This window comes from Mobula birostris, chromosome 14, assembly GCF_030028105.1.
Source record: "Mobula birostris isolate sMobBir1 chromosome 14, sMobBir1.hap1, whole genome shotgun sequence".
Taxonomy (NCBI): domain Eukaryota; kingdom Metazoa; phylum Chordata; class Chondrichthyes; order Myliobatiformes; family Myliobatidae; genus Mobula; species Mobula birostris.
In genome coordinates, this window is record NC_092383.1 from 77,976,248 (window position 1) to 78,092,172 (window position 115,925).

Below are 115,925 nucleotides of genomic sequence, written 5' to 3' on the forward strand. Positions count from 1 at the left end.
GAAAAGGAAAGTGATTATGTACGATTGTGAAATATACTTAATATACCAACGAGGTAGACGATGAAAACATTTTGCGCGCACCTTAAATTCCTTTCTGCGCTAGTAGCAAAAAAAAGTGCGCGCACGCAAACGTGCACACCTTAGAGGGAATGTTGCTTCCTGCCTACTTTTCCATTCGTCACTCAATTCCCACCTCAACCAAATCTACCCCTACCAGCTCGTCTCTCTTCTCCTCCTCACCTCTTTAAGCTATCTCCCCTCTACTCTTTCAGTGCAGATGAACAGTATTGAACTGAAAAGGCCTCTATCCCAATCCCCCTTGACCCTCTGAGTCCCTCCAGCAGTCTTTTTGCTCATCACATGATGTTTCTTCTTCCCAAACAGCCACATTGTCCTACTACCTCCTCCTACCAGCCTATGGACCAGGCCTTCCAGCCCATGATGTCTGTGCTATTTCTTTTGTTGTTCAGTAGCTTAGTCGAGTCCACACTCACAACACACTGGAGGAACTCAGCAGGTCGGGCAGCATCCGTGGAAACGATCAGTCGACGTTTCGGGCCGGAACTCTTCATCAGGGCTGAAGAGGGAAGGGGCAGAGGCCCTATAAAGAAGGTGGGGGGAGGGTGGGAAGGAGAAGGCTGGTAGGTTCCAGGTGAAAAACCAGTAAGGGGAAAGATAAAGGGGTGGGGGCGGGGAAGCAGGGAGGTGACAGGCAGGAAAGGTGAAGAAAGAATAGGGGAAAACACAATGGGTAGTAGAAGGAGGTGGAACCATGAGGGGGGTGATAGGCAGCTGTGGGAGGGAGCAGAGTGACATAGGGATAGGGGAAGGGAGGGGGAGGGAATTACCAGAAGTTGGAGAATTCTATGTTCATACCGAGGGGCTGGAGACTACCCAGACGGTATATGAGGTGTTGCTCCTCCAACCTGAGTTTAGCCTCATCATGGCAGTAGAGGAGACCACGTATGGACATATCTAAACAGGTGTTGCTTTGACCCCAGCATCTGCAGATTATTTTGTGCTTAGTCGAGTCCGATCCTTTGTGACCTCATGGACTGTAGGGTTTTCATGGCAAGAGAAGGAAGAAGATTGCCAGGCCTTTCTTCCACGCAGATACTGCTGCTGCTCGGGTTGAGATCTGGCTGGGTTTGAACTCACAGCCATCTGCCTTGAAGCCCAGTGCTGATGCTACCATACAGGACGCCAAATTAAATTAAATCTCTTCTGCCTGTATATGATCCATGTCCTTCTGATCCCTTTAAAGCCTCTTAAACAGCACTATTGTATCTGCTTCCACTACAACCCTTACAGCCCAATCCAGAAACCCACCACTCACTGTGTAAATAAGTTTATTAGATTAGATCCGAGCGCTTCAACCCCGGCCCCAGCCACCAGCAACAGGCAAAGCTGAGGATTTGGGGCCTTCCCTCCGGAGATTCTCGATCGCACAGTAGCAACAACAGCGAACCGGGCATTTCAGAAGTTTCTCCAGATGTTCCTCCGTGCTTCTCACGTCTGTCTCCATCAAATCAGAATTGTGCACGGCCCCTATTTAACAAATACGCTATCATTTCACTGGAGAGGCCGCGTGCGCTGCATCGCACCACCATCTTCTCCTCCCGCCATTTGTCTGTCCTGCACATCTCCTGTAAGATGTCCCCTTCTCACTTTAAATGCATGTCATTTAAATTAAACCTTATGAACTGACTTCCCCAAATCTCTCTGGCCCAAATCCCTCTCCACATAATTTCCCCAAGCTAATATAGAGTTACTGAGTCACACAGCAGAGAAACAGCTCCTTCAGTCCAACCAATCCATGCTGACCAAGGTAGCCACCCAAGGCAGTCCCACTTGATCTTGATTGGCCTACATGCCTTTAAATCTTTCCAGTCTCTGTACCTGTACATGTTCCTTTTGAATGTTGCATATGCACATGTCTCAACCACTTTGTTTGGCAGTTCATTTCATATACAGACCACCCTCTTGCAGGAGCTTCCTTTTGGGTTCCTATTAAATCTTTCCCCTCTCACCTTAAATCTATGCCTTCTGGTTTTTGATTTTCAACGAGGGTACCAGACTTTGTACATTCACCCTATCTCAGAACTTTGAATTTGAGCATAAATTCATGATCAAAGTACACGTATTGAGTTGTTGAGTTGAGTTGAGTTGACGCCCCCGTAGGTCAGAGTCGACCGTGGATATTGCATCCTCGCTGTCCAGATACTCAAGCCTGGGCAGTTCAATAATGGAGAGCGAGCTGTTACCCTTATAGCAAGCTCCCCCTCTCCATGCATCTGATGAACCCAAAGGAACGGCAGAGACTGATACAGCTGGTACCAACAGCGTCGCAGGAGCTGCCAGAGAGCACTGAACTCAATGTAGGACTGCCTTAGGGACTCCAGCTCCAGATTTTTCCATCGGGGTTTTACTCCTGAAGCCCTCCCCATGACTGGGTATAGCCGCAAGGCAGCAGTCTTGCTTTTCCAAGATGAGCTGCCAACCACGGCTGACGAGCCCCACCTGCCCGAAGCAACTGGTTTTAAGGTGCCAGTAACCGGCCTTTGCCCCTTCTCCTGTCAACAGAAACGGTTCTGCCGGGCTTGATAGCTAAGCCACACGTGAAGGATCTGGACTTGGTTGTCAGAGGCTATTTGAGGCGCACACCATTGGGAACATTTAATAGGCAGTGGGAGCTTGTCCCCAGTACCACCCCTGGCTGTAAAAAACTTGAGGAGCATGTACAGTAGCACATTACCAGCCTCCGTATATCCAAAACAGCTTAAAGGAGCGGCACCTTAGGAAGGCGGCGTCCATAATTATGGTTCTCCACCACCCAGGACATGCCCTCTTTGCACTGTTACCGTCGTCAAGGAGGTACAGAAGCCTGAAGGCACCCACTCAGCGATTCAGGAACAGCTTCTTCCCCTCTGCCATTCGATTTTTAAATAGATAATGAACCCATGAACACCACCTCACTACTTCTTTATTCGTGTTATTTTCGTGAGAAGTGTGCGCAGTCACAATTACGACAGAGAAAGTACTCAGGAAGCTGAATAGGCTAAAGGTCAATAAATCTCCTGGACCAGATGGAATGCACCCTCGTGTTCTGAAGGAAGTATCTGTGGAGATTGCAGAGGCTCCATTAGCGATGATCTTTCAAAAGTCGATAGATTCTGGCATGGTTCCGGAAGACTGGAAGATTGCAAATGTCACTCCACTATTTAAGAAGGGGGCAAGGAAGCAAAAAGGAAATTATAGACCTGTTAGCTTGACGTCAGTGGTTGGGAAGTTGTTGGAGTCGATTGTCAAGGATGAGGTTTCAGAGTACCTGGAGGCATATGACAAGATAGGCAGAACTCAGCATGGATTCCTTAAAGGAAAATCCTGCCTGACAAACCTATTACAATTTTTTGAGGAAATTACCAGTAGGCTAGACAAGGGAGATGCAGTGGATGTTGTATATTTGGATTTTCAGAAGGCATTTGACAAGGTGCCACACATGAGGCTACTTAACAAGATAAGAGCCCATGGAATTACGGGAAAGTTACATACGTGGATAGAGCCTTGGCTGATTGGCAGGAAACAAGAGAGTGGGAATAAAGGGATCCTATTCTGGTTGGCTGCCGGTTACCAGTGGTGTTCCACAGGGATCAGTGTTGGGGCCGTTTCTTTTTACATTGTACATCAACGATCTGGATTATGGAATAGATGGCTTTGTGGCTAAGTTTGCTGACGATACGAAGATAGGTGGAGGGGCTGGTAGTGCTGAGGAAACGGAGAGTCTGCAGAGAGACTTGGATAGATTGGAAGAATGGGCAGAGAAGTGGCAAATAAAGTACAATGTTGGAAAGTGTATGGTTATGCACTTTGGCAGAAAAAATAAATGGGCAGACTATTATTTAAATGGGGAAGGAATTCAAAGTTCTGAGATGCAATGGGGCTTGGGAGTCCTCGTACAGGATTCCCTTAAAGTTAACCTCCAGGTTGAGTCAGTAGTGAAGAAGGCGAATGCAATGTTGGCATTCATTTCTAGAGGAATAGAGTATAGGAGCAGGGATGCGATGTTGAGGCTCTATAAGGCGCTGGTGAGACCTCACTTGGAGTACTGTGGGCAGATTTGGTCTCCTTATTTAAGAAAGGATGTGCTGACGTTGGAGAGGGTACAGAGAAGATTCACGAGAATGATTCCGGGAATGAGAGAGTTAACATATGAGGAACGTTTGTCCGCTCTTGGACTGTATTCCTTGGAGTTTAGAAGAATGAGGGGAGACCTCATAGAAACATTTCGAATGTTAAAAGGCATGGACAGAGTGGATGTGGCAAAGTTGTTTCCCATGATGGGGGAGTCTAGTACAAGAGGGCATGACTTCAGGATTGAAGGGCACCCTTTCAGAACAGAAATGCGAAGAAATTTTTTTAGTCAGAGGGTGGTGAATCTATGGAATTTGTTGCCACGGGCAGCAGTGGAGGCCAAGTCATTGGGCGTATTTAAGGCAGAGATTGATAGGTATCTGAGTAGCCAGGGCATCAAAGGTTATGATGAGAAGGTGGGGCCGTGGGACTAAATAGGATAAAATGGATCAGCTCATGATAAGATGGCAGAGCAGACTCGATGGGCCGAATGGCCTACTTCTGCTCCTTTGTCTTATGGTCTTATTTTGCATTACTTATTTTAACTTCACTGCTTAATGAGATTACTGGGCGCAAAGGAAAGGCTGGGGATATCAGTAACTGTGGCGCTTCTCTTCCTGACGAACTTAAAGATTCGAACAGAAGAGGAGCATCCCGCTCCCTCCGGATGAACCGGACCTGGTGGCATTGATATTCATCATCACCGAGAAGGACGATAGAAGGGCCTTCCTGAAGATAAAAGCAAGGAAGGCGACAGGCCCAGATGGCGTCCCGGGATGGGTTCTCCGGGCCTGTGCAAGCGAGCTAGCTGGAGTGTTTGCTGACATCTTCAACTGCTCCTTGCTTCAGTCTAAGATCCCCTCATGTTTTAAGAAGGCAACAATAATCCCAGTGCCGAAGAAGAGCAAGATGGCATGCCTGAATGACTACTGACCTGTGGCTGTGACATCAATTGCTACGAAGTGCTTCGAGAGATTGGTTTTGGCACACATCAACCACAGCCTACCAGTCAACCTCGACGCCTTGCAATTCACCTACCAGAGCAACAGGTCAACGTCAGATGCCATCTCTCTGGCCCTACATTCCTCCTTAGAACACCTGGAGAATAAAGACGCATACGTAAGGCTCCTTTTCATTGACTACAGCTCTGCCTTTAATACCATCATTCCAAATAAACTGATTCCTAAGCTCCGGAACCTGGGCCTTAGCACTCAGATCTGCAGCTGGATCTTCAACTTCCTTACAGACAGGACCCAGGCTGTAAAATTAGGGAACAAGCTCTACTCTACAATCACTCTGAGCACTGGTGCCCCACAAGGCTGTGTACTCAGCCCCCAGCTGTACTCACTGTACACCCATGATTGTGTAACCAAGTTCCCATTGAACTCAATATACAAGTTTGCTGATGACACAACAATTGTAGGCCGTATCTTAGGTAATGATGAGTTTGAGTACAGAGAGGAAATTAAGAACCTGGAGGCATGGTGAGAAGACAATAACCTATCCCTCAACGTCAGCAAGACAAAGGAATTGGTTGTTGACTTCAGAAGGAGTAGCGGACCGCACGACCCAATTTACATCTGTGGTGCGCAAGTGGAACAGGTCAAAAACTTTAAGTTCCTCGGGGTCAATATCACAAGTGACCTGACTTGGTCCAACCAAGCAGAGTCCACTGCCAAGAAGGCCCACCAGCACCTTTACTTCATGAGAAAACTAAAGAAATTTGGCCTGTCCCCTAAAATCCTCACTAATTTTTATAGATGCACAGTAGAAAGCATTCTTCTAGGGTGCATCACAACCTGGTATGGAAGTTGTCCTGTCCAAGACCGGAAGAAGCTGCAGAAGATCGTGAACACGGCGCAGCACATCACACAAACCAATCTTCCGTCCTTGGACTCACTTTACACTGCACGCTGTCAGAGCTTTGCTGCCAGGATAATCAAGGACACAACCCACCCAGCCAACACACTTTTCGTCCCTCTTCCCTCCGGGAGAAGGCTCAGGAGCTTGAAGACTCGTACAGCCAGATTTGGGAACAGCCTCTTTCCAACTGTGATAAGACTGCTGAATGGATCCTGACCCAGATCTGGGCCGTGCCCTCCAAATATCCAGTCCTGCATCTCGGTTTTTTTGCACTACCTTACTTTCCATTTTTCTATTTTCTATTTATGATTTATAATTTAAATTTTTAATATTTACTATTGATTTGTAATCCAGGGAGCGGGAAGCACAGAATCAAATATCGCTGATGTTTGTACATTCTAGTATCAATTGTTTGGCGACAATAAAGTATAATAGACATATGCACACTTAATGTAACTCAGTTTTTTTCTCTACATTTATCTATCATGTATTTCATTGTACAGCTTTGGTAAAGTTAACAAAGTTCACAACATATATGCCGGTGATATTAAATCTGATTCCGATATTTACGTACATGAGAAAATCTGCAGACGCTGGAAATCCAAACAACACACCTTAGGGTTTCGGCCTGAAGCATCGTCTGTACTTTTTTTTCCATCGATACTGCCTGGCCTGCTGCGTTCCTCCAGCATTTTGTGTATATTGCTACATAAGATTCATTTTCTTTCAGGCATTTAGAGCAGAGAAGTACAATAGAATTTTATAAAAAGCCATATGTAAACAGTACTCTGCCATGGACAGTCCCAAGCCAAGCTGTGCAAGGAGGAGGATTGAGCACAGTGCTAGCAACCGCATCCCATAAGAAATCCAGGGCTGTAGTAAAACCGTCAGAAGCCCCCAAAGACCTCATCCCTAGGAGAGGATGAACCTTTGAAGATGGGCTACACCAAGGGACAACTTGAAAGACTGGCCCAGGATAGAGGATTCTAGCAAATGGCTGCCAGTGGGCCTGTGGCCCAGTGGGAGTAATAGGCTTCAGAGAGGAAAAAGATACATAAACAAAGACCAACGAACAAACGTCAAATGTGCAAAAAAAGACAAACTGGGCAAATAATACAGACGACGTGAGTCGTAGAGTCATTGAGAGAGACTGTAGGTAGTAAAGTCGGTTCAGAATTGTGGTGAATGAGGTATCCGCTCTGGTTCAGGAGCCTGATCGAGGGTAGTAACTGTTCCTGCCCCTGGTGATATGCAGGATGTACTTGCTGCTCGATGGTAGTAGTGGCGAAAGGAACATATGGCCTGGTTGGTAGGAGTCGTTGGTGATGTTTGCTGCTTTCTTTGTGGCAGCGCCGCTTGTACTTGCGCTCAATGGTGGGGAGGACTATGTCTGCGATAGACTGGGCTGTATCCACCACCTTCAATAGACCCAACTTTCTCCTCATAATTTTAAACACCTCGGTGTCCGACGCCTCGCTACATTATGTTCTAATATGTGTCCACTCGTGCTTTAATCGCCATATTTTCTAACACATCCCTCTTCCCCCGTGTTAACACTTCGCTAATCCCATTTGTCCCGGTCTCTCTGTGTTGTTACCGGGAGGCGGGTCTGACGCCGGCGTGCGCTCCGTTGCCCCCGCCTATGCGCGACTATCGGGTGGAGCGGGAGGTGCGTTCACTACCTTGGCAGCGCGGGGCGGACGGATTTAGGATGATCAGCCGAATGAAAGCGACGGTCGCTCAGCTGGTCAGCGGTATCGCTCCTAGCACCGGCTCCAGCTCGAACCCCAGTAGCAGTGCGGGGTGCCATACCAGATTTCCGTATTCACGGCCGCCGTTCCTGTTCCTGAGCCCCGAGGAAGCGCAGCGGGCGGGGGATCACACTAGTAGACCTATCCTGGTACCTGGGCAAGGCAGGAAGAAGTTGCTACCCTGGGACACGGGATACGCAGAGTGAGTACATTCACCCCCACTGGAGGGGTCTCGATAGCTGCATCCTTCTTAACGTTAGAATAAGTAGGTAGAGAGTATTGAACTTGCTCTCTCAACTCAGACAATTCTCACGGACGAAGTAGGGAGGCGTGAAAATAAGGGGAAAAAAAGTTGCTAATGAAAATAGTTTGATTTCACGTAGCGTACTTTACAATCTCGAGTACTTTTCATGTAACTATTTTAGAAGGGTGGCCGTTGTTAACAATATAGGAAACGCAACAGTCAGTTTGGACACGAATATTCATTCTGAACGACAGGGTCATGATCTGACACTCTCTTTGCCGTGGGATAAATACTGGCCCGGACACCTGTTCGCACATGAATTTCTCCTTCGTACAATTAAGAAACAATTTAGCCACCGTTGAACAAAACAAGGGAAGTACAGTAGTTACATCAAGTAGAGGTTCTGCCTCGCCGCTTCGGTGACTGGGTTTCAATTCTGACTTGCGTTTAGACAGAACAGCTCAGGAAAAGGCCCGTAGTGTCTGTGCTGGACCTAATGACCAATTAAACTACCCACCTGCCTGCACATGATCCACATCCCTCCACTCCCTACACCTTCACGTCCCTGTCTAAAAGTTCAAAGTATGTTTATCATCAGAGTACATATATGTCAACATTTACAACCCTGACAGTGAATCCAAGAAACACAATATAATCTCTCAAACGGCAATAATCTACACACCTACCACTTCCATTTGAAAAAAATGCCCTGTAAATCTCCTTTAAACGTGTCCCCATCTCTCGTTAAAGCTTTGACCTCTAGTACTTGACATTTCTACTCTGGGATCAAAAAGATTTTGACTATCTACTCTAACTATACACCTTATAATTGTATAAATTTCTCTCATTTCCCTTCGGCCTCCTGTGTTCCAGAAAAAAAAAGAGTCCAAGTTTGTCCTAACCTTTCATAATAGCTCATACCCTCTAATCCAAGCAGAATACTGGTAAACCTCCTCTGCACTAGGAAATAAGACCATAAGACATGGGGGCAGAATGAGGCCATTCATCCCACCATGCCTGCTCCGCCATTCCATCATGGTTGATTTATTATCCCTCTCAACCCCATTCTGCTGTCTTCTCTGCATAGCCTTTGACATCCTTACTAAATGAGTATCTGTCGACCGCAGCTTTAAATGTACCCAATGACTTGGCCTCCACAGCTGGCTGTGGGATTGAATTTCACAGATTCACCAGCCTCTGGCTAGAGGAATTTCTCCTCATCTCTGTTCTAAAGGAATGTCCTTATATTCCAAGGCTGTGCCCTCTGGTCCTAGACTCTCCCACTATTAGAACCATCTTCTTCACATCTTATCTTTCTAGTGGTGGCATACATTAGTCTCGCGAGACCATGGAACTGCGCCTGGAAAGTCTCGCTTCAGTCTGTCGCAATGAGGTGACGCTGGAGTGTCCTCTCCAGGGCGCAGGCCTGGGCAAGGTTGTATGGAAGACCGGCAGTTGCCCATGCTGCCAGTCTCTCCTCTCTACGACACCGATGTTGTCCAAGGGAAGGGCAAGGGCCAATACAGCTTTGCACCAGTGTCATCGCAGGAGTTGCCAGAACAAGGTTGAAGGCAACGTCGGACTGCCTGAAGGACTCCAGCTCCGGATTTGTCCGAAGCCTTTCCCATGAGTTATGGCCACAAGGCAGCAGAGGTTTGAAATCAGAGTTTTCCCTCTCTTAGATGGACTGCCTTCCCAGGCTGACGAGCTCCATCTACCCGAAGCACTGGTTTTAAGGCGCCAGGACCCGTCTTCGCCCCCTTCTCCTGTCAGTAGAAACGGTTCCGCCGGGCTTAGAGGCGAAGCCACATGAGAAGGCCTTAATATATGATAGGGTTCAGTGAAATGCCTCCTCATTCTTCTAAACTCCAGTGAGTACAGATGCAGACCAAACACTCCTGGGATCATTCTCTTGGACCTCGCCTGGACCCTCTCGAATGCCAGCACATCCTTTTCTACAAAAAGGGCCCAAAACTGCTTACAATACTCCAAACATGGTCTGGCCAATGCCATATAGTCTCAGAATTACCTCCTTGCTTGTATATTCTCTCCAAAGACTCCACATCCTTCTTGAAATAGGGCACCCATTACTGTACACAAAATTCCAAGTGACCTATTGAGTAACTGTAACACGACTTCCCAACTGTTATACTCAGTGCCCCAAACCATGCAGGCAAGCGCGGTCAAACACCCACTTTACCATCTACCTTCTGGTGTTGCCACTTTCAGGGCGGTATGGACTTAGACCCTGAGATCCCTCTGTACATCAAAGTTGTTAAGGATGCTGCTGTTCACTGTATACATGTTAAGGGTCCTGCCATTAAATTGCTAACTTTTATTGTCACCTAGATACAGTGAAAATTTGTATTTTGCCTGCTATGCATACAGATAATTTCATCACAAGCTCAGAGATATGGTAGAGGTTATTGCCATATGCCGAAATACAATATATATGTGCAATATTCAGCAACATCACGAGCACATGGCATCATAAGATGTAGGAGCAGAATTAGGCCGTTCAGCCCATCGAGTCTGCTCCGCCATTCCATCATGGCTGATCCCGGATCCCACTCAACCCCATACACCTGCCTTCTCGCCTTATCCTTTGATGCCCTGACCGATCAGGACACGGTCAACTTTAAATATACGCGTGGACTTGGCCTCCACCACAGTCCGTGGCAGAGTATTCCACAGATGACTAATCTCTGGCTAAAAAAATTCCTCCTTACATCTGTTCTAAAGGGTCGGCCCTCAATTTGAAGGTTGTGCCCTCTAGTTCTGGATACCCACACCACAGGAGACATCCTCTCCACATCCACCCTATCTAGTCCTTTCAACATTCAGTAAGTTTCAATGAGATCCCTCCCCCCCAAATTCTTCTAAATTTGGCCCAAAGCTGCCAAACACTCCTCATATGTTAACCCCTTCATTCCTGGAATCATCTTTTGGACTCTCTCCAATGACAGCACATCTTTTCTGAGATATGGGGCCCAAAACTGTTGACAATACTCTTAAGTGTGGCCTGACTAGTGTCTTATAAAGGCTCAGCATTATCTCCTTGCTTTTGTATTCTATTCCCCTTGAAATAAATGTCAATATTTAAGTGGTGTGCACAGAAAAACATTAATGTAAACATAATTACCATTATACAAGAAAGAACACAATTAGAACAAAAAACACCAAGTACATTTTAATACCAAATGGTCAAAATAGTGTCAGTGTTGCTAAACTGTAGTGATAGTTGGTTCAAGAGCCAAATGGCCGAAGGGGAGTAGTTGTTCTTAAGCCTGATGGGTTGGGTCTTCAGGCTTCTGTACCAGCTGCCCAACGGTAGCTGTGAGAAGGTGGCATTGCCCAGGTGGTGGGGATCTTTGATATTGGGTATTACCTTCCTGTGGCGGCGCCTCCTGCAGATACCACCGATGGGGAAGGCGATGTGTTGGGCAGAGTCCGCTAGTCTCTGCGGCTTCTGACGTTCCTGTACATTGAAATTGCCATAAGCAGGCCATGATGTTGCCGATAAGAACACTTTCAACAGGACAGCTGTATAAATTTAAATATTACAGAGGGGCGGCAAATGGTCAGGTGATGGAAAGCTGGGAATTGTAGACTAATGACTTTTGGGGATGGGCCTCCGGGCAGAATTAGAGAGCAGAAAATCCCAAAGTAGGAATGTTTCAAGGGAGAGAGGTCAATGTCCATTTCACTTGGCATGAGCAAAACCTCCCATAAATCCCCATTGAATGACTGCCTGTAGTTACACAATACTTTAATCTGGATCTGCCAGTAAAGAAAATATCAACAATTCCTTCCATTATCATCAGCAATTTAATCTCATTAATCCCCAACCTTCCATGATTAAGAGGTTGCAAATCTAATCAATGCGATCTATCGTTGTGATTTAACCCATTCTACCACCCCTTCCCATTATTGAGATTATCCGGTTTGTATCTTTTTCATTAGAGGTTGCACTATGTATACTTCAGAGGCAATCCTGACTGCAGACTCAGAGGTTCCCAAAGCTTAGGTATGTGGCAATGTTGGTGAATTGCAATGAGCTACCAGGAAATAGATTGCTTTTCAGTGAATTTTCTTTGGCAGCAAAACAAGTAACCAGAAATCAAGAGCTTATTCTCTCCACCCAATTGGACTTCCATACTATTACATGTGCAAATGTGTGTTCTGCCATGGATTCAATAGCGGATTGCAGCACAAGAATCTGGATACGTCTCTTTCATCAGGGCAGCAAGAATCTATACGACAGCAATATGTAATTCTAAGCTTCACCCACAGACAGCGAAATGTGGTTCTCATGCCAGTGGAGTGGTGAGTGGGTGAGGATGTGGGTGGAGGAGAGGGGGGGGAGTGCAGGTGGCAATGGAAAGCATGAATCAAACATCTTTCCTTACCCCTTTATCACAAAAGACCAACGTTCGGATGAAGGAAAGGTACTAAATCATTTTTTTTTCAGTGTTTTGATCCAGAGCCAAGTCCAGTACATGAGATCATTATTTCCGAGAAACTTGTATCCATGGTTTCAAGACCTGGTTCAAAAGATTCAAGGTTCAAAAGAGCATAACTACAGATAGGATAAGTCAGGGAGTAATGGGGTGATTGATTATGAAATATCATCTTTGATGGCCTGTTGTTTGCGGGAAGAATTCCAAATGAATGGGTGACTGATTACTAAGGAGACATAATGCCAGGTTCATTGGATTGAGTGTCTTCATAAGATCCTTCAAAGAGTCCTCATGAGAGATTCTCTCTTTGTACCAAGCCCTTTTGAATCCAATGGATGAAAAGATCTGATTTGATAAGTACTTTGAGAAAGTTTGATGACATCGCAAATGATAGGAAGGCTGAATTTCAGTGGGAAGTATTTAATGTTGATTCCAACATGACATGGAACAACTATTTGCTACATTACCTCTATTCACTGCTCTGTTTCCCAGCTGTTAGATAAAGAATGCCCAACAAAGAATTACAACAAATGATTTCACTAATTTTATTTTACACTCCCACCCCCAATAATAAATGGATTTATTACTTTATAGATAGGTAGTTTTCTGTTCATTGGCAGACATGCTTCTTGTTAGAATCAGAAAATCATGTGTTTGAGTAACACTTCAAAGGCTGGAGGGAATAATGCATGCTGAACAGTCCAGTGCATTTCTGAGAGACTGCACACTGTCTGAAGTGCTACCTTTCAGAGAGGATATTAAGCTTATGCTGTTTATCCTTTCAGGATCTGCTTAGAGCGTTGGGCATACAGATAGTCACCATACCTTTTTAAGAAATGCTCAAGATTTATTTTCCTTACTCTATGGTTATCCCAAATTTGGGGACGATAAGTCCCCTTGGGAAAGGAATGGAAGTAGTAGTTCTTAGCTGGCATCCTATTTTTGGCCTTGCTGTGATATTTTCTGAACTTTTCCTTTTACATAGAAAGCACAATGTGCACAGACAGCCTTTTGGATCAACTGGTTATGTTTCACAGAAGCACCTCCTAAACCAAGAGTTCTCAACCTTTTTTAAGCCCTAGATCCTTACCATTAACCAAGGGGTGCGTGTACCCCTGTCCTAAACAAATATCTGCATCAATATACAGAACCTAGAATTCCTTACTCAATCATGTCACTTTCCCTTAAAACTTTTCACCTCAGCTCAATTTCAAGTTGAAGTTAATTGTTATTCAACCACACACATGTATACAGCAAAGCAAAGCAATGTTCCTCTGGGACTAGGATGCAAAACACAGTACATGTATCCCATTCAGCACATAAAGTAACATTAGCATGATAATATTAACAGGTAATTGAAATAAGTATGTAGATGTACAAGTTGACATAAACTGCATATATGACATAAAGTTAATTATACAACAGTATAATGCTGATGGCGCTGTCATAAGTAATGTGTACGGGGTGGTGACAGGGTGTTCAGAGTTCTCACAGCTGGGGGGGGAGAAGCTGTTACCCAGCCTGACAGCCCTTGTTCTTATACTGCGGTACCTTCTGCTTGGGGTAGGAGGTCAAAGAGATTGTGGGATGATGGGAGGGGCTCTTATCAATGCTGAGAGCTCTGTGAACACAGCACTTCTGGTATATGTCCTTTTTGGTCACTTCCATATTCTGACAGATTTCACATTATAGCTATTCTGTTCCTCTTGAGTTTCCTATGGGATTTAATAGTTGCAGTCTCATCACTTCGAGATTCCTCATTTAGAAATGTATTTTTAAAATGCTGATTGAATCTCTTCTTTAAGCTTTATAACTGCCCTTTTGATCTGTTCCAGAATGTTTCTCAGTAAATATGAGATTTAGTGAAAATCCTTTTTTAGAGGCTCATGTAGAAGGTTTGCGAAGCCACTTACACAGAGTGCTTGTTGTTCCACATTCACATTATCTTCAATAGCTTACTTCAAGAATCAAAATGTTTTATTAACAGCTGACAGGATTGAAAAGTAGGTATTTAAATGACGACCGGACACTAGAATTTTGTTGGAAGAGCGGAATCTCATTGTTTAAGGAAATAGGAACCAAGATTACCTCAAAATGTTCATTTGCGGCAATTTTTAAAAAGTTGGAATCTGAGCTGAAGAAGCCATTACGGAGAGTGATTGATTGGGTGGATGTTAACAAAATCTCGGTCAGAGCAAGGGCTGTGGGGGGATGCAGGGAGTCATCTATTTAGGGACAAAGTTGGGCTCTTGTTGGCTAAAAGGCCTACCACATGGCTACAGTCAGGGGTGGAGGATTTACCAGTAGAAGGCTGAATTTAAATGGGGCTTCAGGGATGGAAAAGATTATGGGGTCAGAGGGAAGAGTGTAGAGGGATTCGAACATAGGCATGAGACAAGTCTAAGTCCCTGAGGAATGCAAGAACAGTATGATTAGTGAAATGGGTAAGTGGTGAGTGAGAGGGGGTGCAGGCTGTTTTGTATAAGTTTTTGGAAGTTGGGGAATAGGGTGCCAATAAGGAAAGGACTGGAGCAGTCAAGTCTAAAAATTAATGGTTAGTGCAGGTTTGAAAGCACACAATTCCAAGGTGGTGATAATTAATCGTGATACCACTATAACATCAAAGATGCAGGCTATCAAGTTCAGCCTCAGACACAGGTCAGACAGGGAACTGAAGTTTATGTGTTGGATGGGATGCTTTTCAGGGGTGAGGAGCGTCTTTGTCCTTCTCGCTGTTCTGCTAGATCAAATAGCAACTCATCCAAGTCAGAATGTCAGACAAGTCATCTGACAACAAGGCAAAGGAGATGCTGAAGGATGTGGGGCTGATATGATGACTGTCAATATAAATGTTCACTGTCTGTCAATCTGCTGAATGGGAATCACCTTCAGATATCTGAGAAGTGCAATCAAGTGAAATACAGAATTGCTGTTCGAAAATTGAAGTTAGCCCAAGGGACACTGTGGGTTTGATTAGGTTATGAATACTTTATTGCAATAGATTTGATTTCATGTAAAGAAGCCACTTCACTCATCCCTGTCGTGGCCAATTTCAGGATAGTGCAGCAAGCTATGGGGAATAAAGCTCATATAACTGAAGAATGTTAATGAGACAGGATCGTATTCACAAGCTCCGGTAACAGTCATTGTGATCACTTTGTTCTTCCAGTCCTTGTAATTGTCTCATTCTTCTTATGATCTTGGTGCTTGCCGTTCTCAGTTGCTCCATCAGTTTGCACAAATGCCAATGTAAAATGTTCCCATCTGCAATGCACGTCACCTGCTTGGTGCATATTGGGTACCATATGTGATTCAAAATCAGGCTTATTATCACCGACTTGTACGACAAGAACTTTGTTGTTTGCAGTGCAAAGACACAAGTTTTGTATTTTTGACTGTGATTTACGAGCAATCTGCGATGCTGTCAGGGAGGGGAAATAAAATCACATCACATACATTCATAGACTAATGCTCTCTTCTTGATTAAAAAATTTGTTTAATCTCAGATTTTCCCCAGTTCAGAAGAAATTTCATTCACCCAAAGCAATAACTCTGTATCACTTCCAAAGGATACAAACGAAAACCGTAGAGCAACTCAAAGTTGCTCCATTATTCATTATCCCAGCCGATGATGTACACGAGTGCACTCTTTCTCACTTAACACTCATTGATTTGGTAAGTGCTGATCATAGTTAACGACTGAACGCCTACAGTCGTCTGCAAATGCTGAGGCAAATCACGTGAGGGGTTGAACTAAGCCTATTCATGCAGTGGCTTGCGAACTCAGACCCACTATTTGAATAGTATTGAAGTTGTTACCAACGTGATAGCGCCTCTTGCTTTCCCCCATCGCGTTCTCCCCGTTGTGTCTGCTGCCCTTCAGGTGTGGCAGCGATGACAGTACGAAAACACTTCGGCCACGCCATGTCTCAGACATATTTAGTGGTGGTAATGTGCATCATAACAGCTATTTTTTACTTGCTCGCCTTACAAAATCATTTGGATAACTTCCAATTCTAAATTAGCTTAACTATCCTGAAGGACTTGAGAGTTCATCTTGTACATTTGTGCTGCTCTCAAAGCAGAATAGTTTCTGGAGATGGAAGATTTCCCACAGAGTCATGCTAGAAGATGATAGGCACTTGAAGGTGGATCACACAGTTGGTGTTTAAGAAGCATCATCGAGGAAATGTCTATAGAGGTGGTACAGGTTGGCAAAGGAAGTACAGAGATCAGGATCTAAACTGTTAACGTCACAACCACTGATGGTTGATGAAGGAAATGGGGGATGTGCATGAAACTGTAAATTCTTACAATCAATATCAATGCTGTGGTTTAGAGGATCAAGTGTTGTACAGCTTGAATCTCTGGTTCAGCACTCTATGATCTGGCATGTGTTTGATATGTAGTGCAGACGTGTACTTAATTAATCTGTCAGTGTAACTTTTGCTAGCTAAGCCAATAGTGCTTCTGACTGATCTGCTGAGTTCCTTTACCATTTTGTGTGTATTAGTCCGGATTTCCAGGGTCTGCAGAATCTCTCGTGTTTAGTATTTTTGACTTAATGAAACTTTAGGTTACCAGCCGTTTTCAAAGATGGAGCCCTCATGAAGCTGATGGAGTGTCCAGTACATAAATGTGGACTGTTCTCCTGTTCAGGGGAAAATGAATGGGGGCAATTTCTGGCATTTTCTGTGGTCTAACAAAAGCTGGATCCCAAGGGCACCGGACTAGAAAGTGTCGAGCTATCTATCCAAGTCTGCTGACTCTTCAAAGTTTGGCAATGAGGGTTATGAATATAATGCAGGGAGTCCTCTGGCAGATATAGATAGGCTAAGTAAATGGGTGAGAAAATAGCCAGTGAATATATTGTGGGAAAATATGAGGTCATCCATTTTTGTAGATAAAGTATAAAGACAGAGTACTTTTTAAATTTTGAGAGATTGAAAGGTGTTGGTGTTTGAAGGGAACTGGATTTCTTTGTGTACCTATTTCTGGGACACACAGACCCAGCAAAATAGATAGATAGATAGAATGATAGATAGATAGACATACTTTATTGATCCCGAGGGAAATTGGGTTTTGTTACAGCTGCACCAACCAAGAATAGAGCATAAATATAGCAATACAAAAACCACAAACAATCAAACAACAAAATGCAAATTATGCCAGATGGAAGTAAGTCTAGGACCAGCTTATTGGCTCAGGGTGTCTGACCCTCCACGGGAGGAGCTGCAAAGTTCGATGGCCACAGGCAGGAACAACCTCCCATGACGCCCAGTATTGCATCTTGATGGAATATGGCCGGAGTCCAACAGCAAAAGGTTCAATATCCAGGCTACAAACACGTTCCTTGATCGTAATATGACCAGGATTGCACCATCCATTGTTAACCAGAACAGCAAGCCCTCCTCTTTTATGCTTACCTCTCTCAGTGCACTTCTGGTCAGCCCAAACGGTCTGGAAGCCCTCCATGGAAACATTTTGGTCGGGTATGTCCTCGTGCAGCCACGTTTCATTAAAACACATATCACTGCTCTCCCGAAATGTTCTCTGACTCCTGGTTAGTGCTGTCAACTCGTCCATTTTATTACCCAGCGATCTCACATTGCCCATAATGAGAGAGGGAAGACACGGCTTATAACTCCTCTTCTCCATAAGTCTCTGTTGTCTCGACACGGTCCTCTTTCCTCGCCTTTTTGATCCCCCTCTGCGTCCTCTGTGTGTTTTCCTCCAGATTTCAGCCGGGGTGTCCACCGCTCTGTTCGCTAAACCGGCCAGCATAAGCGCAATCAGCTGGTCCCTGGAATTAACAGTATGACCATACTGCTGCCTCGCTAATGAGACGTGTCCAAATGTAACTATTTCCAGCGCTAAAAACCCAAGTAAAACTCTCTCCACCAGCATGTTAGAGAGGGTGCAGCTTCAACGTGTTACCATGAAAAAAAACAACAAATAACGTAAGTTTAAAAAGTAAGAAGAAAAAAGAAAACTAGTCAGAAATAATCAGAAATACAAATAGTGTGTTCTTCTGAAAGTGTGGAAGGCAAGGTTAAAGGGGGCCCCTTCCTTGCTCTGGGTTGGAGGAGAGAGGTGAAAGCAAAGGTGCTGGAAATAGAACCGATGTGGTTGAGACCCCTGTCAATTTTGGTTGAATGTAAGCTATAGTTAAGGATAAAAGAAAACTCAGCACTATTTTTAAAGTGTCATTATCTAAACAGTTGCTACATGTGCAACTGAAAACCTTTTTTATCTGGGGCACAGTGATTACCTGCAGGGCTGGTTTGCTCTGTGTACAGAAAGCACAGCACAAGGTGAAGGCAGGTCAACATTCAGTTAACCTATTAAGCTACCTGTGTTTTTAGTTGATAGATCACGTTTAATGCAGAGAATCATTGGATTGCGACTCTCGGAGTTTCCTGAGATGGAAGTATTGCCTTCACTTACGTTTCATTTCTTGTCTCCTGGAGCTGAAGAGCAATGTGTCCATGGATATTAGTCTTTCCTTGTCAAAGGGTGTTAGTAATCATTGCAGAAAACCCTGATGTAATCCTCTCTCTCTTAACCCACTTTCTCTTTACTTCTATCTCCACATTTCTTTCTCTCTCAATCTTTATTTATTTTCCTTCTTTTTTTATCTCACTCTCCTCCTTCATTTCTCTCTTTTTACCTCGCTCTTTTTCCCCTTCTTCTCAGCCACATTTAAACTTAAATAACGCAGATGCCAGTCCCAGCTAATAATCAGATGCTTCAACTCTGTTTAGGAACAGATGACCAGGAAGCTTGGGATCTTATTATCGCTTGCTGAAACTGTTTCTTTTTCTTAGGCAGTCCCTGGGCATTAAGGATGACTTAGCTCCAGTCTGGTTTTAGTAGTTCTGAGAGAGCTAATAAGACCAATATGGGCTATTCCACAGATGGGGCAAGGCAAATTGGTAGCTTGTTAGATGGGGTTCTCATTCCATTGCTTACAATGGACCTAAGAATGGCCTTGAGGTTCTAAGTGCCTTCTGAAATGTTGCTTCTGCACCTTGAAGGTCATAGACCAGAGTTACCAGGAGTCAATGGGAAAGTTGCAATTCTTCAAGGAAACCTTGAGCACATCCTTGGACCATTTCTCCTGTCCACCTAGCAAGGTCCTCTGATTACAAGGTTTGGAAAAGAGTAGAAGATTATAAATGCGAGATGATTTTGCAGATGCTGGAAATCCAGAGTAACGCGTGCTGCTGAAGGGTCTCGGAGGGCAGACTTTCCACAACACACGAACTTTGTTCCAAGTCTGAGGTTTTGGTCTTCAAATGCCTGTTTTCTGAACTGACCAAAGTTTGGGCTGGCACATTGATGGGCATGGCAAACTTCATCGTAGATATGTGGTGGGGTGGATTTGAGTTTGGAAATCCTTTAGTGCAGATGTTCAGTTCCAACTTTAAAAAACATACTTGAGAATGAAATCAATCACCACTAATCTGCATAACCCAGTCTTAGATTTGTCTTCCATTTCTATGCCTTGGCTGCTGCGGGGCTTATCTCGGCAGAATGAGCTGAAAGTTTAGGGGTACAAACAGTAACTGGATAATCTGAGAGCATGCCACTCTCAAGGCAGAGGATCCTTCCCTCCCCTCCCTTCCCCTATCCCTATGTCACTCTGCCCCCTCCCCCAGCTGCCTGTTACCTCCCTCATGGTTCCGCCTCCTTCTACTACCCATTGTGTTTTCCCCTATTCCTTCTTAACCCTTCCTGCCTATCACCTCCCAGCTTCCCCTCCCCCACCCTTTTATCTTTCCCCTTACTGGTTTTTCACCTGGAGCCTACCAGCCTTCTCCTTCCCACCCTCCCCCCACCTTCTTTATAGGACCTCTGCCCCTTCCCTCTACAGTCCTGATGAAGGGTTCCGGCCCGAAACGTCAACCGATCTTTTCCACGGATGCTGCCCGACCTGCTGAGTTCCTCCAGCGTGTTGTGAGTGATACCTTGTATCCTGTTTGGGTTGCCTCCAACCTGACAGCATGAATATCGATTTCTCCTTCCAGTTAAAAAAATTCCCTCCCCCTCTCCTCCTCCTCTATTCCCCACCCTGGCCTTTTTCCTCATCTCACCTGCCTCTCACTTACCCCAGGTCCCCTCCTCCTTCCCTTTCTCCTTCGGTCTATTCTCTTCTCCTGTCAGATTCCTTCCTCTCCAGCTCTTGACCTTTCCCACCCACTTGGCTTCAGTTGTCCTCCTTCCTCTCCCCCCCCCACCACCACCACCTTTTTATTCTGGCATCGTCCCTCTTCCTTTCCGGTCCTGATGGGGAAACATCAACTGAAACATCAACTGTTTATTCATTTCCATAGATGCTGCCCGACCTGCTGAGTTCCTCCATCATTTTGTATGTGTTGCTTTAAATTCAAAAGGTAGCTTTAATGGTCAGTATTATATCTTTACCTGTCTAGAATCCTAAGCTCATTGTTTTCTCCATAAAATTGCACGGTCATGGAACGAAACAGCACAGAAACAGGCCATTAGCCCACCGGATCAATGCTGACCATTACCACTCAATTACACTAACCTGCTATAAATCCTACGTTTTATTTCCTCTACATTTTCATTAACTCCCTCTGGATTCTACCATTCACCTACACACAAGTGATAATTCATAGTGGCCGGGTACCTTAAGCAAAACTGATGAATAATTTATTTGCTGATGTGTAATATCCAGATAAAGTAAAAATACTGAACTGAGAACCAAAAACTTCTCCATTTTCCAATTCTTATTTTTCTGTTTCAGTTTCCAGTGTGAAAGCACGCTTCACTTCCTATTCATTCATGGAAAAGTCAATTAAATCAAGTTTGATTTACACTGACCCTTTGTTGTTGGTGCTGGCTATTTCCAATATACCACAGTATTTCTTCCCAGCTCATCAAAACTTCAGGAAGACCTATAGTGCACTGCTGTCAGTGGACTATTTTTCTGAATTATGGGCCCCCTTGTAAAGCAGAAGTCAGTTTTGTGTTAAACAAGCTCCCAGAAATACTGGTAAATGAAATGCAGCAGAATTGAAAAAAGTGCCAAAAAAAAATTTGCAGGGATGGTGCCAGGGCCCGAGGACCTGAGTTATAGGGAAAGGTTGACTGGGTTAGGACTCTACTTCCTAGAGTGTAGGAAATGAGGGGTGATTTGATAGAGGTATACAAAATTATGAGGGTTGTAGATGGGGTAAATGCAAGCTTCTTCTATTGAGAGTGGGTGAGACTAGAACTGGAGGTCATGTGTTAAGTGTGAAAGGTGAAATGCTTAAAGGGAACATGAAAGGGAAATTCTTCATTCAGAGGGCGGTGAGAATTTGGAGTGCACTGCCAGCGGAAGTGGTTTGATTTCAACATTTAAGAGAAGTTTGGATAAGTGCATGTATGGGAAGGGTATGGGTTGCTGTGGTTCGCCAAAGGCCAGATAAATCAAAGGGCCTGTTTCTGTGCTGTATTGCTCTATAACTCTGGACTTCTTGTTTCCAGCAAGTAGAAATACAGGCAAGGGTAGCGTGTGGGTGAAGCTGAATGACCCCCATCCACGAGCTCCTGTCAAAAGCACTTTGACAGCTGGCTAATGAGTTCTACTCGTTTTTGCAGCTGTCAAGCCTGTCGAGTGCTTTTAATGCTTCTGAATTTAGAACCACACAAAAGTTTTGGGGGGAGAAAAAGTCTGTGTCTGGGTACAAGTAAGTGGGACTAGGGAAAAGGCCATGCCAGCATGGACTCAATGGGCTGAATGGCCTGTTTCTGTGCTGGTGTAAACCATGATGTTAATCAATCAACTATTTTTTAAAAAATTGAAAACCTAAACTAAATTAAACAAATATTCAAATCAATCTATTCAAAAGTTTCAACTTTTGCCCAACTCTATCACAGCTATTTTCCCTCAATTGCATTAAATGGGTTTTCTGTGCCTAAGAGGTTCGGTAAGTAGATTGTGTGGTGGAATGGCGTCAAATGTGTGCCCTAATTCTAGTCTCTGTGAAGCCAAAGTTGCAGTGCTGTCAAGAAACTCCCAATGCAGAACAAACAACTAGCCTCAGGCTTCTGTGATAAATACCAATGGTTTTGCATAGAGCCACTGTATTTTGCACGAACTCCCAGCCAGATTCGTACTATTTTTAAAATCATTCAGCTGTGGTGTTGATGTGAGTTGGTGCAGATTGAAATGGTCTGTTACAAGTGGGTATGTGACTTCCCTGCACTCTGTCTCTGTAATGCTGTCTGGCATGCACTTTTTAGGGACACTGGTCTGGCCCAGGGCATGGTTAGTGTTCACAGGGCAAGGTGAAAAGTTGTGGTGAAACCTGTAAGCACTAATCAGGTCGCTCAGAGTAAAGCATTTAATGAAGCCGGTAAATTACGAGCAGAGTGCAAGCCTGAAGGAAGAGAGGACTGCTGCAATTTACGATTTCCCAACACGTGCATCACCACAAATGTCATTTTCAGTCAGCAAGCCTCAATTCCCGTGTGTTGAAGCTTAACCTCTTGTTGCCCAAACTTCCTCTCCTCCAGTGTCCTTGAATATGCCAGCTCCTCCCAAATGCATCCCATGCTTCGTGCAACTCAATTTTTAAAATCCACCTGTCAAGTTTTAACTCTGAAAGAGCCATAATTAAACGCCTAAGACATAGGAGCAGTATTAGGCTATTGGGCACATTGGGTCTGCTCTGCCATTGCATCGTGGCTGATTTATTATCCCTCTCAACCCCATTCTGCTGTCTTCTCTTCATAGCCTTTGATTCCCTTACTAATTGAGTACCTATCAAACTCCACTTTAATTATAATTACTGATTTGATCTTCTCAGCTCTCTGTGGCAATGAATTCCATTGAATCACTACCCTCTTTCTAAAGAAATTTCTCCTATCTGTTCTAAAGGAATGTCCTTCTATTCTCCAACTGGGCCCTCCAGTCCTAGACTTCCCCATTACAATGAATCATCTTCTCATTGTCCACGCTATCTAGGCCTTCCAATATTCGATAAGTGTCAATGAGTTCCCCCCTGCAACCATTCTTCTAAACTTTATGTAGACTCTTTATGTGATCATGACGAGTGAACCACTTCATCATTCTTGAACCACCAATGACATGATTCCGCCACCAGCTCATGTCCTGGTGAGGAATCTTTGCCTGCTTCCAGCCCAATCCGTCCACATTTAGACAGATAATCTCCTGCAATGAGTCCTATTCCATTTGTGGATCAATGCCTCTGGAGGTGCCCAAAGGTGTGTCCTGGTTTTCTATCCTACTATGTTTAGATGCTCAAGGAGTGATATAATGTGATTCAATAGTGTTGCTAAAAGAAACCCTTTCTTTTCATAGGGAAACCTAACTCTAGGGGACACTATATACAACTGTGATCTCTTGTTCCCTTGGTGATTATTCCATCCATCATTGATGCTTTTGTCTCAGGATTTCATACTCCTAGCTCCTATGATTCAACTTTAAATGCAATCTTTTTACCTAGTATCTAAACCCACAGTGTTAACTTTCCACTTCCTGTGCTTCTGTAGAATAACTTGCAATATCATGCATGTTTAAAATAGCATTAATTGTGGGTTATGATAAAAACAGCACAAGGTTTAAAAAAAAACAACCTTTCCAATATCAGGGATGCATCAAAAAAGGTAAAAACCAAACTGAAATAGAGACAGAGAGATGGAACAATAAGCAAAAAAACACAGACTGGCTGGTAAGACCATGCATACCCAAAGCATACAATATTTTGATTAGATGAAATAGTCCTGATGAAGGGTCTTGACCCAAAACATTAACAGTGCACTTCCCTCCACAGACGCTGCTTGAGCTGCTGAGTCCCTCCAGCAATTTTTTTTTGTTCCATATTCTAGAACCTGTGGGCTGTTGTGGTTTGTACAGGATGTAAAATTTGACAGAAGCAAAATGGGACAGACTATAAACTTTTCTTCTGAAGTTTTTAAAATTAGTTTTAAACTACCAAAGCAAAATATTGCAAATACTGAAAATCCAAATAACCAGCATGTCCTGGGAATATGGAATGGTCAAGCAGCTAATGAGGAGAGAGAAACAGTAAACATTTCAGATCTCTGAGTCTTCATCCTAACCGAGAGATGAAACGTATGTTTTTTGGTGGGATTGCAATAGGGTGATCAGTGACATAAAGTATCAACAATGCATTTCTCTCTTTGCAAGTTACGCCTGATGTAGAACAAAGGACCCTACGGAAAATCCTGTCAAATCTGGGCAATGTCTCTCACCCTCTGCAAGCCACCTTAGCTGAACAGAGGAGCATTTTTAGTAATAGACTAAGACAACTTTGTTGCTCCAAAGAGCGCTATATGAGGTCATTCTTACCCTCAGCCCTTAGGCTCTATAATGAGTCAACCTATAGCCAGGGAAGTGATGACCCCTCCTGTTAGACTGTTTGAGGCAACTTATTTGTTTTATTCTTTCTTACTTCTCTTCTAACATTTGTAATTATCTGTGCACTTGTTATGCTACTATGACACTTTGGGATCAATAACAAATCTATCTAGCTATCTGTCTACTGAATATTTCTAGCACTTTTATTTTTAGTTGTTTATGAGCTGAAGCTAGTGAAATGATGTCAGGATGCTTTCTTATAACTTGCTGATACTGGCAGCTTGCCATAAATCCTTCAAACCTGATTTCCTTTATTGAATACAAAACAGCATGAAGATGGGGTGGTGGGACGGGGAAGAAATGATGGCGTCAAGCTGGCCTCCTTCCCCTTGCTTCATGGTGCCACCCTTGTTGTTTTCTAGTACCAAAGGCAGGACGCAACATTCTGTCCCTGTTATTCTGTTCCTTCCTTTGCTGCGTGAAACCTGTTAACGGTGAGGAAAGAAAATTTATTGACAGTAACTAATAATGATTAGTTTCCTCTTCTGTGTTTTACTTTTAAAGATAGGGGCTTCCACTTGACATTGATAGCAAACCCTCCAGTAAGCGTGAGGCCTGAGTACTGAACTCTAACCACACTAATGTTGGGTGACAAGACTTCCTGCAGAAGCAGAGAAGAGCCAGAAAGCCTGAAGGTCACAAACATTTCCTTTGCAAATTTCCTTTTGATGTACTTGGGTATTGTCTGTGGGTATGTTTCTTTCTTTTCAATTTCCACCTTCTACCCTCTTGTTCTTTGGTTTTCATTCTTTCCTTTTTTTCTTTGCTTTCTGCAGCTCTCTTTGCTTTAGAGTCCCTGCCTAGGACCTAAGCACAAAATCTAGACCGGTCCACCAGTGCTGCACTGAGAGATGCCAACCTTTGATAGAATAGAATGGAAAAGGTGTTCCCACTGCCAAACAAATCAGTGACCTCATGCCAGACTTAAAGAAATTGGCAAAAGCACTGGAGCTGGAAATGGGGCGCATATTCTGTGCAAAGAGATGTTCAGATCTGGTCTAGTTCTGCCTGAAAGATGGAAGCACATTCAGTAGTGACTTTCAATCACTGAATAAGTATATCATAATAAATGCATCCTTTTAAATGGCTGGTGGATTAAAACTTTACAGTGTCTGAAGTTCAGAACTGCAGCACAAGTGACTGACTTGAGCTCAAGCAGCCCTTTTCTAATTTTGACCAGGATATGCGTGAGCAAGCTCTTCCTTTAGATACCAGTATGAATAAACTTATCTACAAGACATGTTTGCTCATGCAACATTGTCGATAAGATTAAAAACATCAACTGCTAAAGTTTATGAAAGCCCATCTGTTTTTAAGAAAAGCAATTAATTAACATTTCATTGAGATAGAAATAACTTGCATTTATAGAATGTCATAGTACATCTCATATCCAATAAAATAAACTTTTGAAGTATGACCACTGTTATAAAGTAGGAAACATGGCAGCCAATTGGCTATTGTAATCATTCCCATTTCTTTGCTGGGAATAATGGCTCAGATGAAGGGTAAAGTTTGCTCCATCAGAAATTAGGCTCTCAAACCCGTTTTGTCATTAAATTGCTTCAGGCTAATCTGTTTGTCAAATCTACCAGCGGTTTTGTATATATTCTCTTCTACAGGGACTACTCAGTCACTGTGAACTGAATGCCACAACCACCAGAGGGCCTACAGGAAGTTCACAAGAATTATCTCGGGAATGAAAGGGTCAATGTATGAAGAGCTTTGATGGCTCTGGGCCTGTACTGTACTCGCTGGAGTTTGGAAGAATGAGGGGGGATCTCACTGAAAATTATTGTATATTGAAAACCCCAGAAAAAATGGATATGGAAAGGATGTTTGCTGTAGTGAGGGAGTCCAAGACCAGAGGGCACTGCCTCAGAATAGGGCAATGTCCCTTTAGAACAGAGATGAGGAATTTCTTTAGCCAGAGGGTTATCAATCTGGAATTCATTGCCACAGAAGGCTGTGGAAGCCAGTTTGTTGGGTATAATTAAAAAGGAATTTGATAGGCTCTTGATTAGTAAGGGCAATAAAGGTTACGGGGAGCGGGAAGGAGAATGGGATTGAGAGGAATAATAAATCAGTGATAATAGATAACAGACTCCATGGGCCGAATAACCTAATTCTGCCCTATGTCTTATGGCCACGGTAACGGCTCCTGTATTGTTCTGTTCTACAGGGTGATTAACGCAGGAAAAAGTCCCCTCAATGAAGATCAAGCTACCCGTGAAGTAGTAGTTGTGGAGAGTAGGAATCCAAAGAACCGCACAGGAGCCAAGGCGATCAATGAAGATGGTGACAAGGTAAATGATGGTGTTGAATGGTGCTATACCATCCAGTCTGATTCTTCAGTCCCCTACTTTTCATTCCATTTCTCCAACAAATCCCTAAATCATTTCCCACTGCTGCCTGTAAGGAGTCTGTATGTTCTCCCCGTGACCACGTGGGTTTCCTCCGGGTGCTCCAGTTTCCTCCCACAGTCCAAAGATGTAGGTAGGTTAATTGGTCATTGTAAATTGTCCCCTGATTAAATTGGGGGGAGGGGGTTGCTGGGCACCGTGGCTCAAAGAGCTAGAAGGGGCCCAGTCGGTGCTGTATCTCAATAAATAAATAAATAAATAATCTCAACTGAATCTATTACTTATTCCAGCAAATCAAGACATTTCAATTGTCATTGGGTCTTTTGATTTGCCTCCAACCAGTTTAGCTCCTTGACCCTGAACCGGTTGTCCGCTTCAGTTTAATTAATCCCATGATGTGGATGTTGCTGGTAAAGCCAAGTTATATTTCCCGTCCTTTGAGCTGGCGGTCAGCTGCCGCCTTGTTCTGCCTCTGTCCTGGTGAATCACCCTGTTGTTTGGCACTGTTGGACCTGGAGAAGCTGCTGTCCAGAAGGTCCTTCGGAAGTCAAGAATGAAGCATAAGTCTTGTGGTTACAGCCATTTTATTTGATGTTCATCACAAGGAAATAACAGTAACCAACTCGTTCTGCAAGAAGTGCAAAAGAACAAAGAAAAAACTGAACAAAGGCGAAAAAATCTTGCATCATGTTTGCCTTTATACTGAAAAATAGCTCATTATAGATGAGAGAAATTATTTTGATGAGAACCACCTCTGAGACAGTTTGACTTACGCTCGTGTGACACCAACTCCAGACAAAAAAACTATAAAAAGCCACAGAACCAGCTATACCACAAATTACTAAAACTCCACTGAATATTTACAAACAGTGATTATACTTACATATCAGCAAATATGAAGAAAATTAAAAATTCAAACCCTAATCCAACAGCAGTGAGATTGGGAACTCAGACTGTATAATAGACAGACCAGACATCTTTCCAAATCAGGAAGGTATTTAACTTACAGATGATGCTTTTCCCAAGTGCTTGCAGTCCTTGTGCCTCTCAGTGGTAGATGTTGCTGATTTAAAAGTCATTTTTGTCTTATCCATTGTATCTTATATTCCTACCTTACAAACAATTTGATTCTCTGGGACCTCCATTCGAGGCTGAATAGTTTATTTCGCGAAGTTCCCCCTAATACCCAGTCATACAGAGAACCCCAGTGATCACAATACAATAATATAGACGACAGAAGAGAAACAGACAATGCCAGGGATCAGATCTCTGTAAGACCTAATGCCACTTAGAACACCCCGTCAAGTTTCGTCAGATAGGAATAGAAATTCATGCACTTGTCGCCTAGTCCTGGGCATGAGACCATAATTATGTGTCTTCGCATGCAGTCTTTTGATTGTAATGTTAAACCCAGATTCCATCTGTTATCTGGTGGATGTAAAATATCGCACAATGCTGCGTTGAAGAACACTCCCTCTCTAGCACTCTGCCCATTATCTACCTGTCATTGCCACAAACAAAAAAATACTAGACATTATTTCGAGAAATTAGAAGTGCATAAATTGGCTGCAGTACATCCTGCATGATAATAACCTCCTTTCAGAATTTACTTAATTGGTTGTCAAGTACTTTGTGAGGTTTTAAGATTATGAAAGATCTCACCAGAATGCAGGTTTTTCATCCTCCTTTGAGTTCCCTGATTTTAATAACCGAGAATAAAAAGCAACAAAAACATCCAGAAGTCATGACCCCTCAATTGTGCAGAGCAGCTTGTGAGCAAAGAAGCATTGTCTGAACTATATGTTATGTGAAGCAGTGGGAACGCCATAAACTCTGAGAGTGAGTTGAGCGTCCATGTCACTTGTTGGCATTGGTTGAGATCCTAGATGCAAACCTAGAGGATTGGAACCTTCGCCATATAGCGGAAGTTGTTCTGTTTCTGTGATTGTTTTTCTCCCCCAGGGAGGCAGTGGAATTACGTTCCACTACTGGGCGTTGTTTGATGGCCATGCGGGCACCGGTGCTGCTGTCATGGCCTCGAGACGGCTCCACCTCCACATCTGTGAACAGCTGCGCGACATTGTCGACATCCTGCAGGACCGTGACGTACCACCACCAATCTGCCTTTCCAATGACCCGGAGACGGTAACGGCAGACGGCACAAAGAGTCTAGAACATCAGGGGGACTGGGAACCTCCCACTGACAGTGAATCACGATTCCAGCTGGAGAAGGAAATCTCGCACGAGTACCTGGTCATTGGTGCAATAGAAAGCGCCTTTAAGCAGATGGTGAGCTATGGGACCGTAACGTCTTGGGCTTAGGTGCTTTAGTTTACTTTACTTTATTGTTGCCAAACAATTGATACTAGAGCGTACAATCATCACAGCGATACTTGATTCTGTGCTTTGCGCTCCCTGGAGTACAAATCAATAGTAAATAGTAAACATTTAAATTATAAATCATAAATAGAAAACAGAAAAGGGAAAGAAAGGTAGTGCAAAAAAACCGAGAGGCAGGTCCGGGTATTTGGAGGGTATGGCCCAGATCCGGGTCAGGATCCGTTCAGCAGTCTTATCACAGTTGGAAAGAAGCTGTTCCCAAATCTGGCCATACGAGTCTTCAAGCTCCTGAGCCTTCTCCCAAAGAGAAGAGGGACAAAAAGTGTGTTGGCTGGGTGGATCATATCCTTGATTATCCTGGCAGCATGCGGTGTAAAGTGAGTCCAAGGACGGAAGATTGGTTTGTGTGATGTGCTGGGCTGTGTTCACGATCTTCTGCAGCTTCTTCCAGTCTTGGACAGGACAACTTCCATACCAGATTGTGATGCACCCTAGAAGAATGCTTTCTACGGTGCATCTATGAAAATTAGTGAGGGTTTTAGGGGACAGGCCAGATGCTCTACCTTTTTTTAAGCAGCTCCTAAAAGCATCTTCTGGCCATCACTGAGGTTGTAGTGTCAGGTAAGATGGATAACAGATGATTCAGGTCCAGGTTCAGAGATTTGAACGCAAGAACAATTTAATGCCTGCTTCTGTTTGGAAGCTGCGGGCAGTGGTAAACAGGTTGGTTGTTGTCATGTATACGTACAGTGAAAAACTTGTCTTTCATCCATTTGTACAATCAATACATTACAACAGTGCATTGAGATAGTATAAGGTGAAACAATAACAGATTGTGTCGCACAGAGAAAGTTCAGTGCAGGCAGCCAATAAGGTGGAGTCGTAACGAGGTAGGTTGTGAGGTCGGGAGTCCATCTCATTGCCATTCAATAGGGGACCATTCAAAAGTTTTATAACAGAGGAATAGAAGCTCTCTTGAGCCTGGTGCTTCATGCTTTCAGGCGTCCGTACCTTCTCAAAGGGAAGGAGGAGAAGAGAGTATGTCTGGGGTCAATGGGGATTTTTGATTAGGTTAACTGCATTGCTGACAAGAACAGCTTCCACTCCTAATTACTGCGAAAAGGAATGACTTTCTAAATGTTCCAATGTTATTAACATTGGTGCTTGCCTGAGGCCACTAATGAACCAGATGGAATTTTAAAATAATTCAGTAGTTTCATATTAACTTTGTTCCAGATTGGTTTAAATTGTTGATTAGCTCATTGTAGTTACTAGCTATTAAAGTGGATATGACTTCTCATATCTGATCAATAGATATCTGGATATGATATAGTTCAAACCCTATCCTGTAATGTCACTGTATCATACCTAACACCAACAGCTATGAACTACCTGGGATCTGAAGAAGTTAAACTGAAAACCAATCTGGTTAAGCAGGGGAAGGCAGGACAGGACAGTTGAAATTTAATATCCAGGAAGTGTGGATTTTGGAAAAGGGCAAAGAGGACTAAATCTGCTGATGTTGGTAGCGTGTGTAGGAACCCTTAAATGGGAATCTAAAAACTGCAGATACTGAAAACCTGAAATGAAAACAGAAAATATTCTGAATGTTCAGCAAGTCAGGTAACACACTGTGCAAAGAGGAACAGGTTAGTTGTCCATCAGAATTATAGAGGTGCATGTTAGGTTACATTGGGGGGGGGGTGGCTTTGGAGAGAAGAAAATGCCAAGCTTGTCCAGTTGATAACCAGTTCTAACAAACAGGAAAAACTGGTTATCTGAAATAGCTGAGGGCCACAATATGCATAACCAGACAATAAAGTGCCATTCCTTTGGCTTACATTGGGCATCGCTGGAATAGTACAGGACCAAATACAGAGTTCATAATGGGGAAGGGATAGAGGCGCGTGGCTGAAAGGTCGAGGTTGCCTCATGGAATGAGTGGAGGTGTTCTACAAAGCATTTCCCAATCTGTGCTTGTGCTCATCAGTGCAGAGGAGATTATATCAAGAGTAATTGATGCAATATGGAATACTAAAAAAGACAAAGATGACATAGGAAAGTAAGCTAGCTAGTAATATTTAATAATATTAAATACAAAAGCTTCTTCAGATACATAAAGTGTAAAAGAGAGACGAATAGATATTGGACCACTGGAAAACAATGCTGGAGAGGTAGTAATGGGGGACAAGGAAATGGCGGACGAACTGAATAAGTATCTTGCATCCATCTTCATTGTGGAAGACACTAGCAGTATAGTGGAAGTTCCAGGTGTCAGGGGACATGAAGTGTGTGAAGGTACCATAACTAGAGAAAAGGTTCTTGGGAAACTGAAAGGGCTGAAAGTGAATAAGTCACCTGGACCAGATGGTTTAGAACCCAGGGTACTGAAAAAGGTGGCAGAAGAGATGGTGGAAGCATGAGTAATAATCTTTCAAGAATCACTAGATTCTGGAATGGTTCTGGAAGACTGGAAAATTGCAAATGTCACTCCAGTCTTCAAGAAGGAAGAGAGGCAGAAGAAAGGGAACTATAGGCCAGTGAGTCTGACCTCAGTGGTTGGGAAGATGTTGGAGTCGATTATTAAGGATGAGGTCTCAGGGTACTTGGAGGCACTTGATAAAATAGGGTGTAGTTAGCAGGGTTTCTCAAGGAAAATCTTGCCTGAGAAATGTATTGGAATTCTGTGAAGAAATAACAAGCAAGATAGACAAAGGAGAATCAATTGGTGTTGTGAACTTGGATTTTCAGAAGGCCTTTGACAAGGTGTCACACATGAGCCTGCTTAACAGGCTATGAGCCCATGGTATTACAGGAAAGATTCTAGCATGGATAAAGCAGTGGCTGATTGGCAAGAGGCAAAGAGGGGGAATAAAGGGAGCATTTTCTGGTTGGCTGCCAGTGACCAATGATGTTCCAATGGGGTCTGTGTTGGGACTGATTCTTTTTACATTATATGTCAATGATTTTATTAATGGAATTGGTGGCTTTGTTGCAAAGTTTGTAGAAGATATGAAGACAGGTGTAGGGACAGGTAGTTTTGAGAAAGCAGAGAGGCTACAGAAGGACCTAGTCAGATTAGGAGAATGGGCTAAGAAGTGGCAGATGGAATACAGTATCAGGAAGTGATGGTCATGCACTTTGTTAGAAGAATTGAAAGGGCTGACCATTTTCTAAATGGAGAGAAAATACAAAAACTGAGGCACAAAGGGACTTGGGAATTCTTGTGCAGGATTTCCTAAAGTTTAATTTGCAGGTTGAGTCTGTGGTAAAGAAGGCAAGTGCAATGTTAGCATTCATTTCAAGAGGACTAGAATATAAAAGCAAGGATGTAATGTTGAAACTTTATAAAGCACTGGTAAGGACTCACTTGGAGTATTGTGAGCAGTTTTAGGCTCCTTATCTTAGAATGAAACTGGAGGGGGTTCAAAGGAGGTTCACGAAAATGATTCCAGGATTGAATGGCTTGTCATATGAAGAGTGTTTGATGGTTCTAGCCCCCTATTCACTAGAATTCAGAAGAATGAGGGGTGACCTAATTGAAACCTATCGAATGGTGAAAGGCCTTGATAGAGTGGATGTGGAAAAGATGTTTCCTATGGTGTGAGAGTCTAAGACCAGAGGACACAGCCTCAGAATAGAGGGGCATCCTTTTACAATGATGAGGAGTAATTTCTTTAGACAAAGAGTGGTGAATCTATGGAATTCTTTGTCACAGGCATTTGTGGAGGCCAAGTCTTTATGTATATTTAAGGCAGAGGTGGATAGATTCTTGATTGATCAGGACATGAAGAGATACGGGGAGAAGGAAGGAGATTAGGGCGAGAGGAAAATTGGATCAGCCATGAAGAAATGGCAGATCAGACTCAATGGGCCAAATAAACTAATTCTGCTCCTATATCTTATGGTCTTCTGGTCTAATATGTTAGATCGGAAAATGAGCAAGCATTTGGTTGCTTCACCTTGACAGACTGAGTCTCTAAATAATGGGAACGGAACTGGCACGAGGGCTGGTAATGCAGCTCTTACAATTATATGGGAAAGTACTATGAAAAGGGTTGGTGGTCATGAAAGACATTAAGGGAATATTCTCTGCAGAATGCTGAAAAGGGAGGAGAGGATGTGACTACAGACGGAATCTTGTAAGAAGTGATAAAATATTTAGAGGTTGAACGTGAAAGTGATGACAACGAGTACCTTATCCTTGTTTTGGCTGTAGGTGGAGAGGAGAGTGTCAGAAACAGAGCACCCTGTTGATCTATGGTGGTGGGGGGGGTGGTGGAAGCCATGGTTAAGGAGAAATGAAGGCATCTCAGAGGCACTGGTGTGATCATCGTCAAAAGTGATAGGATGGAAACCGAGAAAATGGAAGAATGAGAAGAAATCCTTGTAGGAAACGGGGTCGGATGAGATAGTTCAGAGTTCATGGGAATCAATAAGCTTGATTAGATTTCATACTTCTATACAATGTAGGAGGCCATTCAATCCATTGAGTCTATACTGACTCTAAGAACAACTCACCACAGTTCTCCCACACTTTCCCAGCAACCTGTTCTCTACTCACATGCCCATTAGCTCCACCTTTCCAGCACCCGATTATCTAAGCAGTCACCTACACTAGAGCTAATTTACAGTCGTCAATTGCCTACCAACCAAAATATATTTGGGATATGGGAAGAAACACAAACACCTGTGGGAAACCAGTGTGGTCAATGGGAGGGTGTGCAAACTCCACACAGACAGCATCAGAGGTCAGAATGAAACCTGGGTCACTTGAGTTGTGTGGGAGCAGCATTACCTGCTGTGTTGCAGGGTCTCCCTTTTACTTGTAAGACTGGGTTGGTGTAGAAGTCAAGAACGGGAAGTACAGAATGAGGTTTAGGTCCTTGAAATTGAGAGCTTTCAGAAGTATTGTAATTTTCCAGTCTTGTGTGAGCCTAGGGAACATCTTCAAAACAACCTTCCATATACCATAACAATAGAGTGCCAGAGTCGGACTGAAACAAGGACATTCCAAATATCCAACAAAGAGGCAACCGAGTTTAGGGCAAAGCAGGTTTCCAGGGCCACACCTTTGGCTTGGAGAAAGTGAATGGAGTTGAAGGAGAAGTTGTTTAAAATAAGAATGAGCTCACCCATGTGACGAGTGTGGTGATGGAGAGGGATTAGTTGGTCTTCTGTTCAGGGAAGAGATACAGGGCCTTCCGACCTTCTGGGTGTGAGGTGGAGGTGTGGGGGGATGAAATGTCCACAGTTTCCTGGTCCCAACTAGGACACTGCCAAAGTGAGGGAAGACATCAAAAGATTCATGAACTGAAGTGGAACAGAGGGAAAATGCATTTAGAACAGGAAAAAATACAGTAACTATGGGACAGGAACAGGCAGAAGCAATGAGTCTACTTGTACAGTTTAGTTTACCCTTTTCCAAATGTTCCCTTTGTTTTCTCTCCACCCTGTCACTCTCTACAATTCTAAATACACTTGATTTTTTCACATCACCAGTTCTGATGAAAAGTCATTCATCTGAAAATTTAACTTTATTCTTCTCTGTTTAGATGCTGCCTGACCTGCTGAAAATTCCTTGCACGTTCTCAACTCTTTAAGCTCTGGGCTTTGCCATCATAGTAAGATTAGGGCTGGTCAGAAAGCCCAATCCCAAGAGATAAGATATTAAATAACATTAATGAGGCCTGAGAGGTCAAATTCATCCCCTAACAGTGGGTAGCTGGATGGTCCATGCCTTGTGAACCCCAACAGCTGAAACATTTTGCTTATGGGTCCCACCTAGGCCTTTAAACCCTCCATAATCACACTCCAAGCCCGAGGGTTTCGATGCTGTCCTCCTGATCCTGTGCTAACTCCAGAATGTCGTTCCCAATATTGGATGTAAAATCTGTTAATCAGGCTGACTTCCAAGGAAAATGATCCAGGCTATGGAGTTGCAACAAAAGCACTGAAATTTTCCAGGCCTATGTGAATCTAGGGAACATAACCAAAATTGTCTTCTTTGTACCATAACGAGCTGAGGGAGGATGTCAGAGTATCCTGCATCCTTCACCTGCCTACGTAACGCCCAACTCTAAATATCTAAGCCATATGTTTGACTAAGAAGCTGATAATGAGCCATCCTGAACAATTATTGTTATTCATTGCAACAGCCTACTGAAGTCATCTACCATGTAAATTCAGTTAAAACATTCTGTTAGATGACGTCAAAGTTAAAAGTCATCAACATCTGCCTGGACTGGAGGCAGATATTTGGCGTGGACTGGGTATTCTTCCTAAAGGTTTCAGTGTTCATTCCCACTTTATAGCTTTTTGTTTCCTGTTTTTTAAAAAATTAAATCAAACTTCCAAGCTGCCTAGTTTTAACTGGATCACAAGTCTAGCAGCAAAATCATTACTCATTGGTAGCATCCTTACTTCCTAAACCAGATTGTTAGACGTTCAAGACCTCAAAGCCATAGGTAAGCTCACAGTACCCTGGCTAACGAATGTAGTACACTGTCAAGGGAGCTAAATTCTAGGCAAGACATTGTAACTGGGATACAGATGCTATTCAGAGAGAGCAGGGAAACACCTTGGTATCCTGATCAATTATCTTAATGGATTCAAACCCTCAACCCAGATTATTTGTTCATTATTCAAAGTTGCTCATTGAAGCTGACTGTGCACCAACTTGTTGTGCTTCTATTTTGCACTCGTGGCTGAACTTCATTTTCTATGAAGTGCTCAGGTTAAGATAATGAAAGATATCTTAGAAATGCAAGCTGGTTTTATATCATGATAAGGATGTTATTAATTATGAGCAACACTTGAAGAGATATCTGAATGTATAAGAGAGGGTGCCCTGCCACCACAAAGAAAGAACATTTGGCAAGGTTCCTTGCATGCTCTGACGCTTTCGAGAGGGATCTGCTGTTAGGGGATTAGTACTTGGGGTCTCTGTAATGCTTGCTGTGCCTGGTCTGAAGAATGGGCTTTTCTTGTTGCTGCAGGACAAACAGATTGAAAGGGAGCGGAACTCCTCCTGCATTCTTGGCGGCTGCTGTGCACTGGCGGTTATCTACCTTCTGGGAAAAATTTACGTGGCAAATGCAGGTGACAGCAGGTACAGAGCCAAGCTTCCTAGTCCCGGACTACAGTAGATTGTGCTAGAACTGCAGAGTTTGAGTCAATTGAATCGCTTTGACATGGGAAGAGGCTATTCAACCCAACAAATGCAATCCAATCAGTCCCGTTCTGTCTTTGTGGCTCTGCATTTAATTCCCTCAATTGCCGATCCAGGTTAATTTTGAACTCTTCAATCATTTCCATTAACTTCGTAGGCAATGAATTCTAGATCATTGCCAACGACTGTGAGGACAAAGTTCCTTCATACATTCCCTCCACCCCTTATCCCAACCCTGAATATTTTTCCCCTATTTGTTATATCATTAGCTGATGTGAGGAGGAGTCCTTTACCTACCTTATTTTAAACTTGTAATCTCCTGAACTTCCTTTGCTTCAGAACAATCCTCGCTTCTCCAGTCCATCCTTTTAATTAGACTCTCGTTCCTGGAAACACTGATAAAACTGCCCTGCACTCCTTCAAGGGCCCTTGCATCCTTTCTGCTGCAAAATGGATGAAATACTCTAGTTAGGCCCAACCAGAACTTTTTAAGGGTTTTCACTTCTCGGCTTTCAGACTTAACTCCTTTATTTCTGAATAGATCCCACGAGCTATTCCTTTTTTTCTGTCAATACTCCCACCGCTTTCAAAGATCATTGCCTATCAACTGCCAGATCCCTTTGTTCCCGCAAACTCCTTCGAACTGCGCCATTAAGGTTATGCTGTCTTTCTCTAACCCATCTACCGAAAGGTCAATGCACCTTGCCATTCTAATACCGAGAGGCACTGAAGCCTCTGAGGCAGGAGGCTATGGATTTGAGTCTTCCCCATAAACTTGATTATGTCAGTCAGTCCAATGCTCACTGTGGAGAACTGAGCCTTACTGATCCCTACTTAACAGAATCAAGAATCAATTTATTTTCCATATACATTGTATATTTTCCATATACATCCCTACTTAACAGAATCAATTTATTTTCCACATACATTCCATATACAATGAAGAATTATATAAAATTATTATTATTACTCAATCCTTTATTTCTTCCATCACTGTTTGTAGAAGTTTGCAGCAGTGTGATAAACAGCGGTGATCACACTTCACAATATATTTAATTAGTGGTGAAGTCCTTTCAGATGTCCTGAAACCATGAAGGGTTTCAGATGATTTTTATGATATTGAGACTCTTCTGATTAAAGAGGCAACAAAACCAGGAATCCAAATGCTTGGACTATTGCGTTTATGGACACTGGACTTTTTCCAGACTTACAGGTTTAATATTCCGTGTTTTTTATTGCCCGCTCCTTTTCTGTTTTGTTGTGCAAATGTATTCACATACATTTGAATGTGTTGGGGGGGGGGTGTCAGTTTGATGTTTCTCTCTGAATGACTTCCATGTTCTTCTTGTTTCATGACTATATGGAGAAGACAAATTTCAGAGCTGGATATGGATACATGTTTTGATAATAAATAAACCTTTGAACTTTTTCTTGAACCTTTGGTTTAGTTTGAATAGAGTTATACCAATCTTAAAACTAATTGCTATTTTTGATATCCATTAATAACATGGATGAGAATACATTTTGTTGAAAATTTCAGTATTTACGAAAGACACAAAATTTGGAAGTGAGTAATTGTTGATGAAAATGTACTTAGTAAATTCAAGTACGTAGTGCTGGGTTTTGGAAGAAGAATGAGGATCTAAATTATAAATATGGAAGCAGTTTAAAGAAGCTGCCTGAAATGTGATGGCCAGGGCTGTTTATGCACAAATATAACGGAAACTGAACAGGTCGATAAAGCAGTTAAGAAGGCTAAAATTATCTTGACTTTCAAACAGTGTTACACAACTTAAAATTAGTTCACGCAGAGTAAAACTTACTAATGACCATATCCATCTGGGCCCTTTAGAGATGAATCACCCTTGCACTCCTGATGTGATTTCCATTTCAGGAAATTATGGCACCTTTCTCTGGTGCAATGAACTTGGATCATGATGTCTTAGGACTGATCAAGGTGTGGGATTGCTGGGGAATGTGACCAATACTGGACTTGGAGGGCTGCCAGATACTTGCCCTCAACGTTCAAGCCTTCACCTACTACACCTCTGCCTCCACATTTCTTCCTATTAGAATCATAGAGTACTACAGCACAAAGCAGGCCATTCAACCCATCCTATCTATGCCAACCCGATCTCCTGCCTATTCCATCAAACTGCACCTGAACTATATCCATCCAACCCCCCCACCCACTTGTGTAACCATCCAAAGATCTTGTAAATGTTAACGTTGATTCTGCATTATCACTTCTGCTGGCAGCTCGTTCCACACTCAAACTGCCTGAAGTGAAGAAGCTCCCCTTCAAATTTCACTTGTATATTTCATCTTTCATCCTAAGCCTATGAACGACCTTCATTCTAGTCTCACCCAAACTGAGGGGAAAAAAACCTTATCTATTTCTATAGATATAGATGAGATTTTATCTATACCCTTTATTGCTACCCTTCATAATTTTGTATACCTCTATAAGGCCTCCTCTCATTCTCCTGTGCTCCAGGGGATAAAGTCCTAACCTATTCAACCTTTCCCTATAACCCACCTCCCTGCAAAGTCCTTGCAGATCTGCTCTGCAGTCTTTCAAACTTATTGATATCTTTCCTGTATGTAGGTGACCAGAACTTTACTCTAGCCGTCCTCCCTTAATAAGACCATAAGACCATAAGACAAAGGAGCAGAAGTCAGCCATTCAGCCCATCGAGTCTGCTCCGCCATTTTATCATGAGCTAATCCATTCTCCCATTTAGTCCCACTCCCCCGCCTTCTCACCATAACCTTTGATGCCTTAGCTACTCAGATACCTGTCAATCTGTGCGTTAAATACACCCAATGACTTGGCCTCCACTGCTGCCCGTAGCAACAAATTCCATAGATTCACCAATGGTGCTACCATCCTGATGATTGAAACTGCTATTTTGCACTCACGTCCTCCCCATATAATCTGGAAGCCCTTGTTCCACTTCTCGCCTACTAACCCACAGTATGAACCCTGTCTATCTAATTGCCACACAACTCCAAAGTGAATTGCCACCAACTGCATAGTTTGTCATCGCCTATGCTATGACCCTTTTCTACAGTCATAGAACAGTAGAATTTATAGGAAAGACAGTACAACATTTAAGAGATTAGGCCAAAACTGTTTAAAAATACTTAATCCCCTCTGTATTTCTGGCTACTGAGCTTTAGAATGAATGGGGAGTTTTGTAGCAAGCGGTGGAGAGATTATCTGGAATGGATCACTGAAGAAGCTATGATAGTTCACCTTGGAGTAAAGAAGGCTATGGAGAGATTTTATGAAGACGTTTGGCGACTTCAGATCGAGTAGATGAAAGGAAACTGATGAAGCAAAAGCTAGAGAGCCCAGATTTTTATGATGACAGGCAAAAGAACAAGGAAAGCACAAGGGAACATGTTTTCTTACATGATTAAATTGAGTTTTTGAAATCATTCCTGCTATATTCAGAGTTCAAAGTAAAATTATTATCAAAGCACTTACCGTATATGTCACTATATTTGATGCTGAGATTCATTTTCTTGATTCACAGTAGACCTGAGAAATATAATGGAATAGATGAAAAGCCACACAAAAACAAAGACAGGCCAGCAGCCAATGTACAAAAGATGGCAATCTGTGCAAATCAGTGAAGATAGCAGTAAATAAATAATACTGAGAACATGATTTGCGGAGAATATTTAAAAATCATTTCAGTAATAGCTTGCCAAAGGGAATTAGATTGTTAGAATATGGAGAAAGACTGGGGGAGTTTATTATGTTTTGTAACAGGAGGACATAGGAGTCTGAAATGTGGTCTAACTTCGAGTTTAAGCGAGGTGCACAAGTATCACATAGTAGCATGATGGTGTATGCAATTCACCTATTTATACAGTACATAAAACCTGTAGCAAATTATTTAAAGAATATGAGGCTTACTCAAACAATATATTTACAATATTACTCAAATACTACTGAAACATCAAATACACAACAGAGTTGATCTTCAAATAAGTTAGCACAGAGTCAATAGGCTGAAAGGCTTTCAGTGGCATGCTATTCTGAGTCCTTGAACTTCTTCACAGCAGTTGTGATTGTGCAACTAACCAGTAATCTTGTTCCTGCTCTTTGGCACTCACTCTACAGGAAATGGTTGCTACGTTTGCCTATGATCTGTTTTTAGTGTGCTTCAATACACACGAGAGGGAACGGAGCTGGAGGGGAGATGCAATTGTAACTTTTTAAATTTCTAGGATGTTTTGCACGAATCAAACTTAAAGTGATGAAAAGAGAGTCTTGCCATTGCATCACAATCATAGACTAGCCCACTGAGGTACTTTAGAAGTCACAGCTGCAGTATAGCAGACCCAAGCAACCTGTTTATACACAGCTAGCTCCCACAGACCATGATGTTAGTGAAGCCAGTTCTCTATCTAATCAGGTCAGAAATTGAAACTAATGATAAATGGACCTTATAGATATATAAGAAAAGCACAGACAGATTCTGGCACTGTTCACATGAAACATTATAGCAACACTCAGAGAGCAGGTGGTGTTACACGCCTTAGGATGGTTGTCTTCAAACAACCACCAGTCTTCCAACTCTGGTGCAGTAAAGCCATCTACCAAGCCTTAGCTAACATGACAGCAAAAGCCTCTGTTCTAACCAGCCACTCTCCCTCAGCATCATGTACCTAGCCAATGCAAAAGAAAATATTTGATTGCTTTGGAAAGGCAAAGATAAAACTAGATAAAACCCCTGGCTAATTACTAAGGCTTTATAAGACATTGGTCAGACTGCAGTGGAGTGTTGTGAACTGTTTTGAGCCCGTAATCTAAGAAAGGATGAGCTGGCATTGGAGAAGATCCAGAGGAGTTTCAGGAAAATGATCCCGGGAATGAAAGGGTTAATTTATGAGGAGCATTTGATGCCTCTGGACCTGTACTCGCTGGAGTTTAGAACATTGAAAGGCATAGATAGAGTAGACATGGAGACGATGATTCCTATTGTGGAAGAGTCTAGGACTGGAGGGTGTAGCCTTAGAACGGAGGTGAGGCGGAATATTTTTTTAGTCTGGAGAGTTATGAATCTGTGAATTGCATTGCCGCAGGTGACTGTGGAGTTCCCACTGCTGCCTGTAAGAAGTTTGTATGTTCTCCCCGTGACCGCGTGGATTTGTTCTGAGTGCTCCGGTTTCCTCCAACAGTCCAAAGATGTAGCAGTTAGTAGGTTAATTGGTCATTGTAAATTGTCCCATGATTAGGGGAGGGAAGGGAATGTCGACTCAGACCATGAGAGGCCTGCGTCAGGCATTTTCATGCCTTACAAGGCGCAGATTGGAAGTCTGTGTGGGGCACCACTCCTCGCACAGACACTAGAGCAATGTATGGTTAAATGCCTTGCTCAAGGACACAAACACGCTGCCACAACTGAGGCTTGGACTAGCGACCTTCAGATCACTGGACGAATGCCTTAACCACTTGGCCACTAGCCCATGATTAGGCTAGGGTTAAAATCAGGGGATTGCTGGGCCGCGTGGCTCGAAGGGCTGCACTGTGTCTCAATAAATAAATAAAAAGATTGGGTACATTTAAAACAGAGCTCATCTGATTCTTGATTAGTAAGGGTGTCAAAGGTTATGGGGAGAAGGCAGGAGAATGAGGTTGACAGGAATAATAAATCAGTCATGATGGAATGGTGGAGCAAATTTGAAGGGCTGAATGCCTACTTCTGTTCCTATGTCTCAAGGCCTATGTTGTTCTTCCTCTGTCATTCTTCCACTTACCACCGCAGGTGAATTAAAATCCAATTCACATTTCAGGGAGTTGGGCACATGAGTATCGGCCTTCCACTCAAGCAAATTCACTATCCTCCAGGAACGGACCTTCTCCCGGACATCGTGCATCTACAGCTCATAGGTCCTCACTCAATATCCACGCATTTCTCGTTTCAGAACTGACTAGACTTGTGCTCCTGGGGTTTACAGGAGAGATAATCTCATTGAAATATGTACTGCTTGTCAAGGTAGATGCAGGGGTGATGTTTCCCATTGGCTAAAATGTTCAAAAGTGTTGTTTACTTTGTCCTTTCAGAACCAAGATAAGAAAGAAATTTCTTCACCCACAGGACTGTGAAGCTTTGAAATTCTCCATCCAAGTGCACTGTAAAGGCTTAGTCACTGAATAGATTCAAAACCAAGAATGTTTTGGATGTTACAGGAATTGAGAGATTTCGAATTAATGCAGGAAAGTGACACTGAATTAACAGTTCAGTTGTAATCTAATTGAATCAGAATCAGAAACAAGTTTATTCTCACTGACATAATTCAAAATTCAAAGTAAATTTAATAACAATGTACTTGTATGTCGCGATATTCTACCCTGAGGTTCATTTTCCTGCACACATTCACAGCAGATACAAGGAAGCACTATAGAATCAATGAAAAATTATACTCAAAGTTGGGCAAACAAGTAATGTGCTTGAGAAGACAAACTGAGCAACTACAATAATAATTATTACAAATAAGTCATAAATAATATTGAGAACATGAGTTGTTCTATGTGAAATAAAAAGTCATAAAAATTGAATTCAGAGCAGCCATGGAGGGGCTGAATGGCGTAATGCTCCATTTTCTAATGTTGCTTCTGTTTTTAACTGGCAACCTGCAACCCTCTGCCCTCTGGTTATTAGCCCTTTAATTATTGGAAACAGCTTCTTTTAATACACAGAGATATAGGAGACTGCAGATGCTTTGATCTGGAGCTAAATCAAGCTGCTGGAAGTCTCTGGCAGGTCAGGAAACACCTAGGGAGGCAATGGGATAGTCAGGACCCTGCTTCAGTTCTGATGGTCGAGATTTCGACCCAAAGTGCCTGAGCTCTTGGTCTGTCTAAATACTTTTGCCAAGTTTGTTAATGATTTTGTTATCTTTAATTCCAGGGCTATTCTAATCCGTAATGGAGAAGTTATCCCACTGTCTAATGAATTCACTCCTGAATCAGAGCGGCAGCGACTGCAGTATTTAGTAAGGAAATATCTCCTGTCTTTACTTCTTTGATATATGAGTTAGTGTGACAAGGGAGGAAGCAGCAAAACATAAACACAAGAAACTCTGCAGAAGCTGGAAATTCGAAGCAACACACTCAGAAAGCTGGGCAAACTGTATTGCTTTGGATTTCCAGCATCTGCAGCATCTCTCATATTATGACCTCACTATTTTGCTTAGCAGCCATGCACAAAATGATGGAGAAACTCAGCAGGTCGGGCAGCATCTGTAGAAATGAATAAACAGTCGATGTTTCAGGCCGAGACCCTTCTTCAGGACTGGAAAGGAAGGGAGGAGACACCGGACTGAAAAGGAAGGGGGGAGTGGAATGAAGATAGCTAGAAGGTGAAGCCAGGTGGGTAGGTGTTGTGATGGAAATGAGACAGATTCTTTGAGTCTCAAAGGCAAGGATTCTGAACACACAGTTTTAACAATAAGGATTTTATTTACGAGGGGAGGAGAGCTTGGGAACAACACAAGCGGCTACAATATCCGCACAAATGCACTTAGAATAGACGAGTGTGGGAAAAGTCGGGTCGGCTGTACAATACACGGGAAAACGGTGTGGGGACAGAGTACAGGTACATATACAAGCAAGGGAAAAGTAACTACGATACCTGCCACCCCTTGACTATGGACAGGCAGGGCTCTCTGCTACAGGAATAACAATAAGCGCTCCCAAAACCCTATTCAATGCACAGCTCGCCATGTGTCTCCAGCGCTGTTCTGCATTCTTCAGCCTGGAGTGAAACAGGGTGGTCCCTCGAGGATGGCAAAAAAGAGAGCGAGCCAAGCACATGTAGCACCCTTTATAGGTCAGGAAGCTGGAGGGTCCGGCCCAGGCGATTCACTGGGGGGCTAACGGCTTGGTGCTAGAAGGGTTAATCCAATTAAGGTGGCCAATGGTTAAGTGTGTATTGATTAGTTGGGAGGGGTGAAATGTTGACTGGCATGTGGTGTGCCTTCCGACCAGGTAGAGGGCAGTGCTGAGCCGTGACAGGCACAGCTCTCTGGATACAATAGGAAAGATAAAGGACTGGAGAGAAAGGAATCTGATAGGAGATAAGAGTGGGCCCAGCCATCCTATCCAGCTCCTTTAACCTTTTACCTCAGCCCCATCATGTTGATGAGCAACTAGAGCTCCCTGGCTCCTGGACCAGATTAGTCTACAGCTCACTGAGGGTAGGAGTCAGGAATTGATTTCCATCTTATCTTCGATAGTGGGTGATCCCCAAGAGCTCTGCCTGAATGTCGAGGTATAATGGGTAAATGATCAGGAATATTGCCTCAGTCGACTTCCAAACCATTGTCAACTCCAAAAAGTCCATTGTTTTAGCAGTCCCGCCACAGTTGCATAATATGCCACAGTCTAGGAACTAATCCCAGTTTCTGTAGTCTCCCCATTAACCTGTTCACCTAGCCACCATCTACCTGACAGTGGTTGTGCGGGAGCTATATGGCCACTGATATGTAAAACTACAATTTTTCTCACAAAGCGCAGTGCTCAATATTGGTTCACTATCCCCCATTCTAAAACTGTCACCCCTCCCCATCCTCAAAAGTATCTACATAAGGCAATGCCTCAAGAAGGTAATATCTATCATCAAAGATCCCTACCATTTGGTCCATGTCATCTTCTCATGGCTGCCATCAGGGAGGAAGTATAGAGGCCCAAAATCTGACACAATAATGGCTACTTCCCTTCATCAACTTAAGAACCAATCTCCATAACCTCAATCAGTATAACCACACTATGACCACTTTTACGGTACAATGCACGTTGCTTTCTTTCTGTTCAAATTATGTTCATTCTTTATAATTTTGTATAATTTAAGCGTCTCTTGTGAATGATGTGTTTCTAATACTATGTGCCAATGATCCTGCTGTAAGCAAGTCTTTCATAGTGCAATAGCCCATCCCCATAGACCCATTTATCTACTGTATGTAAAATGCGTAAAACTCCCAATTCTCTCACAACCCTTCTGCTCCAGGCCTTTATTAGATCTCCAGTGTTCTTCACAGCACCATTGGTGGCTTCAGACACCAAGAGCTATGCTCTAGAATTCCCTTCCTAAATCTCCAGCTTTCGATGCCTCCTTAAAAATTATCTTTAAAAACCTGTCCTCCATCACCTATCCTACCTTAGGTGAAAAAATTTGAACCTGTGGAAGATTTTACTAGATTATTTTTTTCTGTCTAGGGATATTTACAGCCACATCTGCTTGGAAATGAGTTCACACATTTGGAATTTCCAAGGAGAATTCAGCACCGGGAAATTGGCCGCAAGATGTTGTTCCGTGATTATAGCATGACTGGCTGGTAAGAGTTGACCAACAATTTCTTTTTTTTTTTAGACATTTTACAAGATTTGAATAATACACACAAAATGCTGGAGGAACACAAGCAAATCAGGCAGCATCCATGGAGAGGAATAAACTGCTGACATTATGGGCCAAGACCCTTCATCAGGATTGGAAAGGAAGGGGGAAGAAGCCAGAATAAGAAGGTGGGGGGAGGTGAAGGAGTACAAGCTGACAGGTGATAGCTGAGGCCAGGTGAGGGAGAAGGTAGGTGGGGGGAGGGGACAGGTGATGAAGTGAGAAGCTGGGAGGTGATAGGTGGAAAATGTAAAGGATTGAAGAAAGAGGAATCTGAATGGACAGGAGAGTGGACAGGATTTGAATGTTGCTGGCAAGACCAACCTTCATTGTTCTTCCTGAATTGCCTTCAAGTGGGTGGTGCTGAGCTGTTTTGTTTGACCTGCTGCAATCTTCCCGGTAGATAGAGGAGTAAGTGGGTTTGGTAGGTGACAGCAGGGTGGGTGAGTTGCTAATAACACCTTGTGTGCACATTTGGGCAGATTGGTGTTGGATGTGAACTGAAAGATGATTATTCCAGAGATCCTGCACAAGATGAGATGAATATTTCCATGGTTTACTACCGCTGCAAAAAATAATGCATTTGTCCAACTCGCACCTTGAGCACCATGAGGGGCAGATGAATATTTCCTGATCTAGTCAACATGTATTCCTGCATTCCCGCCCCCTCCTTTCTGCAGGGCATACAAGACCATAGAAGAGGATGACCTGAAGTTCCCATTGGTGTATGGGGAAGGCAAAAAGGTAAGTGGTGCAACCAAAAGCAAGCTGCGATCACTGACAATTCAATGTCACATTTGCGATCTGGAGGTGAGCATTCCAGGGATTTCTGGTGTTTCAACAGGTTAACAAAACTCTTTCACAACATGGTCATGGAGCCCAGAAACAGGCCCTTCAGCCCACCTTGCCCATGCTGACCATACTACCCATTTATAAGCACTTGGTCCATAGCCTGCAGTCACCTTTTGTATTCTTGACATAACCCAAAAACACTTCACAGCCATGATCATTGAAGTTCAGGCATCGCTATGTAGGGAAAATCAATTTATCTCACATTGCGTTACATCAATGAGCATTGAATTATCAGTTTCAAATAACCCACTCACCCTTTGTTCCTTTTCTATTCCTGCCACTCCACGTAGGGTCTCTCCAACTCTCTGTCTGTCACTTCCATTCCTCAACCCCTCCCCCCTCCATTAGCTAGACTCATCACACTTCCCTCGCCTTCTTATTCGGACTTCTTCCCCCTTCCTTTCCAGTCCTGATGAAGGGTCTCAGCTCGAAACATCGACTGTTTATTCCTCTCCATAGATGCTACCTGACCTTCTGAGTTCCTCCAGCGTTTGGTGTGTGTTACTCTGGATTTCCAGCATTTGCAGAATCTTGTCTTTCCATCTGCTCTGCACCTACTTGCCTGTCTACCTGTGATTCTCTTCCTTTGATTCACCTTTCCATCTGATTCCACTAACACCCACCAGCCTCTGTCTCGCCCATTCCCCTCACATGTATACATTGGCTGTCGTCCCTCTACACTCTCAGTCCTGAATCAGTGTCAGAATAACAACAGGTTTCGGTTCACCTAGAGAACTCAGTTGTCTGTAAAAACTATGGCCAGCCACAAGTGTTGAGGAGCAATACACACAGTAAAATTTCCTCCAGATAAAAGGCATTCATCAACCATGGGATTGAGTTCAAGAGCCGTGAGATAATGTTACAGCTATATAAGACCCTGGTCAGACCCCACTTGGAGTCCTGGTCACCTCATGACAGGAAGGATATGGATACTATAGAGGGAGTGCAGAGGAGATTTACAAAGATGTTGCCTGGATTGGAGGGCATGCCTAATGAGGATAGGTTGAGTGAACTTGGCCTTTTCTTCTTGGAGAGATAGAGGATGAAAGGTAACCTGATCGAAGTGTATAAGATGATGAGGGGTATTGATCGTGTGGATAGTCAGAGGTTTTTTCCAGGGTTGAAATGGCTAACACAAGGGGGCATAATTTTAAGATGCTTGGAAATAGGTACCGAGGGGAAGTCATGGGTAAATTCTTCCACACAGAGAGTGGTGGGTGCATGGAATGCACTGCCAGAGGTGGTGGTAGAAGTGGATACAATAGGGTCTTTTAAGAGCCTCTTAGATAGGTACGTGGAGCCTAGAAAAATAGAAAGCGAAATTCCGGGCAGTGTCTAGAGTAGGTTACATGGTGGGCACGACATCGTTGGCCAAAGGACCTGTAAAGTGCTGTAGAATTCTATGTTCTGTGTTCAGATCCGAAGATCTGTCCTGCGACCAGCACTTAAGTGTCATCACAAAGAAGGCACAACAGCGCTTCTATAGAAGCCCAGTGGAGGGTATACCAACTGGTTGCTTCACAGCCTGGTATGGAACCAACAATGCCCAGGAATGGAATAATCTACAGAAAGTGGTCCATCACAGGCAAAGCCCTCCCCCTCACTAAGCCATGTCCATCGTCAAGGACCCCCACGATCCAGGCCATGCTTTCTTCTCAATACGACAACCGGGCAGAAAGTACAGCAGCCTTGGGTCCTCCACCACCTGGTTCAGGAACCCTACAACCACCAGGCTCCTGATCCAGCTCGGATAACCTCGTGCACCACGACTCTGACCTGATTCCAAAGTCTGCACACTTGCTTTCAAGGACTCTACAGTTTGTCATATTTTGTATCCTGGTTTTCAGTCTTTGTTTATTTATAATTTTTCATAAATTCTATTCTTTTTTGTTATTTTTCTCCAAATCCCTGCAAGAAAATGATTCTCTAGGTAGTTTATGACAACATATTCCATACGGACTTTGATAATTACTTTGACTTCAAAGTTCAAAGTAAATTTATTATCAAAGAATGTATACCATATACTGTATAACCTTGAGATTCATCTTCTCACAGGCAGCCACAAAACAAAGATCCAGAACAGAATCCACGGAAAACCCTACATGACAAATGCTATCAAACATCCAATGTGCAAAAAAAAACAAACTGTACAAGTGGTTGGCTAGAAAAAACTACAGTCTGCAAATTAGTGGATTTGAATGAATCAGGGACAGGGAAAGTAGACAAAAAGAACTAGAGTCTACAAATTAGTGGATTTGAATGAATTATGGATGGGGAAGTTGACAAACCAATTGTCCTTGATTCCCCCATTTTGTGAACTGTGAACTATTTCTGTTACAAAGTTCTACCCTTGTAATAATGATCAGAGGGGCACAGAGAGAATCTGTACTTACCGACAAGTAACCTTTATTGTCTCAAATAAAAGCATGTGGGTTCACAAACTAACTACCTGTGTGCACACCCACTAGAATTCCCTGACACCTTATGGACAGTCAATGAAGAGAAAGGATATTATCTAGAAGAGGTGACTACGCTGGCCAGGCACTCCTCGTGGTCCCGATCTCCACGTTTCCATGGGAGTCCTCCTCATCTGCAACGGTTGGCCTCTGGTTGCTGGGGAATTATTGCCGTTACGTATATGGATTTCGTGACTATTTTAATGTTCCTCATCAGTTGAATTGATGGAACTCCATCCTTTTGCTCAAAGTCACCTGACCTACCTGGGTCACCTTCTTACTGTCTCTAGTCCAGGGCTACAACCAACATTGTTCTATATTTATGCCCCCTAACCTCATGTATTTGTTCCTTTCAACTCTGACTGGTCCAAATCAGTCAATCTAAATAACCCAGAAACTGAGTCTAACGAGATTACAGATTACTTCTTTGTTAGGTCTGACACTTTACATAATAAATAGCTAATGGTCTCAGGTTTAGCAGGTCATTACCTGAAGCTCCTTGTGTCCACATTAAAATGCTCTGTTTAGATTATTCGAGAGTAAGAATCAGTTTAGAGTTTACAAAATGGGGGAAACAAAGACAATTGATTGTCTTTGAACCATGGAGTCTCTGAGAGTGAGTCCACAGCCACAGAGCCAGTTCAGTGCTGAGATAACAGGAGCCCCGGTGGCTGCAGGCCACAGCTGCAGAGTTAATCAGTGCTGAGGTAACACGAGCCCAATGGCTGCAGGCCACAGCTGAGAGTCAGTTCAGTGCTGAGGTAACACAAGAGCCTAGTGGCTGCAGGCCACAGCTGAGAGTCAGTTCAGCACTAAGGTGATACAGGAGCCCAATGGCTGCAGGCCACAGCTGAGAGTCAATTCAGCACTGAAGCGAGTAATGCTTTACAATGTAGTGAGCTGAACACTGATTCATCCTTTGGCCTCAGCCTCAACACCTTAATCTTTTTCATCTGACTCGGCACATAAATATCGGGTCATTTTTCACTCTTAAGCCTGGGCCCCATTGCTTTAACTTTTCAGTAACGATTATCTGTGAATTACTGACTCTCTCAACAGGCACGTGTTATGGCAACAATAGGAGTAACTCGAGGACTGGGAGATCACGATTTGAAGGTTCATTGTTCCAACATCCACATCAAACCTTTCTTGTCCTGCATGCCGGAGGTGAGAGCTATTGATAGATGCTGTCAATAATACTAATTGTATGAGGAAATAACTACCTCAGAGTTACTCGGTAGATATATAAAGAGAATCTGAAACTCCCCCCATCGTGTCCAGTACTTACTTGAGTCGAGGCAGAGCAGGGATTCAAAATAACGGGGTGAATTCCAATGTTGGCTTTGCTTGTGAGAAATACTTGGAATTTCCCTTTTATTCAAACCCAGGGGTTTCTGCTTTTTAACATTTGGAAATTTCAGACTCTGGTTGCATATTGATTTGATAGCCAAACTGTGAATGTGGATTTCTGACTACATATCATGTCCACAAATAGTATCACACTTGTCCACCATCTGCATTTTGAAAATCTCTCCCGTTTACTTAAGACAGGTCCTTTTTCCTGCCATCCCACTCAGCAACAGGCTTGATCAGTCCCGATAGGAGCTCATTAATTCTGGATGGATTATTAGAGTGAATTTAAGAGACTACTAGGCAGGTATATGGAGGAATTTAAGGTGGGGGGGGGTATATGAGAGGCAGGGTTTGAGGGCCAGCACAACATTGTGGGCTGAAGGGCCTGTACTGTGCTATACTACTCTTTGTTCTTTGTATGAGTCTGGAAAGAGAGGGCAATGGTTGCAAGTGGGACGAGTGGGGTGTGAAAAAGGAAGAAAAGAGGGCAAGTGGGGGAAAGGGAGGAAAGGAGGGCTGCTGGGGTTATAAGAGGAACAAAGGTGGGATTCTAGGGAATGGTGGGTGTCTGGGGATGGAGCAAAGAGGAGCTGCTGAAGAAAGGGGAGGCAAAGTACAGCTACTTTCAGAAAGAGGTAGAAAAAAGGGTGCTGTGGATGCAAGAAGGGGAATGGAAGGATACCCAGAGAGGAGGAGGGAAAGAGGAGTGTAGGGGTAGTGGGGGGGGGGGAGAGAAAGTAGGGGAAGAAAGGTTACTGGAAGACTGTGGAGGCCAGACTCTGGGATAGAAGAGATGGAGAGCAAGGCCCAGAAGGATCTTTTTTGAATGGACAGCATCTGTTTTTTTTTCAGAGACCACTTGGGTAACTCAACCCCAGAACTACACCCCTTTACATTTAATGGACTTAACAGTAATGTAGGATGCTATTTTTTTATATATGTACAGCCCAGAACAGACCCTTCTGGCTCACCAAGCTGTGCTGCCTAGCAAGCCACTGATTACACTAGCCTAATCACAGGGAAATTTACAGTAACCAACTAACCCACTAACTGGTACATCTTTGGACTAAGGGAGGAAACTGGAGGAAACCCACACGCGCACGGGAAGAACTTTCTTACAGATGACGCCGGTATTGCTAACTCTGAGCTCCAACGCCCCATGCTGTAATAGTGCCGCGCTAACTGCTACACTACCGTGGCACCCCAAGTATTTCAGTACTAAGGAGCCCTATTAGACTGAGACAATCTGGATATTCATGGAAGGCCATAATGACCTTTTTTTAAGTTCTTGCCGTCCTGTTACATCTGATTCCGTTGCCTCAATTTGCTTCTAATTCAAAGGTCCAGCAGAGGGCAACAGATGCTCTGAGAGAAACAGGAATTCAAGTCGAGTTTGTCATATGCACAAGTATGATGATAAGTACAGATAAACTGAAAGACTTGCAGCAGTATCACGGGCACATAGATACAGACAACATATAAAACATAAATTATATAAAAATACCATTTAGTTAAAAATAGACTGTGCAAGAAGCAAGATCTTAGTGCAAGAAGAAACAAAGACACAATTGAAAGCCATGAAGTGGGCTTGACCTAGACTGGACTTTAAGTAGCAGTTGCACTTTGCTAAAACATTCAGGTTGAATTTTATACTGTCGGAAGGTCTGCACTCTCCTGGAGGTGGGGGACTTTTGATCGGTCTTCTGCACTGTGTGTTCCTTACACTTGGCAACAGTCCACCTCTCCGCTGAAATACCAGAACAAAGCTCATGATCTGCAGACGTGGAAACTCCCTGGAAAGGCACAAGAGAGCCTGAGAACATCTGTGATTCCATTCTTGTTTGAAAGTCCTGTTGAAGATGGATATTTGGTGGGTGGGCACCAATAAACTGGACAATTGAAAATGAGGAGCCTTTAAGTGAAACATTTAGAGAACAGGGGTGAGGTAATGCATGCAGAGGCTGTTGGGGAGATAGATGTAGACTGAGGGAACTGCATTGCTGATATGCCTGGAGACAGGCGTGGTGGTGGTGAATCAGAGCGGATGTTCAGGAAATGCAGGAAATACACTCAGAGTCACTTTATTGGGTACAACTGTATTCCTGCTTGTTAATGCAAATATCTACTCAGCCAATCATGTGGCAGCAACTTAATGCATAAAAGCATGCAGACGTGGTCAAGAGGTTCAGTTGTTGTTGAGACCAAACATCAGAATGGGAAGGAAATGTGATCCAAGTGACTTTGACTGGTGGAATGATTGTTGGCGCCAGACAGGGTGATTTGAGTTATCTCAGAAACTTCTGATCTTCTGGGATTTTCACACACATCAGTGTCGACAGTTTACAGAGGATGGTGTGAAAAACAAAAAAACATCCAATGAGCGGCAGTTCTGTTGGTGAAAATGCCTTGTTAGTGAGAGAGGCCAGAGGAGAATGACCAGACTGGTTCAAGCTGACAGGAAGGCGACAGTAAATCAAATAACCATGCGTTACCACAGTAGTGTGCAGAAGAACATCTCTGAATGCACAACATAGTCAAACCTTGAAGTGGATGGGCTACAGCAGCAGAAGACCACAAACATACACTCTGTGACTGAAGGTACCTAATAAAGTGGCCACTGAGTGTAGGTGTGAGGGCTCCATCAGCAACAGCAGTAGGCCTCATCTTGAGAATTGGTATGGAAGGGATGGAGAAATAGAGGGAAAATGGGATGTTATCTTTACAGGAGGAAGGGGGAAGGTATAGTTGAGGTGGTTACATGAGTAAGTGGATTTATAAAGGATGTCAGTGACAAGTCATTCTCCTGAGGTAGAGATACAGAGATCTGGAAATGGAAGAGTAATGTCAGGTGAATTTGAGGGTAGGGTGGGGAACATGATGAAATGGCTGAACTCTGCATGAATGCATGAAGCAGCACCACTGCAGTGATCAATGTAACACACACAACACGCTGGAGGAACTCAGCAGGTCAGGCAGCATCCGTGGAAAAGATCGGTCGACGTTTCGGGCCGGAACCCTTCGTCAGGACTGTAGAGGGAAGGAGCAGAGGCCCTATAAAGAAGGCGGGGGGAGGGTGGGAAGGAGAAGGCTGGTCAGTTGCAGGTGAGAAACCAGTAAGGGGAAAGATAAAGGGTTGGGGGAAGGGAAGCAGGGAAGTGATAGGCAGGAAAGGTGAAGAAAGAATAGGGGAAAACACAATGGGTAGTAGAAGGATGCGGAACCAAGAGGGAGGTGGTGGGCAGCTGGGGGAGGGGGCAGAGTGACATAGGGATAGAGGAAGGGAAGGGGAGGGAATTACCAGAAGTTGGAGAATTCTATGTTCATATCAAGATCAATGGTATGTGATCAGTGTAGCAAATAAAGAGCTGGGAGGCATGCTGGAAAAAAATTTGCAATAAGGACTATTCCATGTGGCCAACAAAAAAGGCTAAAGTATAACTAGGGCCTATGTGAGTGTCTACTTGCTTTTAGTAGGAAACAGAGGGAATTTTAAGAGAAGTTCTTGAGGGCAAGGAAAAGTTCTGTCTTTGTTCAAGAATGAAATTGAAGACCTTAAGACTATACTGATGAGAATGGAGATGTATAGAGACCGGATGTTCATGGTAGAATTGGGAGCAGGGGAATGTGAAGTTAATGAAATGTTGAAGACCATCAGAGAAGGCCTGGATGGCAATGGAAGGTGTTAGATCTGGAGGGTGGTGGGGTGAAAGGCAAGGACCAAATAAACTGCTCTGTATCGGAGGAACTCACTTCCACCCATTTCCAGGCTTCTGATACCCACCAGGGACCTCCATTCTATCCCACATGACTCTGTTCTCCCCACTCCAATACCCCTCTCAGTCTCTCTTTCCTCTCCCTCGTCTGATTTCACCCTAGCTGTCTTGTCTTCACCGTCCTTCCTGAACTCCCACTCTTCAATGCTGAACAGTCTGTCCTTAGCAGAGGCCTCCTATGCCTGCATCTTACTGGGTTCCAGGCCTGACACGATATCAAGTTATTCCATTGCCTATTTCTTCATCATGAATTCCTCACCGCCCCCCCCCACTCCCCATGATAATCTGTTCTCCCATTTCCAACCTTCCTCTTCCATTTGTACTCCCCCTTCCGCCTTTTACCCTCTCTTGATCTTTTCATTTTCAATTGCCAACTCTTCTCTCATTTGAAGAAGGGGACCTGCATCCACAAGTGGAGAATAAGCAGACAGCTCAAATAAATAAGGGAACTAGAAGTGAACACAAGTAAATGGGTGAATTGAGGAAGGCACCCAAAAGCTGGGTGATAGTTGGTGGGTGGGGGGGGGGGAATTATTGTGTTAGTAAATGGGTGAATTGAAGCAGACCACCAGCTAGTGGGCAAATTGGAGAAAAGTGCCAGTGGATGAATGTATTTGTGTAATGCATCACTGATTTGGTAGAGGTATGCAGGTAAATGAATAAAGTGGAGGAGAATTTGAGGTACGATGCCAGTAAATCAGTGAGTTGTGGGGAGGGCAACTAAAAATGAGTGTATTGGAATGAAGGCAGCAGCGGATGATCTGTGGCGAGCATGCATGGACTTGGAGTGCCGCTCCACAGATAATGTGTGCCTACTTGCAGCAATATGCTGACAACGTTCAGAAATGGCCGACATCTGCATCTGAGCCATGTAATCATTTGTGGGTGAAGTAATTTCCCCGTGACGTCCAAGATACCTACACATCACCAGATTGCCCACCATCAACATCCCAGCCAAAACCTTAACTGGACCATCCACATAAAATAAGGTCGATACGAGATCACCTCAGAGGTCGATATCCTGCAGTGAGTGAATTGCCACTTGACTCCCAAAGTCCACCGTCTGGTGAAAGTGAGTCAGGAGTGTAACAAAATAGTACATTCCAAAATATTGCAGGCCCTGCAAAAGCGTCTCAACTCAAAATATCAATTGTCTATTCATTTCCATGCACGCAGCCTGACGCTGGGTTCCATCAGCGTTTTGTGTGTGTTGCTTTGGATTTTCAGCATCTGCAGATTTTCTCGTGTTTATGTAGCAAAGTATTTTCCAACAATATTCAAGATCCATGTTATTGTAACCAGCTTCATGGTGTGCCTAAACATTCACTCGTCTCTATCACGTAGAAAGAAGAAAACAGGCTGTATGAATAGGGGAAGGCCACTGCTTTTTCAAAGGTTAACTTCATTTGTCACGGTGTACATTGAAATACACCAAGAAATCCGTTGCTTGTGTGAACGACCAGCGCAGTCCAAGGCTGTGCTGGGAGCAGCCCGCAAGCATCATCATGCTTCCAGTGCCAACATACTATGCCCACAACTCACCAACCAAACCTGTAGGTCTTTGGAATGTGGGCGTAAACCAGAGCACCCAGAGGAAATGCACGCGATCCTGGAGAGAAAGTACAGATTCCTTACAGACAGCGTCTGGAATTGAACTTGGGTCACTGGCGTTGTAGGATGTTACGCTAACTACTATGCTACCGCGCCGTTCCTGAGTGCAAGGTCCCTTCCATTTTACATATCACCCTCATTTAAGATTATGCTTTTTGTTCCTGGTTCTAAATCCTGGAATTCCCTATCTAACAGTAACATGAAAGTGTCTTCACAAAAATGAGGTTAAACCTGCCATTGCCATGAGGTTTTGCCATCAATTCCCACATCGCTCAAATTAAGAAATAAGTGAATTAAATATTTAGTGGTCATAAAGGGAATCCATTATGGATTTCAGGAGAAACTTCTTTATCCACAGAGTGGTTACAATGTAAAGCAGCTGCCACAAATAGACGAGGTATATTGCATAGCTGTGTTTGATAGGAGTCTAAAAATGACATTGGGGAAAGAGAAATCAAAGGCTGCATTATGTGGGTGGGATATATAGTTGTATGAACCTGCAGGCTTCAATGGCCTGTCAGTGAGCAGTAAACAGTGTAGCTCTGTGCAACTTGTTCAATAAAATCTTTTGTTATTCCGGCAGGTGAAAGTTTATGATGTGAAAAAATATGAGCATAGTATGGATGATGTTATAGTGATGGGGACAGATGGCCTGTGGGACGTGGTCTCAGATCGAGAGGTGGCTGATACAGTCATTTGCATGCTTTCCAACTGTGATCCTGATGACCCCAACAGGTTTGTGAAATTGATATGGTTTTCCCAAAGTCTTTCTCACAAAATGAAGGTTCGGGACATGAAATTTAGAAACGAGGATGCACTTATTCAGCATCTTTCAGATTCAGATTTACTTATCATGTGCACATCAAAGCATACAGTGAAACGTGTCAAGCGCACACACAGCAGCTGCAGATGTTCTCTTGTTTGTGAGTGAAATGTGCCTTTTGTGTTAACAACCAACATGCCCAAGGATGTACTGCGACGCACATTCCATCACCAAAATATCATGCTTACAGTGTTCAGCAGGACAACACAAACAGAAACAACAACAGAGCAAAATAAGATTTCTTCACTCTGTGTGTATTAAAAAGCTTTACTAGCAGCAGCATAATAACTGCAGTGTAGGTCACCGTGGCAACATAGAAAATGCAAGCCCTAATTTGAGCACAGTAGGCTCTCATGAACACCAATAGATTAATACCCCAACAACCTGTTTAGGTGACTTTAGCTGAGGGATAACTATTGATCAGAACATCAAAGAAAATTTCCCAGCTTTTTCAAGTAAGCCATAGGGTTTTTTTTTTTACTGACCATCTGAAATGGGGGAAAAAAACAAGCCTTAATTGAAAATCTCTCAGCACCAGGGGCAGTGCTGTACTCCTTCAGGACTGCATCAAGGATGTCAGTTTGGACTTTCAGTTTAGTCAACAGAGTGAAGTTTCAGTGGTATATTTCTTAATTCCATTAAGCTTTTCATAGTTCTCTGAACTCAGGCACTCTATTCCAAGAATAATGACCCAGAAAGCCGACACATAAAGCATCCACTGGGACAACAAACGTTCCATGTAAGCACAATCTGCGGCACACTCGCACAAGGAACAGAAGCCTATGTGGTCATCAGATTCTAGCAGCCAATGAGTCTCTGCTTAGTATAAACATGGAAAAAGTTGAATCACTCCTTGTCATTACAATCTTTTATGGATTCATACAAAACAGACAGAGGTCCTTTAGCCTGTGCCAGCTCTTTGAAAGAGTTATCCAATTAGTCCAGTTCCGCCTATTCCCCATAGTCCAACAAATTTATCCTTTCCAAATACATATCTCATTCTTTTCTGAAAGTTGCTATTGAACCTGCTTCCCCTACTGATTTGGACTGTGAACGATATAAAAACAGCTTTCAGCATTAAAAAAAAATTCTCCTCATCTACTCCTTGTTTAAGCGTCCTGTGATTTATTAACCGTCCGTACACTGCCAGCAGCTTTTGCCTAATTATTCCATTAAAATAATTCCCAATATTCCACAATTAAGTCTCTTCCAAACCTTAGCTTCAGGGGACAAAAAGAATCTCACGTCTCGCCAAGTAACTGAAGCTTCTCATCTTGCGTACAGTTTTGGTAAAATGTCTCGTATTTGTAATGCAGAGGTCAAGTGTTGGTCTGCTATTGATGCGGCTGCTGCTCACTATCTGGACTCTGCGGCAGTATTGCTGGAGAAGGAAAAGCTTGCATCTATATAGAGATTTTCATTGAGGCAGAGAATCCCAAGACAATTTACAATTAATGAAACACAACTAATACATTGCCCTTAGTAATCAGACTGTAATATAAACCATTTTTAAATGAGGTGGAAGTATTTAAAAGGTTCTGTAATAGAACCAGTAATTAGAGTTGCCAGGCCTCCAGCATTTTCCTGGAACCATTTAGGAACTGACAAATTAATCTTCAGCGCACTGCAAGGGATCTGGTAGAGAGAGAAGCAAAAGTATTGACTGCTTTCAGCTATAAAAATATTTGAGGTAAGGTGAAAGGATATTGGGCTGAGCACCAAAAAATCATCCAACTGAGCTGCAAGCATTCGGTTGATTTTCAGTTGGCTGTTTGAAACCATGGGTAGGGCTTGTAATATTGGCCATATTGAGTGGATGGGTGGGATTGTAGGGTGGGCAGCATTGTAATGGAAACCTCCCGGAAGGTATTCAAATTGAATTGACAGACTTCTTTGCAAATTGAGAATCCAGCTTGATTTGCTTCCCTCTAAATGAATTTATTCTTTTGTATATTTCTTATCCTATTCCCCATTGAATTTAGAATGTTGCTGAGAAAAATTAATGAAAAATGTCATTATTCAGAATTACTGAAATATGAAACTTTTTTTAAATCTAGGTGTTAGTCAAATCAAGTAGTTCAAATGTTTCTTTATGGAAATCCCAAAACATTTTACAATGAGTGAAGTACACCTAACACATTGTCCTTAGAATCAAGTTGTAATGTAAACCTTATAAAGGAGAAGGGGACATTGGAAAAATTGGGACAAGTCGTACAGTACCTCAGCGTAGATGCATGTCCTTTGGCCCATCTATTATTCTGTCTAGCCCCATTGACCTGCACAGGACCATAGTCCTCCATACCCTTCCCATTCATGCAGTGAAACTTATGTTGAGCGTAAACACCAAATAGCTTAAGTGCCCAACTTGTGCTTTACTTCTGATATGTTTCCATGTAATTCTCCCCACAGGTTCACACTGGCAGCCCAGGACTTGGTGATGAAATCCCGCGGAGTTTTGAAGGACCATGGGTGGAGATTGTCAAATGACAGGCTGGGCTCAGGCGACGACATATCCGTCTTTGTCATTCCTCTTTATGGGCACACGTGATTGGCCTTTGGGGCGACCAATCCTTCAGCTCTGCAAAGACTGGAAAATGGATCTATTCGTCTGTGAATAATGGAAACACAAGAGATTGTATGCTGGAACCTGGAGCAAAAAAAAACACAAAGTTGTGGAGGAACTCGGGCACCATCTGTGGAGGGAAATGGGCAATCTGGTTAATGGACCAGTCCAGATCGAATGTCTTGGCCTGAAGCGTCAACTGTCCATTTCCATCCCCTGATGCTGTCTGACCCATTGAGTCTATAGAATGCAGAACAGTACAGCACGGGAACAGGCAATTTGCCCCATGATATTGTGCAGAGTTCCTACAGCTGATTTTTGCTGCATCCCTAAATAACCTTTTTAAATTGGGTTGTTCCCCACGAGTATAATACAGTATAATCCCTCTTGAAAGCAGGAACTTGCACTTGTGAGTGCCTTTCATAACCTCACAGCATTCCAAAGTGTCTTAAGGTTGTGTAGTCAGTGCAGGAATGTCTGAAATCTGTCTCTCAACTTGCATATTACAAATTCCTAAGAAAATATGATAAATGGTACAGTAAATCAAATTATTGAGCCTTAGTCAAGACCAAATATAAGCATTAACAACCACGTGCACACTCCTGCAGTTTTTCAAGTTTATATCCACCTGAGATGGGCTTGAGTTCAAAATCTTATCCAAAAGACTACATTTCAGTATTGTACTGAGAGTTGGTGTGGTTTGGATTATCAAGTCTCTGGAACAGGGCGTAAACCCTCAACCCTGAGACTGTTAAGGAAGAGATTTTCCACTGAGGTATGCTGACAAATTCCTTATGTACACCGCTAGCTTCTGCAAAGAACTAAATCTTTCAGAATATATCCTGAGACCGGCGACTGATGAGGTTGCAGTACCCTGCTGGGTGCTCATGCTGTTCTGAGATAGTCAAGTTCAAAAGCAAAGTGCTGAGGATGCCGGAGGTCTGAAGTAGAAATAAAAATCCCTGAAAGCTGGTTTCAAACTGACCTCATCTGTGTGCTTTATTATGACTAACCTGCCATCTCTGGATTTTATAGATATTTATGAAGTGAGGGACAATCGACACTCTGTGAATATATAACATTAACACAAATGCTGGAGATGACAGGTATATTTAGACTAGCCACGATTTCCCCTGGAATATCCAGGAATTGAAGATCCAGGATATGGCTTTGAGCAAGATGTCCAAGAGAAAAACTATAATGGGCAAGAATAATGTTCTTTTCTATGAGCACTTTAAAAACTTACTAAAAATGTTAACATGCGAAATTCTGCAGATGCTGGAAATCGAAAGCAACAGTGCTGGAGGGACTCAGCCCGAAACGGCGACAGTTTATTCATTGCCATAGATCCTGCCTGACCTGCTGAGTTCCTCCAGCATTTTGTGTGTGTTACTAAAAATATAGATTGTAAGGAAAAAGACTGGATGAGTAGTTTAAAATGAGGAGCATATGATATAAAGTCAGCGGAGTGGCAACTCAATAGTTCAGAGTCTTAGAATTCATTCAACCAGAAGGAACTAAAGTCATTTCTTTCCCCTATCACCCATCTCCCCAACCCCAAACTTGCCAAGGCAGGATCCAGCTGTTAAATGATAATCACACAAAAGACCGCGGATGCCAGGATCTGGGGCAACAAAAAATCTGTTAGAGGAACTCAGCAGGTTGCTCTTCATCTGTGGACGGATGAGGGAATTGGCACCGATAGTCCTGATGCAAGACTTTGGCCTGAAACATGGACAATTTCTTTCATTCCACAGAGGCTGCTTTACCCAGAATTCCTCCAGCAGATCATTGCCATTAAACGACAAACCCCGAGCTTTCATCTTGCTTAATGCCAACAAGCGCTTGTTCAATGCTGGTTCTAACACGGTTTGGTGACATTGCTTGAGGGATAAACATCAACCAGAACAGCAGGGGAAATTCCCCAGCTTTCTCAAGTAAGCCATGGGATGTTTTATGCTTATCTGAGTTGGAAAAATAGATCTGAATAAACATCTCATTTGAAAGGCCGCCACTGGGACTCCTTTGGGGCTGCATCAGCGATGCCAGTTTGGATTTTCAGCATTCTTTATTTGAAGAAATGAATCTTGACATCGCCAGTGAATGACTCAATTCTAATTTTAAGGGTATGCTGGAAATACGATTAGGATTCCAGCTCTTGTTCACCATCCTGGGATGCCAGATGGGAAACAAGAGATTTAGAATGGCTGAGATGTTGTGTGTGGTAGATCAGCCAAGCGCCATTAAAGAAATATGTTTGAGGTGGTGTATTTACTCCTTGCCTTTTGCTTTTGCCTGTCAACCACTTTAATCTTTGAGACAATTCCGAAAACCAAAATCTTTCACAGTTTTTGGTCGTCTATTCTTAACATCGCCCTATGGATCCAATTAACAATTTATTTTGATGATGTAAAGTGCCTTAGGATATTTTCATAGTGTTAAACAGGCTGTATAAATGAAAGAAAAGGGGTTGTTCTTCCTCCTTTCTGCTGACAAGCAGCTCAGAACTATTATGAGATTTAAAAGTCCAAGTACAGAAATCATTGAAAGCCAGTGGGCAGTTACAAAAGTTCATGGGAAAAGGTAATGTAATTTTTACTTTTATCTCCATGGGATCTGGTTTCCACAAGGCACAATTTATGCTCCCACTGCATGGAATCTCGATCAGATTCACATCAAGAGCACTGTGTTCAGTTTTAACATCTTTAACTTGAAGGGAAGCACTGACACAGGAGAGGCTACAGGACAGGTTCCTAGAAACGATTTCTGGTCCTAGAAGTGGATTAAATTACAAAGTAAGGTTGCATTTACTTAAATACAGTGCCTTCAACATTGATAATTTGATGGGAAGGAATGGCAGTAGTATTGTTGATTCAACGGAGGTGTATGAAACGTTAATGATTTGATGAGATAATGAGAACCTAAAATCCTTTAAATCAAAAATTTTGAACTTGGATACATAGGCGTAAAACAAAGAATTTTTTACATAAAGATCAGCAAAATTTCTGTAAGTGAACGTAAATAAAAAGTTGCTCTCCATAAATCCATTCCGTCCTTTTTTCTTTGGCTTCAGACTAACCTGGGAAGGCAGAGAGATTCCCAGCTCTCTTAATCCTATTTTGCCAACAGTTTAATTTTCATACTGGCAAGGCAGTGGAGTGTACAGTAATCTCCAGCAGGGAAATACGGAGTCCCTGAAACTGCCCAAGGAATACGGGGACCTCTACCTGTGATGAACTGTAAGAAAGCCCCTTACATTTGCTGGAGGTTAGAAGGAAAGGGAGGGTGGGATCTCACTGAAACCTATCGAATGTTGGAAGGCTTAGATAGAGTCGACGTGGAGAGGATGATTCCTATAGTGGGAGAATCTAGGACCAGAGGGCACAGCCTCAGAATAGAAGGACGTCCCTTTAGAACAGTGATAAGGAGGAAATTCTATGGCCAGAGTGTGGTGACTCTGTGGAATTCATTGCCCCAGACTGCTATAGAGGCCAAGCTATGGGTATATTTAAAACAGGGTTGATAGGTACTTGATTAGTCAGGGTGTCAGTCAAAAGTTTTGAGAAGAAGGCAAGAGAATGGGGTCAAGAAGAATAATAAATCAGCCATGATTGAATTGTGGAGAGGACTCAATGGGCTGAAACGCCTAACTTTGCACCTATGTCTTATGGTGTCATGGAAGGGATTCCCTGGTCAGCAGCATAATAAGAAAGAGTAAATCTGTCCACACTATCTGCAGTGACTTTGCACAAATGGAAAAGGACTGTAGCAGTAAGGCTCAAACTGAATCCTTCATGTATTTATACAGTAAAAGAGAAATGAGAATAACCTGACTTTGCCATTCAAGGATGAAATGTTCAGATTTTTTGACTAAAGCGAATTAAGATTATAAGGACTGGGTTAAAAAAAAAGTAGATTTAAGGCCAAGAATTAGATTAGCCTAATTTTATATTGAGCAGTTTGAAGAGTCATATGACCTGGTGCTCCTCTTATGTTTCTTACAGTAGTTAGCTAAACACTATTACAGTACTATCGATCACCAATTGGGATTTAGTTCCCACTGCTGACTATAGGGAGTTTGTACGTTCTCCCCAGGGTCGCGGGGGTGCCCTCTGGGTGCTCTGTTTCCTCCCACATTCCAAAGACGTACGGTTAGGGTTAGCAAGTTGTGGGCGTGCTACGTTGGCGGCAGAAGTGTGGTGAGACTTGCAGGCTGCCTGGCCCAATCCTCACTGATTTGACTTGATGCATTTCATAGAAACATAGAAAATAGGTACAGGAGTAGGCCATTCGGCCCTTTGAGCCTGCACCGCCATTTATTATGATCATGGCTGATCATCCAACTCAGAACACCGCCCCAGCCTTCCCTCCATACCCCCTGACCCCCGCAGCCACAAGGGCCATATCTAACTCCCTCTTAAATATAGCCAATGAACTGGCCTCAACTGTTTCCTGTGGCAGAGAATTCCACAGATTCACCACTCTGTGTGAAGAAGTTTTTCCTAATCTCAGTCCTAAAAGGCTTCCCCTCTATCCTCAAACTGTGACCCCTCGTTCTGGACTTCCCCAACATCGGGAACAATCTTCCTGCATCTAGCCTGTCCAATCCCTTTAGGATCTTATACGTTTCAATCAGATCCCCCCTCAATCTTCTAAATTCCAACGAGTACAAGCCCAGTTCATCCATTCTTTCCTCATATGAAAGTCCTGCCATCCCAGGAATCAATCTGGTGAACCTTCTCTGTACTCCCTCTATGGCAAGGATATCTTTCCTCAGATTAGGGGACCAAAACTGCACACAATACTCCAGGTGTGGTCTCACCAAGGCCTTGTACAACTGCAGTAGTACCTCCCTGCTCCTGTACTCAAATCCTCTCGCTATAAATGCCAGCATACCATTCGCCTTTTTCACCGCCTGCTGTACCTGCATGCCCACTTTCAATGACTGGTGTATAATGACACCCAGGTCACGTTGCACCTCCCCTTTTCCTAATCGGCCACCATTCAGATAATAATCTGTTTTCCTATTTTTGCCACCAAAGTGGATAATTTCACATTTATCCACATTAAATTGCATCTGCCATGAATTTGCCCACTCACCCAACCTATCCAAGTCACCCTGCATCCTCTTAGCATCCTCCTCACAGCTAACACTGCCACCTAGCTTCGTGTCATCCGCAAACTTGGAGATGCTGCATTTAATTCCCTCATCCAAGTCATTTCACTCTGAGTTTCATTGTACATGTGGCAAATAAAGCTAATCTTTAAATCTGATGAAACAGTTCACAATGGTAGAAGGGGCTGCAAACAGAATTCCCTGATTTAAGTTGATTGACAGAAGCTCCAGAAGATGCAATGCATAAACAGTGATTGCACAGGAAGTTATGATCTGTAATAAGATTCAAAGTACCTTTATTATCAAATTATGTTCACAGAGTTCAATTCTGATATTTATCCTCCCGCAAAGAAACACCAAGGACCCACTGAAAAAAATGCCAAACACCCAACTTTGGAAATGAAGAATACATTGCACAAACGGCAAGAAGTAAGCAAGCAACACATAGAATACCAAACATTAAACCAGCAGTAGTCAGCTTAGTTCAGTTCAGAGCCCTGTTGCTAGCCAATGCAGACCGCAGACCCATTATTTGCCAAAGCCTCCCCATCTGCATCAATTGCCCCAATCAAACTGTTCAAAATCAGCGGGGGCAGAAAGAAACAGCATCCAGGAACAATTGCAACATGAACCTCAAAGTTCTCCAAAACGAGTCCACATAAGAACTTAAGAATAAAAGAATCTGGAAAAAGAGCAGGCCATTTGGCTTTTTGGCTATTAAGCAATCCATAAAAAGCGGCTGATCTTCTATCTCAACATCAGCTACCTGCCTTTCCCCATATCCCTTGGCTGCTCTCATAGCAAGCAATCTATTGGTCTCTGCTTTAACTGTAATCAGTAACTGAGTCCCCACAGCCCACTGGGACAGCAAATTAAAATGATTCATCACCCGCCGGCTTAACCAAAATTATGGAACTATCATTTCAATTCTAGGCTTTGAGGCTGTAACCCCTGCATGAAAGGATTATAGAAGCTCTCCAAAAAGGGAACAGGAAAATTGCAAAGTCACGGTGCTAAGTGTGCAGTAATCATAAGAAAATGTACAAATGGTCTCCTTTGTGCTGCAGTAAATTCTATAGATATATGAATACAGAATTTGCCGGTTGAGAGTACTTCATAAGAGCATCCTCACATTGAATCAAATGACAACACTATCATGCTTTGCAATTACTTACCAGAGAACATTGAACACCACAGTACAGTAGAGGCCCTTGGGCCCACAAAGTTGTACCAATCTTTCAACCCACTATAAAAGCAATCTAAACTTTCCCTCCTAAAGAAACCTCCAGTTTTCTTTCATTCATGTGACTGTCTATGAGTTTCTCAAATGTCCTCTACCACCACCCCTGGCGGGGTGTTCCATGCACCCACCACTCTCTGTGTTTAACAAAAAACTCTCTGATATCCCCCTATTTTTATCTCCAATCACCTGAAGATTATGCCACTTCGTTTTAGCCATTTTCCCCTGGGAAATAGTCTGGCTATGCTTCTTGTACACTGCTTTTCATGGGATGGATGTAAATGTGGTGATGGGGAGTCACATACATAAACAATACGAATGCGATTTTTATCCAAGATGTATACAGTACATTTGCTAATCATCCAAGCTTCCTCCAAATTGCTGTATAGTTACTTCCTGCTTCTTCTCATTGCTACCATCAAGTAGGAGGTACAGGAGCCTGAAGACACACTCTTCATATTTATCTCACACTCTTTACATTTATTGTAATGCACTGCTGCAAAACAACAGCAAATTGCACAACATGTGCCAGTGATAGGAATTCTGATTCCTCCAAGTACGTTTTTAAGTGAGTCTAAAATACCTTTCCTAGCCCAATATCCTGCTGATAAACACTGTTGAAGTAAGATACCTGAAATATTGTTTCCCCACAGGAAAATAGCCTGAAGAAAGATACCTTGTGTAAACAAATTTTTCTTTGAAATCCATGGTACAAAAGGTAAGATTTATTGACTGAATTCAAAGGACATTTTTGGACAGAAAGCTATTTCCTTATGCAAATAGTAACTGCCATTTAAACTGGCAGCTGAGGCAGTCTGGGTTGATCCGGACGCAAAATGATTTCTCTCAGTAATGTTATACATATGTAGACAAACTTTTAAAAAAACACACACATACACGTTAGGGAATTTATATCCTCTCATTTCTCCATTTAGTTTAAAAATTCTTTTCCAGTCATTGTCAGATTTTACTCTGGAAGCCCACCTTTACTCATTCCAGCTGCTGTTTGTAAGGACTTTGTACGTTCTCCCTGTGACCACGTCGGTTTCCTCCAGGTGCTCCGGTTTCCTGCTACAGTCCAGGTACTGGTTGGTAGGTTAAGTGGTCATTATAAATTATCCCAGAATTAGGCTGGTTTCAATCGGGATGATTGCTGGATGGTGCAACTCAATGGGCTGTACCTCAATAATTAATTAATTAATTAAAATATTTCCCTTAAGTGCCCACCCACTTCACAAACAATGAAATTGAGCCAGAAATAGATCCAACTTTCCGACCGATAATTTCTCCGCCTTTGCCTGATTATTTCCTTATCTGGATTTGCCTTTCTTATCCCATTATTTCTAGTAAAGTAGTAAATTTAAATTTTTAATATTTACTGTCGATTTGTAATCCAGGGAGCGCAAAGCGCAGAATCAAATATCGCTGTGATGATTGTATGCTCTAGTATCAATTGTTTGGCGACAATAAAGTAAATGAAAGGGTTGCAGTTTCCTGTGCCTTGGTTTTCATTTATGGGCACGTGGCCAAGTGGTTAAGGCATTGGACTAGCAACCTGAAGGTCGTGAGTTCGAGCCCCAGCTGAGGGAACGTGTTGTGTCCTTGAGCAAGGCACTTAATCACACATTGCTCTGCGGCGACACTGGTGCCAAGCTGTATGGGTCCTAATGCCCTTCCCTTGGACAACATTGGTGTCGTGGAGAGGGGAGACTTGCAGCATGGGCAACTGCTGGTCTTCCATACAACCTTGCCCAGGCCTGCGCCCTGGAGAGGGAAGACTTTCCAGGCGCAGATCCATGGTCTCGCAAGACTAACGGATGCCTTTACTTTGGTTTTCATTAGGAACAGAAATAGGCTATTTAGCCCTTCAAGGTTGCTCTGCTATTCATCAAGCTCATGATCACTCTTCTATCTCAAGTCTATTTCCCTCCACTAGTCCCCCATCCCTTGATTCCTTTAAATCTATCAATCTCTGAGCCCTCCACACTTCTGGGAGAGAGAAAAAAATATCAAGAAGATTCCCCACCTCAGAGTGAACAGCTTTCTCCGAATCTCATGAAGAAGGCATGCCAGTGGCTCTAGCTCATTAGGAGTTTCAGGAGATTTGGTATATTACCAAAGACTTGCAAATTTCTGCAGGTATTCAGTGGAGGAGGGTCTGACTGATGGGATCACTGCCTGGTATGGAGGCTGTAAAGCACAGGACCGCAAGAAGCTGAAAAAGGTTATAGACTCAGCCAGTTCTATCCTGGATGCAGGACAGAACTGACCATCAGATTGCTGATCTGTTTATTTTGTGAACTCATTATTCATCTTTTGCACTCTTTAGTTTTGTAATTAGTGGTAATTTTATGCCTCGCTCTATACTGCTGCTGCAAAACAACACATTTCAAAGCATATGTTAGTGATAATAAATCTGATTTTGATCTCAGCTTTAAATGGTCGACCATATTTTCTGAGATCGTGAACCTTTGCTTAAGACTCCTCAGCCCTGGAGAACAGTCTTCACACATCCAGCCTGTTAAGCTCTGTAACAATTCTGTATTCTTCTCATTCCACTAAATCCTAGAGATTGAGGGGCTATTCTCCTCCCTCTCTCCTCATATGGCAAAAACACCATCCAGAAAACCAATACGGTGAACATATGCTGAATTCCCTCTTTGGCAAGGGTATCCTTTTTTAAGATAAGGAAATGTAAAGATTATACAATAATACACTTGACCTTTCATCAGGACCTTTTATAATTGCATAAGGACATATATACTTTGGTAGTTTTGTTCACTTGCATTAAAGGCCCCCTTGCCATTTGCTTGCAACATCTGCATTGTAGTCTTTCAGTGACTTGGCCTCTGAACAGAAACTTTATCCAATCAATCATTCATTTGTTAAGTGCTGTGTCGTATGATGTGGGCGATGGTGGTCTCTCTACAGATCACAGTTTTTTTTTTCTACAGAGGTGGTTTGCCATTTCCTCCTTCTGAGCAGTGTCTTTACAGGACGGATGATCCCCAGCCATTATGGATACTCTTCAGAGATTGCCTGGCATAATCAGGACTTGTAATATCCATCACCTGCTCCCATGGCTTCACATGACCCTGATTGGGGGGCAAAGCAGGTGCTACACCTTGCCAAGGGTGACCTGCAAACTAGCGGAGGGAAGGAGCACCTTACACCTCTAATAAACCAGCATTTAAAAATACTCTATATTTGGAACAAAGCTCTTTAGCTCCCATTTTTCTAATTACATTCTATCAACTAATTTCTTAGTTGCACCCAAAGCCCCTTTACACCCTACCTCCTATTCACAATCACACCCAATTTCGTGTCATCAGCAAACCTAGAAATATGACATTTGGTCCGAGCCAGATCATTGACATAACTTGTGAAAAATAGGCCCAAGCACCAATCTCTATTCACAGGCTACCCCACTCGCCTTTGTTTCTCTGGCAATTTGCTATCCACGCTAGTGTATTATGCCCAGTTCCAAGTGGTCCATTCTTGCTGACTAAACACTTTTATGGAATCTATCAAGAGCCTTCTGAAAATATACAACATCCACTGGTTCTTCATTATTAGTTTGAATCATTAAATCTTCCATTAGCCACATTCATTAGATTGGTCAGACGTGCTCAGTGCCATTGTTCTTCTCTTGATGTTCTGTTATGGAATTCTTCCATTATATGAGAATAGGTTGAGTGAACTCAGCCTTTTTTCCTTGGAGCGACAGAGGATGAGAGGTGACCTGATAGAGGTGTATAAGATGATGAGAGGCATTGATAGTGTGGATAGTCAGAGCTTTTTCCCAGGGCTGAAATGGCTAGCACAAGAGGGCACAGTGTTAAGGTGCTTGCAAGTAGGTACAGAGGAGATATCAGGGGTAAGTTTTTTTATGCAGAGAGTGGTGAGTGCGTAGAATGGACTGCTGGCGATGGTGGTGGAGGCGGATACAATAGGGTCTTTTAAGAGACTCCTGGATAGATATGTGGAGCTTAGAAAAATAGAGGGCTATGGGTAACCTGAGGTAATTTCTAAGGTAGGGACATGCCCGGCACAGCTTTGTGGGCTGAAGGGCCTGTATTATGATGTAGGTTTTCTATGTTTCTATAGATACCAGCATTCCCTGTTGCTGATGTTGCCCCCGCTTTCTTGCATAGTCCAATCACATATGCTACACTCCAGCCTGCAAAAACTAGAATTTTGTAAAAAAAAACCTCACTCAAAAACAGATGCAGGTCATCAGATTCTTGGAGCTATTGGCTTTCGGTTTCACCAATCTCTTGAATACTTTTTTTAAACTGTTTTGTTTTAGTTCCTTGTTTTCACTGGACTACAGGCCCTCCAGAAGAAATTAATTTTTCAGAATCAGAATTATATTTATATAAGGCTGCATGTTTTCCAAATAAAGCCAAACAAAACAAACTGACTCGCCTGGAAAGAATGTTGCAGAACTAGTTATCCCATACAATCGGTCTGCAGCAGCTCTGATAACCTAGCGTCTCCACCAATAGATCCGGTTGGCTGCTGTCAATCAGCAATGACAAGCCAATAGGATTGTAGAACGAGAATAAGGCCTGCAGAAGTGTTGTGGATATTTCTAATATAAGGCGTTAAAGTTTTAATGGGGATGTGGGTACTCTGGTGACCAACAGGTTATGAATTCGAATTGGGAACACTGGAGTTTAAATTGCGCCCTATACTGATTTTCGTTGCCAGCTTGCTTGACGGAGCACTTGCTATGTTGCACTGGGCACACCCAGGTTTGGAGAAAGCTTAGGAAGCAATGCTGTATAAGTTTTTCAACGGGCACATATTTTGTTGTGTGTGGGAATCACTGGCCTGCAACTCGGCGACTTTCCCCTCCTTTCTCCCTTAAAATTGTAGTGCCTTTCTCACTTCTTTGCAACGTATTCTCGCCAGGGTCAAGGCAACCTACCAGGGATAAAAATTAACCAGCCCATAGCAACTCATTTCAACCATAATAGGTTATATATCATTCAAAGTATCATTCCTAGACACACAATCATCCAATGATTTTGTAAAGCAGGGGGAGTAACGATAGTCAAAATTTAACTTACAACAGGAAACATTGGTTGCGTAAAGATTGTGGCAGATCACACGTGGGGAGCTTGCAACCTTTAAAAGATCCAATAACTTAATTAGTTTTTTTCCGATTGTGTTCTTTAAGATGAAATAAAGGAGAAAATTATATAGGATTGAAAGAGTACGGATAAATCTTACACGGATGTTGTCGGGACTTAAGGACCTGATTTATATGGAAACATTGAAAAGGTTAGGATTTTAATCCCTGGAGTGTAAGGGAGTGAGGGGGGATTTGATGGAGGTATACAAAATTATGAGGGGTAAAGATAGGGTAAATACAAGCAGACTTTTTCCACTGAGGTTGGGTGAGATTAGAACTAGGTGTAGAGGGAAAGGGGGGAACTCCTTTCTTGAGGAGAAACTCGGGATCAAGGGAAAATCCGCGGATGCTGGCAATCTAAGCCACACGCATAAAATGCTGGAGGAACGCAGCAGGCCAGGCAGCATCTGTGGAAAAAAGTACAGTCGGCGTTTTGAGCCGAGACCCTTCGGCAGGTTAGTGTTAGAAAAGCTGACAGAAATGGTGGATGTGGGTTTCAATGCAACATTTAAGAGAAGGTTGGATAAGAACATGGATGGGAGGGACATGGAGACTATGGTCCATGTGCCTGCTGGTTGATGGGACTAGGCAGAGTAACGGTTTGGCACAGACAAGATGGACTGAAGGGCCTGTTTCTATGCTATAATAAATTATTGAAAATTATATCATCTAATGAAGCCATAAAGAATGAAAAAAGAAAGAACCCGTGCTTATATACAACTTCTGCAACCTCAATTTCCTATATGTTTTATAGCCAGTACAGTACATTTGAATATTGTTGCTTTTGTAGTTCAGAAAATTTGACAGCCATTTTCCAAATCAATGCAAAAATGGTCAGACAGTCTGTGAAAAAAGTCCCAGCATTAATTTCTGCATAAGAAATAGTAGCAGAATTAAGTAGTTCTTCTACCGCACCACCATTATCCCGTGATAGTCCCATATTACTTGACTCTTGGGAAATTCAAAAATCCATCAATCATTGTGTTGATTGAATTTGATGACTGAACTTCTGCAACTCTCCATAGTAAAGAATTCAAAACATTCACCACCATCTGTATGAAGGAATTCAACTTCTCAGCAACAAATGGCCCATCCCTTTGCTGGTTCCAGCTTAGGCCAGGAGAAACACATTGCCAAGCCCTGTCAAATCTTTGTAGCTTTCAATGTGATCTCTTCAAAATTCTTCACACTAGATACAGTCCCCAGTCCACCACAGGAAAAGCCCCCTATACAGTGCTGCCACGAGAAAGCAGCATCCATATCAAGTACCCTCACCATCCAGCCCATGCTCTGTTCTTGGAAGGAGGCACAGGAGCCCGAGGCCCTACCCCACCAGGTTCAAGAACAGATACTACCGTTCAACCATCAGGCTCCTGAACCAGTGTGGATAACCTCACTCACCTCAACACCGGACTGATTCCACAACCTATGGACTCACTTTCAAGGATTCTACCACTCATGATCTCATCATTTATTTATTAATTATTTTTTGTTTTTGTATTTGTACAGATTGCCTTCTTTTGCGCATTGTTTGTTTGCCAGACTTAGTGTGTATTTTTCATTAATTCTATCGTATTTCTGTGTTCTACTCTGAGTACCTACTTTGATATATGGTGACGCATACCTATCTGGATAATAAATTTACTTTGAATTTTAGAGAAAACACCCTCAGGCTCATAAGGCAAACTCACCATTTTTGAGGCAGACCAGAGAATCTTCGCTGTACACGCTTTATGTCAAAGATATTACTTTGAAGGTGAGGAGAAGAAAACTCCAACCCAGTGGGTGCAGTCTCGCTACAGTAATACATTACTGAAGTAAGTTGTCTTTAGTCCTGCACTCACATCCATTTGTGATAAAGGCCAACATACTATTTACCTTCCTAATCACTTGCTGATTTCAAAAGGAATGCAATACTGATAAATATACATAGACCCTTGTCTAGATCATGCAGTTCTGATCTTCAATTTAAAATGCAAGGTCAGTGAAGCATTGAAATGTATGGAGATAAGAATCATGGGAACATTATCAGAACTGAAAGGATGCAGCTATCAGGAGCTATAGAAGCGTAGGGCCATTAACCAAAAAAGATGAGATAAGGTGAACTGACAGACAACTTAATGATGGTGTTCGTGACAATTTTTTTTTATCATTCTTATTATATAGGATCTCTCTTCCCTTTCCATCTGCTGTCATTGCCTCTCTTTGTCCTTGCAAAATATTTCCTCATGTCCAGACTTTTCAAAGTCCTTGAACATTGTGTTCTTCCTAACTTTTGCATAAATCAGTTTAATTGCAGGCTTCACCTGTCAATGGTGGAACAATAAAAAAATGGGAAATGTACATAGACTTGAGGAAGTGATACTTTTTTATTATTAAAGTCACAAATGACATATCATTCAATAGTGTTAATCAGGGAACATATGTAACATAGATGGGGGTCAACTGACTATAGTCATGCAAGAGCATCGCTCCATCGAATGCTGACATTCTCAACCATAAAATTACTGCAGCCAACAGAATCCAGTCTGCGTAGCCAAAGACATGGATTCATGGACCACCTGTGCTACTGTTTATGCGTGCTCAGCATTGAAGGAACCCAATCTATGATATCACTCCATTTATTTGTTTGCCAGATCACACAATATCAATCCCATTCTGTATCTTACTCTGAGCTTCACGGATTCAGCTCGACTGTCTCAGTGCTTTGGATTGTTAACATCTGGAGTATTTTGCACAAATGAGAGAGTGGGAGATACCTCAAACACAAGAAACTCTGCAGGTGCTGGAAATCTAAACTATCACACACAAAATACTGGAGGAACTCTGCAGGTCAGGCAGCATCCCTGGAAAACAATAGGCAGTTGACATTTTGGGCCGAGATCCTTCTTCAGGACTGAGAAGGAAGGGGGAAGATGTCAGAATGAAAAGGTGGGGAGAGGGGAAAGAGGCTAGCTGGAAGGTGATAGGTGAAGCCAAGTGGGTGGGAAAGGTCAAAGGCTGCAGAAGAAAGAATCTGATAGGAGAGGAGAGTGGACAATAGGGGAAAGGGAAGGAGGGGACCCAGGGGAAGTAATAGTAGGTGAGAAAAAGTAAAAGGTCAGAGTGGAGAATTAAGGAAGGTGGAGGGGAATTTGTTTACCAGGAGGGGAAATCAATATTCATTCCATCAGGTTGGAGGGTACCAAGATGGAATATAAGGTGTTGCTCCTCCATCCTGTGGGTGATCTCATCTAGGTACAAGAGGAGACCATGGATCAACACGTCAGAACCAGAATGGAAGATATCTATTTTGCAAAAGTTACAATGGATTCCCATCACAAATGGAAATTGATATTTGGCAATCCTGGATTGTAGTCTTATACAAATCATAATGATCACACACCTATAGCCACTAGTTGTTATTTCAACATAAATGAATGTGCTGCTATCAATAATTTTAGAGGCAGAAAATGCATTTATAATTTGCTTTTCATAAACATCTCATAACATCTTACATTTCACAGGCAGAGGTGAAGTAGTTGCAATGAAAGAACCACAACGTCATTGTGCTTTGTATATCATTGTGATCGGGACCAGTCTTTAAAGTTAATGCCCTTTAATGGACACATATTACCAAAAAGGTTATTTTTTATATCTTATATGGGATGTGAACATTACTGGCAACATAAACAGTTATTATTTGTCTCTAATTGAACTGCTGAGGCAAATAAGAGTCAACTATATTGGAGGACCTGGTGTAAGGATGGTCGGTTCTCTTCCCTGAAGGTAGTAATGAATAAGAAGAATTTTGAAAGCATCCTTGACGTTTTGTATGCACTATTACTAAGAGTAGATCCTCAAAATGAATTGGAACCTTTTACCTCCACCTAGGAAGGCAAATTGGATAACCTAATGCCACAACCAAAAATATGCAGTTTCACTATGGGGTACGCCTTGGATTATCAGATTAGAATATATTTGACATATCTCTATCTCTGGAGTATCATTCTCCAACAATCAAACTTATGAATCAAGTGTGAGATCTATCCTTTGAGCTATTGTTGGCATCTACACGTATCAAGAAGCATCAAAGTTAGAACATACAGATTCCTTACAGGCAGTGGTGGGGATTGAACCCGGATCACTGTACAGTAAAGCATTGGGCTAACCACTACACTACCCTGCCACCCTTCTGTGAGAGATGGCAAACCTGACTTTGATATGGGTCTCTATTGTGGACGGAGAGTGGGAAGGGGGTAGGGAGAAGGGAATCATGGTTGGGGAAAGGGGAAAGGGGAAGGGAGAAAGGAGGGAGCAGGAAGTACCACAGAGATACTCAGAAATGATAATAAACCAATTATTTGGAATCAAATTACCTTGCCTGGTGTCTACACCTGCACCAACCCATTTCCCTGGCATGCCTTCTCTGCCACTGTCCCACACCCCTCCTATGGTGCTCCACCCTCACCATTCCCAACATCCTTTGCTCCCACCAGATTTACAAACTCCCTCTCTGTTCCATTTTGACAAATACAGTATTCTGCAAACGTCTTGGGGACCCCAGCTATATACTGTATATGTGCCCACGACTTTTGCACAGTACTGCATGCCCATCATTTCCTAACTTGGAAGGGTCTCAAGTTAAGGAGAAGGTAACAGCTTGTCTGCCCACACTCTTTGCATGGAATATGACTGTTTTATTAAAAACACATTAATACCAGGGATACATTTGTGTTGTCATAGACTGGTGAATTTGGTGGGCCTGGCAAATGAAATCTCACACAGCAAAATTTGGTGTTATATCACCTTTCACCATTATATAACTTCTATTACTTCTCTCTTCACTTGGAGGATAGTGAGAGGGGAAAGAACTGCCAGCAGAAGTGGTGGATGTGGGTTCGATTTTAGCATTGAAGAGAAGTACATGGATGGGAGGGATATAGAGGTTTATGGTTTGGGTGCAGGGTTAATAGGACTAATCAGAATAACAGTTCAGCATGGACTAGATAGACACTTTGTTTCTGTGCTGTAGTGTTCTAGGATTCTATGACTATATATTCTGTTGGAAAAATATCAATGTGATATGAAGGGTATAACTTAAAAAGAAATGAATGAACAAAGAGCCATGGGTGTTTGAGCATATAAACCATTACTGTAGACACACAAAATAGAGGCATGAAGTACAACAGTGAGGAAGTTATTATGAAGTTTCATAAAACATGGGTTTGGTCATAACTAGAGTACTGTATTCAATTCTGGTCAGGACATATTAGTAAGGATATGAAGTCCTTAGAGAGAAAAGATGTATTAATCAAAGGATGGTGTGCATTTAGTAAAGATCGAGATTCCAGGATTATTCTTCTTGCAGCAGAGAGAGGAGATATGACATGGGTGTTCAAAGCAACTAGGCCAATAGGGAGAGAAGGTGTGCCTAGAGCTGAAATGATTGAAAACCAGAGGACTCTGAATCAAGTTGATTAGCAAAGGAAGCAAAGATGACAGAGGAAAATTTGCTAATCTGCGAGTGGTTAGTATCTGAAATATTGCCTGACAGGAGTGGTGGAGGCAGATCCAATTGTGGCCTTCAAAAGGAAATTAGATATATGGAAGGAAAACATTGCAGAGCTAAGGAGAAAGAGACGGGGAAACGAGTTAGCTACATTTATGTTATAGAGAGCCAAATGGCCTTCTGTACTAATACCATTCTAAAATTCTAGTGTTTTTGCATTTTTGCATGAGTAAAGTTAAAGGTATGTGTTTTAAAGAGTTAAAATCAGATCTGAAATACACAATCAGAATCAGTTTTAATGCCACTGGCGTATGTCATGAAATTTGTTGTCTTTGTGGCAGCAGTACAATGCAACACACAATAATAGAGAGAAAAACTTGAAATACAGGAAATATATATATATATAATTAAATTAAACTAGTAGTGTTAAAAAATAAAAATAGAAATAAAAAATTAGTGAGGTAGTATTCATGGGTTCAATGTCCATTCAGAAATTGGATGGCAGAGGGGAAGAAACTATTCCTGAAATGTTAAGTGTGTGCCTTCAGGGTCCTGTACCTCCTTCCCGATGGTAGCAATGAGAACAAAGCATATCCTGGGTGATGGGGGTTCTTAATGACAGATGATGCTTTTTTGAAGCATTACTCCTTGCACATATCCTCGATAATATAGAGGCTAGTGCCCATGATGGAGCTGACTGAGTTTACAGCTCTGCAGCTTATTGTGATTCTGTGCAGTAGCAAGTTAAATAATACCTAAAAGAGGAAAAGAGTGGATTAAAGTGATCATACATTAAAGGTTTTGATTTCAAGGCATTGATTCATACATCCCTCCTGATGCTATGATTGCACAGTTTTTGTTAACATTTGTAACATATGATCAGACATGTAGAATAGGCATGAGTGAGATGTCAAAAAATCCTTAATTATTATGAAATTCTGCAAGTAACCAGTCTGAGCTTTTGTCCAACAATATCCTTTGGGTGTTTAGTTTATAGATATGCAGATCTTTCTACTTTCAGTTTCACATTCTGACACATTTCTCTGTTCAACTTTAGCACGTTTGAGCATGGTGGAGTGAAAAATACAGGGCAATACTGCTGCTTCTCTTATTCATGCATGTTATTTGCTTTTGCCTTTTGTAAATTGGACACTATCCAGAAGAGGGGGAACAAGTTATTGGATCAAGGATGATAAGAAACATCTGGATCAGTCGTTCCAATGATTTGTACCAAACTTCAGTGAATATGTCAACACCTTGCAACACAGGTTTATGGGAATGACATTTGATATGAGGAATTTCACTCAGGTAGAGAGACTGGAAATACTGGACTGTTCTTAAAATAGATTTTTCAAGTTCTGAATTGCTTCATTACAGAAAATAGGAAGATGGTGTTTCCAATGCCTAGGGGGATGATAAGCAGAGGATAAATATGTTGGTTGGCTCAAAAGTCAAGGGGGAGGACAACTTTATTTATATAATGAATTGCTAAGATTAGAATATAAATTCCAAAAGGCTGGCAGAAGCAAATTACAGTAATTCTCAAAAGGGAAACAGATACTAGAAGAGCCTATCACAAACAAGAGAAAATCTGCAGATGCTGGAAGTCTAAGTAACACACACAAAATGCTGGAAGAACTCAGCAAACCGGGCAGCATCTACGGAAACACACAAATTGCCATAGATGCTGCCTGGCCTGCTGAATTCCTCCAGTATTTTGTGTGTGTTGCTTAAATATTAGAAGAGTAAACTTTTGCAGGCCTATGAAAGAAATAAAACAAATTGTTTTATTTTCAAAGAGCCAGCATGGACAAATGCAGTAAAATTCTATGATTCCTTTCCCCTATATTACAGTAATGATTGCAAAATTGTCTGTAAAGTGCTATGGATTGTTATTTTCCTTATGAGATGGGTATTAATCTGCTCCCATAATTTTCTCCCTCAAGCATAGGGTATTCCACCCACAGACCAGATTCCTCATAGGCTTTCACCATTGTTACAGTTTTTATAGCATCAGGTGCATATACCATCCAGCCTAACTAGGTAATGAAGTTTAGTACCACAGCTCCAAAGCTGCATCTCAATGGGAACTCATTTTGCAAAGTGATGCCCCAGTTGAGAGATGTATTGCAAATGTGAGCACGGCACAGCATGGTTGTGTGACAATCTGGCACATTACATTACATTTCAATAACAGTAGGGCACAGCAATGTGGCCTAGTACACCAATGGCAATGGAGTCATGTGGTACAATCCAGGAAAAGCCAAGGTAATCTCGACAGGATTTGGTTTACCCCACTGACAGCGCTTTCATTTCTGAATTAGTAGGTTCTGTGTTCAAATTATACCGCCGGTACTTGGATATAAAACCAAGGATAGTGTTTTAGAGTAATACTGGTGAAGCACATTCCGACTAACATGGCTCTTTGGGGAGGAAACATGAACCCGAACTTGCAGTCTGTTGATCATAAAAAAATCTTCCTATTTCAGTGTTTCAAAGAAAAGTGATGAAACCCTCCCACGTCCTGACAGATATTTAACTATCTCATATTCTCATATTTCCTTAAGACATAGAGTGAGGCCACTTGGCCTATGCAGTTGCAACTGGCCCTCCATTGTGCCACCTTCCTACAGTGGAGATGATTTACTGTGGCCATATCACCAGCAGGTCTTTGAGGTAATGGAGGAAACTGGAGCACCCAAAGAAGCCCATATATTGCAAGAAGATGCAAATTCTACCAACAGCACTTGAGGTCAGGTTAAGTGGTTGGATTTGTGCAGCAGCAGCTTTACCTGCTGCATTGCTGTGTCATTTTTAACTATTATTGAGTCAATATTTCATTCATGGACAAGGGAACTTGTTCTGCACAGATTTGCTATAATACACCACTTTCTTTAAAAGTGCAACATATTTGGCTTAAAGTTCTGCAGTTGAAAACGAGTTCTCTATATTTTTGAGTTCAGTGTACATGAAGCCCATGGAGATGGTTGTTCTGGTTGGGAGAAGGCTTCCTCTTCTGAGGGAGTCTGAGACAAAGGGCTTAGACTCAGAGTGTGCAGTTTTCCATTTAAAGTAGAGTTGAGGAGAGGTTCTTCATTCAGGGAGTTGGAAGTCTGTAATTCTTTACTTCAGTGAAGTATGAAGACTGAATTATTGGATGTTTAAGGCCAAGAAATATTTCTGATCTAGAGTGGAGTCAAAGGTTACAGGGCAGGAAAACGAAACAGAGGGAAGATCAGATCAGTGAATAGCGAAGCAAGTTGAGGGGCAGACAGTCTACTCTTCCTATCTCTTCTGTTCTTTAAACTGGCTGGCTCCCTTCGATGATCTAGTGTGTCTGTTGGGCCTGGTACAGGGGCATCTGCTGTGCATACTTTTCAAGATAACTGGAGGGGTTAGAATGTGCAGTTGATACAGGAAGTTTGGATCTTTCATATTCCCTATTTATCACTGCACTGAAACAAATGATGCTGCAGAGGGTTGTAGAATGAAGACTACATACCAGGTTTTAGGAACAGCTGCTTACCCTCTACCATGAGATTTCTGAACAATTCATGAATCCATGAACACTGCCTCCCTATTCCTCTTTTGCACTAGTTACTTTTTCCACTTTTTATTGAAATTTATTGTAATATTTTATGTCTTGCTACAAAACAAATTTCATGACATATGTTAGTGAATCCGTATCACTGACATATGTTGTGAAATATGTTGTTTTGTGGCAGTACATTGCAATACATAATAAAAACTATAAATTACCATAAGAAATACATATATAAATATATACTGTGTGTGTGTATACACACCACTGCCATAGGCCGTATGGTAGCAAATCAGCAAATAGGAGGGAGAAATCTGGGTGAGCGGTGCCATAACAACAACTTCTTACTCAATGTCAGCAAGACCAAGGAGCTGATTATTGCCTTTAGGATGAGGAAACTCGAGGCTCATGAACCAGTCTTTATTGGAGATCACAGGTGGAGAAGGTTAGCAACTTTTAGTTCCTCAGTGTTATTACTTTGGAGGACCTGTCCTGGGCCTAGAATGAAACTGCAATTACCAAAAAAAAAAAGCATGGCAGACCCTCTACTTCCATTGGTGTTTGCAAGGATTCAGCATGGCATCTAAAACTTTGACAAACTTCTATAGATGTATAGTGGAGACTGGCTGCATCTCAGCCTGGTACGGGAACACCAATGCCCTTGAATGGAAAAGCCTACAAAAAAAATATTGGATACTGCCCAGTCCATCATGGTAAAGCCCTCTCCTCCATGGAGCACATCTACACGGAGTGTTGTCAGACCAAAGCAGCATCCATCATCAGGAACCCCACCACCCAGGACATGGTCTCTTCTAGCTGCTGCTATCAGAAAGGAGATACAGGAGGCTCAGGACTCACACCACCAGGTTCAAGAACAGTTTTTACCCCTCAACCATCAGGTTCTTGAACCAAAGGAGATACTGTAACTTCACTTGTCCCATCATTGAACTGTTCTCACAACCAATGTACTCACTTTCAAGGATTCTTCATCTCATGTGCTCGATATTTATTGCTTATTTATTTATTATTTATTTACTTTTATATTTGCACAGCATGTTGTCTTTTGCACACTAATTGAACACCCAAATTGGTGTGGCCTTTCATTGATTCTATCATCGATTTATTGAGTATGCCTGCAAGAAACTGAATCTCTGGGTTGTATATGGTGACATATATGTACTTAGATAATAAATCTACTTTGAAATTATTTAGTTTTATAACTTATTGTAATTTTTATGTCTTGCAGTGTACAGCTGCTACTTAACAACAAATTTCACAACACGAGGAAATCTGCAGATGCTGGAAATTCAAGCAACACACACACACAAAATGCTGCTTTTTTAAATATAAATTTTATATAAATTTCACAACACATGTCTGTGATAATAAACCTGGTTCTGGGAAGGTGTTTCATGAGCAACACGAACAGAATGCTGGAGGAGCCCAGCAGGTCAGGCAGTATTTATTGAAATGAATAAACAGTGAACATTTCGGGCTGAGGCACTTCTTCAGGACGGAGAATGAAGGGGGGAAAATGCCAGAATAAAAAAGTGGGGGGAGGGGAAAGAAGCTAGCTGGAAGGTGATAGGTGAAGCCAGGGGGGCAGGAAAAGTCAAGGACTGCAGAAGAAAGAATCTGATAGGAGAGGAGTGTGGACAATAGGGGAAAGGGAAGGAGGGGACCCGTGGGAGGAAATAGGCAGGTGAGAAGGTCAGAGTGGGGAATAGAGGAAGGGGGTGTTGGAATTTCGTTACCAGAAAGAGAAATCAATATTCATGCTATCAGGTTGAAGGATACCAAGACAGAAAACGTGTTGCTCCTCCACCCTGATGGTGGCCTCGTCTTGATACAAGAGGAGGCCATGGACCGACACATCAGAACAGGAATGGGAATTGGAACTAAAATGTTTGGTTACCGGGAAGTCCCAATTTTGGCGGATGGTGTGGAGGTGCTTGACGAAGAGGTTCCCCAAGTAACGATGGATCTCACCAATATAGAGCAGGCCACATTGGGAGCACTGGACACAATATGACCCCAGCACATTTGCAGGTGAAGTGTTGCCTCACCTGGAAAGACAATTTGGGGCCCTGAGTGGAGGTGAGAAGGAGGTGTATGGACAGGTGTAGCACTTAGGCATTTGCAGGGACAAGTGCCTGGAGGGAGATTAATGGGGAGGGACGAATGGGCAGAGGAATTGCAGAGGGATCGATCCCTGTGGAAAGCGGTGGGTGTGGGGGGATGTAAAGGTATGTTTAGTTCCCTTTGGAGATGGTGGAAGTTGCGGACAATAATATGTTGGATACGGAAACTGATGGGGTGGTAGGTAAGGGCAATATTAGAGGGACCTTCAGACCTTTCAGTTTCCTAAGAACCTTCCCTCTAGTTAGGGTAACTTCACACACTTAATACCCTGACTCCTGGAACTTCTGCCATACTGCTAGTGTCTTTCACAGTGAAGACTGATGCAAAATGCTTATTCAATTCATCCGCCATTACTATCTCTCCAGTGATCTGATTTCCACTCTTGCCTCTCTTTTACACTTTATGCATCAGAAGAAACCCTTGGTATCCACTTTAATATTATTGGCTAGCTTACTTTCATATTCCATCTTTACCTTAATGACTTTTTTAGTTGCCTTCTGTTGATTTTTTAAACGCTTCCCAATCCTCTAACTTTCCACTAATTTTTGCTCTATTACATGCCCTCTCTTCGGCTTTTATGTTGGCTTTGACTTCTCTTGTTAGCCATGGTTGTGTCATCTTTCCTTTAGAATACTCCTTCCTCTTTGGGATTTAAACTGTATATTCTGTGCCTTTCAAATTGCTTCCAGAAATTCCAGTTATAGCTGCTCTGCCATCATCCCTGCCAGTGTTCTTTTCCAATCAATTCTGGTCAAATCCTCTCTCATGGCTCTGTAATTCCCTTTACTCCACTGTGATTCTGATACATCTGACTTTAGTTTCTCCTGCTCAAGTTTCAGGATGAATTCGATCATATTATGATCATTTGCCCCAAAGGGTTCCCTAGTCAATTCTGATTCATTGCACAACACCTAATCCAGAATAACAGGTCCTCTGGTGGGCTCAACCACAAGTTGCTCTAAAAAGCCATCTTGTAGACACACTAGAAATTCTGCCTCCTGTAATCCAGTACAACCTGATTTTTCCACTCTAGCTGCATATTGAAGACCCCTTTGACTATTGTAACATTGCCCTTTTGACATGCTCCTGTTGTAATTTGTAGGCCATATCCTTACTACTGTTTGGGGGTCTGTATACAACTCCTATCAGAGTCTTTTTATCCTTGCAGTTCATTAGCTCTATCCACAATGATTCAACGCCTCCCGACCCTATGTCACCTCTTTGTAATGATTTGTCTTAATTTTTTTTTTACCAGCAGAGCAGCACTGCCTTCCTGCCTATCTTTTCAGTACAATGTATATCCTTGGATGTTAAGCTCCCAGCTATAATCTTTCAGCCATGATTCAGTGATACCTACAACATCATGCCTGCCAATCTGCAACTATGCTACGAGTTCTTTTTTTTCCTTTATTAATCTTATTATTAATTTAGAGAAAACATATATACAGACAAGGGGAGAATTATCTCAAATATATATATATATATCAGCAACAATATAAACAAAAGATGAAATAGATAGTATCATAATCATACATAGTAATAAGAAAATATGCAATATATTATAAAAAGGACAACTAATTCTCCTCTTATGAATTCATAAAGAGAGGAACAAAAAACTTTAAATCTAAAATGAAAGGGAAGCAAACCACACTGCACTAAGAAAAAAGGGGGACTGGGCAGTCCATTCAGAGGATACAACCAAAAAAAAAAGGAAAGACTTTCTGATCAGATCCAAAACATCGAAAAAAAAATTGGAAGAGTAATAAATCAAATGAAAATATAGAATAAAAAGTCACTATATTTGCTCAAATTTAAAGGATGTATCAAATGTCCAACTTCTTATTTTCTCTAAACGTAAACAGGACATAATGGAAGAAAGCCAATAAAAGACCGTAGGTAGATTAGAATCCTTACACTTCAATAAAATGGCTCTCGTAGCCAATAAAGTCAAAAAGGCTATCATACATTGAGCGGAAACAGGAGTATATCCTGCTTCCGATGGGATAATCCCAAAAATTACCACAAGTAAATTAGGTTGTAAATCCAAATCCAAGTCTTTTGATAGCACTTTAAAAACATCTCTCCAAAAGTTGTCTAGCTTTATACAAGACCAGAACATATGAGTTAAAGTGGCCACCTCAATATTGCATCTGTCACAAATAGGATTAATATTGGAAAAAATACGCACTAGTTTATCCTTTGACATATGGGCCCGATGCACTACCTTGAACTGTATCAAGGAATGACAGGCACAGATAGATGAGTTATTAACCAAATGAAAAATTTTACTCCAAAAATGACTCTTGAAATTCCGATTCCCAAGCACATTTAATTTTATTATTAGATATCATTCATGAATTCAATAACAGTTTATAGATTATAGCTATCAACCCTTTTTGAAATGGTTTAATCTGAAAGGGAGCATCTGTCATATTAGGTGGATAAGCAGAAGGGTAATTTGGCAACAAACCACGTAAAAAATTCCTTATTTGTAAATACCTAAAAAAGTGTACATGAGATAAATCATATTTATCCACTAACTGAGAAAAAGACATTAAACAATTCCCTAAAAACAAATCTGAAAAAGTTATTATTCCTTTGGTTTTCCAAATTAAAAAGGCCTTATCCAAAATTGTTGGTTTAAAAAAATAATTGAGATGGATATTACTAGAAAGAAACTACAAGTTCATCTACCTTATTCCGTATACTGCGTGCATTCAGATACAACACCTTCAGTCTTGTATTCACCCTTTTTGATTTTATTGCACCATATTCAACCGTTTGATTCCTAACTTCGAGGTCTTACCAACATCTACCTCCAGAATCTCTCCACTAACTGTTCTGGCACTCTGGTTCTCATTCTCCTGCAACTCTAGTTTAAACCCCACCATGCAACATTAACAAACCTTCCCGCTAGGATATTAGTTCCCCTCCAGTTCAGGTGCAAACCGTCTCTTCTGTACAAGTCCCACCTTCCCTGGAAAAGAACCTAATGATCCAAAAATCATATGCCCTCCCTCCTACACTAACTCCTTAGCCACGTATTACACTGTATGATCTTCCTAGTTCTAGCCTCACTATCATGTTGCATGGGTAGCAATCCTGATGTCACAGCCTTGGATGTCCTGCCCTTCAAGTTAGTACCTAACTCCCTTGTTATCAGCTTGAATGGTACAACAACTTTTAATCTCCACTGAAAAATGTGGATCATAATGTGTGAGTACAATGTCTGACATCACCATTTCCTGGTCTTTTAGAAAACCACTTCACACTGTCTGTCTGCTGTTTCCTTTGAACAGCTATTTCAACTGCTCTTTTAAACGCGAGTTGTGTTTCAATTAGCTGGTTTTGAATGCTTTCTTGTAAGATTCCACGAACTAAATGATCTTTCAGTGCATAATTAAGCCCATTACTGAACTGACAGTGCTCAGACAATTTCTTCAAATCAGCCATGTATGCTGAAATGGACTCCCTCTGGATTCCACTTACGAAACCTAAGGTGAGGGAACGTCGACTTAGACCATGAGAAGCCTGCGTCGGGCACTTTCATGCCTTACAAGGCGCAGATTGGAATTCTGTGTGGGGCGCCACTCCTCACACAGACACTAGAGCAATGTGTGGTTAAGTGCCTTGCTCAAGGACACAAACACACTGCCACAGCTGAGGCTCAAACTAGCAACCTTCAGATCACTAGACGAACGCCTTAACCATTTGGCCACATGCCCAACACACCTAAAGCGTTCCACAATCAACAATGTTTTGGTTCTAAATGTTCCTGCATTACATTCACGATATTAGCAAAGCTCATTTCAGCTGGTTTGGTTGGAGCAGTTAAACTTCTAAGCAAACTGTATGCTTCTCCACCCATTGCACTTAGCAACACTAGCACTCATTTTTCATTGGCTATTTCATTGCTTCAAAATACTGCTCAATTCATTCAGGATACATCATCCAGTTATTTGTTGTGAAATTGAACCCATCTATCTTTCCAATGTGGCCAGCCATTTTCTACTTTCTTTTTTATTTATGATTCTTATCACCCGGTACTCACTGTTTATGAACGCATGGCCATGCACATTGCTTGTTAATTTCATACATTTTCTGCGTTTTTAAAAAAAAATTTGAGTGTCACTCACCTTTTAGATGGGTTGCCCATTGTCTAGTCTGATTCCTTCTACACTCGTTTCTGTTTTAGTTAATCAGTTAAGTTCATTCAAATTATTTTGTCATTGATCATTAGCAACTGTTTGTTATATTTGTTTAATCACACACTGGGCTATATACCTACAAAGTAATCAAGTTTTTATTGTAAAGTAGTCTATTACTTAATATGTTACTTTAATGAAATACAAAAATATTATTTCTGAACCATTTAATCATTTTGGAAAATAAGTGTTTGGAAATCTAAAATTTGCTCTTTTCTACTGACATACTGGTGAAGAAGATAAAAACAAACATCTAAAACAAAATCTATATTTTAAAAAAACCTAGGTTGCCAAAGATTTTTGCACAGTACTGTATTTACATATAACCCACAATGAATTATGCAAACAATGAATGCTTAATCAAATGGTACATTTACAATATTGCTCAAATATTTCTGAAATATAGAATTGTAATGTTGAATCGGGTTCACAGATCTGGCAAGTGAGACAGAAAATGCACTGATTTCGAATAAGTATATTAATCATTTATTCAGAAACAGTGAAAATTTGACCAAACATTCATGTTCCTCAAATTACAGAAACTACAAAGCTGAATATTCAACAAGCATACATATATTCCACAAATGTACTTAGTTAAAAGCACGCACAGAGCATACCTTCCAATGGTCATGTGCATCGCCTGCCTTAAACAACAGAGGAGAGACAGAATCTACCACACATACTGTCTCTATACCCAGGATATACGAAACTGGACACCTGGTAGTTAACCAACGGGAAAAGCAGCTGCAGTTCCTAAAATAACCAATCACGACAAAGCGACTTTCGACAATCAGAATAAGGCCAGCTCCCCACTGGACACATATGCTCTACAATATCCACCCTATTATTTTACCTTCTACATCCTGAACATTTGTTTTCCAGAATAACCTTTGATGCAGTTCCTCTCAAAAGTTCAATACATCAAGTCGAGTTTATTGTCATTTATGTATATATGTATGTAACCATAGTATGAATATAGAAATGAGGCGTTTCTCTGAACCAGGTGTAAAGCACGGTACAACACAAATATCACATGTAATGTGTGTTAACTTATAAAAGTAAGGATAAAATCTACAGATGAGTCATGAATAACAAAGTAAAGTGCATAAATTAAATATCGTAAGGTACAGAACAATTTAAATAGATAGAAATTTTATTGATCCCAAAGGAAATTACAGTGCCACAATAACATTACAAGTACACAGATCTAAATATTAGAAGAGAAGTAGAAATAATAAAAAATAAGTTACCACAAACGTTCTAACAGGAGGGGGCCTTCACTTCCCCGACTATAGGTTGACTCATTATAGAGCCTAATGGTCGAGGGTGAGAATGACCTCATAATGCACTCTTTCGAGCAGCACAGCTGTCTTAATCTATTCTGAAAAAGTGCTCCTCTTTTCAGCCAAGGCAGGCAGAGGGTGAGAAAAATTATTCAGAATTGTAGGGTCATCTGTTCGACCGCAGCCTCCAGTTTGACTCATATAAGAGCAAGCCTTTCTAATCTTATTAAGCCTGTTGGCATCACCCGTGTTGATGCCATTGCCCCAGCACGCCATCACATAGAAGATTATAGTGGCGACAGCAGGATATGTGAAGGAGAAACCTGCATACTCCAAAGGACCTCACTCTCCTCAGGAAGAAGTGATGACTCTGGTTCTTGTACACAGCCTCTGTGTTGACGCTCCACTCAAGACTGTCATCTAGGTGCACCCCCAGTTGTAACCCAGTGACTCTTCAAATGCGATGCATGGTCTCCACTTTATTCGCAGCGCCTATTTGATTCCGCTTTCGTTAGATTACACTATGTTGAATGGAGGGCAGATTCGACAGGCTGAATGGCCAGCCCTTTCCAAGTGGGAGTGCACCTTTAAGGGGCAAGGCGGGAGATGCCGAATTCGTATGGATTGTCCCGTGATTCCTAGGGGGAGGGTCACGTGGGGCGATGTCACGTGGGAAGGGGTGTGGGCAATTGCTCATTAACCGCCCCCTGTCCCCCGACCGAGCGGAGCTGAGGTGGAGGCCGTGCGTTTACCCTGGTCCCGGATCGACTTGAGCGCTCGGAGCAGGTGAGATTGAAGGTGCCGGCGCCGAAGCGAGCTGCTGTTGCCGAAAAGTGTCGCTGAGGTCGGCGGGTTTTATTGTGTGCGACCGCTGCTTGGCCGCCACGCCCAGGGCTGGGTCTTGGCCAGGCGGCTAGCCGCCGCAGCGCTGCTCGCGGCGGGTAGAGGCCGGAGGGAGAGCGCGGCGACAGCGGGCCTTGGCCGACTCCCTCAAACGGCTTGGGGCTAGCGGAGAGAAGTAGCTCCTACAGATTAGGCAAGTGGGTCGGGACCGGGGTAGGGATATAGGAGCGGCGGAGTTGGGGTCGTTGGGTGTGGAACTGAAAGGTTATAAATGGTGGGAGCCCTCTGAAAAGCAACTGCGACAGGGAAAAGATATTGAGGTCTGTTCGTCTGTCTTAAGGGTCTGAAAATACATGTTTGGAGAGGGGTGAGAGGTTGAAGGGTAAGAAAGAAGCAGATAAGCTACTGTGGGTTGGGCTAGTGTTAGAGGAGTAAAACAGGAGCGTGTTTTCAGCTGCAAAAATGCAAACTGGAGTTGAGCAATTGAGTCCTTGAGTCTGTTTGGTCACGTTTGACCCCACGTTCCTTCCTATGCCCACTGTAGATTAAATATCTGCCTTGAGTATTTCTATTGACTCTAGTATGCTTGAGGTAGAGAATTCTAAATATTCAGGAACCTTGAAAGAATTTTTTTGACAGCAAAAGCAAACTAGAAGTGCCTTCAGCTGGAAGAATGCAATTTGGAGTTGAGTAGTTGAGTGCTTAAGCCTGTTTGGTCACTCCATAACTGGCTGATGGCTTTTATGGTGAAATGGTGCCTGTGTGTCTGTTGGGTAGTGATGTTGAATTGTGTAAACTGGTGGTAGGGTGGTTATTTAGGCCAGAAGACATGGTTCAGAATTTGGAGAATAGTAAGCAACTGCAGTTGGTGAGGTACTACTGGATTTTGGTGTAAAAGAAATGCCCATGGGCTTGTGGTGTGGGTGAGGACTGACTGAGGAGGATGGTGCATGTTGTAGAAAATGCAGATTAATGGGGTAAAAGTAGCTCCTGTGAAGTGTAGTAAAATGATGGAAGTATTCAGAGGTGAGTTCAGTGACTGGAAGGGCATGTAGTGTGGCTGAATGGGCTGGTGGTAGCAGGTATAGAATCAAGTTGGGTTGATGGGTGTCTGAAGTTAGGGAATGTGGGCTTTTGGGGTAGAGATGAGCAGTTGAGAGAGTAAGGAGATCAGTAGATGGCAGAAGTTGGAAGGGGGTGAAGTAGAATTTATAAAATCTCAAAGTTATTAGTCACAGAAGGTGTGAAATGGGTGAAATCAAGTTACACTCAAGGTTAGAATGTAGTATATAAATGTCTGATGAGGGCAGTGTGTATTTTGGCAGACATTTGCTGTAAGTGATGTATGCTTGGATGTGAATCATTGCTGCTTCATATGCCATTACACCAGTGACTTGATTCCAAAGAAGTTCATTGGCTGTGCAGTGCTCAGGAATGTCCTGAAAAATTGCAAGTTTTGGTCTTTATTTTCTGGAAGAAATCCTCCACTATTCCCTCTGGCTTCTAGTGTATCATTTCCTTCCCTGCCTCTGTCCATAGACTCCATGAAGTTCACCTTTGAGTTTTAGCCACATCTGATATCTTTAGCTCGAAATGTTTTTGGTAATGCCTCTAAAGTGCTTTAGGGAGATTTTTCTGCCCAAGTCCAATATAAAGGCAATCTGTTTATAGTAGCATGCTTTTCCCTTTGTTTCTGGCTGACCTATTTAAAAGTTTAATTGTACAGTTTTAGCTGGTATAAAAATTCTTGCACATTCTGCCTTCTGAATTACTTTGTAGATTAGGACAGTTTTCAAGTTTTTTGAGAATTGCTGAATGTTGGGGAGTAAGAGTCGCTGAAAGTGCTTCCAGAAAAGAGGATTGAGCTGCCTTGTGATGTTTGAATAACACAGAAACTTAGTCTGGGCTTGTTCACAGCATTTGATCATTTAGATAATGGGACCAATGTTTGCTGCCATCCAGAGTTGGATAAGAAAAGTGGCAAAGCCCTTCCAGCAGAAAATTATTTTTGACATCAAGGGTATTGGATGCAGATGGGTGGAGAAGGGTGGCAGTGGCTAGAGAATAAATTTTTGAACATCACTGCCTCAAATTCTGTGGAGTAATTCTGCTTGTTTTCTCTCCCTCCTCCTTGACCTCTTGCATCTTCATGCTATAAGGTCACCTGCTGTCCACATGCTTTCAAATTAATTGTTACCAGTTGGCATGCCCCAAAATTCCATTTGCATAACATCATTTAACATGCTCCTATATTGTAAAACACTTGGTTGAATGACAAATTCAGTCTGTTTTAAACAGTATTTTAAGTTGCAATTTGAAGGTGTATGAGACACTTAGGGAGAGATTTAAACCAGCAATTTTATAATTATGCAGTGGAAATTTTATTATTCATGAGCAAACTAAGTCTACTGAATTTAGGCTAATCCTTTTTGCCAACTGTCATTTGTGATTTATCTTTTGCATTCTGTTTTGCATTGCAGGTGCATGTTTGATGAATTATAGTATGTTCATACACTTTCATATTTGTCATTGGCTCATTTTATTGAAGTAATTGTCCACATCTCTAAGTAGGTCACTAGCACTGCTAAAATGTTTAAATTCAAACATATGGGTCATAAAATTGAGATCGTTGATGTAACTACTTACAATAGCAGTAAGATGACAATGAGGTCACCAATTTAATGCATTTAACTATTAACTTCAATACAGCCATGTTTTTTGCAGCCTACTGCTTCATTGGTATCAAAAATTCCCCTCCTGTAGTATTTAGGAGATGATTTTGATCTGAATGACAATTATACCTTGTAGTGACTGTCACTGGTGTTAAAGTGAAAACTCCTTTTCTTAAATTTCTCCTGGCCTTGATCTGATTTACCTTTGACTACTTCCCATCTTTTAACCTTTTGTGTCCTCATTCTCTGATCCATACTTCATGTGTCCTCTTGTACAGCTGCTGATGGGCCTAGTTTTTGGGAATCTGCAAGGCACTGAATTTGTCATCTTGATTTATGACTATTCCACATGTAGTTAAGTTTGGAGCAGGTTGATGTCCTTAAGAGTCCAAGGGTAGTTTTATTGAAATTTAAGTATGGGTGATAAATCTTGGACAACCGTACCTGCTGCTCTTGAACACTGAACTGGTTCACCATACTTGCCCTCCAATACTTGCTCTGCTATGTAATGTAAATCAAGACCCATTGTTTAATGTGCGAAACAGATGATTGGGAGGTGTTTGTGTGTCCTACAGAAACAGATTGCTTGCCTGTTATTCTTGACAGATGATATCTGTGAGGAATTGGGAGTTGCCTTAATGGTGTTTCAATGCTACTAGAAATTAGTGGAGGGGAGTTGGAAGAAAAGTGCAATTGGAATTCTTGTCATCTTTTTGTGTTTGGTTTCTTTAGCTTGCTAGTCTGTGCTGATTTTAAAAAAAAAGTGGCAGTTGTCCAGTAACTGACTGTTAAGTCACAAGTATAATTGGGTGGAGGTGCTGTTGGTCATTTGGAATTCCCCAGCTTTGTCAGAGGAAATGGTCTGTTTCTTTAAAGCTCTTGCTACTCTGGAAATTTACTAGTTTTTGTTTTCAATAGCCTGTATTTCTGATCTAATAGTTCAGGAAGATAATTTTGGTAAACTAATTTCTGCATTTTGGGTGAGGAAGGAAAAAACACCTGGTTCTTGATAGCTAATTAAAGATGAATGGGTACCCAAATAATCCCTGACTCCTGAGTAGGAGGTGGGCATGTTCTTGATGGGGCTAGACAGCAAAACTGAGTTGTAGATTGAATGCATTGCAGCCTAATCCTTTCAGAACTGTACCTGATGTTGGAGCCTAAAGTAGTAAACCTGTGAAAGTATCGATACTTTCACATTTTATCAGAGTTGAAAGCTGTTTGGCAATCTTGCATCTTTTTTTTCCCTACCAGCGAAAGTAGTCTGGTTGTGTTGAGGATCTCCAATTCAGTTCGGAGTGGATTATTTCTGAATTTTTTCATGGTTCAACAGCTCCTGGTCTTCACTGGTGGCTTAGCTACTAAGCCTGGCGGAATAGTTTCTGACAAGAGGCTCTGGTGCCTTAAAACCAATCACTTTGGGCAGATGGAGCTTGTCAGCTGTGGTTGGCAGCTCATCTAGAAGGAAAGCTCTGATCTCAAACCTCTGCTGCCTTGCAGCAATGCCCACTCATGGAGAATGCTTCAGGAATAAACCCTGAGGGGGAAAGAGCTGGAGTGCCCATGGCAGTCCTACATTGAGTTCAGTGCTGGCTGGCAACTTGCAATGCTGGTGCCAAACTGCCCATCTGTCTTTGCTGTTGCTTTAGGTTCATCAGATGAGTGGAGAAGGGGAGCTTGCTAAATGGGCAACAGCTTGCTCTCTATTGCACTGGCCTGGCTTGCGTATCTAGATAGCTAGGATGCAACATCCATGATTGATGCTGACCCACAAAAGTCCTCATCTCATCAGGTTGACCATTCCCATTAGCTACCACATGGTTTTGACAGTGAAGGCCTGGTCCATGTGCAACATGATAGAGACCAAGTATGTGCAACAGACCTTGGCAAACACATCTTGGGCACAGACATAATGCAAACCCTGTCTTGCTTAATACCTAGGTAACACACAATGCTGGAAGAATTCACAAGCCAGGCAGCATCTATGGAAAAGTGTGCAATCATTGTTTTGGGCTAAGACCCTTTGGCAGGACCCCCATCGCTCACTGCAGAAAGGCCCTTTAATCAATTGGACCTGTTCTCCTTTGCTTAAGTTGTGCTAATTTGTCACCATTCCTGGGTTCAGTGTATCATACTATGCTTTCAATTTCCAGAAACTACTTTAGGCTGATTAGTGGAGTGGCATTAAAACTTTTCTAATAGTGCTCCACACTTGAAGTTTTAACTGAAGAAATTGTTGCTTGAATTTGCTCCCATTTTAACTGATTGCTTCGGGTATAGAAGCTTATTGCTGTCGTACTTTTATTCAGGAATAAAATGATGGAAATACTTAAAGTGGAGGAACAGCAACATGGGTCTGCCTTTCATGAACCATAACTGTTTGTCCATCAGATGTGACTTGCATTGTTCAAGTTAATTGTCATTCACCCATACCCACATATACAGCTGAACAAAAAATTCTTCCTTGGTGGTCAAGGTGCAAAACAGTATGTGTCTTACACAGCACATATTACAATCGCAACATTGTCACACATAACATTAACATAAGTGAGTGACTTGGCCTGAAGATTAAGTTGATAGTGTCAGGTGGTTGTTTATGTAAGACATAATACTGCCAGTAACATTAAAATAAAACAAGCAGCAATATAAATATCTGAAATAGCAACAATAAAAGATTGTGACCAGTGCAGCATGAGTGTCTTGAGTTGGGGAGGGGGAGAGGTGTAACTGTTTGTTTAATACAGTTTTCTTATTGGCTCAAATTGAACCCAGCTACTTTGTAGAAAAGACTTATATGAGAATTTGTTTCTGGTTTTGGCTAGTTCTATATTGTCTACCATGAAACTAAAACACCTTTTATCAGATCTTCAAGTGTACAATGAGTTTCTTGTAATTCTTTGAAAGCAAAGCTTGAATTTTTGAAAGGATGTGGTAAGGGTCAGGAATATTTGAAAGACATGATATTTAATGGTGCTGTTAAGCTTAATGATCCCTGCAGAAAGGCATTGGTATGTACATGAGGCATGGAAAAGAATGGTGAAGTGGAGAATTTGCAAATAAGTTAATTCTAAAGTTGTTAGCATCCATGTGCACATGTGAATGCTTGCTTCACTGACTACAAGCCATCCTTTCCATTATGAGACTAAATGAACATGGCATTTCTTCCAATTACTCTAGTTTTACTTTCATGATAACATTTCAGTAATTCCTTTATCATGAGTACTTTTCCACTGAGTTTGCTGCTTTGTTTTGAATTTCACTAATTAAATCTATATCCATTCATTATTGAAAATTTGATAACCAATAAATCCTTTGTACTAAAACAACTATTCAAAGGATTTCAGTCCTTCATGGGTTAATAGTTAAAATGCAAGTCAATGACATGTAGTTTTCTGTTGTATGTTGAGGAAGATCAATTTCCTTTCTTAAAATTGCTTAATCTGGTCAAAAATACTGACCTAATTCATCTTGGGTGGCACAAATTTTGATCCAAGATCAAGTTCCATTGCTCCAGTATTCATAGTTGTGCATTATCCTTCAACTTGCTAAGTGGAATTTTGATACAAGTGTCAGCTCTCAAACCAGAAAGGGAGTGATAGAAAAATTGTTTAGCACTTTCTCTTGAGGACAGTCATTATTCATCTATTCCAGGATGGGAATATTCAGTTCAGTGAGCTGTTTGGTCCTGTACTACCTAATGAGGCAAAATTGTGCTACAATTTTGAACTGTCTATTAAATGAGTATCAAAAAATGGATTTCTCTGTATAACATGACTGTTTTTTCTTGTGCAGCAGTAAGTATTCATGGAGTGTCAATTAATCTGTATTGCTCTGGCTGTCAATTTTGTCTTTTGTGTCCAGTCTGGTAGGCTGAATAGTTTTCATTAAAGTAGGACTTCAAAGGACTTTCCAAACATCTGAATTAAATTTCATTCAGCGTTTCCTTCTGGGGTTTAATAAATTTTTATGCTATATTTGCTTTTCCTTCAATGTTGAATACTCCCAATGGCTCTAGTGACGAATTCTGCCAGAAGTAGGAATTGATTAGCAACTGACAACACTTTCTCCATGCTGAAGAGTTGATGTTTACATGATACTGCATTTGGAGAAGAAAAACATCTTTAGAAAAAATCTGTTTATTCTCAGCCAGTTGGATGTAGGGAGGATGTTTTCTAGATGGGATGAGCAAATATCATTCAAGAGGTAGACCATTTTCACTAGAGATTTCTTCCCTTGGATTGCAAATCTGAAGAATCCTCTATCTTGGTCCAATGGGAGCTCATTGCTGGGTTTATTTACAATTTCTTGATATTCGAGTAATTGAAATTTGTGGCTTCCTTGCTGGAAAATGGTGAGGTAAATCATTTAATCTTGACTGACATAACGTGGGTAGAGAAAGCTTTGGAAAACTGAAACATGATGATGCAGCCATCTGTCATGTTCTGCTTTTCAAGATTACTGATCTATCTTGCTATTTGATTGTGATAATGAGTGAAACTTCCAACTGGATTGCAGTGAATCCAAAGGTAAACTAGTGACCTTTGGAGACCATCATTGAGAGCGAGTGCTTTGGGTTGCCCCTTGTATGGTAGGATGGCTGTCAGGGGCAATATCTAAACAGTAATATTGCCCCTGACAGTGGAACAGCAGGTAGTTGTCTGCAGGTTATGCAGGAAATACTTTGACTACTACACTTCATTTGTTATTGCCCCCTTTGAAATCAGCTACATCCAGGATATTATTGGTTTCATTAACTTATGGTAGCTATTCTGATTTAGCTGATCCAACTGTATGCCTGCTGTGCTTTTGTCATGTTCTATTTCTGTCATAAAGTAGAATCACTAGTGGCTTTTATTGAAACTAATTTGATTTACTTTCCAAAATTAGGCCCTGTTCTTTGACTACAAATTGCATTGTGCTCTGGATATGGTTAAGTGCTTCATGGAGCTAATATTAACATCCCCCTCAAGTTTGTGTTGTACTGAAGTACAAAGTGTGTTTGGATTGTTTCACATTAAATAGCAGTGGCACCTTTAGCATTAAAGGTATTTGAAGGTTACTTAAGTTATTAATGGACATATGCTAATTTGTTAATGATTAATAGGCATTTAACTGCTTTTGAGCTGTATTTTCATTACTCGCATGTGGAATAGCTGCATGCAATTGTACTTTGCTTTGTGTTGCTCCTTTCGGAAATTGCATCATAGGCCACATTAAGGTTTGCCCTATCTACAAAAGATTGTTTCTTCTCATATTCCCAGTAGATCTCAACTTGTTCATTAACTTGGATGAGTCCTAGGTATAGTTTGAGCACACAGCAAATGATTAAGGACGACTAGGTGATTCTTATTGTTTACCTTGGATTAGAGTGAGGGCTAAATGACTTCTGCATTGTTGGGTCTGCAGTGTACGTACCTTAAAATTGGTTTAAGGGTGTAACAATTTCCAAATGAACAATTGGCAATGATCCCTCTGGGTAAAGTCTCTTTTCCTTTGCCCTGTTCCTTTTCCAAACTGAACACAGCTAAATTACTTCCTGGATGTTTGACTAGGCTACCAATATACAAACGTAGTATTCCTGTTGCTACTTATGGGTGTTCCTCCCTCTTCCTCTTTGGTTGGCCGCAGTCTCCTGACAGGAAGCACAACATTTGTTCCAAACCAAGACCTATAAGTAATGGTGTTTCTGACTCACAGCTGGAACTTGACAAATATACTCTTCATTCCTGACTCCTGAAGTTTGAATTTTAGCTTGGTGGGTGTGGTTAGAAGGGAACACTACTCTTGGGCTTGGCATGTTTTGTGGTCTAATCTGTAGGCTCTGTCAGAAGCCTTAGTATTTCTTGCCCACTGTGGCTGAAGCATTTCAATTTAGAATGATTACTAGTTTACTCCTTTCTCTGCAATACTTGTCTACGTTGAGGACAGGGAAACTGTTAGACAAATCATTTTATGAATGCTGAACTTTTACAATGCTTTCATTTTGTCCACTTGCCAATTGATGCCCATTTGGATAGGATTTGCTGAAAACTTGTAGCTTGTGGGCTTTTTTAAAAAAGACGTAGGTTGCACAAACTTGCCATTGATTCTTTAAGCCTTAATGACATAAGATTAGGATGGGGAAAGTAATTGTCAAACTATTTGGTGAGGGGTCTTGTGGCTTCCAGCATGGGGAATCTGGCCACCAAGGCTCCTGCTTGGATACAATTTTCAGTCATATCTTCAGTCTAAGTTGGCTGATAGCAGTCTGGCTTGTCTTAAGATCAGCTTCAGACACTTCAGAGTTTTGGCAACTTTGTGCTGTATTATCATATTGTATTGAATGAAAGCAGGAGGAGGCTGCTTGACCCTGTCCTAAGCTTGTGATGTGTCATACTTCATTGTCCTAGCCCCCTCCTATTATAGGCAAAGGGATCCAGTCTATCAAGACTCTTCAGAATTTTGAATGCTTGTGACATCTTTTAATTCTAAACCACAGTGAATAAAACCTAGTTGGCCCAAATGAGATGGTGCTACTACCCCCCCCCCCCCCCAAAGAATCAGGTGAATCCTTACTGCCCTTCCTCTGGTATATAGACCCTTGAGTAGTGAGGCCAGAACTACTCATGGCCTTGTCTTTGTAGCAAGACATCTGTGCCTGTACATTAGGTCTGCGAACAAGTACGTAGTGCTGTTTGCCTCTAACTGTTTGCGATACTGGCATGTCTGAATGTAGTTATGTGATGGGGCATCCAGATTCTTGTACAGTAACACTTCTCAACTCATCACTTGCGTAATACTTTGCCTTGGCCTATGGTTAGTAACCTTGGCAGGATAAACATTTGTTTAGTTCTTTTTGCATGTATGAAATATTCTATTCACCAGTGCAGTGCTGTTCCAGTGGCTAGTGTTTTTATTAATCTAGGCATTATCTTGTGTATGACATGATGTGCATATTGACTACCATATCTAGTAATGGGAGAATGTATTTCAAAGTAGTGGATTCCTGTTAATTGGGTTTTGTTGCTTATTTGGAACAAGTTGAGGAACAAAAATTATATCAAAGTGGCATTCCCTTCATTTATCTGAGAACTATGCTGCTTGAGTGGGACAGGAAACTGTTGCTGAACAGTTTCTAATTAACATCTGTTGCTTGTGCTTGGGTGGCTGTTCCATGCTACATGATCAGAGCAATCAGTTTTGAATAGTGTATGTGTTGGAAAAGCGGTGATTTGTCACTGATAATTGAGAAATAAGTTGGAACACAATTTGTGGCAATTTGCCACAGTTTCAAGTGTTCAGGCTTGGTGCCAGAAACAATTGGGAGTGCAAAAAATTTGAAGGCATCTGCAATCATCTTGAATGCTCTTATGAAAACTAAGATTTGGAGGTTTGTTATTTAACATAAAAGCAGTACATTATCTGCACTAGGTATGTTAATTTTGTTCATTTGGTCAATCAAAAGATTCCTCTATTGGGAACAAAGTTCTTACTGTAGAAGTATTGATAGTATTCTAATTGTTCTGTATTTCATTTAAATGCATAAATTTTTAACTCGTTAAACAGCTGTGTGCTCAACTTCAATGAAACTTTAATTAGATAGCTGCTAAATTGGGCCAAAAGGTACTGGTCCTGATGTGTCCCAATTAACCAGAGGTCCATTAACTCATTGCTTGTACCTTGGGCTAATTGGAGGAAGGGTGGGGGGAGAGGAAGGAGCACCACAAATGGTATTGGTAAGTTATGACTAGAATCAAACTAGATGCAACATCCATTTCTACAAGAATCTATTTTCTTTAGCCATTGAATGCTTTTCATTTTGTTTCCAATTGAAACTCCCTATTTAATCATCCACAAACTTGGCTATGGAAAAAGCATGGGATTTGAGTGAATAATTACATATTTTATTCTATTGCACTGAAGCATTAAGTTGATCTTCCCCATATCACGATGCTTCAGTTTAGTCCAGATTTCACCATTTGTACTTACTGGGGCACACTTCAGATTGTTGTCTTCATTAATTGAGCTTTTCTTCTAGAGATGGCTGCAATTCGGAAAAAGTTGGTGATTGTTGGAGATGGTGCTTGTGGCAAGACATGTCTTTTGATTGTCTTCAGTAAAGATCAATTTCCTGAGGTGTATGTACCAACTGTTTTTGAAAACTACATTGCAGACATCGAAGTGGATGGCAAGCAGGTGGGTTTGCTTGTTGTAACATGTAAACTGATTCAAACAATTCATACAATTAAACTAAAGCTTACATATTTCTAATTTTTTCTTTGGATTTCCTAAATTAATAATGGTTGTATACTGTAAAACATCAAGTGGGATATAAAATTGATATTTTGGTGGTTGAATGCTGCACATCTCTGGCTCCCAACTATAATACATTGAATGTTGCTAACAATTGACATCTTAACTATATTCTCAAAGATTTCTTAAGAAACAATTTGGGGTCGATGTTTAATGTTGATAAGGTTGACTGGAATTGGGTTAAGTTCAGTTTTGGGTATGAAGTTTGGATTTTGTTGCTACTACTGTTTGCCATGGTTGAGCTGACTTGCCTGTATTTATAATGTAATACAGAATGGATTGTTTTTTTTTTTTTTGCTCCAGTTAGTAAATTGCATTGTGTTGCAGGTTGAACTTGCACTCTGGGACACAGCTGGGCAGGAAGATTATGATAGACTCCGACCTCTCTCCTATCCAGACACCGATGTTATTTTAATGTGTTTCTCAATTGATAGTCCAGACAGCTTGGGTAAGTTCATTATTATTCAGGTTATCTTGTAACTAATGCAGAAAAGTCACGTGGCAATTATTAATATAGTCTTAAACTTCCTGCAGAAAATATTCCTGAGAAGTGGACACCTGAAGTGAAGCACTTTTGTCCCAGTGTGCCAATAATTCTAGTCGGAAACAAGAAGGACTTGAGAAATGATGAAAATACGCGGAAAGAACTTGCCAAGATGAAACAGGTATTTTTCAATGGTGTTTCGTAGAGTTGGGTATCTCTGTAAAACTTTGACCTACTTCATTTGTTCCTGCGTATGACTCTATGCTGTAATGTCTGAAATGGTCAAATTGAATGTTGAATAACAGATGGAGCACAGCTAGAAAGTTGTGCTAGTGAACAGATCATTAGCCAGACCATTAATGGGCCATGGAGAAGATGAGATTATTTTACAATGCCAAATCTTTGATGCTAAAATCAGAAAGAATTCCTTAAGTTTTTGGTATGAAAGCTCAGGAGGGAAGAGCAACAGAAGGCCTGGGATAAAAGCCAATTCAAAAAGTGCTTTACATTTTGATTATATCACCCAGGAAATATTAACAGATATGAACAGCAATATTGATGTATTTCTAGGAAAATGAAAGCAATTGTGAGACTGTTCACTGTTAGTTGAATGCTCTGTAGTTCATTTGAAATGCTGTGTGGCAGATTAATTGGGATGAATTGTCAATATACAGGTCCACAATCCCTTATCTGAAATCCTTGGGGCCAGTTGCATTTTGGAAATCAGAATTTTAAGGATTTCAGACCCCCCCCCCCCATACCAAAGAAACGCCAATGCTCATGCCCCTTATTTAACCTGTCTCAGTGCGGTGGAGTTTAGCACCCAGCGGTGCACCAAACCTACGCACATCCTCCTGTATACTTCAGATCATCTCTAGATTACTTAATACCTAATACTATGTAAATGTTATACTGTATTACTTAGGGAATAATGACATGAAGAAATTTTATTTCCAACAAAAACATTCAATAAAACATAAAAATATACAGCTTCAAATGAACCGAATCAAACACGTGGTAAGTGACTTATTGGAATAAATGTAGAACGTTACTGTCACTATAAAACTTCAGTAACTTGTCGTTCTGTTAAATCATATACGGTGGTAGTTCCGACACTATTTTCTTCAGTAAGATGTCGTGCAGACATACCATGATCATTGTTACCCAGAGGTATCTGCAGCTGTTTTTGACATTTTCATAGTGAATTTAAACACAGTCAACAGTGAACACAAAATATCAGCGAACAGCAAATGCACGTGTAACCAGTACGAGCACTGAGCCACAACTGATGTCTGGCAGCCTCTGCTAGTGCTGCCATGTCACACCTGAGCGACATCAGCTGTTGGCGAAAAAATTTGGTTTTCGGAGCTTTTTGGATTTCAGAATTTCGGATAAAGGAATGTGCACCTGTACTAAGCAACAATGTCAAATGGGGATTTTCTGCTGTGATATTTAATCTCCATTTGGTCTCCCAAACTGCTTTGAAACAGCACTATTTTGCTGATTACTTTTGTCTGCAAAGCTGAACATGGTGTGGAAAGGGTGGTGGTAATTGAGGAGTTGCAGGAAAAAAGTTGGAAGATATTTTGATGTTCAGAATGATCCATTGAATAGAAGGTGAAAAAATGAGATGGACCTGATTGATATTTCCAGCAGTAGGGTGGGGAAACTTTTAATTGCACATTCAAAGTACTGATGTAGAGCAACACCTTGGTCTAAGTAACTGAGTGTGAATGACTATAGTAGACAGGGTGGTATTGGCTTATTGTATGCTTTCTTCATTGGTCAGGGCAGTGCATATAACAAGGAAGTATTGCAGCCTAACCAAAGTTTTATAGCTACATTTGGAGTATTTTGTGCAACTATCAACTCGTTACAGGAAGTATGTGGTGGCTTTAGAGTACAAATGAAGTGCAATGTTGGAAAGTGTATGGAAATGCACTTTGATGGAGGAAATAAACAGGGAGACTGTTCTTTAGATAGGGAGAGAATTCAAAATGCAGAGATGCAAAGGAAGTTGGGAGTCCTTGTGCAAGATACCCTAAAGGTTGAGTCGGTGGTGCAGAAGGTGAATGCAGTGTTGGCATTCATTTCTAGAGGTATAGAATATAAGAGCAGGGATGTGATGTTGAGGCTCTAGAAGGCACTCGTGAGACCACACGGGAGTATTGTGTGCCGATATGGGCTCCAGTTTTAGAAACGATATACTGACATTGGAAAGGGTTCAGAGAAGGTTCACAAGAATGATTCCAAGAATGAAAGGGTTACTGTGTGAGGAACATCTGGCAGCTCTTAGGCTGTATACCCTGGAGTTCAGGAGAATTGGGAGGGGAGAATCTCATAGAAACATTCTGAATGTTAAAGGCCTGAACAGATTAGATGGCAAAGTTATTTCCGTGGTAGTGGAGCCTAGGATAAAAGGGCACAACTTCAGGATTTGAAGGCATCCATTTAGATCACAGATGCAGAGAAATTACTTTAGAGGGTGGTAAATCTGAGGATTTTGTTGCCACAAGTGGCTTTGGAGGCGAAGTCATTGGGTGCACTTAAGGTAGAGGGATTCTTGACTAGCCAGAGCATCAAAGGGTATGGGAAGAGATGACTGGAGGAACTGGATCAGCCAATGATTGAATGGTGCAGACTTGATAGGCCAAACTGCCTACTTCTGCTATACCTTATGGTCTTAAGGCTGACTGGGATGCTCCTTGGTTAGAGAGTATGAGCTACAAATGAGTTCAACCCTCAATCAGATTGACACGAGTTTACATTTAAGGTGGGGGATGGTTGGTATTTAAGGGGATTGGTGTGGCAAATAGAATGGTGAGTTCCCTGCATAGACTACTAGGATAGTAGATACAACAGGTGTGTTTGAAGATACTGCATGAATGTGGCAGGTTATAGATTAAGCACAGACAGATTTGAGTTGTGATTTGTGTATGCACAGACATGGGCCAAAGGGCCTGCTCCTCTGCTCTCCTCTTCGGACCTGTTCCCTCTTCACTAGTTGTTCTTGCTTTAGCTGCTCTCACTTAGTTTCTTCAACTACCACAGCATTGCCTGGATGCTATCTCCAACATAACCCCACATAACCTCGCTCTATCAAATTCCCTTTGTTCTACCATTCTGTGCCCACTAACATTTCTCCTTGGGTCATTTCAATTCAGTAAAATTGCTTAGCAGTTGGAGACTTTAATATCACTGCAGGATACTCCCACTCTGCCTTGTTTGCTTTGTATGTGTCATTTTAATTTTCCTATTGACCTTTCTTCTGCAATTTCAGTTGGACCCCCCATGTTGAATCCTTGTGGGTAGAATTACGGAACTGGAAGGGTAAAAAAGATCCTGATGGGAGTTGTATTCAAGGCTCCAAACAGTAGCCAGGATGTGGGGTGCAAATTACAATGGGGAAATAGAAAGGCATGTAAAAAGGGAATGTTACAATAGTCATTAGGGAGTTCAGTATGCTGATAGATTGTGAAAATCAGGTTGGTGTTGGTTCCTAAGAGGGAATTTATAGAATGCCTACTAGATGCTTTTAGAGCAGTTTGTGGTTGGACCCACTAGGGGAAAGATAATTCTAGATGGGTGTTGTATAATGAACCAAATTTGATTAGGAGCTCAAGGTAGATTAATCCTTAGGAGGCAATGATCATATGATGGAAGGGAATTGCAGAACTGGGAGGGGAGCTGGACAAAGTTGATTGGAAAGGGGACACTAGCAGGGATGACAGCAAAGGCTGGAGTATTCTAAAGGGAAGATGAAGTAACCACGACAAAGGAAGTTAAGGACAGCACAAGAGATGCAAGGTAAAAGCAAAAGGGCATATAATAGAGCAAAAATTAGTGGGGCCTTAGAAGGTGGGGAAACTTTAAGACAGAAGGCAACTAAGCCGTAAGGGGAGAGCCAATAGTGTAAGAGGATGCATGTTTTTTCAGATATATAAAGTAAGAGGAAAGAGTGGATACTCAAATGCTGGAGAGGTAGTAGTGGTGGGGAGATAAAGAATTGCTGATGAACTTAAGCATTATGCATCAGTTTTCACTGGAAGACACGAGCAGTGTGCCAGAAATTTGAGTGTCAAGGCAGAAGTGTAGTTGATATTACAAAGGAGGTGCTTGTGAAGCTAAAAGTTCTAAAGGTATGTGTGTCATCTGGACCAGATTGATTGCATCAAGGGTTCTGAAGGAGGTAGCTGAAGAGATTATGGAGGCTTGGTAATCTCTCAAGAATCACTAGATTCTGCAGTAGTTCTAGAGGACTGGAAAATTGCAAATGTCACTCCATTCAAGAAGAGGGGGAGGCAGAAGGGAAATTATAGATCAGTTAGCCTGACTTCAGTGCTTGGAAAGATGTTGGAGCCTATTAAAGCCAAGGTTTCAGCATACTTGGAAGCACATGATAAAATAAGCCAAAACCAGCATGATTCCTTAAGGGGAATTCTTGCCTGACAAGCTGAATTGCTTGAAGTAACAGGCAGGACAAAGGAGTCAGTGAATGTTTAATTGTATTTTCTGAAGGCCTTTGATCTCAGTAGCCTCATGTGCAGTACCTTAGAGCCCATGGTATTATAGGAAAGGTACTAGCATGGATAGATTGGTTGACTGGTAAGAGGTAGTCAGAAAAAAGTGGGCCTTTTCTGGTTGACTGCTGTCTTTATGGCCAAGTTTGCAGACAATATGGAGATCAGTGGAGGGGCAGGTAGTGTTTAGGAAGCTGGGTGTCTGTACATGGACTTGGATAGATTGGGAGAATGGACAAATAAGTGGCAGATTGAGTAGTGTAATATAGTCATGCACTTTGGCAGAAGGTGTATTGACAATTTTCTATATGGGGGGGGGGGAAGATTCAAAAATCAGAGGTACAATGGAACTTGAGTCCTTGTGTGGGATTCCCTAAAGGTTAACCTGCAGGTTGAGTCTGTGGTAGAGAAGGCAGATGCAATGTTAGCACTAATTTCATGAGGACTAAAATATAAAAGCAAGGATATAATGCTGAGGCTTCAGGGTGTTGATCAGACCACATTTGGAGCATTGTGTAGTTTTTGGCCTCTTTTCGAAGAAATGTCGTGCTAGTATTGGAGAGGATCCAGAGGAGGTTCAGGACAATGACTCATTCCTGGAATCAGTGTGAGGAGTGTTTGGCTCTGGGCCTGTACTTGCTGGAATTTGGAAGAATGAGGGGTGAATCTTCATTGAAACCCATCAAATATTGAAAGGTCTGGATAGAATATGGAGAGGATGCTTTGTATAGTGGTGGGGAGTCTAGACTCAGATGTCCATAGATGAGGAATTTCTTTAGCCACCCTATAGTGAATCTGTGGCGTTCATTGCCAGAGAACGCTGTGGAGGCCATGTCACTGGGTATATTTAAAGTAGTTAATGAGTTCTTGATTTGGAGTGTCAGAGGTTAAGGGGAGAAGGCAGGAGACTGGGATTGAGAGGGATAATAAATCAGTCATGATAGAATGTCAGAGCAGACTCCATTAGCTGAGTGGCCTAATTCTTCTCCTACATCCTACAGCGATGGTTTGCTGTCATATGTATATGAATGGCACTTTTTCTAGGCCTGTGATTTAAAAAAAAAAAAAAATAAATTAATTAATTTTAATGATTTTAGTAAATTCAAGGTTTTTACAACATTGCCAATTTAATTCTAAGTGGACATATTTCTTAAAGCCTCTAATTTTGTGCACTTCAAATCTTAACCTCTGTTTTACATTTTCAATGGGTGCAATTCATCTGTCATTTTAAGTAATGGGGTTGATTTTTCAGTGTCCAATTCCTTTTTAATTACTGTTTAACTTGTACTTCCTGAACAAGGGGTAGCCTTGTTCAATGTAACTATACTTTCTACATTTTTTTCAGTTATTCTGCAATGTTAAGCCAGTCTAATTGGAAAAAGGCTCAACAGCAGGCTAGATGAAATAATCATTGTGGCTTGAATTTATTGCTCTTTTTTCCCAAAACTTTATGTGCAAGTGGTGCAGCTTGGATCCCACTCAAACAGATCTCAATGTATACCTGAAACTATTAATAATCAACCTCACCTGCATCTCCATTTCCTGCACTTCGGCCCTCACCACATCTACCACAACAGGGACAGAGTTCCCCTTGTCCTCACCTACCACCCCACCAGCCTCCAGATCAGCACATTATCCTCCACAACTTCCACCACCTTCAACAGGACCCCACCACTAAGCACATCTTTCCCTCTCTGCTTTCCACAGGGATCATTCCCTCCGCTACTCCCTGGTCCACACATCCTTCCCCATGGATCTCCCACCCAGCACTTATCCCTGTAAGCGTAAGTGTTACACCTGTCCCTGCACCTCTCTTGCCACCATTCCGGGCCCCAAACAGTCCTTCCAGGTGAGGCAACACTTGAGTCTTTTGGGGTCATCTATTGCATCCGGTGCTCCCAGTGTGGCCTCCTGTACATCAGTGGAACCTGACGCAGATTGGGGGACCGCTTCGTCGAGCACCTCCGCTCTGTCTGCCACAACAGACAGGATCTCCCAGTTGCTACCCTCTTCAACTCTGCTTCACATTCCCATTGGGATATGTCCATACATGGCCTCCTCTACTGCCATCATGAGGCTAAACTCAGGTTGGAGGAGCAACACCTCATACCATCAAGGTAGTCTCCAGCCCCTTGGTGTGAACATTGAATTCTCCAACTTCCAGTAATTCCCTCCCCCTCCCTTCTCCTATCCCAATTTCACTCTGCCCCTTCCCTCGGCTGCCTATCACCTCCCTCATGGTTCTGCCTCCTACTACCCATTATGCTTTCCCCTATTCCTTCACCTTTCCTGCCTATCCCCTCCCCCACCCCTTTATCTTTCCCCTTGCTGGTTTTCCACCTGGAACCTACCAGCTGCCTTCCCACCCTCCCCCACCTTTATAGGGCCTCTGCCACTTCCCTCTTCAGTCCTGACGAAGGGTTCGGTCCCGAAATGTTGACTGTTCATTTCCACAGATGCTGCCCAACCTGCTGAGTTCCTCCAGCTTGTTGAGTGTTGCTATTAACATCAAGGCAAGGTGATTTAAAAATTGGCCAGCCTTCTGACTTGAAGCCTACCCCAAGATACATTGGACTTGGGTGATTGGTTTTATGATTTAAAAACCTTTTTTATCACAGTAATTCAGCAAAACTTTGTTCTAGACCAGAGGTCAGGTCAATTACTGTTTTGCTAAACGCTACCCACTCCATGGAGTTAATTATTCTGAATTTTATATAGGTATCTAACTTATTACTGCTGTTGCACTTAGTGTGATTATAAAGCTTTATGGTATTTGGATTTTACTGAAAAGTTAAGTGTATTTGCTGCCTTTTGTTCTTTAAATGCTGACTCTATTCCCTCGGTTTCTCCTTTGATTGAAAGATTTCCAATGTTTGTGACCATTTCCCCTATTCATATCATTCAAATGAATCTATTTGAATCTGATTTTGTTCAAATTTGACTCTACTATATAAAACCGTTATTGAGAAAATGAGTTCGTGGGTCTGTTTATTAGCATTCATCTATCTATCACAAACATTAACACAAATTTGCCCATTTTCCAGACTTTGTTCAGGGCATTAGTTACAGTGGCTATACAAAATATCCAGAGAAGGAAGTGCAGTAACAAAGTATTTGCATTGCCTTTGAACATTTAAAGAATTGCAAAATTTGTGGTCAGTAGCTTGGACACTTGATCAATCTAATCTGTATTTATGCTTCAAAGGCGGAACTTGTGTTTCTCCATATTTTGCCAGTTAAGAATTAAATGGGAAGGGCAAGAAATAGGATGAGATTGAAAGAGTTGCTGCAAGGCATAATCCACTACTTATTGAGGTTTAGTGCAGGATATCGCCCAGCAACCCTGATTATTTTTTTTTTTAAAACCCTTGCCTAAATCACAGGGCAAATTACAATGAGAATTAGCCTGCCAGCTGGAAAGTCTTTAGAATGTGGGAGGAAACCAGAGCATCCAAAAGAAACACAGGCAGTCACGGGGATAATAAAACTCCTTAGACAACAGTAGGAAAGTAACTTGTGTTGCTGGTATTGTAAAGTGTGCTAACCACTTACTGTGCCATCCTTTCCCATTGATCTGCCAAGTTGACTTTTGTGCATGTTTAATTTTGAGCTTTTGCCAGTTCTGCTTATCTGCCTCCATTTTTCTACTTTGCAGCAGATGTGACAATGCTTGCTGCTTGTCTCCTCTTGATTTCCTAGTCTAGAAGACCTAACTTTGAAGTTTAATTGTCTTTGAAGATGGAACCTTATATTTTTTATTGTCCCCAACCATTAAATTACTCCCTGCAGCAATTTCTAAACAGATTTTGGAGCCCAACCAGCCCAGTTACACCCATTTGACCAATTAACCTACTAACCTGTATGTTTTTGGAATGTGGAAGGAAGCCAAAGCACCTAGAAAAAGTCGACATGGTCAGTGTGCAGATTCCTTTCAGCGGTGGGAATTGAACAAGGGTTGCTGGTGCTGCAACAGCATTTCGCTAACTGCTGTGCTAGTGTGGTAAATGACCCAATCTCGTGCTTCTAAAATGAGTGAAAATTTTGTTTGAATGGAAGTCTCATTTTTAATTTCAGACCTCTGAATTGAATTATGCTATTTTAAGACTAGTACAACAAGATGTTTGCTCCACCCCCTCTATTTATTTGCTGCAGGCACTTTCCCTCCCAGTTGAGCTAAAATTGACTTGCTTTGTGTTCAAGGAAGTGCATCTAGATTTTGTAATCTGATACTAGCAACTCTTCTCTCTTGTAGTTCTGCATATGTATCTGATATGCTAGTCTTCTGAAGCAATTTGGTCTTCAAACTGACTTATCTTTGTCAAAGCATCTTTCTTGTCCTTGCATTAGTTTATTATTTTTTTTTGTGAATAATCTGAAACAGCTGCCTAGAAGGATGTTGTAGAACAAATTTAAGGCTGCTTAGATGGAATGCAGTGACTGAATTAAATGCTCCTATATGTCATACCATATACTGTTTGCATAGAATTGCTTCCATTATTTGCTTGGCAGTGGGATTATTGGTGGAGAGATCAAGTTTATCAATTTTTTTTCTAGAATGGTGGGATTTTGGCATTGCTTTATCAAGATGGACAAGTTCTTTATGCCATCTGTGGGTGTTTGCTTGACGAAATAAGACTCAACTTGGTCCTTCAAAGTGCAGTCCATTATTACATTGTGCAAGAGGAATAGTGTAGCTGGCATTTTTCTGTTGGAGAACACTGGGTTGAAATCTTGTGCGTGACCGTCTTGATTTTGCTATGTTTCATCGGCCATGTTGGTTGACATGAGCTTCTAGTCCAGCAAAAGGTTCAAAGGTCCATTTATTATCAAAGTACTTAATGTAGTATACAACTCTAAGTCCTCTCCAGATAACCAGGAAACAAAGAAAAACCATGGAGTCATTCAAAGAAACATCAAACCTACCCCCAGACAAAAAACAGTAACACAACCCCCAAGCCCCCTCTCCACAAAACACATCAACCCCTTCCCAGAACTCCCTGCACAAAACTAATCACCCAAGAACAGCTACCCCCACCAAAACCCCCTCCCCCTCAAAACAAGAACATTGGTCCTCAAAACTACTCCCTATCCAAAAACCAAGACACAAAAATGGAGACCCCCAAACCACCTCCCCTCTCAAAAAAAGAGAGAATTGGCAAAACCAGCATATAATTGTTATTGGGGGCGATATCCCCAGTTGAATCCATCCATGGCTATATTGCGCTTTACTTCCTACAATCCATTTTTGGCAAACCTCTAGTTCTGCAAAAATGCCACACTTCCATTTCAGCTTGCTGAATCTCACTCGGTCAAAGCTTCCACATGCAGGTTTAACAAGGCTATTAGTTGTAGTGATACTTGCTTTATAATGTAGTATTAGTGATTAGCTTAGCTTTGATCAGTGCTCGCTAATGCATGATTTTTTTCTGCTTGCAGGAACCTGTAAAGCCAGAGGAAGGGCGGGATATGACCAACAAGATCAGTGCTTTTGGTTACATGGAGTGCTCTGCCAAAACAAAGGAAGGAGTCCGGGAAGTCTTTGAGATGGCCACACGGGCTGCATTACAAGTCAAACATAAGAAGAGACGCAAGTGTGTGTTGTTGTAGGGATCTAATGCATACTATCGCATGTACTGTATTAGACGTAATAACATTTATCAACTATTTACACAGTATATGGAGACTTGCTCTTCCCCTGGTTTCCGAATGGCTACTTTTCAAACACTTTAGTCTGAGCCTTTGACTTGCTGTGTAATGCTTAGTATCTGAAATAGGGCAATGGGAGGAGTTTAGTGTTGACCTGACCATGAACACCAGCACCTCATGACAGTGTGGGTTTAAGTACTGTATGATCAGGGGATGGGGGAAAAGGGGGTGGGATTTGATACCATTTGGGTATCTTCATTGTTATAAATTCATTATAAAACAAGGTAACCATAGTGTCAAACACAACTTTTCTGCATAGTTCCATTAACTTGAACATTTGATACAAAGCATGAATTAGTTTGTGTAAACATTTTATTCTGTAGCCTTTTACTATTTGCTGAAAGTTTTCAAAACCTTCTCTACACTTTACATTTTTCTCTCCATTCTAAGCATCGCAAGCCAATCTCGCAGTAGTGCAATGGACTCCTGTGAATGGTAGTGTAATGGCTTTTGTATAATTGCATTCCGTTAAGCATCTGATCTTGTAGATTTATTGTATTGAGATCCATTTGTATTGAAGCTGATTTATATAAAATGCTAACTGTCAATACCTGATTGTAAGCACCTATCCTGAAGGTTTACAGTTGTAACCATGTTTTTGAGTTTTGTGGTGACTGGCTACACTTCTGAACAGTTATAATTACAATTGCTCAGAGGCTCTGCTCCCTTTGTACAGTAGACTTGTAATTGCCTTGTTAATCAATTGCTAGACAAGCTGCTGAAGCAGTTTACCCAAAGAATGTTCCTATACATTTGCTCTGGTTCTCTGCAGCCTGCACAGCTAGCATGTCTCTCTTGTATGCAATAACCAATGATGTGACTTCAGTGCAAAATCATTTTGCTTTCATCCTGGTTACAACATTCAGACAGTTGGCACTTACCAAATGTTTTAAAAAAAAAAAACTAGAAATAAATTCAATGGAACACTTTAAACTGTGCCTGTAACTGAAATTGCAGTAAAGGTTTCTTTACTTTGTTCAAGATTTTGCATGTGTAAATATTTGAAATAGAACTTAAGCACAAATCTAACTGATTTATTTACAGCACAAAACTATTTTGCCCTGCATCTGCTTGAACTGGTAAAACCAGTTCCAGTTGAATGGACCAGTTATGGCCAACAGCTTGCCATTGGCTTGTGAATATTCACAACCTATTTCTATATTTCTAAAATTATAGAAGTGCAACAGTGCACAAAATGGCTAATATCTGTGACGATTCTCAGAACTGGAAAAAGTTGAATGAGGTGTGAACCAGGGTTGCTCTTTGCAGAATTCCATTTACAAACCTATTTCATTATTTCCCTACTGCATTCATTAAAGCTTCTTGCAACCTGGGCCTTTATCTAAGAAAGGATGTGCAGGCATCCGGAGGTTCCTGAGAAGAATCCTGCAAATTAAAGAGTTGATGTATGAGAAGGATTTGGCTGGAGACTTGGAGTTTAGAAGGTGGGGCGGGGGAGATCTCATTGAATATCTCATCAAATATTAAAGGATCTAGATAGAATGTGGTGATGGCATTTCCTATAGTGGGGAGTAAAGGATTGAAGGGCAGTCTCAGAATAGGAAAATACCTATTGGGACAGATGAGGGAGAATTTATTTAGCCAAAGGATGGTGAATTTGAATTCATTGTCACAGGCAGCTGTAAAGGTCAAGTCATTAAATATATTTGAAGCAGATGTTGATAGGTTCTTAATTCAAAGGATGCCAAAGGTTGTGGAGAGAAGGTAGTAGAATAGGGTTGAAGGATAATCAAAATGCTGGAGGAACTCAGCAGGCCAGGCAGCATCTGTGGGAGGGGGGGGGGGGAGAGAGAAAGAAGTGCAGTCGACATTTTTCAGGCCAAAACCCTAGGTGTGCTTTTCCCCCTGTAGATGCTGCCTGGCCTTCTGAATTTCCCCAGCATTTTGTATGTGTTGCTCAAATTTTCAGCATCTATAAATTTCCTCAAGGGATAATCAAGTTGTGATTGAATGGATGGACTGAATGGTCTAATTTCCTCCTATGCCGTGCCTTGTCTTTTAGAGTTGCTGTGCCATCACCAGAGATTTGTGTTCAATCTTCACAATTTTATGTAGGTGCAAATGTGGTTGATTAGCAAGTTGGTGGACTGAAGAATCTGTGTGTGTGTGTGCGTGCAGTATTTCTGCTTCAGATGTAAAAGCTTTGAAATGAAGAACTTGTGTGCAAAATGCATTTTGTGATCAAAAAGCCACGGGTTAAGACCCCTTTGCAGCACTGGTGTAATGAGGCTCATCTCGTAACTGGGGAAGATGTAAATGTACTAGTCCTTGAATAAGTTGAAAATGTGGTCAATGTGAGCTTGTAACGGTATTGCTCCATCAATCTTGTGTGACAGATTCAGAAAGGGTAGCATAATTTGTGGATCATGTGAAAGTGAGCAAGGTGGAAACTGCCAGAAGTAATGAGTTCAATGTAGGAAGCTGCACTAGTACCGTTGCCAAAGTACTCAAGGTGGGGGACCTGATGGAACCAAAAGGAAGATTTGTCATCCCTCAGGATGGCCATTACCTGGTCTTTGCAAACTGTATGCAAGGTGTCAATTTATACCCCTCAGTCCTGGTGTCCTAAAATGGTGATGGTTCCTTTCTCCAGCTACTGCTCAACTCCAATCCTTCAGCAGATTGTACTCAAATTTTAGCATCTGCAGTCATGGTCTCCATGTGGTAGGCTGGTCCAGAAACTAGAACATTGCTCCAGAATGATGGAAAATTGTGTAGGTGGATGGTTCACTTGAATAAGAGGCCTGTGGTGTCATAACAAGAATTGGATGACAATGGAAGTGGCATGATACCAAAATTGGTATGGTGGACAGTGAAGATTGTCAAAATTTGATCAACTGGGAAAGTAGGTGATGGAATTTAATTAGGTGAAGTGTTAAGTAAGTTGAGTCATGGTTGGAGAAGCATAAATAACGGCACTGAGTTTTGTTGAACAGAGATACAAGTACAAAGTTCCCTGAACGTGGCAACAGATGATGGAGGCTTATGATATTTCATTGGCTGAGTTTTTAAAGGGCTTTGTATAGTTGGGCAGGACTTTGGCTATGCAGCCTAACCCCATATGCAGCACGTGGGGTACTGGGCAGCTCTGCTTGCCACACTGCAGGGAAGATGCTTGATGAGTGGGGGTTGTGCTTGTGGATGAGATAAGATGGGCTCTATCCTGTGGAGCAAAGGAAGCCAAGTGTATAAAACTGGGGTGCCAGGTTGGTAACCAGTGTCTGCCGTATGGTAAGGGTGCATAAACCTACAAAGCTTAGGTTTAGGGTGTGAGGGAGGAGGCTTGATAGGGATCTAAAGCAATATTCCCTTAAAGGTGTGCACGCACATCTTTTTGCTACTAGCGCACAAAGGAATTAAACTGTGTACAAAACGTTGCTGCCCTCTACCTCATTGGCATGTTAATTATATTTCATGATTGTATGCAATCCCATTTCTGGTTTTTGGTGCAGATAGTGTTTACAATGTGGAGTTTGCAATTATTTGCATATTTTAGAATTGGCTTATTTTGTTTTTATTGAGAAACAATTGATTCACTGTTGAATTCCAAAGAAGTAAAGGATGTGACGTGCAAAAGAACCACTTTTAAAGCAGAATGCCTTAATGAAGCAGTAGAAACTGCTACACCGAAAGCCCGAGGTCTGGAGCATGCAGCTACAAGAAATATTGTGTATAATACAAAGTGGTGTTACCTGCATGTATTGCAATGCAAAAGTTGCTGGAGAATTTGCAAGTGGGAAGAAGTAGTGATATTTGGAAACTTTTCTTTTAAGGTGTCATTTAGCAAGTGAATCACATGGACAAAGGCTCCAGTGAGAATCTTTCATTACCTGTGACAGGACTGCTACGTATGCTTTGAGTGCAAATGAACAAGAGCAAAAACTATCAAACCCAGTGGAAATCAAAGTTCTTATTGACCTTTTTTTTTGTTTAAACAATGCACAACAAACTGGAATTGCTAGTTTAGTTTTAATTCTACTAAAAATTGGGCAGAAATTGCACAGCAGAAGAGTCTTGTGCTAACTGGTAATTACAAATTTAAAGGAACATTAATCTAAAGGGTGAATTTTTCAGTTGGTGCCCTAGAATGAAATGCCAAAGCAAGTGATGAAAACAGCAACATGAAGGTAATCTGGACAGTACTTGAATGTGCCAGGGCATGGGGATAAGAAATTAATACGGGCAAATGGAATTGGAGATGGGCACTGGGGCCAAATGATCCATTTCTATGCTGTACAATGGAGTTGGCCAAGTGAAATGCAGTGGTACTCAGTGGCCACTTTGGAAGGGAGTTAACAAGTGCAGTGAATGCATGTTGAGTACACCTTTGAATTAGCAATGCTATTCATGCAAACCTCCTGTTACAGAAGTGAGTGGGGTTATTTGTTTTTGTGGGTGGAAATGGGTGTTGCATTTCAACCAAACTGAGGGCTTGGCTCATAATTTGAATTCTGCTGGGTGACAATTTCTGCATCCTGATATTCTCTATAGGATAAACAAATGCTGATAATGTGTTCCTTGTCTTTATTTCATGTTGTCAACAAGCAGTGTGATGTTAAATTAATTGCATTTGTCTCTTCTGTCCGCAATCTTTCCATTTTGTACTAAGGTGAAGTATTTCTTGGTGAACAAATGTTTTCCTTGGGTGCTGGTTCTAGTTGTCTTTTACCAATGAAATTGGTGACCTTCAATGAAATTTAATTTGTACAATTGCATAGTATGAATGACTTCAGTTATGCACAGGCCAAACAAGTAAATCACCTCAGACTATTATTGCAGCGGATCTGAGACCCTTCCCAGGCAACTCAGCTAGGATTGATCAGGCCCCAGTTGGTTTTTCCTGTGGATCAAGATAATGAAAACCATGTCACTTTGACTGTTGGGGTGTTAATAAGCAGACAGTGGGAAAATTATCCCTTGTGTTTCTTGATCTTGTTGCTGGAGATTGTCACTTGACCCTGTCATTGTGATCTATCCCACACCTCAGCTGCTTAAATTGCTGTTTTAGGTTATGTAATTGGTAATTATGGGGGCTCATCTTGGCTTCAGCTTGAATAGTTTATCTTTCTACTAGATGGAGTGTAGGGTAGACAAGGGCAAAACATTTGTACTTCTATTTTGTTTGGAGATGCAGTGCAGAATAGGTCCCACCAGCCCTTTTGAGCTTCACTGCCCAGCAATCCCTGCCAACAGATTTAAACCTGATCTAATCACAGAACAATTTACAATTGCCATTTAGAACATAGAATAGTACAGGCCCTTTGGCCCACAATGTGCTGACCCTCAAACCCTGCCTCCCATATAACCCCCACCTTAAATTCCTCCATATACCTGTCTAGTAGTCTCTTAAACTTCACTAGTGTATCTGCCTCCACCACTGACTCAGGCAGTGCATTCCACACACCAACCACTCGAGTTTTATATATGTGTGTGTGTGTATATATATATATATATATATATATATAAATAAATAAAAAAAATCTTCCTCTAATATCCCCCCTTGAACTTCCTGCCCCTTACCTTAAAGCCATGTCCTCTTGTATTGAGCAGTGGTGCCCTGGGGAAGATGTGCTGGCTATCCACTCTATCCATTCCTCTTAATATCTTGTACACCTCTATCATGTCTCCTCTCTGAACCGGGCAGCATCCT

General features: G+C 41.9%; 2 protein-coding genes across 3 annotated transcripts; both read left to right on the forward strand.

Annotated features, from left to right (window-relative positions):
* Positions 1–7,635: 7,635 nt before the first annotated feature.
* On the forward strand, positions 7,636–60,559 carry LOC140209998 (protein phosphatase 1H-like). 2 transcript variants are annotated; one of them, XM_072278717.1, is made up of 10 exons: positions 7,636–7,947; positions 27,044–27,167; positions 29,187–29,513; positions 36,563–36,675; positions 43,665–43,749; positions 45,971–46,089; positions 46,829–46,892; positions 50,516–50,623; positions 56,777–56,928; positions 59,426–60,559. In XM_072278717.1, the coding sequence occupies exons 1-10, from the start codon at positions 7,637–7,639 to the stop codon at positions 59,562–59,564; spliced, it is 1,542 nt and encodes a 513-aa protein (XP_072134818.1). In that variant the 5' UTR covers position 7,636; the 3' UTR covers positions 59,565–60,559. The 2 variants fall into 2 exon arrangements, with proteins under 2 accessions (XP_072134818.1, XP_072134819.1); XM_072278718.1 differs by lacking the exon at positions 7,636–7,947 and adding an exon at positions 12,140–12,315.
* Positions 60,560–88,408: 27,849 nt separating this feature from the next.
* Positions 88,409–111,235, forward strand: rhocb (ras homolog family member Cb). The gene is made up of 5 exons (XM_072278721.1): positions 88,409–88,523; positions 99,270–99,427; positions 99,872–99,992; positions 100,079–100,209; positions 109,985–111,235. Exons 2-5 carry the CDS (start codon positions 99,272–99,274, stop codon positions 110,153–110,155), a joined length of 579 nt encoding a protein of 192 aa, XP_072134822.1. The 5' UTR covers positions 88,409–88,523; positions 99,270–99,271; the 3' UTR covers positions 110,156–111,235.
* The last annotated feature ends 4,690 nt before the right edge of the window (positions 111,236–115,925 follow it).

Bases quoted from the DNA above. Each gene is read 5' to 3' on its own strand.
- LOC140209998 (XM_072278717.1), top strand. From the start codon at position 7,637: ATGCGCGACTATCGGGTGGAGCGGGAGGTGCGTTCACTACCTTGGCAG. The intron at 27,168-29,186 runs GTAAATGATGGT...TTTCTCCCCCAG, and splicing joins TCAATGAAGATGGTGACAAG to GGAGGCAGTGGAATTACGTT. The intron at 43,750-45,970 runs GTAAGGAAATAT...TTTTCTGTCTAG, and splicing joins GGCAGCGACTGCAGTATTTA to GGATATTTACAGCCACATCT.
- rhocb (XM_072278721.1), top strand. From the start codon at position 99,272: ATGGCTGCAATTCGGAAAAAGTTGGTGATTGTTGGAGATGGTGCTTGT. The intron at 99,993-100,078 runs GTAAGTTCATTA...AACTTCCTGCAG, and splicing joins TGATAGTCCAGACAGCTTGG to AAAATATTCCTGAGAAGTGG. The intron at 100,210-109,984 runs GTATTTTTCAAT...TTCTGCTTGCAG, and splicing joins AACTTGCCAAGATGAAACAG to GAACCTGTAAAGCCAGAGGA.